Source organism: Opisthocomus hoazin, chromosome 1 (genome assembly GCF_030867145.1).
Source record: "Opisthocomus hoazin isolate bOpiHoa1 chromosome 1, bOpiHoa1.hap1, whole genome shotgun sequence".
NCBI classification, from domain to species: domain Eukaryota; kingdom Metazoa; phylum Chordata; class Aves; order Opisthocomiformes; family Opisthocomidae; genus Opisthocomus; species Opisthocomus hoazin.
This window is the reverse complement of record NC_134414.1, coordinates 99,841,648-99,967,238: the sequence shown is the minus strand read 5'-3', so window position 1 is coordinate 99,967,238 and position 125,591 is coordinate 99,841,648. Positions and strand designations below refer to the sequence as shown.

Here is a 125,591-nt window from a genome sequence, read left to right as displayed (position 1 = left end):
TCGTTTATTCATTCTTCTCAATTATTCTGTGAACAATTTCGGTGGGCATGTTAAAGCACCATTTCGTTAAAGCATGTGCGAGCGGTTTGTCGGTGGAGCCCTGGGTCAAAGGGGCTTTACCTGGTTGACTGGAAGCACAGAAACACCGGGCTAAGCCTTTCGGTCAAGAGACACAGGGGTCACTTGAGTGTGTGCAGTGATGATTTACTTTCTGAAATCAGTCCATCCTGTTCGTTTAGAGCCTGCTGTGTCCACAAACTTGGGTGCTGTGACATTTTGAAGACTATAACTAGATGTGAAAAAATGCCTGTGATGCGGTCTGACCTAATTACCTGTAAAATACAAATTAGTACTTGCTGAACCTTTTTGTTTTAGGTTTAATTTCAGCAAATTCCACTCACCTCCAAGATGGAGAGGGCAGAGATAAGTGAGTTTGTCTGCCCCACAATGAGTTCCCAGCAAGTAGAACTAAAAAGTCTCATGCTTCATGAACCAAAGTTAACGGGGGGGGGAGAAAGGGACAGACTGGGACTTTGAATACCATTCCCTTACAGAAAAAAACACTCTTCGTTGGTAACCAATTTGCAGAGGAGCTTTAGAAATAATTTCTGGTTTTGTTAGGTAAAACTTCCTTCTTCAGTTGGATACACACATACGTCTTCACAGGCACAAGAACTCGTCACAGCAGGGAGTTGGCTCTGCTTGGGTAAAGGACAAGAACACAAACCATGTGCCAGGCACATTAAAAAGTAGATTATGATGAGGCAAAGCAAAATGAAACTGAGCTGAGCTGGGGACTAAGAGGTAGGCAGAAAGAGTGAAGACAACGATTATAAGCTAATCAGGGCTGTTCAGAAAACTCCTCTGCTGCTGCACAGGAAAACAGGGCAACAGCCGTACCACCACGAGGAAAACTTGGCAGCTTTCAAGTAAAGCCATACCACACCCTGTAGGCTTGGTGAGCTGTGAATAATACCAAGGTTTAATTTTACGTGCTAGCACAGGCTATATTGTCATCTACAATTTAAATCTTTACTTAGGAGGTTATCGGGTTTGCTATCAAGAGAAAGTAACGAAGAAGTGTCTGAAGACAAGATCCAGCGAGACCTGGTTTTCTACAGATTCACCTCTTAAGGCTGAGCACCTAAAAGGACTTCATACTACGTAACAGCAGTTATGCTCACACTGTATGCTTTCCCTCAGCTGGGAACGTTAATAAGGTCTTTTTCATCCACCTTCCTGCTTTCATGCAACCCACAGGAAATTTCTGTCTTGGACATCTTTGGCCCTCTGTCACATCTGGTTAAAATGGCAGGTGAAATTAAAAACTGTTGAGGTTACCTGGACTGAAAGTCAACCAATGGATTGAATTAGTCTTGCTTCCTTAGCGAACCCAAAGTTAATCAACACAGAACAGGAGGGATGAAGACTTCAGCCTTCCAAATAGGATTGAATCGCAGCAGAAAGGATGACCTTTTTGAAGCCAGGCAAGCATTTTCATCATTTTCAACAATAATGGCTAATAAAGTAATAACAATAACAGCTGACCTTTTATGTAATAGCTTACATCTCAAAGTGCTTTTCAAGCTTCTTTCGTCCGCTTTTAGAGTAATTTTCTCGAAATTCATTACATTTTTGCAGTGTTGCTGGAGTCCAGTCCCTCATTGGATAGGACAAAGGCAATCACATGGACTGCAACACACTGCACGTCAGTGGAGGGAGAGGAAGTTTCAGACAAAGACATTCAGATAGAGTCCTGCTCTGACATAAAATGTCAGGGTTTCTTTCATGTTAAGCAAGGAAACCAGGACTTAAATGGTAGACGTCTTATTCGGTGTTTCCTGGGGTAGACCAGGAAACTGTGAGCACTCTGCAGTTGAGCGAACACACAGAAAGGATACTGTAACACTAATTAGTTTCCCTTTGCAGTACTTCATTAAGGTATTATATTGTTGTTGTTACTATTATTCTCCCAGTGAGTGTGCACAGAGAATGACTAAATAATCTGGACAGACACAGCAAGATTGGAAAGAAAAGGATTTCCAAGCACTCCGTTTTTCCCCATCCCGTTCCCTCCAGCAAGAAGAACTAAATCCAGTAGTTTTCATGTAGAACCTTGTACAGGAGACAGGCAGCAAATAATTAAGCATTCTTTTCTTACAGCTCAGCTTATCTTGTCTGCAAACACACAGATAATGCCGCTGCAGCCATGAGGCGTTAATGGCTGCCTTAGCTTACCGGTGTGTCAGCGAGCGTAGAAGGGGGGCTGCACGCAGCCAGCACTTGCTCACTGACCTGGTCTGTGTCAGAGGGTCGACGCCAAGCACAGCTAAAGCCAAACGGTGTGGGCATAAACAGCAAAGTGTAGGGGGCCTGTATAGGGGTCAATACCTGGACGAACTCTCCAAGCATCAGAGGGAGAAAGGAGCGGCACATCTGTAGCTTTCCTGGGGTTCATATGAAGGCAAGTTAATGGCATAACCCATGTCCATCTCCCTGAGTCAGACACAAGGACAGCTAGGAGATGCTGGAGCAACCTCAGATGCAGTACGCCTGCACCAGCTGCTGCTGTTACGCCAGCTGTGATGTGCTGAGCACGAAGCTGATGGAGCAACGTGCATGGGATCCTGACTAGCCAGCTCTCTATCCAAATATTCCCCTCTGATAAAGGAAACTTAGATGGCTTCTTTAAAGCTCCTTGGAGCTACAGAAGCTCAGTTGTTTTTTGGAAGGAAATAGGATAAAATAAAGGATGTGGCTGGAGGTAGAATAGAGGTGCTAGAGTGATAAACTAGACCGAGGTTTCCTGCTGTACGTTGTTGGTGCAAGCACCACAGATAGCTAAACTGAGGTGTAGGGCTTCAGAGAGACAAAGAGAGATAAGGAAAGGGCTGAAGCACTTTTCAGAAGGACTGCAACACTTTTCCATATCAGTAACACTGTGTCAGGAATGCTCTTCCAACTTCCACCCCCCGCCCCCCCCCCCCCCCCCCCCAAGAAGAACAATATGTGAAATTGTATGAAGAATGTTTGATAGGAAATACTAATTGTGTGTAAAGCTACTTCTGGAAGTTCTATAAATGAGTTTTTCAAGCAACTTACAGGGGTGAGAGGTTAATTTTCATTGAATTTCAATGGGATTTGTGCATCTGTTGTTTCACAGTCTTGAACAAAATTCTAAAACTGTTGTTTTTCACAGCAGCAATACTTAACTGCTTTCTTCATACTGTAGTAAAAAACATCAAAGTCCTTTAACTACAAATCAATATAATGGACAAAAAGTACCATTTGAGATTGTAGGCTACTATATTAATTTAAAGAAGACATTCTTAATCTCGCTAATCCCTGTTCAAATAAATCCAGCAACTACTTTAAGAGACATATAATGATCTCATGTACTCAGCCAGCTCTGTGTCTCCTTGAATAACTCAGGGGGAGAAAACAAAACAAAACAAGGCAAAGCAAAACAAAACAAAACTCTAGCCAATTGCCAGATGGGGATATGGCACAACTTAGTAAATTAAAGTAAGATGGGAGACAGATGGAGGCCCTTTCAGAAGTCAGATTTTGGTAGTTAGAAAGGACGATGATAGTCAGGCTGTGATGAAATCCCAGCTACCAATCACCCAGAGCAGACTGGACCTAAAAAAGCCATTGGTATCCAGGAGTCAGAGGCTCACGTTAAAAGCCTGTAAATAGTTTAGTTAACTCCACAGCTCTCCTGTGCCTGAGATACGAGTTATTTACTTGGGAGCAGTACTGGGCTACTTGGGCATGAGCGTTGCTGGAGTACTCGGGAATCACAGAATCACAGAATCACAGAATCACAGAATGGTAGGGGTTGGAAGGGACCTCTGGGGATCACCTAGTCCAACCCCCCTGCCGAAGCAGGGTCACCTACAGCAGGCTGCACAGGACCGCGTCCAGGAGGAGCTTGAATATCTCCAGAGAAGGAGACTCCACAACCTCCCTGGGCAGCCTGTTCCCGTGCTCCATCACCCTCAGAGGGAAGAAGTTCTTCCTCATGTTCAGACGGAACTTCCTATGCTTCAGTTTGTGCCCATTGCCCCTTGTCCTGTCGCTGGGCACCACTGGAAAGAGTCTGGCCCCATCCTCCTGACACCCACCCTTCAGATATTTATAGGCATTTATAAGGTCCCCTCGCAGCCTTCTCTTCTTCAGGCTGAACAAGCCCAGCTCCCTCAGGATGCTATGAGGAGCAGCAGGGATTTAACACCGCTGGTCTGAGCCCCTCAGTCAGCTGCCTTGGGGTGAAGAACCCCCACTTTCCCTCTCAGGGTAGACACAGGGGTCCTTCTCACTGCCCATCCCGGGACTTCTGGCTGTTTTCTCTCCATTTCAATGTCAGTGAGCGCAGTTGTTGCAAAGTGCTTTCCCACACTCCCTCTTCCACACGTTCCTTTTCAGCGTTGTGGGAAATACCGTGTCCACATTTTTATGAATACTCCCTAAATGACTGAATGTTCATCTTGGGAATACGTAGGCGGATTGGTTGCACCATCCTTTGCTTTGAGGGTTTTTGTTGCTGGGTACAGTATGTTCTCTTTAGCTGCATTTCTTTCCCTGCTGTCCCCTTTTCGCTGGAGATACAGCGCATCAGGCTTTATCGTCTTCACATGGGAGTCTTCTGCTTTCTCTAAATCATTTGATTGTATCTCGTCAAGCTGAACACACTGACAATTACCAGGTGGCATGCTGGCTGCTATTTAGAATTGACATTATTCTTTTTCCAAACTTTCATCCTGTTTCCAAAGGCACTCATGGTTACTTGCCAGGGTGCTTGCTCCCTGCCTTTTCCTTTTCTGTGGCAATACAGTAGTTTAGGAGCATTTTCTACTAGGATGCTACAGAGCAAGGGGATGAGCATCAAAATAACAGCACAGTGACCTAAATGGCCTGGCATGTCTTTCCATACTGGTTCCCTGTCCCTGTTGTGCCTCCTGCAAGGCTCACGACAGGGTACAGCTACTCAAGCCCGTATTTCTGGGGTGGCACACCTCTTCTCCTTTCTTTAGCTCTCTCCGTGGACTTCTTGCTCTCTTTCAATGACTTTTTTTCAGTTTAGCAGCTTTCCAAAAGCAGAGACACTTGAGCATCATCTCATCTTCACCAAGCATGTGAAGCCTGTGTGTTAAGTCTGATGTGCTGCACATCAACAGGTGTCACACTGTTTGATGGATTACAGTTTAAGAGTAAAAATACAGCCATCCTAATGAAATAGACACTAGTGAAGGTGGGAACCAGAGACCATGGAACATTTTACAGTCACTGCCATAGCTTGGCAAAGTCCTATTATTTATTTTCAACTGCATTTTGGCCTGTAGCATGAGCCTGATTGTAGTGGTTGACGGGAAAGGAGGAGGAGCTACTGAATGGCGATGCTGGTAAATGCTTCAGATCCTTGCTCTCACCCTTTCTCTATGTCAACTTCTCTAGCTGTCATCCTATTCTGCATCTGAGCAATGCAGTTGCTTTAGTAAGTGGTTTGAGTTGCATTGCTGGGTGTGAACACAGTGACCTACTTCAACCTCCTTTGCAATTTCTAAATTTCCCTGTTTACCCCTTTCATTCGCAGCTTGTTCACTTTTGCTTATAATCAGCAGGCTTTACTGCCTTTGTGGTTGGTTTCTCCAGACATAATTAAATTATCTGGGATTGACATCTGGCTCTGCTGAGCTTTGGGTTGTATCTTCTTGGCTGCCTCAATGTCCTCCGTGATTTGGGATTCGGATCACTGCCTGATCCCGCATGGCACCTCATCAATGGATTCTTTCATTCTCGCAAGGCTCTCGTGCGCCTGCAAGAACGCTGTGAAGTGTTTCTGGCTCTCAAAGCACTCCGGAAGGTTATTTCAAGACTCAGGCTCAGCTCTGGTGCCTGTTGTGCACGCTGGAGCCTCCAGCAGGACTGCATCGAGCTATAGCCATTTACAGGGGTCCCCGTCCCTTCGCAGGAGGGCCGTGAGCTCTCCAGGGCTGATGTCTTCACCTTCACACCCAGCCCCAGCTCTGGTTTGGAGCACCCCTTGGTCCTTTGGCAGCTGATAAAATCCTGCCAAAAGAGCTGATTTGTGGAAGAAATGGGTCTCTTCCTGCTGTCTGTGATCTCGCCTGAAGGTCAAAGACAGACTTGGTACCTCTCCAGCCCCACTTCTTCTCCTCTGCTGTTAGGACGCCTGCTCTTGTTTCGTATGCTACAAGCTACGCTATCTGCGCTCTTCTGCAATGCTTCTTTTAATCCCTTAATTTCAGGTTTGTGAAACATTGCAGGTGGTAACAAGAACAGGGCTCATCTTTTCCATGAAATACCTTTATGTCCCTGGGTGACAGCCCTGTGCCTTTCGTAAGGATACAGTCAGTCCCCTGGCTCCTGGGAAGGGTTTTTGCTAGTTACTGTTGCAGCTTTTGGTGAGGTGCACCCTCTTCGTCTGGAGCCTGACAGCTCAGGTACACGCAATCCCATGACCTGCTGCTTTTCTTTGTCAACTTCATTGACTTTAGTGGATTTAGTGACAGATACCCAAGCTAGAGATGTCTCTCACTGGAAAGTTTGACATTGCAAGTTTTAATCTTCATATTAAATTTCCTTAGTATTCTAGTACCGTGCTTGCTTGTGTGGCTGTGGTGAACTATGACAGTCACTACCCATTTGCACTTCTGAGAGCCTTAAAACTTGGCAGATTGTCTTCTCACTGCACTTGAACTTGGTCCTATCTGTTGTGGTTTAACCTGGCAGCTGGCAACTAGGACCAGACAGCCACTCGCCCACTCCTCCCCCTCACCCAGTGCAATGGGGAGGAGAATGGACAAGAAGTAAAGCTTGTGGGTGGAGATAAAGACAGTTTGGTAAGACAACAAAGAAAGGAATAATAATAATAACAATAACACAGCAGCAACAACAATAAATAATAATGATAAAGAATATGCAAACCAAGCAACACGTAAAACAGTTTTCTCACTGCCTGACAACCGATTGTGCAGCCAGTCCTTGAGCAGCCATTGCAGAACTCGCAGAACTTGTGGAGCTCGCGGATCTCACCAAACGCGTGGATTTCAAGTCTCCTTCTCTGGAGATATTCAAGGCCCGCCTGGACAAGGTCCTGTGCAGCCTGCTGTAGGTGACCCTGCTTCGGCAGGAGAGCTGGACTAGATGACCCACAGAGGTCCCTTCCAACCCCTACCATTCTGTGATTCTGTGATTCTGTGATTTCGCAGAATCCTGTCCCCCCGGCCAACCCCCATTTATAAACTGAGCATGGTATGGAATATTTCTGTTGGCCAGCTTGGGGTAGCTCCCAGCCCTTGTACACCTGCTCATCATCAGAACATGGGAAACTGGAAAAAGTCCTTGATTTCTTAGCAACAACTAAAAACATCAGTGTATTATCAACATTCTTCTCACACTAAATCCAAAACACAGCAGCTACTGGGAAGAAAATTAACTCTATCCCAGCCAAAACCAGGACACTATCTTTCCTGTAAAGACCCTTCACATTCTGCCTTCACCTTCCAGCTTTTCCCAGTCTGAACTTTTGGTGATTGTTTCTAGTTGGAAGCTCTTCAAAGTATGCATCCAATCTGTCTTGTTAGCATTCCTCGTAGCAGAGGTTTTCCCCTTCCCCTTGGATTTTGTGGGCACTTTTCCTCTGCTGCTTAACTCTGGCATTTCCAGCCACGTGCTTTTTTGTCACTTTCTAGACATCACGTTACAGTTGTGTCTGTTCATTTCTGTTGCGGGCACGGTTGCTTTGCACAGTGTGATCTTTGCGTCCATGCAGAGATTCCCATTTAGCTTTGTTTTGTAAAGCCCAATAAGAAGACATTCTGCACACCCACAGGGCACTTAATGAAGATATGTTGAGAGCTGATAAGTTTGGAGTTATGGAGTTTCTTTAATTTGCCAGATTAACAAGGCTAATTATTTCTTCTAAGTCTGTTTTAAATATGTAGGATTCTTTTTCTTTCCGAGTTCTTCAACAGAACATCGATCCTTGGTAGATCATTTATGTAAATGTGTCATCTCTGAAGTCATGTTCTGCGGTTCTTACCCTCCCTGTCAGCCTTGCAGCTCCAACCGCCACTAAAACCAACAAAACGTGCCACTGACTGTGCTGTTCCCAATTTTCCCACCAAGAGGCAGGCCTTTAGCTGAATTATTTTTTCACAGTACCCATCCATGTTCCCTATATTTAATCTTTAATGACTGGCAGCTGATCTGTTGTAAATGAAGATTCCTAAAGTAAGCAAAGTAGGCTTGTACAGCAAGCAGCCCTCCGACGTCACCGTGCTCCAGTCTGGCTGCATTCTGGAGGCACTTCCCAGCTCCGTGTTCGAGGTGCTGCGCAAGTCAGCTGGAAACTTGGTGCCGCACCATAACCCGCTAGGAAATGCCGTGGCTTCAGATCGGCTGCTGGGCTTCACGCTGCGCTGCCGATCGCCTCTGCGCACGGAGACTGAGCCTCACGCTGCGCAGGCTCTTCCAACTTGCACTAAATGAGACGTCCTCGGTCTTTGACAAAGTGGGAAATTGTATTATTAGCAAGATTAGTTCCTCTGACCTCAGGCAGGAGGGCAGTCTATTAATTGTGCCCTTCCTTGATTAGGCAGTCTTCTCCCAAGAACCTGAGCTGCACGAAAGCTCAGGCCCCACAGCAAGAGCCCCCGTAGAGCCTTGGCTGCACGGCGTGAGGGACAGAGCTCTTCCTCGGAGGGGCTGGAGCTGCTCTGAGCTTTGGGCACTGGCCAACAAGCTTGCTCAACAGGAGGGATATGTAAAATCCGGGGCAAGTGCCTGTGTTCATCACTATGTAATGAGAAATTATTTTTAAGGCTGTGGTTTTGGTGCGGAAATCTGCGGGCTGGGTGCCCCCAGGTGATCAGAGTGTCTAACTGGGTGTTTCAGCAGTACCTCGTTTACACCTGGGCTCATTAGTAAGAGCCAGATTTACAGCAACAACCACTGCCTGAGAGAGGGGGCTCTTCTCTTCCTGCATTTGCCTCCCTGGCTCCTAAGTAAAAGTGCTCCTGGGATGAAGGGACTGGACCCACAAGTGCCTGGCATCCAGCATAACTTGTTTTCCCCCAGTGGAGCTGGCAGATCAACCAGCAGAAACCGAATTTAGACCGGTTTCAGGCGAGTGTCCTTTGTTTCCCATCGATTTCAGACCTGCCGAGGGCTGCTGAGGAGTGCCCCCCGCATCCCTCCCCGTGACGGAGCTGCCACCATGTCGCAGAGCAGCGACAACAACTTCGATACGCTCAGGAGGCGAGACGGCTAGTACAGCTGCGGAGCTTGAAACGGAAGCGCCAGAAAGCAGAGTACAAGCTGCTGCTTGTCATTTAGCAGAGGCAAACATGAGTGCAACCAAAACCATAGCATTACCCGATTAGCAAGCACCTGCAACGCGGCAGGAGCGGGTCTGCGAAGGCAGGGGATCTGTCAGCTGCCATTGCAACACACCGTGAGTGCCACGATAGATGAAGTGGGAATAAAGAGTGGTGGTGTAACAGGTGTAATTGCAATAGTCCTGAGCGGGGATGCTGTCAGAGCTTGCAGACCTGAAATTAGATCTCCCGATCTCCTGCCTGGGTGTGAGGGAGATGCAATGTCATATTGCACCAAGGCTCTGCCTGATGGCTCCACTGTGGCGTCCAAGGACAAAACAATCCTGCACTCAGGCAAGAGCTTGTGAAACTCAGCATCCCCTTTGCCTGCAGTCCAGCAGAAGCAGAGGACTGCTGAGACTGGGAATACTTCAAAGAAAGCGCCTGGTGCACCCATGTTTGAGACCACTCTGCTGACCTACAAAATACACCTCTGCTCCCCTGGAAAGATGCCTCTCAGGAAGTTGTATCCGCGTTAAAAGCACTCAGTGACTTTTAACTGGTCCTTCCCCTGCCACAGACTGCCCCTTCCCATAAGGCAAAAAGTGTATTCAATTTCAGTCAGAGTATAAGGTATACAGGGGTATTAAAAAATGATGATGATGATGATGATACATGGCATAAGAACTGTCTTTTACATGCATACACAGATGTAAGTACCACCACATGCTTACTTTTTACTCACTGAAAACACTCAGTATGTGAAATGTCACCTAAGCATGCTTTATCTGATCGTATTTCTTCCCTGAAGGATAAGTGGTAAAAGTAAAGAACACTGATAAATTGGAAAGCCCATACAGGATTTTTCACGGCTAGGGAGTCTTCTGCTCATTCACCTGCACAGAACAGAGAAGACACGGTTCACATGAGGGACTGGTGTATCATGTTTAGTCAGCTAAGAGGGACCAGACTAACTCCAGCACGGCAGGAAAGCCAAGCCCTTTGCTGTTTGCCCCCATGCCATCTCGGGGCACTCGCCGCAGAGGGGCTGAATTTCTAAACGACTCGCGGGTGCTGGGACCCTGTAACGTGGCCAGGCAAAGCTCTGCTCGCCGCCAGCTGCTGCACTTGCCAGGGCAGGGACGGAGGGTCCGGGGGGGATGTGAGCCCTCCCTGGCCGTTGATGGCAGCTGCCCGGCGTGCCAGTGCCAGGCTGAGCTGCACGGCCCGGGGTGAGGTGGGGGTGTTGCACCCTGCGCCAGGCACAGCGGCCCTTTGGCGCAGTGAGTAGAGCGGCCTCGTCAGAAGATGACCGAGGCCCTGCAGATGGAAAGGGCTCCTCATTCGCCTGCTGAATCTGTCCGTGACTTCTCTGGGAAGCAGGAGGGCACTACAGGTAGTGCCTTGTTGCGGTCTGTGTTTTAAAAGCAGCTGATTTTTCTCCCCAGAGAGACGACAGAGTTTGCTGTGAGTTTTTGGACACCTGTGCACACAGCATGCCTTCTTCGACCACAAGCAGAGGACTGGCGCGGCCTTGGAACGCTTATCCTACTTATAAAGAAAAGGGCTGCAATCACTCTCAGATACAGGACACTGGTTGGCAAGAGAGAATCGGGAAGGCTGAGGAACAGTAACAGCCGTAGCTTGTCCAGTCTGGGAATAAGCCAATGGCAAACACAAAAGCTCCTTTGTGCCCCAGCTCAAAATTGTCTGCTGATGATTGTCATGGTGCAGGGTGTCCAGCGTCGAAACCCTCCCGGGACAGGCAGCTTTGTGCAACTGCCTTCAGCGCTGCGGGCAAGTCCACTGCAGGCAGCAGCGCAGCAAGAACACCGGCGACGGTTTGGCCACCGGTTGGGCAGGTCGAGCTTTAGCTTTACGGCGGACTGTCACATCGCTCTGCGATTTTGGGCCAAGAGAAGTAGTCCAGCACTGATTTTTAAGGCAACTGGTCTCTGAGCACCCAGCCATAGGCTGCTCCAGGGAAAGCAAGTGTTTGGCTTCAGGGACCAAGGACTGGAGCCCATGGCTTGGCCAGCAGCTCTGCTGCCGCCGCCGCTGCCATGATCAGAACCTGTCGGTGCCTGTTTGGGCTGGAATCCCAGCAGAGCCTTTGCAGAAACACAGCCTGACTCCAGAAAAGACCTACTGTTGTTCATCTCCGTAATCCAGAGAGCGCTGCCTTTGCGATCGGTTCATCCACTAGGAAGTAATAAAAAAGAGAAACAGCAGAGGGACAGTTCAGGTTCAGAAATTAATAACATTTTAGTTTTTTTGTTGTTTTTTTGCTTTTTTTAAGGGAGACTGTGGCTCTGTAGCTGGAAGGAGCTGAGCTCCTTACTCCAGGGGCCCAGGGGCAGCCTGCCTTTCTGCACATCTCCCACCCTACCATCATGACATCCCTTTCCAACAGGGAAACTGAGGCCCACTGCATTCACCTCAGGACTGGAAGGAAGCTATTCAAAGACTCGGGGCAAAATGCAAAAAAAGAGCAAAGCCATCCATCTCCTTACTTTGTTAGCCTTTGCTCTTGGATCGCTGCCGGGCATGGCCATCCTCGGGAAGCCGGGCAAAGCCCAGACAGACAGCCCAGGGGGGAGGAGGTGCTGGCCGTGCTGCCTGGCAGTGGTGGCAGCATCCTGGGACGGATGGTGACAGTGTCACAGGCTCCCAGGGGCTGACAGACCTGGCCTGGGACCAGTGCGGGGCAGCTCGTACTGATGGCTGCCCAGGCTTTACGTTGGTGTGCCTACCTGGGATAGGTTCCCTAAGTGCTATATTACAGGGAGCTTTGCAGGGCAGGTAACTTATAGGGAGCGTGTGTGAGCATCTCCCACTTCAGTAAGCGCACCTCCGCACTGGGTCACAGCTCGTGCTGAACAAAATTACACTCACAACACATTCACCCTGTAACTCCACCAGGTTTTGAGCTTGTAGCTGCCTTTATGTCTTAGAGTGTCACCTGTCCTAGCTGCAGACTCTAGCAGTTAGTGTTTCTTGGCACTGTGGCTGTGATGGCATGAAAGGATATTTCGCTTTCCAAGCTTCGACCATTCCTGCAGAAATTTCCTTTCCTGGTATTGCAAGAAAACGAATGAGGGAAAATACAGACTTCAGTGCGCTGTGTGAATCCATAGGAGACCTAGCCCTGATCGTCCTCGGTTCTGTAGAAAGATCGCATCAAGTCTTCATCCATTTCCATTTGCTGAAAAAAGCAAAAACCAACCAAAAAAAAGGGCAACTCTCCAAAAAGTGAAAACTGCGAATAGAAATACATTAATTTAAAATACCATTATATTACCAAAAAATGTAATCCTCGAGCCCAGACACTTTAAATGTGGCAGTTCAGTGATTACTGACTCATGTTTCACAGCTAATGACAGCTAGCTGAACTTCTGAAAACTTCTACATTGGAAAAATAATTATTTTTGTTCCCCTCGTAAAACCTTCCCCAGAGTTCTGCCAATCTTTCCAGCAAAAAGGGGGGGGGGGGATAAAACGCTTGCCAATATTAAACTGAGGGACCTTTTCTTTCCCTTCATACTGAAATCCTGACGCAGCGTGGGAATCGGCCTCTCCGGGGGGCCGGGTGCTCGGCGTGAGCACCCCCTTAACCCCGCTCTCTGCAGCCCAGGCAGCTTCGCCTGCAGGCCAGCAGCCGAGCAGTCCGGCTCCACCATCCCAGAAAGAGCTGGCGTGTGACAAGGAGCAGTGGGGCTGATCTAGGGACCGCAGCCCTGCTAAGGCTCCCTCAGAGGATGGGTATGGTTCCACATGAAAAAAAAAACCCAAACATGTTTCCCTATGTACTTTTTATTGGAAGTTAAGTAATTCCATCAAAACACGTGGTCAGAGAAGCCTACAGATTCAAGATCAAGCATCCGTAATCTACGCAATGCCAAAATCGAGCTTGCTGAAAGCAGCCCTGTGCCCATTGCGCTGACCCCACCAGCCTCCGCGCTGCCTAATTCTCTCCTCCTTACTTTCTGCCCCTGTTTGTTGCTGCCCTCACAGCAACAGCCTTCACTCCGTGCCGTGACTGCGTTTCCTTGACGTATCCAGCCAGACAGTGCTCTGCGACCGTGCTGTCGCCTCTGGGCAGCACCACGATGCGAGTTCAGCAGTCACTGCATTTGCCGCTCGCCTGGGTGTTTTGCCTCGCCGCACGCAGCGCGGAGCCGTAGCGGAGCCGTGGCCGCCACGGAGACGTTTGGTAGAGCCGGCTGTTAAAGCCGGTGTCGGCTCCAGAGCTGGCTGCCACGCTTGCCTCCGGGGCTGCAGCCGCCGTTTCCTCCATGGGTGGAAGGTCCCAGCTCCCCGCGACAGTGCAGGGAGGGCTGGAGAGGGGAGAGGCTGGAGGCGTCTTTTTGCCTTGGGGTGGGAACAGGCTCCCTGGAAAGTACAGGTGAGATGACAGGGGGAGAAGTGGGCGAGGAAGATCTTGTCTACAGCGTGTAAATTTGCTGCTGGCCCCCTTAATTATATCCCATATTACCTACTGTCTTTCCACAGGGAAGGTCCTGGGGATCAAGCTCTCGGGCGTCATCCTGGACCACTTCTTCCGAATCTGGCAGCCCAGCTTGGAGGGGCGGCTTCAGGTCTTCCCTGGAACTCTCAGGTTTGTAAATGTGGTGGGGAAGCTTTTAAATCCCGGCTGCAGGGAGCTACGCCAGCAGCCCCCTGGTCAGCAGCAGCAGCCTGGGTCCCACCAGACCCAGGCTGAGCAAGCGCCACACGTGGGTCAGAGGGGAATGCTGCCCCACGGATGCTCCCAGGGCAGGGGAAGGGAATTTGTTGCTCATCTGCTCCCTCCTTGAGGGCTTTCCTCTGACAGGGAGCACCCACCTGCACCGTGCCTTACCACCCCGAGGAGAAGCCGGCAGCCATGATGACCATGGATGGGCTGTCGGAGCAGGACAGCCACTGAAATGAGAACTCGGTGCGACTTCTGCGTCTGCCCCAACACACACCTCGCTGGAAGCACCAACAATTAAACAGGGGCAGGGGGGCAGGGATGCCGTCAGCCGGCGCGCGTTCCCTGTGGTGCCAATGGTTTGGGCGGCGAAGGGGGGACAGCAGGGACACGCAGTCCTCGCCACTCGGCTGCCAAACACCTCGCAGACAGTAAAATCGCCGCGTCCAGACAACCACACGGCCGGGCTGTGTTCCACCCCATCGAGCTCTACGGACACGATCAGCCAAAGGTAGCAGCCAGCGCTAGCGCATCTCCGTCAGCTTCCTCAGCTTTGCACCCGGAGGGAAATGAGGCCCTGGGCTTTCTGTGTGCTTCGCCTCGTCTCCTTAACGAGTAAGAAGTGAAGTCTATCACACTAATCCAGGCAAATTATTAATGGCCTTTCATTTTGAAGCAACCAGCTCCGGTGCTCACCAGAGTAGGACTGCCTCCTGTTTGCGACCGTCCTGCCGCCCGTGTTGTCAAACAACGTCGGTGTAGAACGACATTCATCTGCGGTGGATTATTGCTGGGTTGACTGCTCCTTGGGGTGTAATGAAAAGCATTCATTAATTCTCGGGGCGGGAGGGCTAATTACTTTTTTATAAAAAACAGTGCTAATTGCCAATAACTTTTTTATTGAATGGGTCTCACAGAGATGATTTTGATTGGCTTTTTGATTTTCCTTTCACATCGTAACACTTAAAATCCATAGCCCAACTGAGCAGGGAGCGTCCAGGTTACCCGGACAAGCACCAGGAGGAAACCCCACCGTTACAAAGACCGGTGGACTACGCCTGGACTAAGCCCAGACCAGTGCTGGAGCTTGCTGGGGTCCCGGAGCCTCACGCCTTCATGCTGCCTCGTGCTCCCTGGCCTTCAGGGAGGAGGCATCCCCCGGCCCTGCAAGCACCGGGACCGCACAAGGGCGAGCAGAGCGGCGCACAGCAATGACCCAGGGGCTCGGGGTACCAGCTGCTGTGCTGGGGAGGGGAACTAATTCACCTGACACTGGGGTCACGCTTAACTCCAGGGTGGAGAAAATTCTGGGCAATGTTGCGTTTCCTTTTAATTACAAATAACTACAGGGCTGGAGGTGCCAAATAATCACCATAAGCACTACCCAGGTCTTCTGAGCACGCAGCAGCTTACAAACACGATGTTAAAGGTAAATGCCACGGAAGCACGGTAAGCCCGTGGGAACCGGAGTGGGAAACCGCCGGCGTCAAACCGCTCCCACAAAGCCGCCGCAGTGCCACGGGCTGACGCTGGCTGGGAATTTCGTTGCCTGTGAGCCGTGGTATCTTGTAGCAGTGATGGCCTGCAGGCTCCCACAGAGGGCTGCTCTCACCATCAGGAGGACACCAGCAGTGTCCTGGCAGGCAGCAGCCCCCTCCAGACCTTGCCGCAGACCCCTCCGCTGCCAGCCTGAGCTGCTGAGCCCGCTCAGCTTGGAGCTGGAGGCTGCTGCACCGCCGTGTTGGACACGCGACCGGGTTGAAATACTTCCCATTTCAAGCTCTTTTGACTGAAAAAAAGAAGTTTTTACATTTTTTTCTCTTTTCTCTCCCCCTGTCCAATCCCAGCGGTTCTCCTACACAGCATCAGCCTTCTCTCACATTGTGTTTTCTGATTCTCTGCTCAGGAAGATAAAGCACACAAACCACGGCTTCCATGCGAGCCAGAAAGCTGTCCCTGCTTCCCCTCTATTATTATTGCAATTTTAAAAATATTGTTTTTCACTTGGATGAATAATCTCAATTTGAAGAACAGATAGGGCTTTCAAAAACAAATTTTCACTTCTGAGTGCCCTGAGAGGTTTCCAAAGGGCTGGATTCCCAAAAGGTAGGTCGCTCGGCACTTTCTGAAAGCCAGAACTTTTTGGAAATACCTCCGGGGGGGTTGTCCAAAATCTACCGCTGCTGAAAGTCTTGACCAAGACAATGTGTTCTATGTGTATGGTGAATAAAAAAACAGCATTCTGGCGATTCAGTAGCTGCATTGTGAATGTGCGTCGCATTAGGAGTCCCACTGTTGTACAGCGCACTGGGGATGTTATATGTGTGTGTGTATACACCCCCCCCCAGTCATCGAATATGCGGAGGGACCGCAATCTAAAACAAGTGCTCGCTGTCACCTATAGATAGCTTCAGCAGAGACCAAAAATAGCCACGCTGCCGTTACCATGGAGCGGAACAGACTCCGGAGCTCGAGGAGCTGCTGCCTCAGCACGGCTCGCTTTTAATGAGCTCGCGCGTACCAAGTATCTCCGGCCACGCCAGACAGAAATGAAACATCCTTTGAATAAAACGTTTCCTGGCTGCAAGAGGAACAGGTGCAATGACAAGCAAAAGGCAAAAGCAACAGCTTTTCTCTTCAAGATCAGGCCAAGCTGGTAAAAGCAGCTTGCTGAAAGCTGACCAGATTTTACACGTTTCGGGGGCAAAACACTTACAAAGAAGAAGAAGTGTCATTTATATGTCAAAACGTGAAGATTTCTGGTTTTATTATACAGGTTCGTACTGAAACAGACCTAACTCAGCCCTGGTAGAAGCCTGACGTCCCGCTCAACCCTGCCCCTCCAGTGGGATGCCGGCTGTTTTATGCGTGGGGCTTGGCTGGCAGCGAATTAATTTGCTAATCTTAAAATTGTCTGAAACAGCAATGAGCCATTAAAGTCAAGGGGAAGAGCCACACAATCATTTTAGGCCCTGCACTGGGTCGGCCGAGGAGCGCCGGGCTGAAACCCCTCCGGCAGTCCTGCGACGCCGGTCTCCCCCGCAGCGACGCTCGCCCGCGGCTGGCAGCAGCCAGCAAGCCCCTCCAGCACGGCCGCCTGCTCCCAGAGCCGCAGTTCGACGCCACGGTGAAGGACCACCTTTGGGCCAACACACCATGCCCTCGGCAGCGCTCGGGGCTGCGCTCCTCAGCAGATGATTCGGTTCGCGCCCAGGGGTGGACCTCAGCCCCTGAGGCAAAGCCCCCCTGGTACCCCATGGCAGCTTCACCTCCGGAGGGAAAATCCTGCACGTCTGTGCCCGGCTCCCATTAACCTGCACTTGGCAGCCCCGGCTTTGCTTCCTTTCCATCGCCCCGCTTCTCCCCCCCACGAGGGTAGCACGGAAGCATGGGGATGCTGTGGACCGCGATGCTGTGCCCAGGGATGCTATGCCTGGGGCAGGGGATGCCACGGAGCCAGCTCGTGCAACCTCCCCGCCTGAGCTGCTGCGTGACCCCAGCCCGAGCCAGGGGATTTCGCCGGGGAAGCCCTTGGCAGGTCCTTCACTGGCCTCATCCTCTCCATGGATGCTGCTGAGAGCCCAATTAACCCACCCACCCCACAGAAGCAGGAGCGCTGCGGGGCCGAGGGAAACAGTTGAGCACGCACCGAAGGGCTTTGCTGAATGCGCTTAATTCAACTCTTTTACGCCTTAAAGCCGAGCACATGCTTTACTACTGGAGCAGTCTGGGGGCCTGCTGGCCTGTCACCCAACATCAGCATCTTCAAAAGAATCAGCTTTTGGCACAAACAACTCTTTCTTTCAGGATAAAGAAAAAAAAAAAAGGGAAAGAAAGCCAAGGAGAGGCTGGTGGTTTTCCACTCCAGAAGGACACTGGTGGCTCCCGAGGGAGGAGGCTGCAGCCTCGCTGCGCTCCCTCCCCTCCGTGGGGCAGAGGAGACCTGCCCGGGGGTGAACAGGGAGCGAAACTGGGGCAGCTGGTGGGCCAGCTCTTTCTGGTGTGGAAGGACATCCCCCGCGAACTTCCTGCGCCCGCGGGAGAAGGGCATCGCTCCAGCACCGTGTAGCCCCAGCAACCGAGCGAGTGGCTGCGGCTGTTCCTCAGCCCTCGGAAGGGACTGCAAACGCGCGTGCTGCCACATGCGCCCGGCGGCTTTGTCCCCAGCAAAGGGCATGCAAACTGCCCAGCATTTACATGGGACCTGCACTGGTGTTCTCCACGTTTAAAGATGTCCTGCTCCCTCGTGGCAGATGCTTTACATAGGGCAGATTTAAATTTGTGGGCCAGCCTCCTCTTATTTGCAAATCTCTATTTCAATTTAGTTTTGAACCCCAAGGACGGGCTGGGGAGGGAAGAGAAGAGGGAAGGGAAGGGAGATGGATGACTCACCTTTGTGAGTGCTTTACTTGCTCTGATGTAAAATAATTTGCTTGGCTGGGAAAAAACATCTGTAAAATAACTTCCACACTTCCATAGGACGGACAAGAGCTCCAAACCTCACTACGTTCTGCTCATTTACAGTGGTAGGAGAACATCTGAGATACAGAAGACCTTGGGAAAACAGGTCTTCAGCTGGAAGTCACTGCGTCCCCGGCCGTAACAGCATCTTGCCACAAAATAACACTTCAGACTCCCCAGCACCTTAATGCCGCTCTTGCATAAATACACTGAGCCTTTTGGTCCCCATTACCAACAACTGGTAACAGGGAAAACGTTAAGTGACGAAGAAAATCTGAGTTGTTTTGCGGTTTTCGTGGAACGAAGGCCTGTGGAAGCGCGTCACAGCGCAGCCAGCACTCAGCGCAGCCAGCGCTCGGCTCCGGGGACCACGGGAACACAACCCACCAAAGACCGCATATACGGTGGGACTGTGCCTCTTAGAGCTGGGCTGAAAAGTGCAGATTGTGACAGAAGCCAAATGTGAAGCTCTGAGCTGTAATCAAACACAGAAGCAGAGCATGAGCAGCAAATCGCAGCTCTTCGTTTTGGCAGCGGATCAAGTCTATAAAAACCATTACCTGCGTTAGAGAGCAACACGGAGTACCGCTTTCCCAGCCCCCCCAGGCACAGCAGCCAGGGTCCCAGCCCTCCCCGCTCTGGCAGCGCTCTCTGAACAAAGCCAAAGATGCCACCCGGGTTTGTGAGATGACAGATGCCGACAGGTTTTTGCCCGTGAGGCTCGAGCCCCTTCACAGCTGCGGGTGAGAGCGCAGCGATCATGCCAGCAGTGCTCCGAGGTTCACCGGGAGCTGGTGCCGGTGGCAGCACACAGGGCAGACCCCCGGCTGAGGGTCGCAGGGACTGGCTGGGAGGCACTGATGGACGGATGGACAGACGGACGGAGGACGGGCTGGGACTGCGGCAGCCGGACAGGCTGTGCGGACACGGCCGGGAGGCTGCAGGGCTTCCCTCCTCAAGTCTTCTCTGTCTGAGCTGCCAATGCGAGGGCTCGGTCCCAAACATCCAGGTTTAAACTTGCATGGGCTTTCCATTAGATCTTCAGCACTCCACGTGTTCAAATGCGCAAGAGAGAAGCGCCTGCCTTTCCACGAATGCAGCAAAGGTGGCTCTTACCCACCCCCCCCAATGCCAACCCCCTCTTCTCCCCACCCTCACCAAAATCACAGAGAACCGCTCAGCGCCAAAACCACGCGCAGCGCTACGGACGGGAGAATTAATGGCTGCAGATCATCATCAGCCACAAGAAGAAAAATCGCAAAGCAGAGGGGACGCATCTGTCACGTGGGGAAACCAGCTGTGCAAGTTTTTTTCTAGGAGTTTTGAAACAATTCCAGCTCCTCCTCATTCTTTTCCAGAGTAGCGAGATTTTTCTGTCACAAGCAAGTTAGCTGTTAAAATATGCATCAAGACATGTCACTCCAAGCTGCGTGCCTGTGTTTCATGTTCACTTCCCCCCTCGAAAGAGCTCTGTTACGACTAAAGAACGAAAAGGAAGTGGCTAGAAATCTGTACTGGTTCCATTTATTAATACGTATATCACAAATACTCACAATATCAATGCATTCTCATTGGCATGCTAGACAGAGGCATTATTAAAAAAGTCCTATTCTTTTAAAAAGGTTTTAAACTTTTGCTTTCCCCCAAAAATATTTCATATGCCTGGTTTTTTTGCGATTTTTTTTGCGTGTGTGTGTGTGTTTTTATTTCGATTTGATTCAACAATGCATTTGGTGGCTGCAACCTCAATGCAAAAAGAAAGAAAAAGAAAGAACAGGAAAAAAAGTATGAAGGCCGCAGTACAGCACAGTTCAATTAGTTCGTAACTACCTAATAAAAACAAAGGAAGCAAAATTCCTGCCTTCACAGTAAGCAACAATACAGCTGAATAACAGTATTACACAGGATCAGGTTCAGAGGCAAAATGCACTAGACAAAGCCTACCGGGATACGCACTAGGCATACAACACTGAGTAAGAATCAAAGATGTAGAAGAACATCAGGAGTAACGGTTCCCTTCGAGCACAACATTTTAACATCATTTTCAAGTATCTTTATGTTATGTTACCGGTTCCTTTGTTTTTGGGGAAGGGGGGCAGGCGCAGGGAAGGGGGGAAAGGATGAAAACCTTAGTAAAGCAATAAACAAAACAAGAAATTAAGATAAACCCAAAAGAATATATATTTCATATACCAGTTTAGATGAACGTGTGCAACACTTATTAACCATGGTGAGAGGCTAATTACGCCCTCCAGTCACTACATGCACAGCCCGATCGATGCCGTTAATGAATTACCTTGGTTAACTTACGATGCAACTACTGCGTGACCAAGAACATACACACGGTGCCGTCCGGCGCCGCGCCGCGGGGACGGGGTCCGGGTCCGGCGGCCGCGGGGGCCCGGCGCGGCTGCTCTCGGCGGCACCGCGGCGCTTCACAGAGCGGTACACTACGCATGGGACAGAGTTCGGGAGGCGGGGTGCGAGTGCGCGCGCGCACGTGCTTGCTCGTGTCGGGGTGCGGGTGTGCGTGCGAGAGACAGTGTGTGCTATGACATTCGTTTTCAGTCTTTCTCCAATTCTGCAGCTCCTGGTCTTGAGACGGGCTCTGGACTCCGCACTCCGAAAGACTGGGTCGGGGAGGAGAAGAGAAAAGAAGCAGGTTGCTTTGGTCGCTAACAGCGCTCACGCCGGATGTTTTGCCCTCCCTTTTCCAGAAGAAAGCCGACATGACAAAACATTCAATAGCATGTTGTTCCCCCCCTCCCCCCTTTTTTTTCCCAACCGGGCAGAATATTGGGATGAAAACCCCAAAGCAAAAAAATCCCACGCGAAGATTTAATTCTCGATGAAGGTGCTGAGCGTCTCAAACTTGCCCGCTCTCTTCAGCAGAGGCAGCGCAGCCACAAGACACCGGGGCTTACGCAGTGTATCGCATGGAAGGCAGGGAAAGCTCACCTCGTTACACCATCTCGTACTGGTTAGCGGTAATAAACCGGGACAGGCAGCACGCCAGCAGCATCCCGATCAGCTGTTCCGGGCAAGAACAGAAGCAGAACAGAAGTTAAGTTACGTGAACGCGGAGCAAAGGAGAGGCTGCGGTGAGCAAAGATTTCATGTTCTGGAGTTGTTAACGCGCTACAGAATTTATGGTTTATTTTAAGGACCACTCTGATCTGAAAACCAGCATGAAAATCTCCCATCTTCCTTCATCGGATCTCTTGATTGTTATCAGGGGGTGTTTATTCCACAGACAGCACGCCTTCCTACCCCTTTCCAAACCCGCTGTCGCTGCCCGGCCAAGCCGACGGGGATGGATAAGCTGGCGGGGCACTGGCACAGGGCCGGCTGCAGCCCGCTCGCCAGCTCGCCCCCGGCCCCTCGCTGCCACCCCCCGGCACCCCTTTGGCTTCGCCAACAGCGCGATGGGGAGAAGCTTCCCCGGGCCCCGGAGCAGCGAGGTTTTCTTTGCAGATCACGCGGCACCGGAGAAATGAGCGTTATAAATCTGGAAATAAATAGAAAAAAACCCGAGTCTTTTGCTGTTCCCTTGGCTGTCACTCAGATTATTGAAATCAGACCCCCAGCTCCCGCTCGTCAGTAAGCACTCAGTCATCTCCGCGTTCCGCCTGTTGCAGTTTGTTAGCGTTTCCCGCACACGCCACGAGCGTTAAGACACTATAAATAATTCAACCTCGCTTTTCTCCTCCGGCTTGGTCAATACATTGACTCCCGAGCCTACCCGGAGCGCGACAGCCCAGCCCCGGCACCGGGGGCGAGGCACGAGGGCCGCCTCTGCCGACGGCTGGGAGCAGGGATGGCCCAGCCCCGGGAGCAGCGCTGCCTGGGGAGGGGGACCACAACCTCTCGGCAGCAGCGGGGCTCCCCCAGACCCCACGGAGCATGCGTAGGGAACGCCCGGATGGATGCTCGCCCACGCCAGCTCCTTCTTCTGTCTCACGCTTGGGACCACGTGTCCTTGCCCTGTCAGTGGTCCCTGCTAACGTGGGCACCACCAGGATACACATCTTCTCCACCAGCCAGCTGCGTGATTTGGGCTGGCATCAGCCCAGAGCAAGACCAAGCCAGGGTACCTCAAATCCAGATAAACTCTTTTCTGCCCCTAAGATGTCACACTTCTGCTCAGGACACGCTCCATCTGCCAGGAATTTGCCACTACCGCTCCCTCTCCTGTTTCAGTGTCCACCAGGACCGCTCCGGGCACGTCAAAAGTGCCTGAAGTCACCTCTAACAGCAGTGTGAACCCCCACTGTCCCCCACACGTAACCCCCAATCTTTGCACCAAGTACCAAGGATGACACTGCTTTGGTTGTACCCAGACGTGTGGCACAGACAACATCTCCTGACCAACCTCCAGCAACAACCTAAGCTGCTAGGGCCTGAGGGCTGTGTTTTCACAGTCACCAAAAGAGATGCGGGTGCTGAAAACCCTCCCCAGCTTTTGAAAATCTCACATGCTACCAAGAAGACATTTTAGCCATCTGGTTGCCTCTTCTACTAAACTTCTCTAGATGGATGTTCCAGCAGGAAACTTCTTCGGTAGCTGGAGTGCTCATGCACTCGCCCAGAGTCCACGGACCATTGACGATGAGGGTGCCCAGCATATTCTGGCTGCGCTTTGGATTTCCACGCTTAAATATTCCAGTCACCATGAGGATGATTTTATCAATTTGGCCGTTTGGGAAGCGTTGCTGAAAACCCACCGCATTCTGCGGGTTTCCTAGAGAGTCTTTAACACTCCCACCGCTTACTCATGTGAAGTTTCTTTAGCTCAGTCCAGCTTTGGAGAACGAGATTTCCCACAGCACATTCCCGGTGTGTACTTCTCCGTGCTCCGACAGGCAGAACAGAGTAAACGCCTCTGGGTGGCCCTGTCCCACCTGCTCTGCTATCCCTTCTCTGTGTCTGGGGTACCATTCAGCCTTCTCTCGCCTTCCCCAGCTGCTCTCAGAGGTTTCTTCTCTGCCTTACTGCATTTCTGATGAAGATGAACTTCACAGCATACTTCATCCTATTTATTTTCACTGAGTAAATCCCATGCCAGACCCAAATCAGTTCCTCCCTCATCCTACTACAGCCAACGACGTATGTATATTCAAGTTCACTGTTGTTGTTGGGGTTTTTTTTATGTCTGTGCCACGAGGCACCTATTATTTCCCACCACGAGCACCCAGATTACGGCCATCGTTGTTCCCAGCTATGATTCGAAGATCCGGTAAGAAAAACCTAACAGTACAATGTATACTGTTAAGCAGGTATTCTTTATTGCGGCGCCGGGCACACGGGGGATTTCTCCTCCAAACGTGCGCGCCAGACACCCTGTTGCTTCAGGTTAAATACAATCACACAGGTAATTATTCATTATATTTCTAGGAACTAATTAGCATATGTAAATATATTTCACGCATGTCTGCTAGTATCTTTGGGTGGTCTTCGGGGGTCCCAAGATGAAGGCCCATCCTCTTCATCACGCTGTTCACTGATTGACATTTGTTTTCTGCGCAAACTCAGTTCTAGCATTACGTATATCATGTCCTTCAGGTTGTTTTGCTCCAGTCTTGTTGCTCTCTTGGTGCCTCCTTATCTCTGTAGCTTAGCGCATTTGCCCTCCCAAGGCTGAGCTGTCTGGAGTAGAGTTATTTAGGAGTCTCTTTTATCCCACAATTATCCCAATTATTTGCTGAAAATCAAGACCACTTTTGTTTCACTTAATTATTTTGTCTAACGACTAAGTGATAGCTTGTGCCCATGTCCTTCCACTACATTCCTTAATGAGAAAACAGGGATTAGTGTAACAGTTATATTGTTATATCACTATGCATGCAGAAATACAAGTTACAATACTAAAGACTACTAAAAACTAGAGAATATTAAGGCCTTTTTGTTGTAGTTTCACATTTCTTACAATCCTCTCTATCAGCTACAATCTGCTGCTCCTATCAGGTTTACAAGGGGCAAGGTGCTGCAGCCCGGACAAAGAGGAAACCATGGGCTTTTCTTTCCCCCTTTAGCTGCAGCAGACCTCCCCAGTTACCTTTCAATAGGGATTCTGCTGTTTAAAACAGATTGTAACTCTAATAATCAGCGCGTCTGAGCTTTGTAGCTTTTGCAGGCATGTGACAATGTTTTGATTTACTCAAGTCTTACAAGTGTAAGACGAACGGCAGGTTACACGTGAATGCGTCTTTCTGATCTTTGGCCCACTTACTAATTCTTGGCTCTGACCATATGCTGGCTTATGCATTTCAGGGGTTATATATGGTATATATAACATAATATTTACCTTTTGTACTTCAAAAATAATGGCATGCATATCGAGCCATTGCATACACATTTTATACAGCATTTCTAGCTATTACCAGGACATAGCAGAGCTATAATAAATATCTTAGCAGTACTTTGAACTCATATAAAACCACGTATTTTCCAAGGTGTGCAGACTTCCACATTTAACCACAACAGTATTGTCCCTCCTGTAGCCAAGAAGAAGCAATACTGTATTGAGTTGCTGAATTTTCCTCAGGTGCTCTTTCATTACAGTCATAAATACAGCCCTCTGCATTTAAATTAGGTTAGAGGCTCCCAGTCTGCGAACCACAAACGAGCGCTCTCCGCCACCCCGGCGCTCTGCATTCGCTTGATCGCTTGCAAGCTCTGCTCTTCAGGTGGGAGGAAGCCCCTCACCCTGCCGGGCAGCGGGTCCTCGCAGCTCCTTTGAAAAACCAGAGGAATCGGCATGAAAGGATTCCCACAAAGAAACGAGCTGCCAGAAGTTCCATTCATTTCCCTTCGCTCCCAGTGCCTCTCAAATGCCCCATCTCAGCTTTTATCCGATTCCTAATTTATTTTTTGTAATAGCCCCACTTCTTTGAGTGCTGAGATGCCAGACTTGGTTCTGCATTTGGATTCTCTCTCGCTTTTCTCATTTCTTCTCTTTTTTCTAAGACTATCTTGGTCTTCTGAACTATTACATGGAAAACTGAAAGTTTGCCTTGGTACCTCTGGTCTTGCTGCAGGAAACTTGAAAATGTTGAAGAATTCTTTGGCTTAGAGCACTGGGAAACCCACATCCCTCAGGTGCGTCTCCCTTTACTGCCATCCTGTTGGCTCTCCTTCCAGAAAGCACCATGCAGCTTGGGCGTTCTTCACCTCCCCGTGGTTTCTAGCAGTCATTTCAGGCCTATTTCAGATCTGAACCCTGAAAACCATCCACAGTAACTTCCTGGCAATCTTATCTCCTATCACATACATGATAACTGGCTGTTTAATATAGTTATTTTGTAGGAGTTAACACTGACTGGAAGCTGTCCTGCATGACATCTTTATTACATCTTACTATACTGAAGGGAAACTGAAGTGCAATTTGAATTTCTATTTTATTTTGAGTCTTGGTATCTTCACCATTTCTCATTCTTTGAGACAAATTCTATAAATAGAAATATGTTGAACTAACTTGGAATTCATCAGCGGATCAGGTAAGCTAAAACAGGGTTTTTTTATCCATCAGGAATAATTGTTAAGCTCAATGATTTAGCTCACCATATTCTCAAAATGCAAACCTCCCAGCATCCAGGTTCCTTGGCTCTATTTCAGAAGACAGTGAATCTTCTATCTTACATGTCACTTACCCGAGTCAGCCTCCTGTGCTGTGGTATCCCTCTGGCACAGGTCCTATCTCCACGCTGAATCCACAGTGATTAGTCTTTAGAAGCAACCTGGTCTTATATTAGATTTCAGGTCACATATTGGATCCCAACACAGATCCTGGTGCAAGGGGTGACCGATGTGTAATCCTGTGCTAGGGCCAAGCCTCAGCCTCCCTATACTTGGACAGGAGTTGCAGCAGACAAGGTGGATGATGTCTGCACCAGAACTGTGTCCGTAGTCAGGCAGAGCTACTCAGATTAATGTTAAAAGCGAAGGCGGCAGGTGGACTCCACACTGTAGAGAGGGGCTGTAGCCACATGAGAACGTATCTTCAAACGATGGGAACTGTGCATGCTCAGGAACTGGTTCTGAGCAAGTGGAGAGCACCAGACTCCCAGTCCTTCAGTACAAAGGGAATAATTTGGCCTTCACACTGCGCTGAGACTCCCCCACTCAGAGACTCTACTGCAACCACAATCCATAAACCCTGCCAAACCCTGCCTCTTGCGCCCCTTAAGCCAACGCCTGCACTGTAGTTTCAGCTAGGCAAAACTCTTCATCATCTATGCTGCTTGCATAATTTTATTCTCCGTTGGGCACAACACAGCCATCATTTTGCTGCTCCGAAGAGCACCTGCTAAACCAAAATTATTCCAGCTGGAAGTCAGCATTGGCATCTGATTCCAAAGCCAGTCAAATCGTATTTTATTATTATTATTTCAAACCCGAGGAGCAATGCAGACAATGTCAGCAACGCAGCAGTTTTTTTAAAACGCTTCCTCTGATTGGGAGGGCTGTGCCAGGCCTGCGAGATGTGCGATGCCATTACCTTAACTTTCCCTATTTCTGGGAATCAGTACATTTCCCGTGCTGGTCAACACCTAACAAATCATGTGAAGGAAAGGCCCTTGAGCGTGCTTCACTGTAGAAGAGCAACATGATCTAATTTGTCTTTTATTTCGATTAAACCTCTTCTCGGTAGGAACATCGAAACCTTGCCTACAGCTGGAGCAGCGCCTGGCATTACCGCCAGCCACAGTTAACCTGGAATCAATTTGTAAACACCGTTCCTAATTGGGTCCAGCAAAACAGATTAGGCAGTAAATGATAACTGGCCACCCTCTACTCTTCACGCCCCAGGAGAGCTGCGCTCGCTCTTCTCCCCTGCATGCCCTCTCTTCTCCATTTTACGAGGTCGTAACCCCCCAAGCAGCTGGGTATCTGTGAGGGCTGCCCGAGCCTTGCGCTTACGCAGGGGAGCGGCATCCCCGGCTGGCAGCCTTCAGGCCATGGGAGCTGCCGCCACCACCACCAAGCCAACCCACCCACCGGTTCTCCTTGGAGCCGCGGTGACAGGGTGCCTGTCCCACCACGCTGCCCGCCGCCGCGCCAACCGCGCCGAAGGGCTCCCGCGCAGGGACCAGGCTCTGCCCGCGCTGCCCGCCCACCTCCCTGGGCCGAGCTCACCAACAGCTGACGACCCGGAACGAACAGCCCGGCATGTGCCAAAACACCGACACCTCCAGCTGCGCTCCTCCCGCAGCCTCCGTCCCTGCCGCAAACAACCTTCAGGCCAGACACGGCGACGCTTTGCCTATCCTACGCACGACAGACCGATCGAAGGCTTCCAGGTAGCATTGGTCCCGACCGAGGCATTTGCCCCAACAGCATATGAACTGTAAAATTCTACTCATCCCATTTTGCTTTGGAATAGTTTTACATGAGGCATTTTAAAAGATGCTTTATAGCCTTCTGGCTGTCTAGAAACTGAACTGAAATAAGAGCTCAGAGTCCTACAGCTGTAATCGAGTCATAATGAAGATTGGAAAAGAGTATCGACACAACCATGACCATTCAACAGGAACTAGAATAGCCTATTAAAAATAAACAGAACAAACCTCCCCCTGCTCCATGCACCAACAGCTCCAGACCGGCAGTTTCACCGCTTCTGGATCCTGAAGACCTGACACCCACGCAGACGCTCTGGGTGGCTGGTGGTACGATGAACCAATGTTTACACCCACGTGCAAGAGGCTGACAGGCCAAATCATGGGCTTCTCACATCTAACACCTAGGCTAGAAGACATCAGGTTTCCAGATATGCCCAAGGCAGGGCAGTCGGCTGGTCCGAGCCCAGACAGTTTCAGGACTCCCTCAGGTTGTGCATACGTTGACCGAGAGGACGCGGTGGCCATTTTTCACATGGCGTGGGGACAGTTACTCTGAAGAACCTGGAGGCCATTGTAACTGCTGAGCAAATTAAACCTCAGAGAGACGCGACTAAAACATCGCGCAGCCGAGCACGGACTGACCACACGGCTCAGCAGGGGCAAGAGGGCAGCCACAGCTCTCCCTTTAACTCACTTGCCCATCACCGGCAACAGCACTGGCAAATCACCTGTTTCCAGCGCAGCACAGTGTAAACTTACAGCTTGCTAACCGAATTAACAAGTTTTAATAAGAAGTCAAATAATTTTTCCTAGCGCCTCATTTTTTCCAACCATTGGACAAACATAAGTCATTCAACAGACACATTCCTATTTTTCAGTGTTGCCTCAGGACCCAGACTTTTAATACTGTGTGAACGAAGCAAATGAAAGTTGCGTGGTAGTTTTTGAACACAGCATTTGCAGTTGTCCTAGGCACTCTCCGCAGAGGAAAGGCAGACAGCCTCTCAGGCAGAAGTGGTTCGGGCATCACACGCGTCGCTGTGCGTTTTGCTGTACCATTCTGCAAGCACTTTTGCGTTGCCTGTGTTTCCCTCGCCCTCATTTTCGCATGCTTCCAGGAGAGCCCTCGCCATCACAGACGAAGTGACTAGTACAAAGGAGCTTCTTGTTGAAAAACGCAGGTGTTTTCCTGCCCCTTCTCGATCAGAAGATTCTGACCAGACCTTTAGCTTCCCCATCTCCTGTCCAGGCAAAAGCAGTCTGAATATCAGGAAGCAGAAAGCACCTTCTTAGCTCTCCCCTCGTCCCTCCCACGCTAAACTCCTTTTGGTGCAGGCAAGGAGCTGGTTTAATAATATGACTTTGGCAGATCTCTGCTCAGTGTTCAGGGCTAAAAGGAAAAAAAAAAAACCCAAATTCGGTCACCAAAACCAGGTGCCCCCGCCAGGCTCCAGGTCCAGGACGGGGAGGCCTGAAGGCACACTCTGCTTTGAATCCTAGCGTCCTTTAACAAAAATTAAGAGTGCTTAGAAGATAGAAGCCTATCCAAACAATGGATAAGCTGTTTGTCTTCTTAGCTGTTTATGCTCCATTTAAGCCAATGTTTTATTGGGTTAACCTCTATTTGACCCGATGGAGGGACAAGTTGTTTTCCTTGAGCTAGTCATTAGCTCAACCGTAACTGATATTCCCAAGGAGAAACTTCATTTAAGTTGAAAAAAAGAAAATCAATGAACAGATGACCTCAGGACTAATGAGCATGCTGAGTTCAATCCCTTCCCATAATCCTTCCTCCCTTGAAGTCCAGGTAAAGAAAAAGAGAGAGAGAAAAAAAGGGAGGGGGGGGGGGCGGCATAAAGGGAAGCGTTTATGCGCTCACCTGTGAGAAAGCAATCCCAAAAGCCACTCCAGCTATGATTCCCATATTTGTCTCCATAAAACTGGTCACCAAGTCATAACAGCCCTGGAAAACAAACACAATCATTCCTTGTATCGACCTTCCCTGCCACGAATGCATACACACAAATCTCTCATTTAAAATGGACTTGGACCAGACAATATTTCTGTTGTAATTTCCAGCAATGTCACCTTTTTATCTAATAGCAATTCCGAGTGAATGATGGAAAGTGGTGGCAAAACCAGCTCTTTTTATAAACAAATGTATTTTAGTACTTTTAAAAGCTAAATGCGATGTTGCATTCACCTTTATTGGTCTTATTAAGGAAGTCAGTTCTCATTGTTTTGAAAAACATTAATATAGCTTTGATCTGAAACCAAATCAGTAAAAATACAAGGTCATGTTATAATACAGTACAGGTGTCAAACATTAATAAATTATACTGATCTCCTAATACTCCAGATATTTACTACAAGCCTGCTCCAGGTGTCCAGTGCAGCATTCTGCTTGCCTTCGCCTGTCAAAGGACACCAGGCACGGTACTGAGTAGTACAGAACTTTAAAACATATAACAAAGTTATCAAGGGTTTTGTATGAAGTTTCTTGGTTCGTTTGCTCTTGCACATAAAATTCCCTGTCCTGCTCCCCAAAGCCAATTTTCTCTCCCTAAGCTCTGACCTTGACGCCATCAGCTGACTTGCTTTCTCGTGCCTCAATTCACAGCCCACACCGGGGCCAGAAGATTCATATGCATTTCTGCGCTTCGCGTGGACAGGCTTTTTTGAGATGTCCACCTCAGAATGATAATTTTCACGAAGTTTATCCCCTTGCCTACTCTACTCCTCAAAAAAGCGTTTGAAATCAGCTTTCCTAGTTTGTGTTGCCTAAATGAGCCTAAACAAGTGACACAAAACTTAAAGGAAAAAAAAGAAAGATGACATCTGCTTCTTCTTCCATTACTAACCCATCTGCCCACGCAGCCCAAAGCCACCTTTCAGCCCCTTTTGCCACGCTTCCTCAAAGGACCAACACCACTCTCAGCTTAAGGCCAGTCCCAAGCTATTTTATGTAACGTTCTATACTTTATCCACTTTATCAGAAGCTGGAAAAACCAGAAATGACAGCGAGTTCCCTTTCCCAGTTTAGACTCCTGTCCCATAAGAGAGAATTGTGTCTGCATTCCCCCTCTATCCACACCCCCTCACCTCTGCAAACACTTTAGGAACTCTTTATATGACTTCAGAGCATTAGATGCTTGTAAAAAAACAACAGCTAGAAGAAACGGATTATGTCCTTTGTTAGAGACAGGCCATTCATGAACTAAATTGCATCATTTCTTTAACCTCTTTTACAGTATCAGAAGCCATTTTATTTAATCCTGAGAATAATGAAGTGGTAAGCCTAATAGCAGCTGAGGACCAGCACAGCTGTAATTCAGTTCTGACATGTTTAAGTGTACATATTAATTCTTAATTACGTCTTCCAGCAGTGTACAGTATGTCAGATTCAAGCTTGCTTATTTAACGCATCAAGTAACTATAGCTCTGTGTGTCTTACATGTTATGAAACGAGATTAGATTTCTCCAGCAGTGCTTTCATTCTGTCTGACACGGCTTAATGTTCTCCTGGTTCTTCTGAAATTTGTTCTGTTCAACAGCCTTCAAGAGATGCAACATCTAACAGCAATGATAATTTGAGGGAGACAGAAGATCTCGTTAAAAAAAACACCATGAAAGGGAGATAGTTTTGATCACTCTCCTCATTTGAAGACTGTGTTTTCCCAAATCACAATCATCTGTTTCCTGAAGTGCACTGCATAAATACAGCTTAATTGCTCAGTCCTTACTGTGCACGGAGTTAGAGTACAAGAAGCACCCAAGAGTTGTACATAGAGTACAGAAGTACGTGAAGCACTGCGTGTGCCCACCTGGGTGTTGATTCAGAGGACAGAAATGACAATTTAGGAAGTATCTGACCACTCCTCAGTCCATGCATCTGTTCCTTTTTTAAGATTTTAGAGAGAACTAGTTCTTGAGATTTGTTGGTAACGAGCTCTGAAGATTAAAAGCACTATATGAACATTAATTTCCTAATCCTAATGACAGCTCTTACAGTTAGGTATTAGGCCCTTCTGAGATGAAGAAACAGAGAGAGGCTAAATGATTTACCCAAGGTCACTAAGCAAGTTAGTGTCAGAGCTGGCAAAGGAAAATCCAGGAATGCTGTCTTGCAGTCCTGCAATTAGATCATTAGTTTAAACCTCTCTGGATAATTAATCATTAGCCCTCATAACTGCTAGCAATTTGACTAGCTCATCGAGAACTTGTCTTACCGACAGTTTTGCAAGATCCACCAAAAAGATGTTATCCAAATATACTTATCTACAGGAACGGGAACAAGGGTCTTCCACAACACAGACAACATGTATTTCCCTTTTTCTCCAACACACACAGAGCGAAATGCCCATTTCCAAGACGACCAAGGGGCCTGGGTCAGAGGCAATGACATTTCCTTCCTATCTGAAGTGAAAGCGTGGGGCCACACAATATTTCATGCTGCTTGTTTTTAATTCCCATGCCCCTTTCAGAAACATCCCACCTTGTTCAAGCGTTTGGGACAACTCCGAGATCTCACAACTGCTAAATGGAAATCTTTACAACCTTTGGTTACAAATGGCTGTCTCAGAAAATGGGACACAATGTCGCAGGACATCCAAACTTCCCCTAGGTAATTAAATCAAGTAATTAAGTCCACTGCTTCCTGAGGAATCAGCAGTCCTTTTCCGTCAGGTGACTCGTGCATTTGACAGGAGAGACACTTAGGAGCAAGCGTGGCTGGAAGTGAGTTACTAGCCCTGGGCCAGCACAAGCTTGTTCATCCCTCAGCCGCTTCCCACAATTTCGCTGGCATCCTTGGCCAAGAGGAACTCACGAGCAGACAGGAATTTCTCTGTGCATGCAGCGAATGCAGAGCGAGCCTGGCACTTCGGGGGAACACCAGATCCGTGCTGGGAATGCGGATGGCACCTGCTCAGTTATGCAGCCAGGAAATGTTCAGAGTGCGTGGTCACCCTGAACTGGAAAGGCGGGACCTGCTGGCAGAGCACCAGTCACACCAGACAGCTTTCCTGCTGGGAAGGTGGGCAGAAGCAGGGGCTCAGGATGGGCTGCCCAGGAGGCACTCTGCCTGCAGGGGATGCTGACCATAATGCACATAGCCTAGATCAACCCTGTCCTGCCTCCTGCCTTCTTTCAGTTTCTACAAAACCAGAAAGTTACTACAAGTTCACAAACTGCAACTGTGTGGAGTGGCTCATCCTTCATACTCGTGCAGCGCAGCAAGATTACTTTGCTGGTGGTGACTGTGAGTTTCGTAACAGATGGAGGTCACTGATGTTCCACATATGTCTGCAACAAGTGGCTCTCCTAAACTACCACAGAAAAGAAAGGCTTAGTGGAAAATAATACTCTAGTATACTTTTTATAAACACATGCTAGAAAATGTTGACCACTTCACTGGTTTTCAAAGAAAGATGTTTCAGGCTGTGCTCAGCCACCAGTCCAACCTCCTGATTCACAGGTGACTGAGGCGAAAAAGACAGAAACAGAAGACAGAGAGGAATTTCCGTATTTCCCCTGGTAGCTACTCAGGACTTCTATTAATTTTTTTAAATTCAGCTCTGAAGCTTTAAGAACAGAACAGAAAACAACCCTCAAGTCTGACTAAGCTATGCTGCCACTTTGCTTGGTGATTTGACCACAACATCATTCCTTTTACCAACAAACTGTCTGTTGCCTCTTGCGAATCTCAAGTGAGAAAGAAAGAATTGATGATGCACCAGCATTGCAAGCAATAACTTCAGCTGCATTTCTGCAGTGCAGTGTCTGCTATATATGCGGCATTATTTTTTCTGTACACCTCCCTTTCTTTACCTATTTATCTATCTATCTATCTATCCATCTATCTATCTATCTATCTATCTATCTATCTATCTATCTATCTATCTATCTTTTCTGTATTTTTATTCCCCAGATTACTCCTTTTCTTCCTGTTTTCCCAACCTGCTTTCCCAACCCTATTCTGTTTTCCCAGTCTGCCCCTCAGGTGACCCCAGGGAAGGGGACACTTTGGCTGTGCTATCCTTGCAGCAGCACATGCTAGAAGATGTTCTTAAGAGTCACTGTAAATGTACCAGCAAAGCACAACTCTTGTTGTCTATCAGTCACCCATGTTTTCTCTGTTTGGGATGACAGTTAAGCTCTGGAGCTGAAATTACTGTTTGAACATAAGCAAGAGTTCGTTTGCCTCCACCTGGCTACATCTTTGTCCTCAACAAAACCCCACTGCATTCAGCAGGAGAGAGCAGAGAGGCAGGGAAGTGCTGACTAACCTAGCTCTCGTGGGGAGTCCATCGCGTGTGTCACCAGTGCTGGCGCTGGCTCTGTGACCAGTGCCGTACCTCAACCTCTGCCGTGAGAAAGGGGAACAAATCCCCTCCTCATCAGAAATGTTGCTATGCCTCGTCATTTGAGAAAGGCCAGCTTCCAGAATTTGAAAGAAAGCAGGGGCAAAGCCCGTCCTTACCACCACTCCAGCCCAACACACACGTTATCAAGCAACGATTTGAAACAAAATGCAGTTGTAAACAGCCATACGCTCCACTGGTGTACTGGATGGCTTCATAACAACTGCCTCTGGCACAACGTTACTGGTACCTTCTGGTTTACTTTAGTGGCGGCCACGGTCATGTTGCGCAGATCCTGAGTATTACAGTCACTGGAGTTCATGCAACAGCTTGTAGGGATGCCGTGTTTGAAGAAGTAAGGGCTGGTGCTCCAGTTGGTGTAGCTCTGAATGCCGCAGCAGCTCAGCTACAGGGAGTAAGAGGCAGATTTAAAACAAACAAACCAACCAGAACTAAAACTAGTACAGAATCATCACTGCCCACTTGATAAGATCATAATCAAAATAAAGACGGATTATCTCCAGTTCTGAAAAGTCGATACCACCCCCCAACCCAGAAGTACCGGGAATGTCATTTACAGAAGATGGGAGCAGATGACCTACTAAAAAAAAGGGTGTTTTATGAGCACAGCTACTACTTGTAACATTTGACAAAGGTCCGGCCACAAAGCCAGCTCTTTAGTTGAAGTTCTGGTTTTTTTTTCCGTTTGTTTGTTTCCTTTGCATATTTATTCATTACATTAAAGATGATCCTGGAAATTCAAGACAGAGTCTCACAATGTGGTCAAAAAAAACAGCCTTAAAAAACCCAAAGCATTACATAGAATTACACATAACACATACATGGTCAAACTAGTACAAACTGCTAAGGTGAAGCAAGCCTCTAACTCATCAAAATAACTTCTAGGAAAATTCACTAAGCCATGAATATAAGGAGCTCATATGTTCATGGAGTGTGTCTATGAAATCAGCTGAAAAACCCTAAGGTGGGAAGGATGATCTGCTCTAGGTGCTAAGCCAGAAGACAGTCACTCAAAGATACAGAGTATATGCTGAATTTTCTGCATGAAAAAGGCATATAAATGCAGTTCCTGTAAAAATAGAGCTACAAATGAAACGAACATTTGCTATGACAGAAACATGGAACAATTCTCAAAACTATTTAGTTTAGCTGACTCTAAGGAACTGGAAGTTCAAAATACAGGTTACTCATTACACCATCAAACAATTTGATGGCAGAATATCCTCAGTTTAGAGCAGTGCAGGAACCTGCTAACCCGGAGCAGCCTGGTTAGAGGCACAGTTTGAAACATGCTGAGGAGTCCAACATAACAGTTGTAATTTCTAAAGAAGATCTAGAAGTCATTAACACAATTACATTAAAATAGGAGCTGTTCAGCAAGTTACAATCATATGAAAAGCAAATTGGCTCATAGAATGTATTGTGAGTAGAAGGAATAGCTTCTTGATATGGTACAGTTTCCAGTAGGAATTTAAATGTGGATTTTATCGCTCTGTGTTGGAGTTGGTGGACTTGGTCCCTCATGGTTGGCACCTCCAAGTAGTCTGGCCATGCTGTGGCATTTGCTCATGTCCTGTTCCCTGCTGGAAGGCAAGAAAACCTCCCATTGCCCTGCTACCTCACCCCATGGGTCAGAAAGGCTCTTCCGCTGAGCCCCTAACGATCCCTCCAGCATGGCCAGAGAACAGTTTTCAGTGCTCACCTCAGCAGCATGTTTGCCCGCCACTTTTTCCTGCAGAGAAAATAAGACTCTGTTTCTCCCCTTAACTCACTAGGTGTCCTTTGCCAGCCTCTCACTGTACTTGTGAAGAGAACTGCTGCAGTTTCAGTGATACAGGACGCTAGATTATAAAATGCTGTCTCATCACACTGAGATTTACAACATTTCATAATCCTATTGACAGATTCCCTTAAGAAAACTTTGTTCTTAAGGGTTAAAACTGGCTCCTAAACCTAATTCAAGGTCTGGGCCCAGCAACAAGCAAGTGGGACAGGCTCTGCCTTTATTAGATAGCTTGTTGATTAAAACTTGGGCATCTGGGACAAGCATATCAGTTGAAATACTTTCTTCAGATCAGCTTTGCTAGCCTTTAATCTTGCTTGCAGTATACAGCTTGCAGATTGAGCCATCCACACTTCAGACTCTGTGATCAATTCTGAATGTATACTTTCTCTCTATTTATTAATTCTTAACACTCAATTTTAGACTTACACTTTCCTGTACGTTATCCACTGCATGGCTCCGCTCATCGTTCTTGTTGTAATTCTGGATTGCTTCAGTGTATGTCCTAAGGAAAGTATCCTTGATCTATGAGGACGAGATAAAAAACACCCCACATGAGCAACAAAACGCACAACATCTGAAGCAGTTTTTGCAGGAAGCAAATGCATTTCCAGACCTAATAAGGCACCCAAACTGGCCCTTCCCACTCATTTTTAAGTGTGTTTTCAGAGCTCCCTCTTGACTGTCAGGAGTCACTCATGCCATTTTTCAAGTTGAGTCTATTGGACACGGAAAGAAAACTACCCCAGCAAACTGCTACACTTTAAAAACCAGAAAATGACTTAACCTATGAGAAAGACATCCTTTGATGCTTTTTCACCAAACACTTTGTTCCAGCACTAAGTGCGAAGGAGGCTGTGTGCTTCTGCCTGCTCATGGATGCCTGGTGGGAGCCAGAGCTGGTGCAAACCCCTTGGTGACAGAAGTCAGTGGCACCAAAAGAAGCCATGAGTGCCCTGACCAGGCGGAAGCCCTCATGCCCAGCGCTGAAGGTATTTGGGTAAGGAACAAGAGGTCTCAACTGGAGAAGATCAGGCACGTCGCTGAGAATGGCACTTTGACTGGGTGGTAAGGGGGCTGGGTAGCAGGTGATCTGCGCAACCCACATGGCTGTGACCTTCACAAGAGACTGCCTCTCCCAAAAGGGAGCAGCAGCCCGATGTCAGACAAAATGGCAATCCTCATCAGATGGAGAGGTATTTCAGGATCAGATTAAAAACTATCCACCACTTGCAAGGGTAGACACCAGAAAAGCCTACAGCAAAGGAAATCCCATGTCAAAAGAGACTAGAAAACCAGTTAATACAAAGAGAAGAGACAAGGAGGGTCTCCAGAGTTGTCCTGGTTCAGCACTAATGGCATGTAGGTCCACAGACTTAAACCCAGAGATAGACCTGATTATTGTGGATAAAGCAGAAGTACTACTACAAATCTAGACCATCATGGTTTTCTAAAGCTTCTTCCTGCCCCAGTTTCCTACCTCACTCTATTTCTAATCTCTCCTTATTCTCAGGATAGAAACAAAATCCCATCCCACTCCCTTCCCTGCAAAAAACCAGAAAAAGATTTACAAAACATCGGGTCTGGTGTGATGCAGAAGTGCTCTCTGCCTTATATAAACAAGCACTTGCCTGGCTGAAGAAGCTGTGTTTAAGAAAAGTATTTAATCTGTTTTGCAGTTCTCAGCATATGTGAAAGAGTAAAGAAGATCTTACACAATGGACGCACAAAAACCGATGGCTCCAGAGTAAATTATCAGGCAGCTGAGGCCAAGAGCTTTGGCTAAATCCCTTCATTTGGAATCACATCAGTTTTCCAGAGCTGTACATGTTATTGTTGCACATCAGCCGCCTCCCTGGAGATGCATATGGAGCCGCCGAGCTCAGCGACCTACACATGCTCCACTCTCCAGAGAACTTCTCAGCAGCTCCTGCCCAGGGAGGCACTGCCATATGCAAACTCAGCACATTTCCACCTACCTCGTGGCGAAACACAAACCCTGAAATGCCGGCCACTAGCTCAGCCAGGAACACCAGGGACAAGAACATGGCATACTGAAAAGAAAGGAGGCAAGAGAAGTCAGGAGGTGACAGGCTTCTGTCTCAGCACTGACACTGCTCAGTTATCACATACAATTTAACTTTCCACTCTAGACACCCTTTAAAGATGTTAACAAACCAAAGGTCTTTCGGAGGCCATACATAGGTTGCTACCTGAATATACTATATGTATTTATACATCTCACAAATGATATGTATTGTCTAATTACTGGCTTTTCTGACATTTCTGTTACTACATTTCTTAGCATTCTCATATGAATTGAAACACTTACATGCCAGAGATGGATCTCAGTCACTCAGGCTTTGATCTTGCAATAAGAAACACAAACAGACCCTTTGTGTTTGCATGGCACTATGCTAAAGTAAATAGGCTTCTTCAGGTGTTTGGGTTTGTGCTTATCTATCTCACTGCTAGACTGGGATTTGTTGCCCGATTCCTAACGTTTCTCCAATGAACGAACTGAACCACTGACTTCACTGGAAATATTCTCATGGTAATACTAGACAGATGCCTCAAGTTACTTTGCTGAGCCAAGGCCCGTGTTTGGCTTTAGAAGCAGCATTTGGATCCAGAGCTAAATATACCTTAAAAATAGCGCTTTCAGTGTAGACACTCACAAACTATTAAAAATATATCTAAGCAGAAATAAAGAAGGTAATGAAAAAAATGCTACGTGGGATGGTAACATCGGAAGTTGGGGCTTCATCTTCTGCGGGGAAAATGACCTTTTTTTCTCCACATGCTAATTAAAAGTTAATTAAAAAATGAAACATTTTAAATTCTATTCAGTCCTAGTGGGATTTAGTGGAAACAAAATAATCATTCTCTGCAATTAATGCAGCTGTCAAATTACTGCCTGTATTCTATTCAGGAGAAAGAAAGTTTTGAAATATTTCTTAGCATAGAATGAAAATAAAATCATGTGCTTGGAACAGCACACGCCACTGTAAGTGGCATACCTTTAAAAAAGTTACCTGACTTACGGAGCAACCAGCAGAGCCTGAATTCCTATGGATTTATATCTTCTTTCACCTTTATCCCTCTCCCATCTGGACTGTAGTAACTTTGACAAGCCTCTAAACGTGTCCTGAGAGCACATCACCAGCAAGAGACAGCAGCAGTGCGCACCTACAACAGCATTAGGTACACGCCGACTGGCCACCAGCACATACTTGCCGACCAATCTGCAGCTGCTACCTCTCCCCTGATGTGCCACCAATTAAAGACAGAAATTAACTCTCTTTAACCTTCATTTTTTTTAAATCCAGTTCGAACTGGAGAAGCAGCATTCCATGTCTGTAGAAAATCAGCCCCAAAATATTGTAGCAGGAGATGCATTGTACAGTCAAGCCCTTTTCTGCTATCTCAGTGCATCACAAGTGCTGCTTCCACCCTTCAAATCATTACACACGTAGGATTTTGCTTCTGAATATTTCTAGAAATACAGTTTATCATACAGGTTTGCTTAACCTATAGTTACTTTGCATTTTAAGGTGGACTAGAAAACTCAGAACAGAGAAACTTATAGTGAGAGAAGTTAAACTGGACTGAGTTGTTGTACCTCTGCTTAGTGTGCCTCGAGTCCATGCTGCTTTTGAGATGAGGACAAACCTACCATACAGAGCTTTATTTTCTGGGGTTGACTTTTTTCTTTTCCTAGTGAATGTTAGGAGAAAAAGAAAAGCTGGTGTGCCTTTAGAAGATACCAACTATTTTTTTCCACAGATTTCACATCAGAGTATTAAAATGACCCCTTTAAAATGTACTTCAAATTAATTTCACGTTTATGATGCTTTGGACATTTTTAAGATATACCTATCCGTCTGGCTCACAGAAAAGCAGAACAATTGTAGAATTGCTCACAGAGTAATTCATCATCAGCATTTCACCCTGCTGCCAACCACACATGCGCCTGTATGCATTTTGTGGTAGCAAAATTCATTCATACTCAGTCAACAACTGGTTTTGGCAAAGATTTTTTCCCCTTCTTTGTCCAAAAGACACACGTGTTGAACATTAAGATCAATAAAATCTAGCTTATGTGCCTAAAACTCCATGTTAACATCTGGTGAAGCTTGGCAGGGGGTGGGAGGAATCCCAATACATCAAGGAAACCTCTCCCCCTCGTGCTGAAGGCACTCTGGCATGCTTACCAGTTTCAGCATCCATGGGCTGCCACGACAAGTGGCAAAGCAGCCAAAAAGCCCGAAGACAATGATTGTGGTACCCGTCCCAATGAGCACGTAGGGGGCATTGGTGGAGTTCTCAGCAATGAGAGAGATGTACGTGCCAAGGGTGAGCTTGCCCCAGACGCCGACTGCGAGAAGGATAACGCCTGTGATCTGCAAAGCAAGAGGAGAAAGAGTCAGGAGCTACCAGGGACGGCATCCAAATTCAATACACAGTGATCCTGAAGAGATTCTTCAGTGCTGTTGTGCTGGCAGAAGGAAGCCTCGAGACTTTTGCTGACTTCATAGGGATGGACAGAGAAAGTGAATTTCCAGCGTCTGGAGATGTTACGTTATGACTCCCACCGAGGCACAGACCACACTGCCTAGGTGATCAGACCTAGGACTAATCACCGCAAAACCGACAGTTGCCAAGGGAGGATGCAGTGCACCGACTGCAGGACCAGGCTCGCTGTCCTACAGCACACTGAGAGAGGTGGCCAACTCCATCACTCCCACCAAAAGCCAACAATAGCCGCCGCCACCTCACACCTCCTGAGTTTTGCCACAAAAACTGCCTGAATGGCAAAAACCGTCTGCTTGACGTCCCGTCCTTCTCAACGCCAAAGTTTCAGTAACACGAGCACCCCTGTCAGTGTGTTACCATGGTAAATGAGCCTTCCCCCACTCCCCAGGCTATACAGCACGGGAGCCCCTGGCTGCACAGCAGCCTTCCCCCCCGGCACGGGGTGGGAGGACACCCGTGGGCTCAGCCTCTCGCCCCAGACGCATGAGCAGAGGCTGCCGTGCCGCAGGGCAGCTGGGGCACCAAGCTCCCGGCGCCAGCAGGGATGCGGGGGAAGCCCGTGGCGTGCCATCGAGCGGTGGCCACAACGGGGATGGTGCCCGCACCATCCGCCCACTGCCACTCGATGCCGACACGCCTGCTTCGAGACTACACACCTAATTCGCTCCCACCGCGCGACCAGAAGTCCTGAGTGCCAGCCCTGCAAACGCTTCCCGAATTCCCCCAAACCTTACCAGCTCCTCCAGGCCACTGCCGAGGGGCGGGAGCACAAGAAATGTCCTGACAGCAATCTTTTGTTAGCTTTCCAAGTTTTTCTCTTGAGAACATCTTTATACTGCTGTGAAACCTTGAAATTCAACACTATCACACCAGGGCTGCCCTGCGGTTGTTGGTGGAGGGGATCCTTGTTCACAGCTATGTCGCACCTAAAAAATCCCAGCTGAGCTATGATGTAAGATCTTTCCGCTGCTTTTAATACAGGCTGATGTGAATTAATTCAGGGAAAGCCTTCACAAAGGAAAAAAGAAAAGCAGTTTCTTGGCTTTTTAACGTAGGCTGGCTCAAAACGGGCTATGCAGGGTGCACCCCCATCACTGCCTTCCCACCGTGCCCTTTCCAGGGCACTTTCCTTTTCCTTTTTCAGCACTGGCAGGCAAAGGAGCCTGTCCTCTGCTCGGCCTGTGCCTGCGGCAGTGGCAGCAAGTGCTGCTCCGGTGCGGCATTTCTCCCTCTCTGGAGAGGGAACTTCGTTCAGCAGAGCTGCTGAATAATCAGAGCCTCCCAAAGGAATTACCAGGAGCAGAGAGGATACAAAATAGATGCTCTGAAGAAAGATACGGGGGGAGGGATGCAGAGGAAGAAAACAAACCACAAAAAGGGAGAATAAAGAGAGGAGACCAGACAGACAAAAGCAAATCAACGTGTCCTCAGAGACAGGAGATCCTTTCTGTACCAGAGCGAAAACAATCTCACCTGGCAGTTCGGGCACTTCCCAGCTCATCCCCTTCCTTCCCCACCGCCTCCCCGACCTGTAGGGAGGACATGTCCCCACTCAGAGCATGCCGAAGCAAACTCACCGCGTCCCTCAGTCTCCCTAAGCCTCCCCTGCTCCCCCCGGCCCGCGCCGGCATTTCTGTCACACCTTTGGGACAGGACTAGCAGAGAGTTCTGCTCCCCTGCCCACGGTGGTGATAGGAATAAATCCACCTCCCGATCATCCTTCGGTGCAACTCCGTGAAAAGCGACGATTCCTTGCTCTTGTACCCCACCAACTAACAGCTCAACGTCAAAAAAAAAATCACCAAGCAGCTCACCTACCCACAGGCATCAAATGCCTGCGCAGAGTCTGGTCCCGTCACACGCCCCACTATCTGCTCCTCTCTCCCTCTTCTCCCTAACAAAAGCTTTTTCAGAGGGTGCAGACTAACCAGCAAAGTCTGAAAGCGAGCTGTGGGGGACTCGGAAATCCGCAGAACAACTTCTGGTTTCTCGCCTCCAGTTCGATGAAGGGCTGGTTTCTGTGCCTGAGCTGCTGAAAGTTTTACCGCTGTCCCCGGGGAGATGTAAAAGCAGCCTTCGCTGCCAAAATGAACAAGCAGCTTCAGATTTGAAAGAGAACTCAAGCCTTGTAATGAAAAGCATTTTTAGTCGGCTGTTTGAAACAATTACTAACCCTTTACTACGCGTTTTAAGAGTCTGGCTTCCCTGTGTCTCAGGGGGGCCTATCCAATTTATGGCACACACAGACTTTGGAAAAAAGGAGCAAAGCTCATTCCCCTTCTGTTTCTCAGCAGAGCTCTGATTACAGGGGTTTAAGGAAAGCCCGCAGTTCGTGGTGAGGTCTAAGCCCCCAGCAAGGCTGGCACTGCGCGGAGGGGATGGGACGCTCCCACGAAGACACGCTGCCTCTGCGCCTTGGGTTGCAGCGGCGCCAGCTGGAATTCTGCTGGCGAAGCGGAAAAAATAAGAAGACTTCCCTGCAAACCTTTTCCTGACCTTTATTTAACAGAGCACGAGCAGTGGTATGACTAACGCCCACCCCCACCCACAGGCAAACCTCGTTTCCTTGTTTCCAGGACACACTTTTTATCCCTATCTTTCTGCTCCATCGGGCAGTCAGGGGAACAATGGATGCACAGGCCTGTTTGGTTTGGTTTCCAGGTTTGTTTTCTTTAAAAGCAGAAGGGACAAGGGCAGACGGAAGACCAGGATAGCGCTGGCCTGAAAACAAGGCAGCAGGAATACACACCGCTTCTGCCACCCACCATCTCTACACGCGCCTTCTCCTACTCTACCTCTCACCCCAACAGGCTGTGGAAATGAGCCCTGATTAACGAAGCAATTGCTTCGTTTGACCTGAAACCCCCATGCCAGCCTAACTCTGTGTCCAGCATGACCTACTGGTCAGGCCCAACAGGTGATGTGGGTCCATTTGCATCTGAAAGGTCTAAAAGGCAGCTCAGAGCACCTCCTGCAACCAACTGTCTCCCCCCAATCCCTTCCCACTGTAGTGTTTCCCTTCAGACCATAAGCATACAGTTCAGTGACAGAATAGAAAATTATTAGGAAATCATCAAGATAAACAGTGGCAGATAGATATATGGATATGATCAATACATCTTCTGGAGACAAAATATTTCAGATATATTGGCAGGCAGAGGAGAGCGACCACGAGCATTTCGACTTTCAGAGCCCCCCTGAGCCAAGATTCACCATCCAGAGCAGCTTTATTCATAAACACCCGCAACAGCCGGCACACACGCAGCAAGAGAGCAGTGGTCCCGCTCCACTGGTGGGCTTCTACAGCAAAACCTGGCCTTCACACTGTCCCTCCAAGAATTAAGATTTGTCCTGGCAATGGTATGACAACTACAGCCTGTGCTAAAAGGGGGAGCATAAGCCCACCCCAGCTCCTCAGCAGACACAGAAGAAATGAACTGGCAGCTGCAAAGGCTACAATACTCCAAACGAGACATCCTGAGTGGTACACAAAAACAAGAATTAGCAATGGCAAACAAACAAAAAAAAAAGAGTTTGCTTCTGAAAAGCAACTACAGGAGAGATCCTGCCCAAATGTGCAGAGCTGTGGGAGAACAGTCAGCAGCTGCTCTCCAGAGGGCTGGGACCCCACTCCTCCCCAGCCTCGGGGGGCAGAAGGGTTGGAGCGGCTTCTCTGAGCCCTGTTTTATGCAACACCAGCTGTGACAAGCACGAGTGATGAAGGCAATCCTGGCTTTCACCACCTCCCTCAATCCCCTCTGACTTCACGGACTGTTTGTGGGGTTTTTTTTTATGGTTTCAAGATCAAAGTCAAGAGAAGCGTGGCCAGCAGGTCGAGGGAGGGGATTTTGCCCCTTTACTCCACTCTCGTGAGACCCCACCTGGAGTCCTGCATCCAGTTCTGGAGCCCCCAACATAAGAAGGACATGGAGCTGTTGGACCGGGTCCAGAGGAGGCCATGAAGACGATCAGAGGACTGGGGTACCTCTCCTACGAGAACAGGCTGAAGGAGTTGGGGCTGTTCAGCCTGGAGAAGAGAAGGCTCTGGGGTGACCTTATAGCAGCCTTCCAGTACCTGAAGGGGCCTACAGGAAGGATGGAGAGGGACTTTTCACAAGGGTGTGCAGTGATAGGACAAGGGGGAACAGCTCTAAACTACAAGAGGGCAGATTTAGATTAGATATTAGGAAGAAATTCTTCACCATGAGGGTGGTGAAACACTGGCACAGGCTGCCCAGAGAAGCTGTGGCTGCCCCCTCCCTGGCAGTGTCCAAGGCCAGGTTGGATGGAGCTCTGAGCAACTTGGTCTAGTGGAAGGTGTCCCTGCTCATGGCAGGGGGGTTGGAATCAGATGATCTTTAAGGTCCCTTCCAACCCTTACCTTTCTATGATTCTATGATTCTACGCACAGAAGCAGCCGACTGGAGGAAGGAAGCACAGGGAAGGGCTGTCTAGACAGCTCAGCCATTTTCAGTATTTTCTAGCTGCTGTGTACCACACCATCCCCTCGCCCAGCAGCTCACGACGGGTCTGCCCACGGCGTGGGGCAAGGCAGGGTGCTGCCGCCCTCGGCCAGGGCGAACCAAGCCCACGGAGCAATTGCCAGGGCTGGGCTGGCAGTGCCCAGGCCCGCAGCTGCATCAGGGAGCTTTGCTCACTCACTGCCATTGCTGGGACCCCCCGATGTGGAGACCCTGCCCTCCTATAGCCGGTCTCTGGCCATCCCTTTCGTCACAGCACTGGGTCCCACGGATGCCGGAGGGCCCGAGGCAGTCACCTGCACTGCACACAACCAGAGCCAGGCAGGGGAAAAGCAGCCTCACAGCTTATGGATGCAAAACTCACAGCGTGGACAGAGAAACAGAAGCTGTGATTGTTACATGATGGGGTTATCCAGCTTTTTGTGCTGTCCTGTCCTCTGGTTAAGGGAAAGCGAAAAAGAAAAATACACCCCAAAATATCAGGTTTCAAGGCCTGTCATAAACGTACCCAATGCTTTGATTCAGAAGAGAGCTCTGGAGTTTTCCTTAGGCTTTATACAAACCTTGGTTTAAGCAGTAATAGCCCACAGCTGGATAAAACGGTCCAAGCACCCACCCATCCCCAAACAGACAACATCGTGAGAGACTCATGCCAGCAGCCAGAGCAGGCCTGGTTCGTCCATGCTCAGGGCCAGTCCCCACTGAGAAAATTCAGACACCCCTTGATAGCACCATTACTGCACCCACCTTTCGTTCGAGACCAGCAGCCTTGAATCACTATTTCTTTCTGGAACCAAAAAAGGGAACCCCACCCCCCACCCTGCAACTTCTGGTTCTTTCCTGAGCCCTTTCTCCAGCCTTAAACATTATTAGAAAGCTATTTCACCCTGGTTTTCATCAAGGGTAGATCGTGCCTTCCTCACAAAAATTCACTGCGGTGGAAGCCCCTAGACTCAGCTTCCTCAGACAGGAAACCCGAGATGTAGCATTCAATCTCACACTATTAGGCCTGCCCTTCATTTAGATCAAACATTTCAAAGGTTGAAAAAACCCCAGCGGAGGAGATCTCCAAGTAGGGCAAGGACTGTAAAGACAACACACAACTAGAAACTGCATTGTTGGGTGCTAGGAGGTCTCACGTCTCACCACACCTGAACTCGGGCTCGGCAAACATGGCCCAGAAGCCCTTGAGCAACAAGATGGCAGGAAATGAAGCAGGCTGGCCACCCGCTCATTTTCTAAGAAAAGCTCCACTGAAATCAAGATGTTCCCATGGAGTGTTTTAATCTAGATGAATTGGCATGTTCTGGCTTTAAAAAAAAAAACCCCAACCAGCTCTAACCCTTGCTCTGGGCATGTGTATCATGCCCACACCTCACTGGCATCCCAAGCACCATCACGGTCCCCTGCTCCTTCCCAGCTAACATCTTTGTGTGTCTTAATGTTAACTCTGTGTATCCCACATTTAGTCTTGCATCTGAATGAACTGGGGATCATCAGTAGGACAGTGAGACCGCGCATGAACCACAAAAGCACCTCTCCTCACCTTGCCCTGCCTCTCCTCAAGCATGGTGTCACAGACACATCCCACCAGCCGCCGATCTCAGTCAAAGGCAGGCTTCCTGGCTCATTTGCCTTCCTTCAGTATTAGTACAGATGTTTCCAATATTATCTGCAGCACTGCCCCCAGTTCTGGAGCTGACTGGATGTGGTGAAAAAGTTAACATGCTACAGGCAGGCAGAAATACGACTGAACTGAATGTTAGGTCTAACTTCACTTGTCCAGTAAACCATCTGCTTTTAAGAAACACACAGACAAAGATATGGCCAACATTGTTAATACAAGGCTTTATAGGAGGCAGGGAGAGGGATATTCTGATAATGCTGGGCATTGCTGGAATCTTAACAATGCTAAACACATGCAGTTTCTCTGTAAAGGGCAACAGAAAAATGCCTAAGAATTACTTTTTTTAATAGTGCCAGGACAATGATTAATCTATCTGCCCCTTCCTTCTGGGTAACAGTGACAAAATATGTAAATAAGAGGATCCAGAGAACAACTTGTGAAAGTGCATTATCTTTAATTCTGTCAGAATTAGGCAGGAAAACACCATGTACTCCTTTAAACTGAATGCACGCTACATCCTGATTGAGTCTGTTGTTTTCGTACCCCAAATCTCACAGAGCGTTGGTCGCATGGTGTGAAGTGAGCTGCTGCATTAAATCGAGATAGGAGATACAAAAGCTACTACATCTTGCATCCACAGAGATTCAAGAGGCCCGAATGCAGAGGAACTAATTTATACGCAGGGCTTCCATATGGAATATTTAAAGTTTATAATTTACAGAGGTGAATATAAAAGTGCAGCAGTAATTGCTAGTTTATTCATCTACATAATTTATGTCCTCCTGTTCATTACAGATGTCAGCTATTTTGATTCCTGAGCTTTGGCAAAATAAAACTTGGAACCCAATCCTGATTGGTATAGAGCACACAGCAATCCCTACTGCTTTCAAAAGCAATGGGAAGAGTTCTGCGTTTCTTTATCCACAGCACCGAGATGCAGGAGTGCAGCTTCATAAACCAGGATCTCATTGTAGGTATCATTTTTCGATTTAATTTCACATTTGAAACCCTGCTAAATGAATGAAAATGTGTGCAACTTCAAAAGAGATCCAAGGCCGCAGCAAAGAGTCAGATGCAAGGAAAATGCCTGTGTTGCTGATATTTTCAGCTCCTTGATTCCAATACTTCCTTTTCTAAACACCAACTTCCCTGCATTTTCGTAGACCTACACTGCCTCTACACAGCTCTACTGCAATCTTCTCCTCAAACAGGCTGGAGAAAGCCTGTACATAAAATGGAAGAAGCCAGGGGAAGGCAGACAAGTACTACTGCAATCCATCTTGGCTGAAGCTGAAAGGTCTAGCGATAGGTTCAGCAGGCTGTGAGGAAATGAGAGAGAACCAAGGCACACAGCTAATTAGATGTACCAGACATGCCCCCAAAGGAGGGAAACTTTTTCATGAAGAAAACTGTCGACCTTGACAGCATCCAGAACAAATCCTGCATTAAAAGCATTTCCACAGAGGCTTAAAAATAACTGGCCCACCTCTGAAAATTTTATAACTTTCCCAAAATAGGTAAGGGATCACATTCAAACTGCTCTTGCTTTACAGCCTGCCAAGCAATGGGAGTGGCTGGCTTTGGACCTTCTCCTGCCTCAGTCTCTGGGCTCTAATCCAGCAGGCAGGTGACTAAAACAAACATAAATCTTCCTTTGAGCTTCAATGTCAGCTCTTCACAGGCAGGAGCAAAGCAGTAAGGAAAGATAAGGATGCAACGTGGAGATGCGTGCAAGCCAGCAACACAGCTGAATTCTCTACTCTGACACGTGGTGATCTTGACCAATAATTAATAACCATTTCTGGACCATTTGCAAACTGAGAGACAATCTGTAAAGGTCACTGTGTTAGGAGAAAACACCTTCAGTGGCCATTCTGGTACATAACTGCTCTAGTGCCTTCCAGTCCCTGACTTCATCATTTCTTAACCCATCCTCCAGTACCTGACACGACAATTTTTTGTCTCCCTGCTCTTCTAGCTCAGGCCGACCCCTCCTCTTCCTCTCCTTTCTTGCGACAGTTTCCCATCTAAATAATCCCTTCCTAAGAAAACCCAGCCAAAAGGATATGAAGACAAAATGCCGTCAGATTAATTTGTCAGATTACATTCCGTCCTGCGATCCATTGCCTGGTTTACCCGAGTGAGCTGCAACTCTTTGGGCTCAGGGTTCACTCCTCCTGTTGCACGTGCAGGGTGTCCAGCACCAACGGGTCTTGCTTATTCCCTTCACCCCAGCAATCAATATTTGAGATATGATCCCCGCTGCTCAGCGTCCATCTAGTACTAGCTGCTGGCACAAAATTGATTATCCACCTTAGCTCTTGCTGTTTCCATCCAAAACTGCAATTCCTATGTATTAAATCTACTGGTCCAAGCCCTCCCTCCAGAAACTGCCATCAGTGATACCAGCGTGTGCAAACTACGGCAACGGGGAAGCTGCCTCTGCTCTCACATCGCCACCAGGTCTGAGCTGAGTATCTAGTGCACCCAGGTCAGGGGACAAAGGAAATTTTGATTAGACACACTGACGTCAAGCTTAACAACCTGTTCTTGCACAGCTACTTTCTGTAAGTGGACTACTATTTCCTTTTCAAAAATATTTTTAAGGTTCAGTGCTTTTCCTTACAAGTACATGAACAGTCGTCCTGAGTGAGGTACCACCAGATTAATGTGCTCAGAGGTTAAACTGTAGTGCTGGAAAAAAAATTATGAAAAGAAAGCAAAATACTGACTCTCAGATAGATATCGAAGTGAATACTGAGTTCTCACAGAGCTGATGTGGCTACTCACCACCGACTCTGCAGACAACAGAGTGTGTACTTATCCCTAACTTTCAGAGTGCCTCTATCAGCTACAAGGAAGTAGAGTTAAATGACCTCTGACAGGAAATGCAAATTGTGTATACAACCCAGCTGCTTCCAGGCACCCCCACCCACCCATACAATGACCACACACCAGGGTTTAACAACATTTTCCATGCAGGCTAGGGAGCAATCCCAACCAGGGCCGTGTCACTTCTTCTGCAGGGAAAACAGGTTAAAAATCACAGAGAGGTGATTACATCCTTCCCCCTGCAACCAGGAGAAGGGGCCAATGATTGTTTAATGAACAGCAGGGAAGAAAACATCAGAGTAATTTCGCTTGCTGCAGGATGAAGAACTGGATATGGCCCAAGAAGTTCTAAAAGCACTAACAAAGAGTGCATTGGGGGGGGGGGGGCACACAACACAAGAGCTTGAAAACACCCTTGCAGTGTGGCTCAAAACTAATCATTTCTTGCTAATACAGTAGCAAATACCTATTCTTATAAAATTTTCCTATAAGGAAATAATTACATGCCACTTGTAGGAAGATTCAGAAAGAATAATGAGATGTGGGACCTGATCTCCATACTAAGACCACGCACATAATGAATGGTCGTAATAAACAGCCATATTCTCATGATGAAAACTCAGCTTTATTACACCTTGCACTTACAGAACAATACTTTGAAATCTTAGTAAAATTAAGTTCTTCATCATAAGGCTTATGCTTATTTTTATGTAAGACACTTCATTAAATAAGAGAAAATAGTCTGTTTTACAGTTCAGTCACCAGCGGGTCTATTAATTGATGTATCGGCTGCAGACAAAAACGTGGTCATCTCTGGATAAAAATAAAATGCAGAAATACATTTCTGCTGGGAATTTTCAGACCCAATTTCTTGAAACGCAGCTTTAAATATGCATGACTGGATGTCTAAGGAAAAAAACTGGCAGTTTGGCGACATCAAAAGCAGCATCCCACCCTGCAAGCTAAAGCGCGTAATTAGAGAAACGAGGTGCCTTCAGCACCACCATCAGCTTGTGGAGCACGGCCTAGAGCCCTGCGGCCATTCCTGCTTCCCGAATACTGATCCGTCCCGCGTGCCACGGCTCCTACGCCTGCCAGTTGTGGTCACTTGTGAAGAAATTGCATGGTGCTCCATGGCCACTAGAACAAAAGCCAGGCTGGTGAGGGGCCAAGCCTGCTTTGGACCAAGCTTGTGGGGGCACAGTCTGTTTCCAGAGAGCGGCTGGATGGCTTCAGCTTCGACCTGCTCAGCAGCCAGAGCCTCTGCAGAGCTGCAGCCTGTGTCAGGCAGGACCACACACCTCAGGCGGGCAGCTAGTCGCAGGTCACCTGTTTGTCCAAGTCGCGATGGAAGTGGGACCGGCCCTCACCTCCCCTCAACTGCACCTCCTCTGCTGAGCTGTGGTTAGAGATGGCAGGCAGCCACAGCCTTCCTCGACACAAACTGGGCTCACAGAGCTCGGTTTTCAATGGCCTCCAGCTGGGCAAAGTCTAAGGCACAAAGCCAGGACCGAGAACTGAAGAGAGTCCAGCGGAGGGCTACAAGGATGATGAGGGGACTGGAGCATCTCTCCTATGAGGAAAGGCTGAGGGAGCTGGGCTTGTTCAGCCTGAAGAAGAGAAGGCTGCGAGGGGACCTTAGAAATGCCTATAAATATCTGAAGGGTGGGTGTCAGGAGGATGGGGCCAAGCTCTTTTCAGTGGTGCCCAGCGACAGGACAAGGGGCAATGGGCACAAACTGAGGCACAGGAAGTTCCGTCTGAACACGAGGAAGAATTTCTTCCCTCTGAGGGTGACGGAGCCCTGGAACAGGCTGCCCAGGGAGGTTGTGGAGTCTCCTTCTCTGGAGATATTCAGGACCCACCTGGACAAGGTCCTGTGCAGCCTGCTCTAGGTGACCCTGCTTCGGCAGGGGGGTTGGACTAGATGACCCACAGAGGTCCCTTCCAATCCCGAACATTCTGTGATTCTGTGAACACTGCTCAAGCTTGACACTGCACCAGTCGGTGTTTCATGTTCGCTGTCTCCGTCCCCTTCCAAGAGGTACATGATGACAGCGGAGGCCAACCATGGAGACCTGATGAAGCAGTCAGGCAGCATCTCTGCAGCATGCATCTAGTCAACACACCTCCAGGACACTCTGCAGATGTTCCACCTGTGCTGCTGAAACCTCATCTGCAGCTAAGCTGCTCTTTCCTCGATTTTTTCTTCTGAATATCCTTCTTCCTCTTATTGTGTACTTGCTCTGAAAAGGGCCCAGTCTGTCGTATTTGGCTAGAGATCTACTTTTGCTACCAAAGCCTTGCTGTACCTTATCCATGAACATCATCCAAACTCACAGCATTCAACTCACACCGCAACTGAATTTCAGCACAGAAAAAGGCTAACTGACAAGAAAGCAGAGATGGCGTTCCTGTACATGACAAAAGGAAAAGCGAACCTTCTGGAACTCAGATTAAACCTAATTAAAACCAGCCTTAATGGTTCAGGCAGCCTTTGGGCTGGGAGGAGTCAACGAGAGGCAATGAAGTCACCTTCTAGATCTGACAGCGGGCAGAGCACACACAGAGGAATCCAGCCCTGGCATCCTAGGTAAGGACGAACACAGAAAGGAGAGTATCCCACCTCACCAGTCATCTGAGTTTGTGTCTGTTTCACCAGAGAAGACTTTTGTTTAGATCTGCTGCTCTCAGAGACGACAGTCCCTACCTCTCTTTCTACTCCTCTTGGGCAATGCAGTGACTAGTAGATGAGAATGTTGTCACAGAGCTTGAGAGTCACTGTCAGGACTGATGTCCAGCAAACTACCATCCTAGACCATAGGAGGACTCTCTTCCACAGGAGCCACATCACGGGATAGTTGTGCCCTCTTCAAGTTCTGCCCTTCTGCTGTTCATTGATGGTCTTCAAGAGATGGGGCAATTTCCCGTGGTGGCCTCTCAGTCTCAGCACTGGATTTGCAGGCTCTCTCTTCTGGTTGCCCGTGAAGAATGGGAACCTGCCCCCTTGAAGATTTCAGTAGTCAGACGAAGCAGCCCTTTGGCCGCCTGTCCTTTACATGAGTCAATCATTTTGTCCACCAACAACCTCAGAGCTGCTAGCACAGCTCTCCTCCAACACCAGCCTGGAGAGCGGAGCAGCATCGTCAGCAGCCTGCCACTGCAAGTCAACAGCTTGTCAAGGTGGATACAGACCAACCCATACCCTTTCAGATGATTTAAACCTCCACACCTGCTTGGCTAAACAAATGGACAGGTCCTCCTCAAAGTTATGAGTCTCCTTTCACATCTGAAATTTGTGGCCACCATGTGGCCTGTGCTCTGTTTACTTGCTTGTTTAGCTGATATTTAGGGCAGGCTAGGCTTACTTTCTTCCAGATGTCCATCTCTTTTAGAGATGTCCTTCCCTCCTTGCCAAATTTCTGTGCATTTAAAAATTTCAAAATCTATTTTTGAGTCATTAACACGGTATTGGAAATTGCCAAGTCTTTAACAAGTATAACTTTAAACATGTGTATACTCAGTTCAATATCAATTAGAAAGCACACTACTAACCAAAGAAACAGTGGTTGTTTTGAAGATCTAGTACTATACATAACAGAATAGAAGGAATTAACTGATCATCAGCAAACTGATATAGCCAGAGAATATTTACCTGTGGGACTTGAAAGTTTTTGGAAGCTTAAATGCACCAGCCCCTCATATTCACACTGTCAAATCCCTGCAGTAGCAATATACAAAGATGACAGAAATGTGGTATACACAGCAAAATATAGTTTGTTCTCCAATTTTACTGAGATATAAGACTTCAAAAGATAAAAAATGTGAGATAATCAAGACTAGATGTTTTGAAACAGGAATACCCCCTATTCAAATACTCTATTGTTTCTTAAGTGCTCTTGTTGATCGCTTGCCTCCTAATAAATCCATGCAAAATCTAAACTTCTGTAATCCCTACGTGAAGAAAGTAAAGGAGGAAAATGAAACACCCTGAGAAACAGCCTCTAGTTCTACCCGTGGCTATCAGACTAGTATTACATTCAAAGCCTGTGTTGGCACAAGTATGACCTAGACTTCAGCGGAAAGATTTGCTGGTACCTCAGGACTGACCAGGGCAAGGAAGACTTACAGACAGTCTCTGATGACGGAGTTGTGATAGTTTCAGCAGATCAGTCAGCACAGGAATTCCTCCCTGCACTTACAGCAGTCTTCAGACTTGCAGCAATGAACTACAGCACCATACTACGCCATCTTAAACCCAGCTGAATCACGGAAATTTCTTCAGGTCTCACCAGGAATAAAGGAAAAAAACAAAACACACAATGAGTGTACAGCGACCATGTGGTGCAGCTCGTCCAGCTGTAGAGAGGAAGAAAATGTAATGCGCATCCTGAGTCAAATGTACAGAAAAAAATGTACTCTTTTACACTAGCATGCGCATTGGACGACAGCAGACACCACAAAAGTTGTCAGAATAGATACAGTCAGCAAAGACTCTGCTAAACAACTTCTCTGAACAAGAGTTGCTGGAATGCAGTTTAGGAGAGGAAGCTCCTCCAGGGAATCACTGCACCCATCTAACACACGTGCACAGTCAGCACGTGGAAAAAGGCTTCTCCATCGCACCATCTCCAGCAAAGTGCCCAGAGTGCAAAGGTAGCAACCAGGCCTGCTGGGAATACAAAAAAAATCTTGGGCAGATTCAGAGCAGTATCAGTCCAATTCTATCCTTAACTAGGCACGAGTCTGCCACTGTCCATATGGCTACTACATATCTGTAATCATGACTTTGTTGGTCTTACACAGCTTCCTTCTGCATATAATGAGAGGCAGCAACGGCATCCACAGCAGCATGAGACCCAGAGCGATTTCTCGCTTTGCTGGCTGTGGGAACTGGAAGAAAAGCAGAGCTATCAGTTTGTTTATCTGCTGGTCTTACGAAGTTAAGATTTAGCAGTAAGAAAACTCAAAAAGAATCAAAAAGTGATTTACAAGCTCATTAGTCACTGCACACTACAGCAGTGGTGTGAAACTCTGTATTCAAGCATCTATGCTCCTAATAACCTTCAGAAATAGAAGAATACGGCATTGAAATGTGCGATAATAGATACACAATGAAATTCAATAGTGCTAAATTCAAGGTCATGCTGCTGGGACAAATGCCAGAAATTTCAAGCTCCTGAATTTGCAAATAATAGTGGAGGAAAAGGATTTCTGAATGACAGCTGACCACAGGATTTATGAAGAACCACTCCTGGCGCACACACACAGAGAAAAAGCCACGTGCAACCCAAGGGAGCCATTTCCAAAGGCAAGGCATTTCCCGCAGAGGCTGCATACGGCCTGCCACTGCACGAGGCACTGGTGGGCCCCATCCGCAATGCTGTAATGCAGTCTGCCACGGGCGTAAGTCCGATTATCCCCATTTAAGCAGGGTGAGGTGATTCTGCAACAGGAACACAGGAAGACTCTTGGGATGACGAGGCAATGGAGAGTCTCTCCAGCAGGAGGCAAGATGCGTGGCCTTCAAAGCCTTGTACAATGCGGGATAAAGAGGGGTAAGGGGATATGAATCTGCCTGTAAGGAGATTACACACCAAGGACAAGAGAGAGCTATTTAAGCCAAAGGAAAACTGGGCTGGGAAAATAGCCAGCACTCGCTGGCCACGAATTCATTTCGGGTGGAAGCGAGAGCCATGAGGTTAGGAGCAGCCACCTCCTCTCGACGGAGCGAGGTGGGAGCGAAGGAGGTGAAACCGGCAACGCAACCGCTGCCTGCAAAAGATGGCAGCTGGGCAGCTTTCATCCCTTCGCCTGCAGGAGGGGGGCTGCTGGGCAGCGGCACAGGTGAAGAGCAGGGGGGCCCCCGCTAAAATCCCAAACTGGCTGGAGCCTGCGAAGAGGAAGCAGGGGTCGGGGGGGGGGCTCGCAGCCTTGACCGGAGCAGTGCCAGGCCACCTCTGCCAAGAAGGTTGTCAGCTGCAGCGTTCATTTCAGTTCAATCCATGCAAAAATCAGCTCGGGAGCACATGTAATGATCTGATAAGGGCTTTGTCTAAAGTTTAAAAAGGATTTTATTATTGTGACTAAACCCCTAATGTACTGCTCCCATTTCACGGAAAATCACCGGTTATTTACATTCTCCTAATCGTGCTCAGAACGAGCTGAGCGCTGCCATTCTGACTGCTTTTTTCTAGAACAAACACATTTCTTTCATAATTGAAACTTCTGGTTCTTTCCTTTTCTCCTTTTGCCTGAGCCATATTTTCCTCTCCAGCTCCTTCAGGCACCATGCTGCAGTGAACTTTTCCGGTGGATACAGGTCTGCTTTTGGCAGGCAGTGTACATATGGCAGATCCCCACTACGTTGCTGTATGGCTCACGTGGGCTGTCACGAGAAAGCAAATGTTCTCGTTTCAGCGTACCCCAGTCAGTTCTTCAAAACCAATGATGCTCTCTATAACCATCTGTATTTGCTCTCACCCACTACTTGGCTACTGCCTCTCCTCCCAAACGCTGGTAGCAAGGCAGCCAAGGAAGTGAAAAAAGTAACACAACAAAGCTAAGGAGGGCAAAAGTATGGTTCGTTCCACTTTAAAATAACCCAGGTTTGTCCTAGTCAAGGTCCAGCACTCTGGCTCTGCGCCTACAGAGCGGTTTTTCATACTGCTCTGTTTTTCATTTGCGTGCGGCTCTGTTTTCATGTGCCGCTCCTACTAAAGAAGCCACAGTCAAAGCCAGAAGCCGCTTTTAATAATCAAATGCTTTTTTAGAGACAGGAAGGAAATACCTGCCCCAAATCTCAACAGGAAGGCAGTCCCATGGATCGTGGTGTGCAGATGCTCTGTGGACTCTCCTGCACTGCTGGGAGATGGATTTAATAACCATGGCTGTGCTCTCTAGTCCTGTCTTCCTAACAGCTAAAAGAGAAGGAGGAAGGCGGCCGATGAAATTCAAACCTGTCAGTTCCTCCAGAGCCCACACAGTAAGCAGGCACCATGTGCAGCCAGTTCCTAACTTCTGAAAGTTTGGTGAAATGTCTAAGCGTGCGTTTTTAGAATGCGCAGTCCTTTAAATCAGCAACTGCCTACAGCTAAGTCGGACACATACCCCCCGGAAACCAGTCTGTGGATGTCAGGGGCCTTCTAGGCGAGACCAGATGCCAGCTAGAGTGACCATCGGCTCGCTTCTTTGCGGGTTTATCAGGGACACGATGTCTTTATCCACAAGCAAGTCGGGTATTCAAGGTGATGCTTGGCTGTGCGTGTGAAGCTATGTGATCAGAATATCCTTCTCCGCAGCAGAAAAAAGACAACTGTTCCACAAGCCAGACTGCTAGCAAGGGGCAAGTGATAACAAGGCAGCTTGAAAGGACTGCAGAAGAGAAGCTACAATTCCCTAGTATTTAGCATAAGACTGCAGTGAACTGGCCTACTACTATTGTAACACTAGTGTACACCATCTTATTAATAGAAAAATATTTCCAAGAATCAAAATTCAAAATGATCACCCCTCACAGCTTGCACACCATAGTTTATAAATACTATTTCAAAATAGTTTATGACCTGTAATCATTCACCAAAAGTCCCCAGATTACATTAGAAGAAACAACTGAATTGTGTTTTATGTTTCTATACATATAGAATCACGGAATCATAGAATCATAGAATAGTTTGAGTTGGAAGGGACTTTATAGATCACCTCGTTCCAATCCCCCTGCCATGAGCAGGGACAACTTCCACTAGACCAGGCTGCTCAAAGCCCCATCCAGCCTGGCCTTGAACACTGCCAGGGAAGGGGCAGCCACAGCTTCTCTGGGCAACCTGTGCCAGTGCCTCACTGCCCTCATGGTGAAGAATTTCTTTCTTATAGCTAATCTAAATCTACCCACTTTCAGTTTAGAGCTATTACCCCTTATCCTGTCACCACATGTCCTTGCAAAACGTCCCTCTCCAGCTTTCTTGCAGGCCCCTTTCACGCACTGGAAGGCTGCTGTAAGGTCTCCCCGGAGCCTTCTCTTCTCCAGGCTGAAAAACAACTCTCGCAGCCTTTCCTCACAGGGGAGGTGTTCCAGCCCTCTGACCATTTTTGTATACATATACTGTTGCTTAAATAGTTGAGATGCAGCAGTGCCTGTGTTTGTGGGTATTGCACATCTGTATGGGTCCGAAAATAAAGGTATATCCCTCATGTATAAGTTGTTTTTTGCCAGATGTTAGAATGGCTCAGTGAAAATATTGACACTTTTGAGTGTGTGTGTATGACTGTGTGTGTTCTCATGTCAAAAAAACCTGTGTTTTTTATCTAGCCTTGCACTCAAACTGCTAAATTCCAGATGAAACAAAACCAAAAGAAGTCAGCCAGAGCAGGAGCAAAACCTTCAAAATTTCCACCCAGATATTTGAACTTACAAAGTTTTATGGTGCTATTAAAAACAAAAAGACAACAGAAAATAGCAGATAATCAGAATAGCAGGTGACACTACCAGATTGCTGATAACACACATGTAATTGTACTGCTTGTACTTCAATGCTCTTTTGAGACACAAACTAACCTGCAACTCTGTTCTCCATCAGGACAGTCAGGCCACCAGAAAAGCTTTTTAACCACAGGTCTCCCGCCACTTAAACTCAGCTTAAATTCTGGTGTGGATCCGGAAGCTGCAGGACGCATGCAGGATTCCCTCATCTCACCCTTTATGTGGCTTTGCCACAGCTCCTTTGGGAGTGCAGGGACCAACACTCTCATCATTTGTAGATGAGTTCTTGTGAGTCCCTTCAGAAGAGCCTCAGGAGGTGGCCGCTTGCATCTGCGTATCGCTCGTCCCCGCTGACACACCTCCGTCTGGCACGTAAAATGTCCTTTGTCAAAACCAGTGAAATACCTAAAAACTTCAGAGCAGGAATGCTCCTGCTATTTGAGACGCAGTGAAAGATCTGCAGAAGGTGGCTTCACTTACTCCTCTCTGCTTTGAGCTTTCATTTCTTGAAACAACTACAGCGATGTCCTAAATGACAGATGGACCAAACGGTACCGGACTTTGCATATCTTCTTGCTATGAAAGATGATTCATTTTTAAATACTTTAAGACTTCTTTATTCCTGTTCAGCTCATCAGCTCTAATCAGGTTTTGATATACCATTAACATACTTGCTAACCAAATCCGAAGTCAAAGCAAATAAATGAAGTAGGTGGACTGTTTAAATGAAAGGAGAGAGGAGGACTTTATCACGATCCCCAGCTCTGGCAAGCACAGTTTCAGACTCTAACTTGCAAAGCCTTGCTGAGCCGCTCCGAGCAGCCCCTGGAAAGGCAGAGGTGAGCAGCCATCCCACTGGCTCTTGGTGCTTCAGTTCCCCCAGTCATGAGATAAATTCCCCACAGTAAGAGATGAGGTCTGTTCTGCGTGGCAGCTCTTTGGAGTTTCCTTTAAAGCACCTGCAACTAAGACAAGTGGCAAAAGCCTCTGCGTGCATTCGGCGCTAGTGCACTTCAGCTTCACTGGAAACAGAGCTAAAAAAATGCCCATGTTTACATACAGCAGAGAAGAAATATGTTGAGGAAGCAATTTCATTTTCAAGCTTGAATGCAAGTACTGCAATTAATGGAAAGTAAAAAGATAAATATAAAAAGTAGGCATTAAAAATCCTGTTATATGTTTTAGAACAGCAATTAAAATAAATGATTCCGTGTAGAGCATCCGTCGAAAAGATTAAAGAAAACCATTGCCTCTTTCTCAAGAAGAATTACAGTTCGAAGGGAGGTCTCATGCTAGTATAATGATAGTTTATTTACAGATATTCAATATTTATCTTACTAGCATTTATATTAGCAGTAAGGGAAGCTAATGTTACCATCATTATACACATCATTCTGTTTTATTTCATTTGACTGGTTGTTGTAAAATTTGTGTTTGCGCTTTTGCCAGTCTTGTTGAAGCCTCATCTACGATCTGTAAAGGCTCCAAATTGGGGAGCCACCTACTAATGAGAGAAAATAGAAGACATTAAAAGGCTGAGCGTGAGCCATACAAATTCCTAGCTGATTATTCTCTTACATGCATTTACCAAGCTTTCCTGTTTCACTTCAGCAGCTCTTACGACACACTGCCAGCAGCTGTCACTAAGACCGTGCTGTGACTGGCTCCAGGCAGGGAGGTAGCTCCCAGATTTGCCATCCTATCTGGCTGTAGCTGATGCTCACTGTTAATCCAGGATGACACACTGGCAACATGGTGGCTTACCAAATGGGCAACATTAAGCTTAAGCTATCGGAACCTGGCAGCCCAGGAATGAAATAGTAGCAGTATCAGCAAGGCAAGCAACAGCAAATAAAGTTGCTACACTCACCCACATATAATAATAAAAAAAAAACCCAACCAAAAAAACCCTCGACACAAAACAGTATGGGAAAAGACCAGACATACCTTTTCCATTTCATCTTGTCAAGCACATCGTTAACACACATTGCAATGCTTTCACTTCCAAAGTCCATGCATACACAAAAGGAGCACATCAGCTTACTTAATTAACACATAAAAATATGAAGACCTGCATTTTAATATGGACTATATTAACAAGTGGACCTCATGGCTTCCAAGCATGCCAGGCTGTTGGGAAGCTCTGCTGCCAGAACATTGCTGAGGACAAAGCTAGGGAATCGTGTACTTTCCTAGGATTCACAGGGAGAAAACGCTCAACTGCTGCTTCCAGCTATGACAGCCCTGACAAACAGCTCCAGTACATTCTGCTTGTTCAAAAACATGTTATCCCCATCGAAGTGTTACCAACAGGGAACGCTCCATGATCAACCTCTGGAGAAGAAGACGCAGCCCAACAAGTAACAGGAACTTCTCTGAGAGAGTCCACATCACCGCTGGCTTCCTTACTCTGTAAGTCTCTCTTGGACTTCAGGACTCAGATGTAGCAGATTAGTGTAACAAAACTCAAGTGTAAGACTCCATGGAAGCAGAAGGTGATTTTATTTGATGAAACTCCAAAGCTGATTTTGCTTACTGACACTCTCACATTCAAATACTTGTAAGTACCAAGACGCATGTGTCCAACTAACTAGTGTGGCCAGGATCACCTGCGCACACACACCACAGAGGTCAGGAGATGCTGGCTGCCCAGTCCTCACAGCATCTCCTGTGTTCTTCTCAATGGGACACAAAACACTGATGTGGAGCTTATCTTCCATACCATTTAGGAGTGAATGTTTTTCAGAAACTTCTGCCTCATTAGTGTATTTTAGTCCTCCCAGAAGTCTTAAGATAAAAATTCCTGAATTTCACAGTTCTTCTGTTTTCTTTATCTGGGTATCTTATGGTTCCAGTCTTGTTCTTTGTCTTATCCTGTCTTTAGGTCAGGTTTTTCTTCCTCTATTTGCCATTTGGTTCCTTGATTGAACTCATACAAAGGGTGCTCCATAGCAAAACATGCTGTTCCTTTAACCCTTTTTTTTGCCATTTCTTGTGGAGGTTTCACACACAGATATTTCCATTCATATTTCACTTATATTGATCTTGGTACTTCAGATACAAGTTTCTACACTGCAGAGACTTGCTGCTTCACTGCAGCTGCAGAGATACCTTTATTATCAGTAGAAAGCATCACTGGGTACACCATACACATAGTAAAAGGATATTAAGCTCTCAAAAGTTAGTTCTCCTTTCACTAAAATGGCCCAGGTAGATTGGGAAGTCAGAAGGTGAGAATGTTCCCACAATACATTGCCTCCATTATACATAAATATTATTGCTAACACAACTCAAAGCCTGGCTCCAAAGTACTTAACACTTGGGAGAAGTTTCACCTTAGCTATTTTGTGCTGCAGCTGACAGCACAGCAGAACAGCCTGTTACCGAGAGAGCAAGAACAGAAAGAAGATAAATAATGAAGGAATATAGGAAATATAAATAGAGAAAAAAGCATAACTAAGTGCAAACGAAGCAAATCTTCAAAGCAAACGTGTTTTCCTGACGAAAATTCGCTGAAGTTTGTTATCTGGCAGTAGCAGTTTTGGTACATAAATTCACCCACCAACAAAAAATAAACAAAACTGTTCTAAGGAGGCTCTGCCATCTTTCTCTCCTCCTCTTTCATCTTTGGCTGCTATTTTGCTTCATCTCCATGTTTTATGCTCCTCATAGGTGCCCGGGCATCCCCTTCTAGGCATGCCTGCCAGGTACTTGGGCTCTACAGCCCAGAGGTAGGTTTGCTCTCCTCTAAATGCCAGCTCAACACAAAGGGAAGCCAACAAAAACCATGGAGAAGCTGCCAAATGTTTCAGTGGCTCTAGATCTCTTCCCTCCACGGAGGGACATTCAAACACCGCTCGCAATCTGCTGGGTACAGAAGTTAGAACAGAATGGCCCTTTTCCACTACACTGTATTACTTACTTTCTCAGATCGTATAAAGAATACTTCAGAGCATCTTTCAAAGCAAAGCAGTGCTTAAACTATAATGAAAAACATGTCCTTTCTACATACTTTGCCCTCTCCCCTAACAGGACTGCCCAAATACAGCTAAATTCGCCTTTGTGGTAACCTGACAAAGTAAGCTGAACTTACATTGATCAAATCTGCTGAAAAATTCAGATCTGAAAGGGTTTCTGAAACACATTTACACACGTTGAACAAAAAAATTTTCTCATTCAAATGGATATTTTAAAGTCAAGGCAAGTAAATACTCCTCTGCTGCACAATTACAGGAGTTACACTGTTTAAGAAAGCAAATATAAGCAGAAAGTAAAACCTGTTAAAAATTGTTGATATCATTTCCATTGTCCAAGTTGACAAAGTGCCAACAGAAATGGAAAACCAAGCCCCGCCTATTGGAAAAAAATCTGTGCAGCGTTTACAATTGGCCATGAGCCGTTGCCTCCTTCTTTTGGAATGGCTGGTACCTAGCAGCAAGCCATCAGCAAGGTATTACCTTCACTGTTATTTCCTAAACTGGTAATGTCCCATTCAAATGCACCACTATTATGAAAATGTGCCTTTCAAAACTTAAAACCAGCATTAATTTTCAAATCAAGATCACCAGTGTACATACTTAGCAGCATTGCCTGCATTACTGCTGCTAAGTGAAATGAAAAAAAAAGTTTTATTAATTTAAACAGATGTCCTTTTTCAATATAAAAATATATTTTTTCTAGTTTGCCTCACTTACTTTATTAAATCAAGGCACGGAGTAAGTAGGAAGTGGTATAAAGCACGCAGCATGGCTTACTGAAGCTTAATTATTGCAAATTAACCCAAATAATTCTTTCTGAAAAGCTGACTCATTTTTTATAAAACAGAAAAACCACTGGAACCTTCTGAGTTCCCTTCAGTAAACCTGCTGACAGAGCACCATGCAGAAAACACAAAAAGAGCTGTACAGACAAAGCCTGATGGTAAAGGAGCTGGCAAAATGGGGGAAGCTGCAATAGCCTTTGCTGATAGGAGTTATTAGAGAAATTCTGCAAGCATTGGAACTGACTTCTTTTTATGAGCGTCACAAAAAATTAGGAATATCCTAAGGAAAGTTTATTGGTGATGAAACTGGCCAACACAGAGGAATACTGTCACACTGAGGACACTGGAGGAAATGGAGGCATTTCACACCAAAACAGAAGGCACACGATGAACTGTGTAATGTCCTCAGCATATGAATTCAGATTTCTGCCATACACTAGTCTCAGTCATCCGGAATTACACACAAAAGCTCTGTACGAGATACTCAGAAGGGGAGTATAAGCTAACAAAGCAATACAGATGTGAAAAATGCTTGTGCAAATGATGTATTTCCAGTAGGCACATGGAAATATGGGTGCTACAGAAAAAAGCTCTGATGAAATATGCTCTGGAGTCGAGTACAATTCTGGCTGTACATGTTCAAATATGACATAGTGACAGCGTGGAAGATCTAGAGAAGAAATGCTAATCTCTTCCACCTCTGATCAGCCTACTGTATGAGGAAAGAACAGAAGAAGGTGTCTTGCTCTGCTGTACAATACCTGAGAATAAGTCTAAGTGTCCTTGAGCTCAGCTGGCTTCCCTTGTTTACTCCCAGGGAACTGCACGGCTACAAAACCACAGCTGTATTGTCTTGGGATAAAATTAGGTGTTTAACCCCTCATAAAAATGAGTTTCTGAATAGTCTTTGAACAGAACGTTTGGAGGCAACAGCCAGTTCGCCAGATTCTGGTCAATACATGAAGGCATTGGATGATGTAGCTACCAGTGGTAGCATGGAGTCAGGTTCTTTCTCCAGGAGGTGCTTTCCATCCCCCATTACTACAGTTCTAGAAATACCTACATACCACAAAACCCATATTCATGTTAGGTCTTTTTCAGTGTTAAAACATAACAATAATCAGTTTTCTGACCTGGCTCGCTGCCCCCAAATCCCAGCTCTCTGCAAGAGACACCTGCTCTGCCTGACCTGCACTTAGCACAGAGAAGAGCCTGAGCCCTGAAGTGGACTAAAGCTTGAAGTAGTCTGCACAGCCTCGGAGCCCTGGTAAGCCTGTCCTCAAAATGCACAGCAGTGAATGCCCACAGCGCTGTGTGGACGCCAAGTCTAACACATGAATTTCCTGGCAGTGAAACCCAGAAAAGGCATAAAGGTGGCTTGAGAAAGCACGATCTTATTTTTTTCTTTAATATCTTCATCAGAAGACTGAAGCCTCTCAAACTCCAGTGCGTGACTCCATGTCAGGGCCACTGGTGCCTGCAGTGAGCCTCCACCAGCCCCGCGACAGCTGCAGAAACCAGTTCCCCAAGCTGCCTACTGGGTTCCTCACTCCCCCAGCAGCAGCACGACTCATGCTCACCACGGTGCAAATGCAGCGTCTAACGGGAATTTCCAGTCATGCTCTTAACTCTTTTTCGCAAGCACGCATGACCCATGTGACTATGTGGATCATGCATAAAACTAGCTAAACAGCCAGTTTAAATTAGAGCTGGCTGCAAAAAAAAGAGCATAGGTATTTTTGTGGAGAAGATTTCATTGTGGTTTGCAGGTTTTATATTCCAACTTGACAATGCCTGCTAAACTTTCATCCCCCTGCTCTGAAGCAGCAAGCATATGGCTCTCTCTAAAACCATCCAGCATTACTTGAACAGAGTTTTCAGATCTCACTTTTCCTTTTTTAACACGTAAGCGAGCACACACACCCACAAAATAATGCCTGCCTGACTCTGCAGAAACACTGAAATAAAGGCTCAGAAGTCTCCATCCACAAAGGCACTTGGCAGACTACAGGTCGCTTTTTTAAACAGATTTTAGGTATCTAGACACTAAGCCAGAGCTGTGAGCTCTCATGTCCTCTATTTCCTTCATTTGTCTCTCAGTCCAAAAACCCAGCGTTGACACTTGGCTGTCAACACTACTAGACCATGCAGACTGCACCCAAGAATGGGCATCCCGGGGCAGAGGATAAAATACAGAGGCAGCAGCTTTCATAACTACTATAAACCAGATTACCAGAGTTTGTAAGAAGCCCAGCATGTAAACAGGGAAATTTTCAAAAGCCCAAGATATTTAGAAGGAATAAGGCAGCAGAAAATAGGCATCCAGTTTCCAAAGGCTGTCTTTCACTGCACAGAGGTCCAGCAACCAGACCATCTGAAAACCCCAGGACCCATCTGCACCTTTAGGTACCTAAACATCTTTAGAAAACTGACTCTACATAAATATCACCTTTTCTGACCACTCTCGTGCCTGCATCATTCTGTCCCTTCTCTCACATCCCTTGACATGTGCTCATTTTTTTCATTTGATCTGTCTTAGTATAACATACCAAAATATTCAGTATTTCAACTCCCTACCCTTAGTCTTTTAACACAGACACAACATATTTACAGTGGATTTTTAATATAGATGTGTAAGCATAAACACCAGTGGAGACGGTTCCTGTAAGGAAAAGGTCACATTAAACACACTCTGTAATGACATAAAATCAGTGACATTTTGACCATCAGGCCTTGAGGAATGATCTGTGCTTCCCGCTCGCAGTGTGCTGGCTGGTGCTGCGCTGATGCTGAGCAGATGGCTGCAGAGCAGTTTTTGCTGGCACTGAGCCATCATATTGTTTTTTCTTGCTAGTGAAGGTTGAGTTATTTATTTACTTACTAGGTGGCCTAGTGATCAGGGCACGATGGAAACGCAAACACGTGAACAGCAAGATGATGCTGCAGTTCGTATTCACGATCAGACTTTGATTTTCTACTGCCAATTTTCCATTTAGCACCTCTCGCCTAATAAAGCCTTCCCTATTGTCTCTCCAGCTTACAACTGCTAACGAAATGCCTGAGTGTTTCTATGGGAGCTGATATTAATGTGTTTTTCCCAGTAGTCTTCAGTCTTCACAAATAGCGCTGAGGATGTCAGCAGAGCTGCTGCAACCGTTTTTGTTAAGCAGAAAGGTTAGGATCTCAAACTAATTGGCGTAAAGACAAAAGAGTCTTTAATTAAAAATCCGTAACAGTGAAAGGGATTAAATACAGATGCAGCATTATTAGATGCTAATTTTCATATAATTGTTCAGAAGATGCATTTTTAGTAACTACTAAGATGCCCATTTTTCCTTTCTAAATCAGTTCCTCTGAAAACGGTAACTTTTTTATCTTCAACTCTTTCCTATCACTAAGCTTCTCACAGATGCTCTTGTTTTGACATTGCTTTTGAGAAAAAGCAAAACAAGAACCAAATACACATGAACTAAAGTAGAAATAAAACTCATTTGACTCCAAACTAAAATCCACATGAGTTATGCTGCACAGAATCAATAACCATTCTCCTTTTTGCATGCATTTCTAAACAGACCTAGTCCCATACATCAAGGTGGCAGGTTTAACAATTACAAGATAATCATCAGACAGACTTTAGATCAGCCAGATGTCCAGAAATATACTGTTAATCTCAACTGTAGTTTCACCCCCAAAATTATGCTGTATTCTGTCTTCTGCCCCCCATGCCTCATTTTTAAATCCTTCCATTATTCACTCCATAGCTTTTTATTGTCCTCTCCTTAACTCAGTGTGATCAGTTAAGTTCCAGCAGATGAACACATTCTCCGTATGAATAGGAAATGCAACATAGCCACATCGCTGTCTGGTATTTACGTGTAGAGTGGTAAATCTTATAAGAAGAAAATCAAAATGACATCAATTTATATTTTGCATTAAGTGAACCTGACATCTCTCCTCTCCTTTCCACCGCTCCCTCCCACTCCCCGAAGCTTAAATGACGACAGCAACACTAATCTTTTTTTGCTGAAGGATGTTAACAGCACTGGGCTATGTGTATTGCTCCTCTAAGAGTCTCGGTTATTAAATACTTTTTCTGCTTGGTTGCTTTCAGACTTAGAGTCAAGTTAAAAATAAATAAATACAATGCAATTATTAATACTCAGTTCTGAACCAACTTTAAGCATTTAAGAGGTAGCGAGAGAGCACAGTAAATGTTTGAGCAGAAGTTCTGATGAAATTTATTTGCTTGATATTGACTTAGAGGTGAAAGACAACAAAAATGCAACATTTCCAGCGATTGACTGGCATCATGTAGCAGGGCAATGAAAACTCAGGAATACTGTACATAATTGACTTGCTTCTAAAAATACTTCGATCAAAGCTAAACATGAAGCCACTCCCTTTACCCCACGCAAACTCATAACTAAACCTCGTACGTTTTGCTCAAATGGTTTTCTCCTACGAAACCCTAGATCATAGAATCATAGAACCATAGAATCATTAAGGTTGGAAAAGACCTCTAAGATCATGAAGTCCAACCGTCAAGATACTCAGGATATACTCAGATGAGTACATTCACGTGGCTTAAGCTCCTGTGTCAGTTCTGGACCCTGGCTGGAAAAACAAGAGGGTGTTTCCCATCCTCGGTTCCTAGGCCAGCTCCCAAGCATATTGTGTTTTTAACACAAGCACCTCTGGGCAGCACAGGAGAAGCAGGAGGAAATGTTCCCCACCAGAAACTGCCTGTCCTGCCAGCAGTGCCATGGGTAGCCCGTCAGTCTTCTTTCTCCACTCTGCCTCTTCCCTCTCCTCTCCCTCTGTCTCCTGGGAAGAAGAAAACAAGACAAAACCAGCACATTTTCTAACGCAGAAGCCTAGTTTCTTGACAGCCTGCGTCTCGTTTGACAACGAGGAGGCAGGTAGAAATGGGGTAGCAGAAGAGAGGCTGCCACTGTACCAGGCAACACCTGCAAGGGAGTGCACCTACTGCTCCGGCACATCTCGTCGTCTCCCAACACCGACGCCCACCAGAAGGCCAGCAAAACAAAGCACAGTGCTGCCCAGGGCAGCAGAGAGATGAGACCCAGGTGAGGGTCAAAATGACCAGGGCCACTAAGCCGGACCCTGTAGAGCTCTACTTTGGGCTGCTGCTGCTGCTAGAAGGAGCTGCCTTCATGCATGGTCCCCATGCCAAACAGATCTGACCAAGGCCTCGCATCCTGCACACTGGGGACTTAAATCAGGCTGTGGTGGCTTGAGCGAGCACACGATAGACCCCACGGTTATGGAGCCACGAGGTGACTGAAGGTAAGAAAGCGACGTTGCAGTCTTGCTTGTGTCCCCGAGGTCACTGTGCAACATGGCGAGGCTTCGGTGGCACCACTGCTTGGCCAAGTGTTGCTTGCGCAGCTCCCACTCCACCAACTGCACGGGCAGATGAGGCCGAAGAAGCCAAGGAAAAGCAGCACGTCAAAGAGTAAAGCCAGATGAAGGGTAACCCGCTGGCCACAGAGGATGACTCTTCCCATCCTCCACCCTCCCCACCCCCTCCAGACAAACCAACCCAACCCAACCCAAACCCAGGGCAGCGAGAGCTGAGCCAACAGCCAAAGCCGTGTAGGAGTGCCTGGGCATTCCTGCTGAAAGCCAGGACACAAACTCTGCCTCCCGGCCCCAGAGGCCCCAGCTGCCCACCCATACTGGTTCCCCTCGGGCGGAGGTGCCAGAACCGGAGTGTGGGGCTCAGCATCCTACCAGCCAGCAGACAACACCCCGGCACGGTGGGGATGTGGCACCCAGACCGGGCAGAGATCATGGAAAGGAGCCCTGGGCCCTGCTGGGGCGAGCAGGAAGGGCAGAAGAAAGGCGCCTGCGCAGGCTTTTAACAGCAAGGACATAATGTGTAGGAAGAGGAGTGTTGAGGCTATTCTTCCACCCACCAGGAACAAGAGACAAGAACGCCTATCCTCTTACTTTTGTGAGGAAAGAGGGAGACGGGAGCAAGCAATGAATGAGGAAGGCACAGCATTCCTGTGGTGTGGATCACAATCATGTCCCCGACACCATGCAATCCTCCACCTCACACCAACCACTGGTACCCGCTGGCCCCCTGGAAGAGAAAGCAATATGATTTGTACTCCGCTGAATAAATTCCTCACTTCCTTTTCCAGCTATCTATCTCAAGTGACAGTCATTCCTCTTATCACAGCAAAGCACATTAGCGGAATGAACATTACCCAAGGCAACTGCGTTAATTTTTTTTGGAGGAGGAGCTCGTGTCAGTGTAGCTAGCATGAGGGGCACTGTCAAGAAGGTATAACAGAGCTCCAAGGATGGCCAAGAGAAACCGGATGACTAAGGGACTACTCTCGAGAAGGCTTTGGGTTATTCTGTGAAACAGCCCATGGCAGGAGGAAAGCAAAGGGCACACGGCTTTAAATGAAGAAGGCAGAGGTCAGTACATGTTGAAGAGACACACGGGCAGTCAGCTGTGTTGCTAATCAACCATTATCCTTCACCCTCTTACAGATGCTGTTTCATATCAAATGCCGTCCATAAGCCCTTTACATTGTGGCAAAACACATGGAGAAAGATGGAAATGACAGTAATCCGTACCTCACAAACATACTGGTATCACTGCAGCGCGAGATTCGGGCTAAGTCTGTCAGCTCCGAGCTCTTATTTTCCAGTAAACATACAGGTCTCACACCACAGTTCCCATGGCTGTGTCACCAACAAATCTTCCATTTAGCAGGAATGCTTAATGTGACATAGACTTGACAAAATAAAGATGGGTGAAATTAAGTTCTTATAGGATCAAAATACATCTTTTCAGACAACGGGTAGTAAGTATGTTCATGGCCAGACTGCATTGCCACCAGAAACATGCCGACGCAATGTGGTATTCCTGGGTGGTTTTTTGAAGCTACGATCACATTTTGGTTTTCTTTTTCAGAGAAGTGGAGTAATTCAAGCCTTTCCCACAGCTCCTCTCTCATGCCTGAGCTGAATTTTCTGAAAGCTACACCTACGCAGAAGTTCTTCAGCTTAGGTAACTGAAGAAAGATGTCCTTTTCATACTCCTCCACCTCCTCGCAAGGTAAAGCCCACACCACTGCTCCAGCAGGTGACCACAGGCTGACCACAGCTACCACTGTCCATGCAGCATTGTGATCCTAAATTTATTTCCTGACACATGATTAGTAACTCAAACGCTTTTCTGGAGGTCTCTCCCTCTCTGTGTTCTCTTACACTCTGCTTCCTCCCACTGGCATCCAAGTGTCCTGAATATATCACTGGAAGAGGATCCACCGTCACGATGGCTGCAAAGTAAGTTCTGTCTTCCCTGGTCCGTTTGTGGACTGCATTTTTTGCAGCTCCCATATCGCCAACCTCACCCAAGGCTATGGGCTGCTGGCAGGCGGGTGCACCACTGCATGAGCATCGCCATGCTGGCAGCCAGTTCCGCTTGGAAAGAACTTTGCCAAAAAGGAACAGAGGAAATAGAGACTGACAAGAGAATGTCAGAAAATGAAGAGCAATAAAGCAAGACAGCAAATGAAGAGACGGAAGGAAATGAAACAGCAAACGCCACCACTATGTTTCTGTTGATATTTTACAGCCCATCTGTGAAGCACTATATGCTTTACTAGTGCATCTCTTTTGTAAGAAGAGATGTAAAGAAAATTAATCACTGGTATGTAAATGCTTATTGCTGTAACTACAACTGGTTAATATCCTTGTTACATGTTTAACCTGCCCCTGTTCTACCGTGAACCAACCCTCCCCTCCAAAACAATACGGTCAGCTATTTAACAAGGAAAATTCAAGTAGGTGAGACCGCAAGTATGTAAGACAGCCCTCTGCCAAAAAAATACACAAACCCTGTTGCCCTCTAAAGACAGCACCAGCGATCTGGTTTATGGCCTTAAATGCCTAGAAGATTACAGATAAAGTTGATAATCCACCTTTAAGATGGCTAAGTGACCGTTTTGTCCTCAGATATTTGCATACGATGCAGAACATCATCCTGCGGTGGTCTGACATCTTCTAAGCAAAGGCCGAATCCCCTCTTGTGTTCCAAGCACCAACAGATAACTTAATATAACCATTTGGCTCTTAAATTTAGGTCCAAATTTCTAGCAGTCAGTGCTAGACGCATGGCAACCTGCAACCTGCTGGCTAGTCTTGCTGAAGAAGACTTCCCCACGGCAGCCTCATCGCCAGCACAGGCAGCTCCTCCTCCAGAGGCTGCTCCAGTCATGGGGCACAGGGAAGAGCCCAGGCGCTGGCAGGAGCCCCGGCAAGCCCCTGCCCCACGGCAGGGATGGTGACCTCTCCGCTGGGCTGGCTGGAGGGAGGTGGGCAGGCAGACCTCCGGAGGCAGCACGCCGGGGCCTCGCCGCGCCTGGCCATTTGGCTCTCCGACCCTGCTGTCACAGCAGGCTGCGCAGAGCCACGAGGCAATTAAGGTAACAGCATTTCGTTCCGGCATGTTCAAAGCACTCTGCAAATAGAGGGATTAATTAATCCCCGCAACAGCAGTGCAAGGTAAGCACCACTCTCCAGATGGAGAAAAATACAACAGAGGCAGTGGGGAAAAGCCCAGAATAAAATGCAGGGCTGCGCGCCTTGTCAGGCTTGATTTCAGTCCCTCAGGCCACACAGGAAAACATTTGCCTTTAAAGGGGGAGTAAAAGATTTACGATGATCTGGATCTTGGCCTCGACCTGTATTAAGAATTGTCACTGGACAGGGGAAAAACCTCTCCCGAATCTTAAATGCAGCTTTTAAATCAAAATCTTCTATCCCAACGCAGAGGCATCTTCTGTACAAAGGAACCAACTGCAAACCCGTCCTGGCTCTACGGCGGCAGGTTCGTGAGCTCATTTTCCCCAGAGTGATGCTAAAAGCAAGCAGTGCTGGGATGTTCCTACAAATAGGCTGTGCTACAAGCTCTCAAGTCATACGCCGTGTACAACAGCAAGCAGAGAGCTGTTCTGTCACTATTTAGACCCAATTGCTAGATTGCAGTAAATGTAGCTAAAATACACGAAACCAGTGCTTTTATACAGAAGCGACTGTTGTAACTACTCCAGGGGTGCTACACAATACTGAAGTTCCACGAAACAACCCCTCTGCTAAGGTGTGGGCTACACTGCATAAGAATTTGGAGCCACTGGACTACATGAAACCCAACATTTCAGCACATCAAGTTTATCTCCCATCCACACAGAAGCCAGCTGACAGGAAGGAGAGCAGAAACTGCTCTTCTCCACACAGAGGGGATGGTAGCTGACATGAAAGGGACAGCCTCCTCCGTGGCAGGAGGTAAACCAAGACTCCCCCAGGTTTGCTGAAAACCCAAGATCTATGCACTCGCTCTTTGCCCACAAAAGGATCGAGCAGACTTTCATATGATGATCTCTTACTCACTGGTGAGCAGGAAATGATCGCTGTGTAGGTTAAGATTAAATCATCTTGAACACACAAGATTGCAGAGTGCAGTTTTATTACTCGGGAGATCTTCCGGCAGTTCACAGGCTCATATTGTCCTTCCTGCTGCCTCTGCCACCAACCAAGAGCTTCATCTTGATTCCTCATTCAAAACATCTGAGCATTTAAACATCTAATCAAGAATAGCTGTCTTTCACAGTGGGAAAACACATATGGTAAATATTTTACCCAATAAGCTATAATGGACTTAGGTGTAATTCAGACTAGTAAACATCTTTGTAAAACACAACTTTTAATCTTCAGGGGCTTTTTTCTCTACGACATCGGATGGCACACTGACACAGTCCAGCTAGAAAAAGGCTCTGCAGATATTATCACCAAAGTCCCTGTGTAAAATACTTCCAAAATTATAGATTATACTCATGGTCTTACCAATGACAGGAAAAAGCAGGAAGTGAAGCACTAATGTAGGCACTTTCCTATGATGTGATTTCTGTTAAAGCTTTCCAAAGCAAATCACAAAGGATGCGGATGATCAGCTCAAGGTCTATCCTGATGTTCCTTCCTTTTTCTGCCCTGACACCTTTCTCTGGAGCTCTCAGTCCTTTTGGTCACAGCCTGGCTCCATGAGCCAGAGCAAGAGCAACAACGTGCAGCTACCCTTCAAGCCAAGATGCTTGGCCCAAAGGCACCTATCTCCTACTGTGCTGGAGCATTTTTGCTCTCCCCAAAACACACTATGTGATCCCATCTGTCCCGCATGTCTGGAGCATGTTATCGCTCACGGGCTGGGACTTTACCTGTTTAGGAGAAGGCAGAAGGCTGTGTCAAGACTTCACCAGTGTCAGTTCACATAGTGCTCAAGCCCTTATTTCAGTGGTGACCGATCCCATGGCTAGCACGGTTGCAACATGTTGCTTGAGCTCCGTCCCTGATTGCCACCTGCACCCTTGTAACCAGCTCTGCTAGGAACAACTGCCTGTAACCATGGCAGCTTTCCAAAGCACCCTGGTGAAACTCACTTCCACCTGGACAGTAGCTTCCCAACAGGTTTCTTCTGCCATAAGGCATCTAACAGTCCCCTGTGCTGTGAAGTCCAATGCAGGCTTTAGCATCGCCAGCCAGTTACCAAGGAGCCCATTCAGGGCAGCCTGAAGTCCACTGCAGTCCGTCTGCTTTGTGTTTCCCACGAGTGGGACCAAGGCTCCACAGGCATTTCAGTAGGACACACATCACCATCGTGGCTCCAGTGCAAGTCAGGCTGCCACAAAACTATCACATCTGCTGAACATGGCTGGTCTTTCCTAAAGCCTCTTCTACACAGAGTTCAGCCCTGTGATGCCGACAGACATAAACCTTGACAGTCACCTCAGGTTTTTTGGTGGGGCAGCCACCCCTGTTCCTGCTCCACACTGCCTCCGCGTCGTCTAGAAACAAACATCGAGAACCAGACTACGCAGCCATCTACTCTGCCAGAAAAGTCGTGGCGATGAAGAAATGGCAACTGTGCCTGAGAAGTGGAGCTGGGCAATCCAGACAAATCCAGTATGGAGGAGCTTTGGAACAAGCAAACAAAAAAACCAAAGACGAGAATAAAAAGAAGACACTCGCAGCCACTGGCTCACTTGATTGCCAGAGAAACATGGGACAAGCTGCTGCTAGTGCCATGCCGCTGACATTTAAGAACTGGCAAGACGGCAGAGAGCGCAAAACCAGGAGTCACGGTGGAAAAGCCCCTTCCTGAACACAGCGCTTCTCGCTGCACAGCTAGGAAGCTGTGAGGATTACACTTCCCAGTATTAGCTGGCTGTTTTCTTATCTTGGGACAGGAGATTGGGGAGGAAAAAAAACATGGATTTTCAAGCACTCTGCCTAAAATTGGAACAGGAGTGCAATCCGCAGTATGCAGCACAAAACTGATCATTATCACTTTACATCCCCACTGAGGCATCGTTACTCTTACCCGGTGAGAAGGCAGAAACAGGTATAAACCAAATCATTACAAAGTGAGCTGCCCTTCCCATTAACAACACTTTATCCAGCTATTCCTGCTACAGGTTTTCCCAGAGAAGCCACGTTATTTGTCAGTGACACAGCACATCAGGGGCAGGTTCACCGACACCTTGTCGGCAGCAACACACAAACCTTAGGCCCCTGTGCTGGAGCTGCTGTGAGCTCCTACACTGCTGTACCTGCTGCACACGTATGTGCATGAGGAGCTACTGGAGAGAGTCCAGCGGAGGGCTACAAGTATGATGAGGGGACTGGAGCATCTCTCCTGCGAGGAAAGGCTGAGGGAGCTGGGCTTGTTCAGCCTGAAGAAGAGAAGGCTGAGAGGGGACCTTATAAATGCTTATAAATATCTGAAGGGTGGGTGTCAGGAGGATGGGGCCAGACTCTTTTCAGTGATGCCCAGCGACAGCACAAGGGGCAATGGGCACAAACTGAAGCACAGGAAGTTCCGTCTGAACATGAGGAAGAACTTCTTCCCTCTGAGGGTGACGGAGCCCTGGAACAGGCTGCCCAGGGAGGTTGTGGAGTCTCCTTCTCTGGAGATATTCAAGACCCGCCTGGATGCGGTCCTGTGCAGCCTGCTGTAGGTGACCCTGCTTCAGCAGGGGTTTGGACTGGATGACCCACAGAGGTCCCTTCCAACCCCTACCATTCTGTGATTCTGTGCATCTGCTGCACATTTTGCTTGTTTTATCCTCATTTCTGTCTCTTCTTAGCGCTTATGAAGGGGAGGAAAGGAAAGGAACAGAAAGGACTCCATCATTTCTAGAAAAAGCAAAAATAATTCTCCTTCCAGCAGAGAACGACAGCAGAATTTTATTTTCAGGCTTGGCTATTTTCTCAGAGCTAACCAGCAAACTCTGGCTCATTTGGGAAATTAACTGTCAGAGCAAGAAAATATCGAAGCGACAGCCAAAAGCCTTCACTCCTTCTGCAGCACTACTATCATCAAGCTTATGCTCTCTAAGCATCCAAGCAGTTCTTAGTGAAATTTCACTGGCAACATTTTAAATCAAGATGCACCATGTAACTCCAGCTTACCATTTAATTTCTAACATGATCTATATTAACACAACTGATAGAAGGGTCTGGCCTGCTCATATCCCTTCCTTGCAGGACTGTTCCTACCCCAGGGGGAAGACCAGACCAAAATACAATGCCAAGAGCCAACTTAATTTCTTCGCCAGCAACGCTACTGAAACTTCAAAACCCTAACGCCTGAGCTACGCTCTTGGCAACATTTTAAGCAAATTAACTGCATTACCTGGTGCTGCCACCAGATGTCAGAGAGCAATAGAGAAAAACTAGTTGTAGAGGTCCTAAGTGAAAAAGCCGGTATCGTAAAGGAGAGGTAACAAAGTCAGTTCAACCATGCCATCTCTAGACAGTGAAGTCCACACGATTTTACCCCTATTTATTGCAACATGTCTTATCACACCATCATATCTTATATGCAGTGAGTCTTCTTTCATATAAACACCCCCGGGTTTTGAGAGTGCTGTCGGGGGAAGGAAGGAAAAAAAAAAAGCAAGCTTGGTTTTCTGAAGCTGGAAATTCAAAAGAAAAACCCTAAGGTAATGTAGCAGTATTATGTAGGTCTTAAAGGCACATAGCTCATAAATACCCAACTTCCAACATTAAGATCAGCCCTGCTTTGTGCATATGTAACAATATTATTACATACACTGTTATCTTCTCTCCTTTAATTATCATGCTGTTGGCAGCAAATTTTACACACTTTATTCAGATCTCCACCCTCTCCAGATCCCCTGTCAGCGATGAGTAAAATACAGAAGGATGCATTAGAGACTGTGCAGCAGCCACATTCTTCCTGCCAAATTTAAAGTCCCTTTAAATCACTCTGTAGCAGAGTCTGAGAGTATGAATCGGAATATATGATGGGGAAGGAGAGCATATAAGGTGATTTCAGCATGAGTTTGAAACCATGGATTGTACACAGGTGGTAAAGCCACGGTTGGGTTTGGATGGCAAGACAGAAATGTTAAAAAAAGACACCCTTACACTCCACTGCCCTGCTTCCTCCATATGTCACCTTTCTGGAAACTCATCAGACAGCTTTTCAAACCCTGCTACAACTATTTTTGATATCCTTTCAATACTATGGATACAAGGCTTGCAAGATGTTGAAGCCTCTTAGATGATGTAGAATACTTACACTTTCTTGTGAAGAGAGTAAGAATGTTAAAAATTGGTATCTTGGGTCCTTTCCAAGGTAAGACAGAAGTGCTATAAGTCCCGTGGGAAAGGAAAAATTTCCCACTTCTCTTGCAGTGCAAATCTTTTTCAGGAGCAGCCCAAGAATGTGACTAAAGTTATGGCTGTTTAAATTGCACCTTTGACTGGCTTCAGACAGAGAACTTTGAAAGTCCAGAGGAGAAAAATATTGCTATGGCAGGCTGAGTGACTGAAAAACACATCTAACACTTCAAGACATTCAGGGACTGAAACGGGGCAGAGAGTGCATGTCGGGTGAGGGGAGAGAAGCCTAGTAAAGCAGCCAATAGCATATGGCAAACCAAGTATTTTTCTAGAAATTGCACATGTATATTTTATACATTGATGAATATACATACACATCTACATCCAAGTATGAAAAGCCTAGGGAGCCCCATTTGGAAGCAGTAATTTGCCAGCCCTTAGGATGGAGTCACTGGGCGAAGCCTGTTCCAGGACCTGAGCGATACGTGAGAGGACCAGCAGCTGGGAGTACAGCTGATGCCCTGAAAACCTGCGAGCAGATGGGAACGGGGACGATGGATGTCAGCAGGGGAACGGCGCGGGTAGCACTTTGTTCCGGATGCTTCATGCTGAACGTAGGAGATTATCGGTTACGTGAGCAGCAGATCTATGGGCAACAGCTCCAGCTACAGTGGATGCTCTGCTTCCTGTCCTAATCCCTCTCCTGGGCGATGAGGGCAGCAGACGCAGTGCTTTCCTTTGCTGTCTGGAACACAGCACATTACGGAGTACAAGGTAAACAGAGCATCAACAAATTGGTTTGTGCCAGCCTCGTCATAAAACACTCGGTGTGTAAGGCACATGGCACAGCCTAATGAAAATTGCTTTGGAGGATCTGAGTACCAAATGTCTCAGCGACGAGATGGCCCCATCCTTCTGTTAAGCCGTAACACTAGGGAATTCCCGTGACACCAAAGAGCAGTTCTGCTTGTTGTGGTGTATATCTGGCTGTTGCGTGCTATAAATGCAGCCACTCAGGCTGGACATTCGTTCCACAGTATGCCAGGCAGCAGACACTTCCAGTACCACACATTGCAAGTGGTACTTCCACCTAAAAATTCTTGATCTGGTCCTTAGGGTTACAGCAACCTGGGTGTGAAGCAGGTGCTTAGGATTGCAGTGTTGTTATCTGACACCAAATGCTATCTTTTGTACTGAACAAATTTATTCTATAAACAGCATTTGCAAAATCTCCCAAAATATACTTGTGTCGTTACTTATTTATGACACAGTGAATAATTCATGAAAGAGGACAGACAAAGGGAAGAGATGGGGACAAACAAGGTGCTCAGGATTATAACATAGGTATGGATTTGAAGAAAAAACATTGGACTTTGAAAGATAAGACTGCAAAGTTATCTGACAGTGCCAGCTTTAAAGCCTTATGACATCGTTTCATGCTTCCAAATGTGCATCAGCAACCCCAGGAGAGATCAATGGTTCACAGCACACCAGAGAGATCCAGGCACAGACCCACTGAGCTCGCTGTGTGTTTTTTCATAGAACGGCCTCACCCTTACGTAAGAGAGCGGGAGGCTGCACCAAGAGCGCAGGCACTAGATGAGACTCCACGCAGACCAGCAGCGCGTATTAAAGGCAAAGCCCGGAGAGCTGTGCGCTAAGGGCTGGTCACAGCTGCAAAAAAGAGCTGTCGGGGCACAACTCAAATTCTGCAATAAGCAAACCTGAACACTTTGTATGATAGGTTGAAAAAAAAAATCCTGAAAAAAAGCCCTCGGAGGTCGTTAGTACCCACTGTACTTCCAGACGCTGTTTGTACAGCTCTCTGTGCAACTGCAGGGCAGGCCGATCGCTCCCTGCAACTGCAGACACCAAAAGGAGTTCAGGTTTCAAGCTCCTACTGCCGGCTTTTGAGTTTGATAGAATCAGGTCAAAATCAGTCATGCTCAGTCTGATAAAATGCAGATTTCTGGATCCTACCCTGCTCACCAAGAAGAGATGTGAGACCTGATTCTCCTTTCGTAGACCCATGTCGTTAAAAACTGCCAGAGAAGTACTAGTGCTGTAGGATGACATGCCAACAACAAAAAAACCCTCAGGAAGTATGGTGAACATTTTCAGAGAGGGGAGGGGAGGCTGGACCAGTTCTCGGCCTCTGCATTGCAAATAAAAAAAACACCTCCTAGCTTTCACAAAGAAGGTAAGCACAACAGTTGGGGCCATGAAACAAGACGGCAAGACGAGAGGGCGTTATTAGAAACATCTTGTTTGACATTGTATCCAAACTTTTGCCTTACAGTTTCAGAGAAGAGCTGTTCTACTCTTCAGCAATACATGAGTAAATATGTGTAGAAATCAGTATTCACATCTTTGACATATGGATGAAAATATTATCAGCAGCCATATCGTAAATTAAAGAAATACTTAAAAAAACACAGAAACACTACAATGAATCTCATAAAGGACACATTCACTCATCTGAGCAAAGAAATCTTCATAAGTACACTGTAGTTTTAAAACTAAACCTACCCTTTCCCAGTTGATGCAGTTTTCCATGCCTTTCTTTTGCTTTTAAAGACTGAAAGCTCTCAATGCGAGAACAAAGTGGAAGACAGATTTAACACTAAGAACCTTCTGTGAACCCAACAACTTGCACTGTCTTGAGTCCTACCCTGAAGCATATTTTCTACTACCACAGAACAAAAATAATGGAAATGGATAACCTGCCAGATGCGGCAGGTACCGAACCATTTAAGTTAACCGTCCTGTTAAAAGTCAGAACAAATCCTGATGTACTGGGCTATCATGTTGTTTATAAAAAGAAAACTAGAGTGAAGAGGATGCGGTACCCTCCTCCCCTAGCTTTAGCTCCTGCAAAACCAACACTTGGCAGCGCACACTCAGAATCTCCGTGACAGGCACAGGTAAATAGTGCAAGTTGGAGAGTGAGGGGTACACAATTTTGCTCGTCCATCAGCGGTGAAAGCAATCTTCACTAAAAATGACCCACGGTCTTGCCATGTTAAGTAAAGAAGACGCCTTTGGTGAAAAGCGAGCTTCCAACCTCGTAAGAGTTCCTGTACTCCCAAGCAGCTGAAGCAGAGCGGACTAACATGGTAAGGACATGGGTTAAAGGCAGGCACTGAGACCGTCTCCAGAAAGGGATCCGCGCACACTCCAATCAGCGAGGTCTTTCAGTTAGATGAAAGCTTGCTGTAAATTGAAGGGGTTGCACACAAATGTCAATACGGCCTCTTAATGCTCCAGCGCATCTCTGACAATTTACTCAGGGAAAGCAAAGACCAATCTACTGTTGAGCTACAAAACTAAAACCACAAGTCGGTCTGAAATCCAGGCTGGGGAAGCCAGTTGGTTTCGGTATCAGGAATACGCTTACTGTCATTAAAGCAAAAACCCTGTGTCTCTGTGCATTTACCACTCCGGCCGGCCTGAGCCCCTGCGACAGCGGCAGGCGGCTGCTGATTGCCACCAGCTAATTATAGCACGGGGGCGGCTGCCGGCGGGGCGGCGTGAAGGCAGGCAGCTCCGTGACACATTCACCAGCGCCGCTCCAGAAACGCCCCGCGCCCGCCCACCCCCATTCCACAGCCACCGCTCAGCCGCCGGCAGCTGCCCACAGCTGGCAGCGGGCAGCACCGGCCGCCACGCCTCGTCCTCCCCGGTGTGAGAAACCTCCAGGCGAGACCCTGCGGAGGGGGAAAGGGGTATTTGTTTCAACAGCCTACAGATTTCTTGCAGTGAAAGCGCAGCCGCTGCCTGCAGTTTCCACAGGCAGGCCGGTGACCGGTGAGCAGCCCAGCTACCGGCTTCCCACCCGCTTCCCTGCAGCCACCGGCCATGAAACCATAACCACTGCCCATCTACGCTTCAACCCCCAATGTTTCACAAGAATGGAAAGCAACACAAAGCAGGGGGAGATTACTCCTAAAATGTCTTCCTTGACCGGGAGACAGCCACAGCTTGCTACAGACCTCCTGCTGGCCTACACTCGGTCAAAACAACCAAGAGGGCTGCTGCACGTATTTCTGTCTCAGAGTTGTTTACCGAGTTTTGCCCTTCCCTCAGGCACTTTCCTTCCCATGATTCGCAGCGATGTGTGAAGATACTTTGGTATCAGTACCCTTCCCGTGGAAGCGTTCCAGCCCACCAGCCCTGAGGGCAGCGTTCACCCCAGCCCCTGCATTTCTCATCTGCCTCGTACAGGTCCCGCAGGTTTCTTCCAACGCCGTCAGAAACGCCGTCAGAAGCAGGCGATGCGGCACACAGCAACAGGCGGGTAGTTTTTCAGTTTCACTCTGCCAGTGCATCACTGTAAGACTCATATACAACAATATGACTGTTTTCCCCACAACCTTCTGATGATCATGCAACCAAAGTGATGCCACACAATTAAAGACTGCACAACAAGTCAAGTCTAAGGAGATACTTAACATAAAATCATTGATAAGTAGATGGGGAAACAGAGATGGAGAAGGAATGAAAAATGAAGCCAGCAAGACAGTGCACCCAGCCATATCACGTCTGAAGTTACTTTTCAGTCCATACAAGCTGCCTCTCTTGGAATCAATTCCAGTTGCACCTAAACTAAATCTGATCAAAGTTGCTGTAATTACTTGTATCCTTAAAGTATCACTCATCAGCAAGAATGAAACAGAGTCAGCTCATCAAATGCTTCTTATTATTACAGTCTTTCACAGCAGGAGCCTGTATCTTCCATCACTGCAGACATCTGCTATGATCATTGGAAACCCAAAGACAAAGTGGCACAAAGACTCTTTTTCTGGATTATTTCAGTTTGAGCATTTGTCAGTGCCACACGCTATCTCTGTTCTCCCCAGCTGTCACATCCAAGATGCATATAAAGAAGTGCAAGAGTACTATGAAAAGTACCTACTGTAAAACCCACGCATTGGCAAGGGATTTGAGGATATATATAGAACTTGAACCTACATTTGCCTTCAGTCTATGAACTATATCAGCTTTCAAGTCTATGGGGCCATTTAACGTGCTGGCATTCAAACGCCAGTGTTCCCAAATGCCAGCATCTAGTTGCATGTTCTTGAACATTTGAAGCCAGGAATGAGGTCATACCAATATTTGCTACTTACTAGCTTCCCAAATCCTTATGTTTATGGCTGATTTACATTTCCCTGCATGATTTTTATCTGAATGTAAGATTTTCAGGCAAGGAATGTGCACTTATGGCATCGTCATTTTGGATATTCATTCACTGCTGCAACTTCACTGTAGTCAAACTGAAGAGAAAGCTAATATATTCGCATCCCATGAGTTTTCACTTCTCAGGAATGCTCCAGATCCCCACGTATAAAAATATTTTTTAATTTCTTTCTACCCGTATAACCACACCGCTTTGGATGCTGCACCCACAGCTGTTCCTGTAAGTGATAAAGGAAGCGTAGTCTCAATGAAACCAGCAATGAATGGGGGACCCATACAACTATCATTAATGGGTCCCTGTAAAAGCGAAAAGGGATGTTGAGCAGGTTTCCCCCCTTTTTTTCTTGTGCTTGGTTCTATTCCACACTGACATTACTGGAGGAGAGGAGGAAGCAGAGGACATGCTTATTAAAATTTGCAGCGCACAAGTCTGGAGGGAATGCAATTATACCAGCGGACAAGATTATATGAGATTACTTCATCATTTGAAGACGTGCTTTGAAATTCAACACGGCTAGAAGCACAGTTATTACACATACCCAGAAACAACCAACTGTACAAACAGAGGTTGGGGAAAACTGTTTGGACAACAGCTCTTCGGAGAAAGATATGGGGTGGAGCAGACCATACGGTGAATGTGACTCAGTGAAGTCATACTGTTATGAAAACTGAACACGCTGGGATGTATAAACAGGAGCACACATCACCTATAATATATAGGTCATCCTTCTGCTCTGCTCAGTTTCATAAGGCCCCAGATGAAGTATTATCTCCTGTTCCAAGTACTTAAAAAAAAATATGGAGAACAAAGGAAGAGAGGTCAAAGACAAGAAAGATATCTAGAAAATACGACTTGTGACGAGAGGCTAAAGAAAATTGTTTTGTTTTCATCTAGAGAGGAGAATGCTATGGGCGGGGTGAGAATGGACTTCTACGTACATAGAGACATGCTACGAAAGTCAATAGAACAATCTGTTCTCCATAACCACGGCAGATAAGGAATAATGGGCTGAAACTGGAGCAAGAAGGACTCAGATCAAACATCATAAAAACTCCACATAATGATAACAAAGCACAGGAATAGATTTTATGCAGAATTCTTCAAACAAAGGGTAGATTAGCATCAGTGATGAATGACTGAAGCACTGCTGATCACATCCAGGAGCTGGGACAAGAACTTCTTAGCTTCCTGGCACTCCTCCCCCAACCCACTTCTCCCTAGTTTTCCATGAATCTCAGCTTTACAACTGTAAGTATTAAGAGCTACAACAATATTATAACCATAGGAGATACAACAAACCCCAGCGATGTTTACATGCATCGAGTTCCTCATTAATACTGAAAATTAAGTCAAAAATGGTCTGTGCTATCTGGTCAACACAATGGTAGGGAAGTGCCTTTTACTAAGGACAGGACTCAACTGACATAAGTTTAGCAGAACAAGAGAAATTCCAGCCACGTATCACTCTCCTCCCTCAGCAGAGCCAATGGAGAGAAACACCCATGGTCGGTGTCTGGGACGACGCTGTGGGCTGTCAGGGGCATGCTTCACACCGGCTGGGCAGGCCGCCTCAAGGCTCGCTCAGGGCTTGGCTGGAATGACGAAATTTATTGTACAGATAACACAGTGAGATTTATATGTGTGCACCATTACATTTACCTGTGTACACTGCACCTCACCCAGAAGCACACGCTTACAGTTCCAGCTATTTCCTGATCAGTGCAGCTGGCCACAAAGAGAAGACGCATCGGCACATGATGTCTCGGATGGATTTTAGGTTTCTCTCCTTAAAGGGTTTTGGCTACATCCTTTACTACATAAGGGAGCACAGCATCCCCATGTGCTTCTTCAGTGTTCTCACTGATGTTAGTCCCTATGAGATGTCAGCATGTTTTTAGAGTAACACTTGAAAACTGAATCATTAGCCCTGGCTCTAGAGCCTTTATTTTTTTTTTCAAAATACAATTTAGGACGCTATCAGAGAGGAATAATTCATGTTATATCCTCACTGAAACATCAGGCCTAACTTCTTGCAAGTAAGAAACGCATTACCTTTCAGATTACATTTCAGGTTTGGGGTCTGCACGTTTTAAACACGAGACGAACTGAAGACACACTGAAGTTCATCTGCATGGTTCCCTGGATTTTCTCCTGACAGGGCATGGTCTCTCTGGAAAACATTACAAAGCCAGGGCAGTGCCGCCCCACCGCTCATGCGGCTTTTGCATGGTACAGGCGATCAGCAGTCGCTTTCTTACACTGCAGTGTTTGTTGCAGCCCCCTTGGGCCTGGGCGGATGGGAAAGGCACACACTATTCCCCTACAGCAGAGCACGAAGATAACGTCTTCTAATTAGAGAACGCTAAATATTTGGAAGTCAGCATCCTTTATTATTCTGGAAACTTCATACGGCAATAGAAGATGGGCTGATTCTGGCAAAATTTCCTCATAACAAAAGAACATTATCAGGCAAGCACAGAGACACTTTCCCATTTTTCAGTGTAATAACGCCAACAGATACATTACAGCAGGATTTTTACAGCCAGGCAGACAGCTCAGCTAGTTCTAAAGGGGAAGAAAGGCAAATTTTTAAATGTGAACATCCCAAACAAACTGCATTCAGAGATTCCCTCTCCTCCCATAGATGAGCCTGTGGAAAAGATTTCTGCCAAAAATGGCACGGAACATCAACTGATAAACAACCGTGAATTCATATTCAGCTGTGTCTTTCAGACGCCAACACAAGATACGTGACTTCTCTTCCCTGAAATGGCTTTGGGATAAAGGAACAGAGAAAGGAGAAAAAAAGAGAAAAGAAACAAAAAATTGTACTGGAATTGACTTTGCGAACAAATGCTATGTCAGCTGGAAGAAACCCTTACTGGGGTTGGAACAGCACTTTGCGATATTCAGCTGTACAGATTTGTCTGACTGGAGATGGCTGTGCTCAAGGACGTTGCCATAATAATCGGGAACATGCTGACATTTGCATCAGAGGCTCAGTCTACTCAGAAGTCGAAGTCTTAGAAAGGGGTGGTGAGATCATCCTTACGGGTCTTGAAAACTTGCAGTCAGGAGAGCATTTTGGGGAAGGTTGCTTATTTAATTCCAAGAAGTTCTCCCTAAGGCTACTGAAAATGTTGCAGAACACAGGGTTGATCCTTTACTCAAACGCTTCTCTCAGAGCAACTCCAACCTACACTTCACTTGATGAAAATGTAGTTAATTCACAGATTTTGCTCAGCCAGTACCACAGACTACATCTGTTGGCCTACTGCTGAGACTCATAAGCACGGTGATTGCTTTACCTGTTTATCAGTTTTGCACATGCCTAGTTATGGCTGAAAGATTAGCTTTGAAATAGCAAAATTCCTGTATGAGAGAAAACCAGAAGGCTTAACAAATGAAAATTTGGGTCACGTTCTCTTCGTGCCATCAATTTGCATGGCATTGGGAGAAGCAGAAAAGGAAGACACATAACAGAGATGATGCAGAGATTTGAGAGAAATTGCTCATCGACCCAAACCTTGATATGCAGAGTGTCCGAGAAGAATTTAATTTCAAAAGAAAATTTCAAATTAAAAACTTCCAGTCACCAGCACACAAAAATACTTTTCAAGCAGTGACACTTGCCGTTACAGACTGTCTTCTGCTTAGTCACATAACATCCACGGTATTCCTCTTCCTCTCGGTATGCAGTGCACACACAAACAGGAATTGCTGCTGAAAATGTTCATTTGCTCTCCGGGTTAAAAGTGACCATGCTCCTCTTAAATACGCAAGAAAATTCCACTGACACAGTGATTGTCACAACAAGAACAAATCCATAATGCACGGAAACAACAGTGCTTTGGGACCTTAAGAGATCCCCCTACTCTGTTCAGAGGATGCTGTGACCTTTTGTTCTGACACCCGATTCCAAATGAATCGGGGACCAAACAGGCCCATCTACTATTTCTGTCTTGCCTCACTTGCTGTGATGCGGCTTCCTTTAAGCCTGCTTCCCTGGATCTATCGCCGATGAAGGAGAAGAGGTAACAGGACTTTACTTTCCGTCAGTCTATGATGATACACAGGAGCAATGAAAGGTATCAGGTAGGGTTGGTGAGAATACTGCATCACTGTTCTAGCTCTGTTTATGGGATCCATATCCCTGCTAGGATACAACAAATAACTAGTTTTCTGACTGCAACAGCATTTATTTTTCTCTTTCCAGTCATCTTTATTTTGAAATTAGGAACCACTTTCACTCATTCACAGCCAAGGAAGATAAGGGCTTTCTCTGCCATCTCATGTGTTTGTTTAGCATGGGTCCAGGATACACTATTGGCTGAATTTGTTTGAACTTTCTTTTGGTTATCAGGCCTTCATCCACAATGCTCTTCAAGCAGAAGAAATTTTCCTCTTCCTAGTATCAGGAGCAACATAACCAGGATCCTGAAGCATCCACCATATCAAAAGCTGATGAAACTCAGGAACAAGACAAGCTTTGCTTCCAATAGCTACTGAAAAGACCAGGCAAGTAGGATTGAGAAAAATGTTCTCTTTAGGAATATAGCCGAGATTTTTACTGACCTTGACTCGAGCTGTGATTGTCTAAATCTAGAATTAGATCTTTGTCTTCCAAGACAGGCAGTCAGGCAATGGGAGCCTCAGAGGAAATTAACAGTACAGTACAAAAAATGGGCATCTTCATTCACGTCCGGGCACTCCCTGGGATACCAAGGTAGGAACAGCTTTGTCCTGTTCCTAACATGGCTCACACAAATGGTCAGGCACTTGCGCTGGCCAGTGTCCAGCAATCTCCTCCTGATCTTCATTTTCCTCACCTGAAAGAGGTCGGCACCATATGAGTTGAAGTGCAGAGAGGGTTTATAGGTAGCCACGAAGATGACCCTGAAGCAATCAAAATCAGCCACGGACCTTGCCTCAGCAAACTGCAATTGCTCTTGCAAAGTTACATTTCTTTGCTGTCTCCACTGGGAACCGATTTGACCTGACGTATGACCTGCAATCCTCACCAAAATTGCCTTTTCTCTGTTCTGTGTTTATCTTCCAGGGTAAGTCTTTGATCTGGCCTTTACACAGGAGTCTTCAAGGGCAGAGGGCAAAGGGAGCTGCAGAAAGGATGGAGGAGAGAAAAATCACACCAGCATGTGGTCAGCAGCACGGGCTGGAGCTAACACCGAAACAGTCAGACCTTTCTCTCGCAGGTGGGGATGACTTGCATGGCAGAAGGTAAAAGCTGGTGCAGTTGAACTTCACATTAATCACGGGCTGCTGGGAGATGAGCAGCAGTTGCCTGGCCCCTGCCAGCCCGGTGCACAAGGATATCGCTCAAGGGCGGCTGGTCTCCCCTGCGATGGCGGTGTGCTGCATCAGCAGTCCCGAAAATGGGACCATCACGTAACAGACTTGGAGACTGCTGCAGTTAAAGCAAGAAAGGATGACGGCGTGTACACCAGCACCCTCCACTTTCCAGAAAACCACGGAACAAAACCAGAAGACTTTTAACAAGAAGGTACTAAAAAATTTGGGACCAAAATTACCTCTTAGCGTTAAAGCATCTTTCCTTCTCCCTGAAGGCTGCCACTATCTCCAGCAGCAGAGCAAGTGACGACACTTTGTCTACACATTACCTCATCACTGCATGATTTTAGGAAAAACATGCTGTATCAGCAACTCAAGTCTCAAACATGCCGCCTTTTCGATTATGAGCAAAACCGGCTCTTTCAATTCAAAACAGGAGTTTGGGAGCTTCCTATTCATGAGTTTCCAAGGGCATGTGCCATTCCCTAAAAAGCTGAACTAGCTATCGCTTCAGAAGCAGCTCTGCGTAGGTCATGCTTTTAGTAGAGACAGCAGTGACAGGACGAGGGGTAATGGTTTTAAACTAAAACAGGGTAGGTTTAGGCTGGATATAAGGAAGAATTTCTTTACAATGAGGGTTGTGAAATACTGGAACGGGTTGCCCAGAGAGGTAGTGGAGGTCCCATCCCTGGAAACATTCAAGACCAGGTTGGACAGGGCTCTGAGCAACCTGATCTAGTTAGCGGTGTCCCTGCTTGCTGCGGGGGGGTTGGACTAGATGACCTCTAGGGGTCCCTTCCAACCCAAAACCTTCTATGATTCTATGATTCTATGTTCCCACAATCTACTTCACGTTTCCCTGCCCACACAAATCCCCCTGCGCAGCCAGGAAGAGGGCAGGCACCAGATGCTCTCAATGCAGCTTTCTGTTCCCTGATGCTGCATTTCACAGCCAAAAATAAGACAGTCCAAAACAACCCACAGGCTCACAGGTACTGCACATCCTATCTGTTTCATCGTCTACAGCCAAGCCCCGTGCTGCAGAAACAGCTACACCTTGAAAGGGAAAGGTTCACCGAGGTAAAGCAGTGCAAGGGAAAACTGTAGAGAGCAGAGGCTGTCGTAAGGAAAGCATTCTGGCACGTCTCCTCCTCAGTGCCTGGGCCCCCTGAGCAGAATACAAATGAAGAGCATCACTGACGAGCCAGTATAACATCTCAGCCCCCTTCGCGAGTCACCCATTCGGCTGACGGCACAGAGACAGTGCAGGCATTGTCAGAAACAGACTGGTTGCAAACAGAGTAAGAGGGAGGCCCACAGACAAACATCGCCCTATTGAAACTGAACACAGCCTTAAAAACGTACTAACAGATACAGCTAGTAGCGTGCCGGCACAAAATGGAACACGGGCAGGGCACTGAAAATTGCTTCTTCACTCCTTATCCTCCATTTCAAGCTGAAACGTCACCCTGTAATTAACTGAAATAATGTCTATTCTGTTCAACTCACAAGAAGCATGCATCGTCAGGAAAGGTTTAAAAATACACCAAAATTTTACAGCAACAGCAAGAGAGATAAAGCACTTGCTTTTCTGTGTGTGTTTTTTTTTTTTAATCTTGCAAGTGCTGATTAGCAAGGATGTCACAAGTTTAGCTATGCAAGCTAGTTTGTAAAAATTAAGTGTGAATAGACTTTTCTTAAGTGGGAACAGACTTTTCCAAAGCTTCAGTTCTAAGACAAAAGGGCCGTGCCATTGCTGGGAAAGATTTGGGCATTCCATTCTTAAACAAAGGTACATTGTCACTTTGAGAAAGGCCTAACTCTAAAATAGATGAAGGACAAAAAGTCTGCCATCAAGGCAAAAGAATTAACACGGCAGAATTTCCATAAGAAATACAAAGTTGAGGATGTCATATATTTTATTGGCTGATCATCCTTGCAGAAAGACATGGGTGGGAACTAACTGTGGGCAAATAAGGGAGCCTACATTTCAAACAGCATATTATTCACAAAGTTTTTCCCCACTGCTATTACTGTGTGAACATCTGATTCACCAGGCCTTTTGTGTTTTTTCTTTAATTAAACGTTTCAAGCCATTCACCACATCCGACTAATGAACCCTGCATATTTCATTCTCGTTTTGTGTGCAGATGGGTTGTACACACAAGTGTGAGCACTGTGGTCTGTGAAGCATAAAAAACAAATTTAGATTTAAAAAGTAAGAAAAAACCCTCCACTCTAATGCAGTTTTAGAAGCTTGGGAGAAAAATACAGTCTGAGTGGTGGGGAAGCTCAGGCTGTCAGAGTGCCAGGAAAATCTTTAAGAGTCACGTATGAAGTTGCAGAAGATAAATATATTGGGATAACCAAATAATTATATGCAGGAATTGTTTTTGCAAAGAAAATGATGGGCTGCAGAGGAACAGTAAACTATTTTCAAGCCCAATTTGTGTTCCTTAGCCACCACATTTATACAGACTGTAATGAGAAAGGTATGCTAAATTAAGCTTTTGATTTCAAGAAAGTGCTGATAGAACACGAAGAAGAAAACCCCACATCTCTGGTATGCATTTCCCCTTCTCTTAGCTTTGCTTGCCCAAAAATCAAACACAGAGAAGATTAATTTATTGGTTGGAACATAAAGCCAATTAAATAAATAAACAACTTGTCACTCTGCCTTGAGAACGAATCTAGTGGAAAATTTTTCTCCCAGGAAACCTATTTTGGGAAAGCAATAAACCACTGGGAAGGGCAAAGGCTAGAGGCGTTAATAAAACCACCTGCAGACACTGCACTATTTCTGACGTTATTGAGGATTTCTGCTTGGTTGTTTCATCGCTGCAGGTGTCAAATGGTAACGTCGACTCCGAAAGATAGTACTTTTCACACAGAGCAGCCAAAGCTGGATCATCTGTGTCAGAGAAACTGCGACGGGGGGAGCTGAGGAGCCCTGGGGAAGGAGCCTGAAGAAGGAGCTGCACCCTACAGCCCCCAGTGACAAGAGAAGCCCACGGTCCCTGGGTGCCAGGGCACCTCAGCCCACCTCCAGCCGAGCAACCACGCTGCACGATGGGGGCCAAAGCCCCCGGGACTGGGCACGCCATTACCTTTGGCATGCACAAACACAGCCCTGCTGTCCACCTGAGACCCAAGGGGCTGGGGCTGTGGGCACGATCTCCATCAGAGGTGCACAGCCGGACCAGGGCAGGGGACAGCCCCCATCCCAGCCACCAGCAGAGCTCCCTGCAGCAGAGACGGGCAGAGGGACAATGAAAATTTATCACCGGCTCTCCCTCCTGCCTGTTCCCATCCAGCTACCCATTGCCTATGGCAGTTTTCTTCAAAAATAGCTTTTTCCTGGTTTATTTCTCTGCTGATCTATACGACTACAGAAAGCTCGAGGATTGCTCTGCAAAGATACTGACCAGCTGAGCTGTGCCTAGGCTTGAAGCAAGCGAACCACTCGTGAAGGGTCCTCCTGTGCTTCACTTCAGTTCAGGCTGCACCGTTACAAATCACCTCTGGGAAAAGGTGAGAAGCAGCTCTCTTCTGCGGCCAGCCGAGACACCCAAGGGGAGAAAATTACTATACACAGCATAGAAAATATATCCTTTGGCAGCAGTTAAGAAAACGCTATTCATCCTGTATACAGCCTGCATGCTCCTGCATAATAAAGAGAGCGACTGAACAGTCTTTTAAGAAGTTTACTGGGTCACATTTCTCCTGGACTATGGCCAGCGCTCCCATTATTCCCCAGTGCTGGTTGCACACTGCATAAGTCCTTTACTGGTCTCAATCCTTATTTCTCACTGACGCTGACAGTGCCTGAAAACAGAAATATGAACCCTGAAATTACTTATAATGTAAAACATACTTCTAAAGGTTGTTTAGGACAAACAAACCCACTATGCTTGCTTCTTAGGCGGCCAAATAGCCACAAGAAGTGGAGCCTGTGCACTCCGGCATCAACTGGCCTGGGTTCGCCTCCAGTCAAAACGGCACACACTGTTCCTCAGAGGCTTGGAAGAGAATGAGAAGTAAAGCAAAATAGAGAGAAGGGTAGGATAATATGAGAACTTGATTATGCAAGCCATTAAAGTTAATGGCACTAGTCATATGAGGACAAATTATGCCAGGGAGTATGGTTTTGCAGAAAAGTGCACTGAGGATAAATTGTACTTTCCAGTTAGACATTCGTGCAGCTTTCTCAGGCAGCCAGTCTTCCCCCCACCACAATCAAGGGACCACAATTTCCAAAAAGCGAAAAATGAAACAAAAGCAAGAGCATGAAGGAGATGGAAATAGAGAGGGAGATGGAGGCAATGACAAAGGGATAGCCAGTTTTTGGAGTTCGCTTTGGAGAACGCTGTTTGCTGTCCTGGCTGTGATAACCAGCCCACCCCGGGCAGCAGCGCTGCAGCTCTCCCGCTCCTGGCACAGCAACCAGTGCAGGACCCTGTCGCAGAGCCAGCCCCATCCAGCAGCACTGTCCGACCTTACTGGCCACAGCCTCTTCCCCCATGTCCGGGGAGGAAAGCGGAGGTACGGCAAGGATGCTGGATACCCGTACAGACACTCTAAATTAGCCACTTCTATAGCTGAACACACAAGAACTACACAAAAGACATAGAATTATAGAGGAAAAAACAACAGAATAAAACAAAGAAGGACTACTTTTTCCTTCTCCTTAGCTGTACTATTGGGTTTCCCACCTGTTTAACTGATAGGTCTTCTAGAAAAGTTATTTTCTCTGTTTTTCTTTAACGATTTAAAATTTATTCTAAAAATAATTTAAAGTTTTAGTGCTTCAGGTACTAGTATTTAAGCAAAGCTCATCACGAGCTACATTTCAACAAGCATTTCCATAAACTGAGGGTAATAAAGCTATAGAGAATGGCCTGCGCACAGAAAGAAGAAAGGAGCTGTGAACATTAGGAATCAGCAGCAGTCGCGCATCCGGAGGAGGGCAGGAGGGAAAAAGAAGCTATAAAACCCAGCCCCTGATTCAGCCATGGAACATGAGCCTTCCCCTGCACCGTATCACAGCTAGCTCTCTCCGGCCATCTCGGGCTAAGAGGCGCTTCCGAGAGAAGGTGCAGCACAGCTCATTCAGGAGCGGTCTGCACGGCCGACCGGCTTGCAGAGTGCTTGGTTTAGCGACTTTGCAAGGCGAACTGGCTGTCCCAGCCCAAGCCTGAGCACGCGAGACCTCAGCTCGGCCGGGTCGGTCAGCTGTCCCTCCACAAGCAGCAAGCGTGCGTGGAAGGTGAAGGCCCTACAGGTGACAACATAAACAGGCACAGAGGTACATTTGCAAAGTCTGGCCAAGAGTTTCACTCCTCCGCCCCATTAGACTAATGAGCATAACCGCAAGGAGATATTCTTTATGCTGCCCCAGTTTGGATAATTCTGCCCAGAAGGTCCATCTGGGGCAATTTTAAATCACTTCAGATCTAAAAGCAAGAAAGGAGAAAGTGAGGGGCGAAAAAAGCAGAAAAATGAAAGGGGAAAAGAGCCTTTGAATCTCCTATTAATAGTGTTAAAGAGCCCCAACAGCTTAATTTCAGGCCCAAGCCCTAATTTACTGTATAGTAATAGCACCGTCACTGTACTTAGCAGAAAGAGCCATTTTGTGTTGCACCGGTGAAATATGTCCTTTAATGTGCTACTGAAAAGCCTGCAGGAAAGCCTCACTTTCTCTTGAAGAAACTTTCAGCAGTTGATCCTTTTATTGAGGTAGCTACGCACAAGTTGAGCAAAATTCAGTGCACTCCTTTGCTGATGCTCCTGTAAGGGCTGTGAATCAGCAGTGCACACACTTTCCTAACATCTCCCCTAGTACCAAAAAAAGGCAAACGAGCAGGGCTTTGCTTCTGCAAGAGGCCACGAGCCGGCAAGAACAGTGGAGTGAGGCCCTGACACTTCTGCAGGGCACCGAGCTGCCCCGCTCCCACTGGGATGCCCAGCAGAAGGGGAGGCTCTCCTCAGCATCCTTCTGCAATAGCCTCTTGGCTTGGGCAGCCTCAGAAGTAGAAGGCCATCCCCTGCGTGAGCAAGGAGCGATGGCAGCACCCTGAGCCAGAGTTCCCTCCCCAATGTAACCCAGAGCTGGGAGAGCTCAGCTCCAAAGCGGCACCCTCCCAAAGAGATTTAAAACCAGATGTTTGTCCAGGCAAGAAGTGGCAAGACAGGTGCTCTGTGGATTTTCTCCTTGCTCCAAGCCTCCCCTGCTGGGACCTCCACCAAAACCTTGGATATGAAGAGGCTGCGGCTGCGCAGGACTGCACTGATGCCTGGCAAGACCCCAGCTCCAGGGCAAGGATGCAAAGACCAGAAGGAAATGTAGACACTGCACTATACACACTCACAACGTGCCACCTCTCTGCTTCACACAGCAGCAGTTCAGCTCTCTTGTGCTCCTGCAGCCATGCCAAACCATGCCAGCACTCTCCTCTTCTGCCTGCCTGTTGGTACAACCAACATCATTTCTGCAGTACCATCAGCAGTACAACGGTTGTTCCCAGAAGAAAACCCAAGCCAGCTCAACAATTCCGACATGTTTCCCACAAAAAGAGGTAATTTTAACCACGCTGGGTATGCTGCAGGCAACGTTTATATTTGCACAGGTTTAAACCAGCAGAGTTCAGTTTCCAATATATGAGTACATGTAGATCAAGCTACGGTAAAAATTTAAGCCTGTGACACTTGTAGGAAGGAAGGCTGCACTGATAAGTGGTGACTCAGACAAGCTGGCACTGAGCAGCAAGCTGACAGAACATTTAATTAACAAATTAACTTTCTACTCTCTTAAATAAGCATTACAGTCTTGCAAACATCCAAGAATCTAGCATTTGGTTTCTACCTAGAAGTCTAAGCCTGACATTTTTCCAAGCCTCACTTCCTAGTTTCCACTGAAAACAAGTTTACCTGCTGCATCATCAGACGTTCTGCTGACAACAACATTTCGCTCTGCACACTTCTTTGTAGCCACAGGGTGTATTAGCCCATTCCTCTGCGTCACTTCTAGCAGTGTCTCACTCTATCAGTAGCACCGATTTGTGCGACTGCCTGTTTGCTTGGCTGTCCTCCAAGCAAACCAGCTTTTCTGACTGAATACCCTGGTACCTTTCTGAGCAAATAAAGAGTCAGGAGGCTTGCAGAAAGTCTTCTTCCCACTGGGAGAGGCACTCAGCAACAACATCTTGGAGATCTTTTTCAGAACTGAATTGGAAGATGGAAAGGAAAAGGATGGGAGTAAGAGAGATCCATACCTTTGTCCCTTTACAAAAATCTAAACTTTCCAAATTTTGGGGGGAAAAAAAGTTAACCAGTGCCAGTATCGACTGTTGAAAGCCACTTCCAGAAAATATGCAACTTTGAAAAGAAGTGGATCAAGCTACAAAAAGGCATCTTCATGCGCTAACCTGATCCATTAAGACACTGGATCAAACATCTGCCCAGAAGATTTGAACTCCTGTTCTGCGTTTCGGTCACTGTCCGTTCCCTCCTGCTGCATCCAGCCTTTGCTTCGTACGTTGGAAAAGAGATTTACCCTTAGCAAATTTTAAGAGCTTTTAAAGCAAATCTGGCTCATATTTCCCAACCTAAGCCACGTGCAAGTTGAGGCAGACCCAAGCATCCATCTTCCTTGGGAGCATCTGCTCTTACACCAGCCGGTCCTCAGACACAATGGCCCTCATTCCTCCAGCTGCCACCAGTCAGATAAAATAACGAGTGTCAACCGCTTAACATGCAGATGGGAGCAACGGCTCCAAATGCCATTCAGACAGGTCCCTCGGGCTGGGACCCTTCTGCAACCCTCACAAAAGCAAGCCACCTATTGCACGCTTACAGCAGGAACCAGTAACAGACGTTTAGCTGTAATTAACAGTTTGCTGAAGGAAAGGCAGCGGTAGCAGGGCCAGAGCACAAAGGAAAGAGACGCTCCCCCTTTCTCCTGGGACAGGGAACAAGAAGCAGAGCTCTCCAGCGATCCAAAAGAGCAAGTGGCGGCCAGCCAACGCACCCCGGGGAGTCCTCGCGTAACGGGGAAAAAGTTTCTTGGCCAGGAAAAGCAACCTGCGAAGGAGGAGCTTCCCATCAGACAACGCCAATCCCAAAAGCCCTGATGGACACACAGCAGAGAAAGTGGGAAGAAACCCCGTCTCTCCTCTGCTCTCCCCAGGGTGCTCTGTCCACCCTCTGCCCCATGAACGCTCCCTCCCCAGTGAAGGGCTTGCTCACTGCTCCGCCATCAGCGGGAAAATCCGGGCTGCTCACTGTCCCTCTCCAGGAGGGCGATCCTGCATTAGGGAGATTCGGGTCAGCCAGCAAGCGCGTGACACGGTAATCTCCCACCAGCGTCGGTAGGGGCTGTGGCAGCGTGGCGGCACGCATCACCCCTCGCCGGCCCCGCGCCCGCAGGCCGCCATGCCAGCCAGCCCACCGCAGCTTGCCCCACAGGCACTGCCACCCAGGGCCCACCCCACTGCTCGCCTGCCCGCCCGCCATTAGCAACGCGGAGGCAACAGCCTCCACCCGGAGCCCTGCAGCTCCGCTGCTCGACCATCCAGCATGAGTCTGCGGGGTCTGCGCGACCTCCACGGGCTGCTGGACCTGGCTGCTGCCCCACCTTCCCCACCGAGACACAATATTTCGGTCAGAAATAGACTAGCATTGCTCAGGCATCCCCTCTGTCTTCCCAGCAGCATGCAATACGCTCTCCTGTACCTTCTGAACAGCTTGTAAGCCAAGGTCCTTCTATAAACCAATCACATCCGGCAATGTGTGCTTGCAGCCCAGAAAGCCAACCGTATCCTGGGCTGCATCAAGAGGAGCATGGCCAGCAGGTCGAGGGAGGTGATTCTGCTCCTCTACTCTGCTCTCGTGAGACCCCACCAAGAGTCCTGCATCCAGTTCTGGAGCCCCCAACATAAGAAGGACATGGATGTGTTGGAGCGGGTCCAGAGGAGGGCCACAAAAATGACCCAAGGGCTGGAGCACCTCTCCTATGAGGACAGGCTGAGGGAGTTGGGGTTGTTCAGCCTGGAGAAGAGAAGGCTTCCGGGTGAGCTTACAGCAGCCTTCCAGTACCTGAAGGGGGCCTACAGGAAGGATGGAGAGGGACTTTTCACAAGGGTGTGTAGTGATAGGACAAGGGGGAACAGCTCTAAACTAAAAGAGGGCAGATTTAGATTAGATATTAGGAAGAAATTCTTCACCATAAGGGTGGTGCAACACTGGCACAGGTTGCCCAGAGAAGCTGTGGCTGCCGCCTCCCTAGCAGTGTTCAAGGCCAGGTTGGATGGAGCTCTGAGCAACCTGGTCTAGTGGAACATATCCCTGCTCATGGCAGGGGGGTTGGAACCTGATGATATTTAAGGTCCCTTCCAACCCTTATCATTCTATGATTCTATTACACTGGGAAAGTCATGAATGATTCCAGTGAAGCAGGGGAAAAAAGAAAAATCTTTATTTTCTGAGAACAGCAGCTGGTATTTCCCTCCTGAAGGAATAAATGACCCCTCTGTACAATTTGGGAAAGCAGGATTGGGACTTTTTAAAACTATTTACCTCACAAAACTAAAGGTGTAATTTAATTTACCCTGAGTAAGATAACTAAACATGACCCACAGTTTTAAGCACAGCGGCATCAAAAGAAAAATAAACAGCAAATCCCCCCCCCCCGCCCCGAAACTTCTTTCTTGCCCAGACTATCACTTTACTGCTGACTTAGGAGAGAAAGATTAAGCTATTCTTCACAAGCGTGGTCAGAATCATTTTCTTCAACAGCAAACCAGCATGCAAGTCGCTGGACGCTTAACCACTGCAGCTCACAGCGTTTCCAGCCTTTCGCAAGCAAAGCCACAGACTGCCTCTCGCACGCGGCCCCGACGGGAGGCCCGACAGTGCCGGGACGGCCTGACGTGCAAACCAGGCACACCGCAGGCAAGCCACACAGCGCCCGGTTACCCGCCCGCTGAGTCCCCTCGATGCTCGTGGTTGCTTTACTGCTTTGCCGACTGCCAGTCCCCACCCTACTTAGATCAGTCTCTCCAGCACCCGTTCCTCCGCTGGCTCCGTTTGCAGGAGAGGCTCCAGCCCGCAGCTCTCGCGCACCCAGGGGACTTGCAGCACTGATTTTTAGCCAGCGTTATCGCTCTTGCTCTCGTTTCACGGGTGAGCAACAGCTTTGAACGCTTGTCTTCCCTTCAAACACTTAATTGCTTGATGTATTGAGAAACTACCTTTTAAAACTATTACGCAGCTCTGTATCACCAGACCTCCATCTCCCAGCATCAAAACCCGTCATGCACAATCAAGCCAAAAGAATATTTTATCGTGGCATCACAAGCAAAGGAGTAAGATCCCTATGGATTAAGAAAACCGCTTTTATGCAGCGAGTTCAGAATGGTTGGTACTTTTTGTCTCAGCCTTTCTTCTTCAGAGCCAAAAGCATTTTTTCCAGAATGGTACTGATTTTCCACCAGCGCCTCAGGTGAGGAAATCACTATGCTCATTCTCAAAAGCCCAGCCTCACCACAGATTTTGTACCTAACATAGAGAAGGAAGGAAACAGCCCTCAGTGTGGTTTTGAAATCAGTGCAAATGCAGTTAATATTTAAATAAAAAAACCTTGTTAAGTAAATCTTTACATAAAGAAATCCAACCTGTTCTGATTCTCCTTTTCCAAGCCCCTTTCCCATTCCCCCTCTAAGCTCACAAAGCCAGCTAGGAAGATCAGCCCATGTGATGGAGCACAGCAGTTGGTGTTTGGTGTATGAAAGTAACCTCTCCACCCCCAAACCACTGCTGTTTCTGAGGACTGTGGTAAGATGCTAGGTATACCAGGTATCTGCTGAGCGCCAATCTCAAGGTCAAATTTTCTTTTCAGATCCACTTCCTCCAGAAAACAATGAGTTCACTCTACCAAAGGTAACTCGAAGTCCAAGCATCTTTGCTACGCGCAAAAATATAGGGGTGTCAAATGAGAAAAGGAACGGAGCCCCCTTGGAGAGAATCACAGCGACTGCTGAAATATTAATGAAGCCTTTTATTTGAGAGAATCTAAAAAGGACTTTGAATAATGCATTGCAAGCAACGGTACATCAGCAGTGGCTTTTTTATGCAAGAGGCAGCTGGCATTTTAAAAATAGACAACTTTCAACTTGATGGGGGCAGCTTACCAGCGGAGGAAATTATCCACAAATGCACCATCATTTAAGGGAACAAAGCAGATAAACAAGCCGAGCACAAAGAAACTTTATTAGTACAAATGTTCTGAAACAGTCCTCTGCTGTCAGCACAGGCTTGCCCACTGTAAGCGCAGGTTCACCATTATTGGGCATCTGAACATATTCTGTCCCTTACTGTCACTAGAAACGTCTCTTTAAGCTACTCTGCAATGGGCATGGTCTGGCAAAGATCTAATGATTTGCTCCTGTAAACCAAAGAGATGCTCTCTTCCCCCCCGCCAGCCAGCTCACAAATTTCTGAAACTTACTATTAAAAATAGGATTATTAGTGATATTGGCTTTCTAATTCAATAGAAGAAAAAGAAGTGGGAGGAAATGGCATTGTAATAGGAATGGGGTGGAAAGTAAGACCCTTGGAGCCTGCTCAGCTGTACAGCCAGCTGGACATGTGGGGTCCTCTGGCTTTAGGACTACACTAAAGGCCCCCCTCCCACAGCAAGAACACCTTTAGCAGCAGCACATCAAGCAGCCACAAGCACTGCAGCTAGGGAACTCCTTGGCATGTCCGGGGTTTCGGTGTTTGCACTTGCTAACAGCAACATGACTGACGGACAAAGATGTTGCTGCAGCTGGCTGTGTGACAAGTCCCCCAGAAGGTGACGTGAGTCCTTGCAGCCAGAGATGTTTTCCAAGTGTCCTTGATACGCACTCCCTCACCCTACGCAGCCAGGACATAAATGCAGGTTTGAAATACAGTCGCATGGGCGTATCCAGAGGCGCGGGGCTGCATCCCAAGCACAGGTGCCCTCGCAGCGGGCTCTGCCTGCACGTTTACATTGCTAAGGGCCAATGCCGTTGGCGCCTTTCTTTTTTGGTGGAAGCACTGAGAACCTCGATCCCACCAAGAGCCACGACATTACGAAGCTATTTGGGAAAGGGGCTGACGGGAGTTTTGCAGCCACCCGACCGGAGTTTTCCCGCCCTCCCCTCACTCCCACACTGCCTCCTCTCCCCCCCTGTCAGCCCCTCCGAGTCTGCTGCAGAGACTGACCTGCAGACAAAGGGGTTTTGTACCATGATGGCATGTTGCAAGATCAGCGCACGGATCTCTTCCCATAGCCATTCCCAGGGGTTCTTCTATCCCAACGCAACCCCCTCTGAGACCTGCTGATCCCACAGACCAATCTGCCCACATCCCATTTCCCCCTTTGCCTCCCCCTCTCAAAAAGTGGGGTCAGTGGGGCGGCAGCTCCCCAGCCCAAGGGACGGGGAACTGAAGAGGGAGTAGAAAGGAGCATGAAATAGCCCCACGGCAAAGGCTACATACCAAGCGCTGCAGCGTTTTAGAGGTACCTGATATCACGCAGTACTCCCATTGCACCAATATATTGCCCATCATTGCACGTATATAGGCACGCCGTTACAGGCAACCTTAGGAAAAGCGAAATGTCCCAGAAAGCAAGCGCACAGGGTGATAAAACAGCACGCCCTGCCAGCCCTATCTCTTCTTCGATCTGCCCAATTTATTCTGTCTAGCCACTTAGTTACTTTACTGGCCATCAAATGACTGGTTGGTCGCCTCAAGCATCAGTTTCCCTTCGCCCTTCTCTTCCCCATTAACTTTTACCTTCCTCCTCCATACATCCCTCTCCTTTCTTTCCATTAACCCACCCTTTCTGCTTTTACATCGTTGCCTTCACAGCCAAATTCTGTCAGTCGTTTCACACGGCTAGAAACAGGCAGGTGACAGCATGAACACCTACACCACTCCCGGTGGGTGAAGCCATCTGAAGGAGGAAAAGCCCAAAGGAAAGAAAGGACAAGCCCCCACCCCAAAAGGCATTACCTGATATCACGGCCTTAGAGAAACTCCCAAACGGTATTAGGGGGTGAGGGGTAGGGACTCCCAACGCAGCCTGTCTCCTTGCACACCGAGGGGTAAACACAGGGCTGCTGCCCCATCCCCCCCAGCCATCCAGCACCCCGAGACCCACAGCATCGCTGCCTGCCGCTGCAGGGTAACGCGTGGGCGCAACGGGATGCAACCCTGGGCTTGACTTGTTTGCTTTCAAAACAAGTTTTGCCTTGCCTGGGCAAGGGAGGAGACATTTGGCCACAGCTAACAGGGCAGGCAGCCAGCCCGCAACACCGCCTCGGGGGAATACCTGCCGATACCCACGCAGCAAGCGACAGTTCATCTATTCACAGAGGGACCACACTGTCCCGGGGGGGTTCGTTGCGAATGAGATGACAAGAAAGCTTTTTAGGGCTTGCAGCCCAGTTTGCGCTCCCGATGTCTCTATGCGTGCCGGTGCCTCGTCCGACGCCATTCCCTCGGGCGTCAGCACGCACCGCACCAAAGCCGATGCGTTTACAATCCCCTTCGCACTTTTATTTTCCATTTTTTCACCTCTCCTCATTCTTCCCCCTCCCTTTTTTTAATGCAATGCAGCCTTTTTTCCCCCTCTGCACGCTGCTGAATGTAGGCGAAAAAAAAAAACCTCAGCGCATCTCAAGGGCAGAGCGGGGACCCGAGGGCGAGCAATGCCGCCCCGGGCGCAGGTGCCAAGCAGGGCAGGGCAGGCGGCCATACCGAGCGCGCACAGTAAATAACCGCAGCCTCACCGCGAAAGCTTTACAAATCCAAGACACAGCTGGCACAGGACGGATTTAGCATGGTTGTGCTACTCAGCACTGGCAGGAACCTGCCCTGCCCCGCAGCCGGAGCCCCTGCCACCGCAGCACAGTTGCCCCATCCCTGTGTCAGCGGTGCCCAAGAGGCAGACCTCCCCCCAACACGTAACTCTCCAAAAACGCTGAACAAGGGCAAAATCACAGGGAAAACAGCCTACAGTGAGTACTCAGACCCCTGGACTGTACCACAGCTTAAAAGCCTCAGCAGCATTTGGACTCCTGATGAGCCGGGTAGAGTTTCAGATAGAGGGAACCCATAGAGGGGAAGGCAAGTTCATCTAAACCAAACCAAAACCGTATGTTCAACCTTTAAACTGTGTGGGGAAAAACAATAATAAAAAGAGAGAGAGAGGATTTCACCAGGAGTCTTTAAATGAAAGGCAACAGGGAAGTGCAAAAGCACGCAGGGTTTAGGATAATGCATTCCCTGTGCACCAGGTCATAAAATCACTTCAGCCTCAAGCTGGGGACAGGACGGAGGCTGGCAAAATGCCAAGGGGAAAAAACAAAGAGAAGTCTGAATAAATTGTCCCATTTAAACAAGACATGGGAAAATAGGGAACCAGAACAAATGTATATACCTGTACACAAGATGGTGGAAGTCTAAAACACACGATGCAGACTAAGATGGAAAGGACTGAAGTGTTGGGTTTCAAATGATGATGCCAACACACTAGCACCATCAGGAACCTGGTGAAAAGGAGGTAGTAAGGAGGATTCTTTAAAAACAAGCTACTTATTACCTAGGAAAGAGAAACTGGATCACACTGGTGGGTGAACAGCACTGCCTTAGCAATGTGATTACCAAAGTTAGCAGTGACCATCACAAAAGCCAAAGAAATCTCCTGGCCTTCTCCAGAAGAACAATCCCAAAGGGTGGGAGCCTGCCTGAAAGGAAATTAAAGAGAAAAAGCAGCCATAAAGGTAATACATTTGAGGGATGTGGGAAGATTGCTTAAACATATCCATCTGGAAGTACAGGGCAAATAGCACCTGCCAGAGGAGGCATCAGAAAGACCCAAGGCAAGCTGCTGCCACGAAGGAGTAGTCTGATGAACCTTTGTGGCTGCCCCTACATCAAAAGACAAACGCTGCCGGTCCATCCCTCGCTCCCCACTGACACCAAGGCTGCGTCTTGGGTAAGCTTCATGGCAGCTGCCTGGGAAGGGACCACCCAATGGGACAGAGGGAGCCTGCTGGTCAGCCGAAGAGAAGGTATGTCAGGAGCAAAGACATATAAAACGTCAGTAGTATGCTATTTGTGAGTAACTATGGTGCTTCATAAAGAGAGTTTCAAAACAAACAGTGCTAGAGTTTTAATTCCTTCAAACATCTTTCTATGTCATCAGAGATCAAGTTACCTAAATTCTTCCCATTTTTCTAGGTGAATCATCTTTCACATATTGTTTGCTGGAATATAAAGCATAGTAAAACCTTCTGTCTTTACAGGCATCCTCACTTCCTCTGCCCAATTTGAAATATGCATTAGTAATGTGAAAATCCACAATGTCTTCCTACAACAGGGACCAAATGCAAACCTGTACACTTTACAGTCATCCTGTGGTTTTCTCATTAGTGTCAAAGTCAGGTAAAAAGCTCATGGTTCATTGTAACAGACCTTAACAGGGAGCTAGAGCAAAGGCCAGCAACGGATGGTGTTATGACAACAGTATTCTCCCTCCCAAGCAGGTAACGAATTGTCTTTTCCTCCAGCAGTGCTTGCCAAGCCCGCACAAAGGGAACCTGCCAATTTCTACCTATCTGCAAGGCTGACTTACAAGGTCAAAGTGTATTGTAAAGATCTTTTTCCCTGTCAACATGTGATATACACACAGATTTTTGAAAAGTTAAGAAAGGTACTAGATTTAAACTGCAGTGTGATGTTTTGGGAACAAGGTGGTCATTAAATTCGGAATCTGTGTAACCTGTACAGCCCTTACCATCATTTCTTAGATAACTTCTCATGTCATGTCCATCAAGAAGAGATTTTATATATAGCAGCCAGTGCATGAGCAGCAGCCAAACCAGTATAAGGCACAACAGGGAAATGCTTTCCTCCCCATCCAGCTCCTGATCACCCCACTGGAACAAGGAGGAAAAGAGCAGGCTCCTCACTGCTATGGGGAGACCTGACCTGGACCAAATTCATTTGTTAGTAGCTTTCTGCCCCTTCCTTCCTCACCAGGCCGCTAACAAATTAACGAGTTATTTCTCAAGAGCAGAGCTTAAGGAGGGAAGCGCAAGGAGAGCTGGCACTAAATACTTTGATCCCTTCAGCAGCTTAGGTGCAAGAGCAGGTGCTCCCTCCTTTGCCATTCTCCAGAAGGTGTGCCACAGCACTCCATCACAGAGCTAAATGAGAACAGCAGACCCAGAAAAGACTCAGCTGTCACCTCCATCAAGTGTGAGTGCATTTGACCATTTTGCACAGCCATGTATTCTGTGGCTTCTAGACCAAATGGGGATAAACTCATCTTTCCTTCCCCTGAAAGACCAACAATGTATTTTGAATCCTGTCCTTGCAAATAAGACCACTGGTGAAAAAGAAGGGCACAGGATTGGGGTGACCATTTAAGTCCACTGCTCTGAAAACATCCTGCAGCAGTTCTAGGTCTCACAGGAGGGGAAAACTCATCCGAGTTCTCAACTTGGTCAATTCATGAGGGAAAATAAATTCCCAGCAAGAACTCCACAGCAATTCATCTATACTGAGCCAAACACTAGTTGAGGGATTCTGAAAAAATTGGAAAAAAAAAAAAAACAACCCTCACAAAAATTTTAAAATCCTCTGATTTATTAGATGAATTATAGTATAATTTGCTGCTGGGGAGAAAAAAAAAGGTGTATCTATCTATATATGTGAATAACCCATCTTCCCAAACAGCTGAATATCACTTCACCACTCCATAAAAAGCACTTCAAACTGCCCATGAGGTGCCTTCAGAGACACCACAGGTTCAAACACCGTGGAGAGTTTCGATCATGGACATCTAGGGCACATCTACAGCACACAACGCAGCACTGAGGAGCAGCTGTACAACCAAAACCAATAAAGTCCAATCTGTGCATCGCTGGCCTGCAGCCAGCGAGCTCTCCTGAGAAGCAGGGAAGAGCCCACCTTTAATCACAACCATGTTGCTTCCGTGACCCAGGTACCTCTGAACAACGCTGCACTGTGCTCAGAAGACAGGTCTAGCTGAGACATAGCTCCACTGCCCTTACAAGGAACTGGGCTTTGCAGTCCTGATTCCTTCCAAGTTTGGACCTTCCTTATATTCGAGATGGTTTCTGCCAGACGAAAAGCTTAGCACAGGACTACTCTCAGAAGGCCGTACCCAGAAATCAGGCTTTGCAGATGTATTGCACAAAGACCACGTGGTTGTCTTGCATATGCCCAAGACAGAAACGCTTGTAAGGCAGATTACAGAGGCCACTTTTCTACAGAGAGAACAAGTCTTGAAAGACCTTCCAGCTTCAGGCCAGCGAGGTGAAAGGACATGGAATAGGATATGGAAAAGACTGTTAAACACGGTTGGTTTTGTGACAGCATTGCCCAGGGGACTCAAATCACATCAAAGAAGGGCTTTTAGTCCACAATGAACAGAGTCCCTCTGGCTTTCTAGTGCCGCAAACACGCAGCAGAGTCTTGCTAGCACAAGCAGGCCGGTTTGGGAAGAAAGCTGAGAGAATGAGAGAGCTTTGCGGTGGAATCCTGTGACCACCTGGCAGAGAAATTTCTGAAATATCTCAGACCTTCCTTGGAAACTCAGCAGAAGGCAGTATGGTCACTAGAGTGTTGAAAGCTACTCACTGCCATAAGCTGAAGTGACTGCTTCAAGGAAAATGACCTTCCATGAAAGAAAACGAGTTCACAAACACAGAACGGCACAAAGAAGGCTTTAATTGCCTTTGAGACTACTTTAATGCCAAATGAGGCAAAAGATGCTCTAAATGGAGGGAAGACAGTTTCCAAATTAAGAAATCTTGCATTAATTTCGCAAGAGGCTCCAGAAGTACCGCTTGTATCTGTCTGTTTCTTGAATGACCAGAAAAGCTTGCAGAGTGAGCCCACGCAGAGTTTGGCTTTACCCTAGGCTCGAGCAAGTGTGTTCATGTGGGGCAAGGGGAGAGGAGTTTGCGCTGCCTTACTTGGCTTCCTCTTCTCTCCCAGGGCAATGCAGAGGCAGTCTGCATGGAGCTTTTCATAACACCTCGACAACCTTTTCTGCTCATGCTCACAACACAGACGTCAGGACAGCAGGAACTAGTGTCATTGCGGTGATGCAGCACTAGGACAGTGCAACTTTCACAAGCCAAGCTGTGAGACAGACCCTTCCAAGTCAGGCTGAGCAGAAGTGTCTTCCCCTTGCTCATCTGCCCAAGGATAAAGCCTCAGCCTGACAGGATCACTGTAGGTCATCTTCCGCACCATTCTCTGGGCACTTGTAATGTATTTTATCTACTAGAGGTTATCATGCTACTGTTGAGAAAATAAGTCAGAATATTACATCATCCCATGGCTGACATAACCTCTAGTTACCTTACATGAAGAAGGACGGCTTAGCCTCTGTCCATGCAGGGAGAAGGAACAGCCTTTAAGTTCAGAACTGTGGCGGGGGGAGAACTGAATGAAATGCTATCTTCTAAACTGGATTTGCATGGGAAGGTCCCAGGACAACAACAACAAAAAAAGAAAAAACACACAAAGTGAAGATTTTCCCATGTCTGATGGGGTATTTTTCAGTAAGCAGTTTATCTCGTCTTTATTCATGTGAAAAAGCACAGTTTCCTGGTTCCCAGATACGTGGTTTCTTAGCATCAAGAGGAGACAGATACCAATACGTACTGTAAGAGCCCTCCGAAAGGCCCGATCTGCCAAATCCCAATCACACAGCCACGTCTAGGATCTCTTGGCCTTTGCCTGCTGGCGCCTTGACAAACGCCCAGCATAACACAGTACACAAAGCACGCTGTAATTTCAGTGGTTGCGGCTAAGCCTCAGCCATCCTAGCAGAATCAAAGATTTACCTCAGCAGACTGTGTTTAAGATCACACTTTAAGATCCATGCTTTTTCCCTGCCCCATTAGAGATGTGCCTACTACTACAGATGAAAACCATGCTGGAGCGTGGAGGATGCTGCCAGCCCAGCGTTAAGCAGAGATGGCCCCAGAACAGGGGCTCTGCAAGGCAGACACTTTCTGACACATCCCCCTCTCTTCTTCAGCCTTTTGCCCGTCACGGTACCGAAGCATTTTAAGTGCAGGAGCAACGCTAGCAGGGGAAAAACTGGTCCAAAACATCTACGACTGATTCTGGTTTTCCTCCTTCGGCTTTGCATTAGCTACTACTTTTTATGGCCATCCTGCGGTAGAGCGTACATGGAAGCAAGATTACGTAATAGAACTGGCTGGTCTCTTCTGTGTGCTTTCTCACACAGTACTTTTGATTACAGAACAAGCCGAAAAAAAAGGAGAAAACCAGCAAGCTCAGTGATTTTATCCAAGAAGGGGTATAATTTCAATATTATTGATACAGCCCAGCATGAAACACGTTAATTTTCAAGCATGCCAAGACTTGGAATAAAGAATACCAAAAATCTGATTTCCACCATTCCAGTGCCAGCTGTGCTCCCTCTTAGGAAACATTCACGATGCAATCCAAAACACGTATGTAGATAACACTGCCTCCCACCGCTATGATCCCTCCTGTCCTAGCTAGCACGGGCCATCTGTTACTGCTTAGCAGGCAGCCCCACTAGATACTGGATTGGTACTACTTACATGAAAAGGATGAAATAAACTGCTAGCAAAAATGGCATTACGAAGTTCTTTCCTAAACAACTCGTAATTCACCATTTGAAAAGTGTAATTTAAACTGTGCCAAGTAAGTTGATAAAAGGTACCAAAGCATGAATTAAGCCACAGGCCAGTCTCTGTCTCTACATGATACCACTTACAAGAGAAGGAGAAGTGGGAAACAGAAATCATGCTGTAGCTACCCGTAAAACCTCTTTTTCAGGTATCAAGGTCCAGGAATGCCAGAGAAAATAATGACCTTCTGCTGAGTCCCTGCTGAGCCCTCTCCCCTCTCGTTCAGCAGACCATACGAAAGGAGAAGAACGAAACAGTGGCTGCTCTAAACTATTCAGTCTGACCAGCTGAGCAACAGGCATTGCAAGAGAGTTATGATAAAACTGCACAGGGACCACCAGAGGAAACACAGCCTGCCATTCATCCAAACCCACTCAGCTTCAACACGCTCACCAGGATGAATGGTCGCTTCTTTCCATGAGCTGTCCCTGCCTACACCCACCGAACAACAAAACACACCTTCGCCTACCGCTAGTGAGGAACCTTCCCTTACCTCTGACACAAAGCCGGGGACAGCCAGCGTTAACTGCTTGCAGCAGGGCCTCGCCGAGCTGTGGGACAACGCACAGACCTACAGTACGGGCTACAGAACAGGCTCTCAGCGTGGTCATGCTCCCTCCTTTTTGAAGAAATCCCCAAACTAAACGCTTCCTCCGAGCAGTAAGTCACCCAAAATCCTTATCCTCACAACCTGTTCTAGTCTCGAGCGGCAGCCTGGGAAGCCCACTTCATCCCTCCCAGCACAACCCAGCCTCCACCCCAGTAGGTGCTCGTGCACTTTTCCTGTGCTAAAGCAGACTCCTGAGAGCTGCCATCCCCAAGCCGAAAGTACTTTGTAGCTGTCTGATTGAAATTTAGCAAAGAAACCTGCTGGTAAGTCTTCACAGCTTTCATAACATCCACCACACAAGTAAATTAGAGAGAAATCCTTGCTTAGCTAAGAAGTCAGTCCAATTCCTAGGAGCACTTGACAGTCTCACTCAGAAAACCTTGCAGAATCCACAAATCACAAAATTCTGCACTCTGGTCTTTAACCAAAGCTTCATGTTAGCAAAATCCTTCTCCATATCTTCATATCCGCAGCAGGGTAAAAGTAAGCAAACTAGCTTGTTCTGTAGGCCAACATTTAAACTTGATCCTGCTTGCCACACTTGGTACATACCACGGAGGTAACACATCACTGACACCTGGCACAAAGAGGATGAGGACGTTCTTCAGCAGCCACAGCGAGTTTCCTTCCTTCTTTCGGGGTAAGCGTGTCAATCTGCCTTCTCCCCAGTCAAAGGATCTTTCAAAACAGAGGTGGATATCCATCTACAGAAAGGTGCACTCATTTCCTTGAAGAAAAACTGTTCCCCCTATGCCCTGCATGAGGGGAAATTATTTTTTTTTTTCCCCACAGAAGGGCTTGCCTGAGCTCTGTGGTCAGGAAAGCTGCCTGGATCCTTCCCAGCTGTGGGAGCCCACTCATTCTGGGGCTTGCTGTCATGCACCGGCATGACTCTGCTCCTGCTCCCAAGATACTGGGCAACCTGAAACGCTTTTTCCAGTGCATTGTGTATGCAACTTCGGAATAAAGAAGTATCACGGTCTACTAATGTCATAGTTCAATGTTGTGGGTTTGCGTGGCAAGGTTTTGGTAGTCGGGGGGCTACAGGGGTGGATTCTGAGAGAAGCTGCCAGAAGCTTCCCCATGTCTGACAGAGCCAGTGCCAGCCGGCTCCAAGACAGACCCACTGCTGGCTAAGGCTGAGCCCATCAGCGACGGTGGTAGCGCCTCTGGGATAACATAGTTAAGAAGGCAAAAAACCTGCGGTGAAATGGCAGTCGAGGGAGAGGAGTGAGGTGATGTGAGAGAAACAACTCTGCAGACACCAAGGTCAGGGAAGAAGGAGGGGGAGGAGGTGCTCAAGACGGCAGATGGAGCAGAGATTTTTCCCCTGCAGCCCGTGATGAAGACTCTGGTGAGGCAGGCTGTCGCAGGCTGTTCATGGAGGTCCATGGTGGAGCAGACATCCACCTGCAGCCCGTGGAGGACCCCACGCTGGAGCAGAAGGATGCCTGAAGGAAGCTGTGACCCTGTGGGGAGCCCATGCTGGAGCAGGCTCCTGCCAGGACCTGTGGACCCGTGGACAGAGAGAAGCCCATGCTGGAGCAGGTTTGCTGGCAGGGCTTGTGACCCCGCGGGAAGGACTCACATTGGAGAAGTCTGTGGAGAACTGTCTCCTGTGAGAGGGACCTCACGCTGAAGCAGGGGCAGAGTGTGAGGAGTCCTCCCTCTGAGGAGGAAGGAGCGGCAGAGACAACGTGGGATGAGCTGACCATAACCCCCACTCCCCGTCCCCCTGTACCGCTCGGAGGGAGGAGGGAGAGAAACGGGAGTGAAGTTGAGCCTGTGAAGAAGGGGGGGATGGGGGGAAGGTGTTTTGAGATTTAGTTTTATATCTCATTATCCTACTCTGATTTGATTGGTGATAAACTTTTTCTTCTCCCCAAGTTCAGTCTGTTTTGCCCGTGACAGTAACTGGTGAGTGATCTCTCCCTGTCCTTGTCTCGACCCTCGAGCCTTTCATATTCCATCTGCCCTGTCCAGTTGAGGAGGGGGAGTGACAGAGCAGCATTGGTGGGCACCTGGCATTTATCCAGGCCAAACAAAAACATTCAGATACAGCAGCTGCTCCACCCAACAACACTGAATACTTTCCACAAGCAGTATTCATTAGACTTCCTAGAAATATTCCCACACTCTACAAGCTACCTCAACAGCAGGTAAAACGCAATTTTTATTTCAGCTTCCTATTCCTGCAATTGAAGTAAGATGTCAAAGTGAGTGCTACTATGTAATAAATATTACAGTCAGAGACTTAAAATAACTGATTCACAGCTCTGCCAAATTTGACCAAACTGTTCCTTAGACATCTTGCTTGACTTGCATCGGTGTCTCCATCTATAAAATGGGCATGCTAACTATTATATTTTAAGGACTATCACTTGCAAATAAATGGAGAAAGTATAAGAAAAAAGGAGATGTATAAAACTACATACATCTCCTTATGTAAGAGGAAAAAAAGTTATCTCCTACATAATTACACAATGCTTCTTAAGAACAACAGCATTTGTAGAACAGAGAAAACAAAATACACAACTGTCAATGTTGTAAAAAACCCCACCTTACCAACATACGGGGAGCAGCCGGGCTCCATTTTTTTCTGAATTTAATCCAAACAACATGCACTCTGCCATGCCCTCTAATGCTGGCCATAATACTCAGCATTTATTCAACCACCAGCTGACTCACGTGTGACCTCGCAGTACACTATCTCATCAACACATCTACAGATCGAGTCCTTTGCTCTTGTGTTCTTTAGTTTAGGCTTTGTTTTTACAGAAGCTGCAATATTTTAAATGCAATTTTACCTCCTTTGGGGTCCACCTCAGCTTCAGTGGAACTACCGTGACGGAGGAGCGCACATCTTCTCGTGAAATGACATTGTGCTGCAAAATCAAAGGGCAACCAAAGCAAGCCTAGAGACAGGAGGCAGAACTTCACAAGTCTTCCATCTTAACAGAGGAAGGAAAAAAAGGTTTATCCTGCTGAGATATCCAGCACAGGAATGAGTGATAAACCCTCCCAATCCCAACTTTATGGGAATTCTGTGGGATCCAAACCAGAATAACCTTCTGTTTCACCGAATCTGAATATTAAGCACGAGTGAGTTTCAAAAACAACCAACTGATCGCACAAGACAGTCTGGTCATATATGGTCCCCACTGATTTTAAGTAGAGTAAGATGACTTTGCAAGATGTTTTATAAGTTTCATATGGACAAAGCTTACCCACATGTACTCATCAATCTCAGCTGATTTAATTCTTCTTAAAATGTCTTTTTATATCCCATCCTTTTGCTTACCAGTATTGCACTAATCTATGGTACAGAGCAGGCACACTTGCAGAAGGCAAAGGTTACTGCCACACAGACTCAGGCTTGGGTGCACAACTGATCAGCTGGTGCATGGTACTAGGAGAAAAACTGGTTAACTGTCTGCTTCTCACTGATGAGGTGGCTCTTACTTTCATGCCATTAATAGCTTGATTGATTGCCCAAGAGCAAAGACTTAGCGTGAAATTCTTAATATCCTTCAGATTTAGAAGGCTGCCATCTTACATATTTTACATATTTGATGGTGCTGTGAAAAATGGGAAGTCATTTTGATCTAACACCTGGCATGAAACTGCAAAGCCAAGCACTTCACGAAATCAAAAGAATAAATCAGCGAAGTGGTCGCGGCTTGGTTATATTCTTGATCATTTGGGGATTGCACTCCTCTAGGAAACAGCCTGGCTCCTTGCTTTAATAGTGGACATTCTTCAGGGTACAGGGATTAATCCTGTCTGGTCCCCTGGCAATCTGAGGTCAGTGAAGGAGGCGGGAGGGAACACTTTAAATCTGATACTTCTGTTAAAAAATAGCCAAGGTGCAGCATGCTCAGGTTTCCATACGAGAGGACCGGGTTTCTTTTGAGTTAAAGAGCACCCGTTTCTCTGCCTGAATATTACACGCGTTATCGTGTCAGCTCACAGAAACTGAGCCAACTTTTCCATATCATTTTTAACAATTTCACTAGCTGAAAATTCTCTCTCTCCCACAGATACACCTATTTTAAGTACAAACATCTTTCACGTTAGAAAGCAACAAGCTGTTGCTTTGCAAAACACAAAACTCCTGGAAGTGGGAGGTTTTATTTTTGTTGAAAATAACGCAATTGCTGGATGAAATACTTGTTTTATTACCACACTGGTTGGTCCAGTGCATCTCCCGCAGCTTGTAATTTCATAGGTGGGTGAGCAGAGCAGGGCTGCCTGCCCCAGGGCAGACCCTGGCGGTGCCCTTGCCCCGGCCGAGCGGCTGCTGGCTGACCCTGGCTGCAGCAGGGACCCTTTGGATGGGGCAAGGACCAGCGGTCCTGCCTCGCTCGCCTCTGCAGCCAGCGTGCCGGCAAACACGGCCCAGGGTGGGTGGGCTCAGCACCATGCATGCGGACCGAGGGCACGGAGCTGCCCTGTCCACGCTGGGAGGATGCTCGGCGAAAGCATCGCTGTGAAGTAGGGAGACCAAAGGGGAAAGATTTAAACAGGAGTATTTTTCCATAAGAAAGTACTCGCCTGCACGGCCACAGGCCTTGCACCATCCCGCCAGCAAGAGTCTGCACAAACACTCTGAAGGCTGCACAAAGATCCTGCACGTACTTGGTAAATACAGCAAGGTCCTGCTGCCTCCTATAAGGGCTGTGTGTGTCCCCAGTCTTACCTGCCACAACAAAAATAAACCCGTAATGCCATTCCCACGAACCACTTTTTTTTTTCTTTTTGAAAGATGTGACCTTCCGTTAGTAAATCCTGATCCAATCCCTTTGCATCATCCCCTGTTCTATGAGAACAGGCAGCAAGTGATACACTGGGGCTTGGCTTCTATGTTCCAGGAAATACTACTAAAATACTCCTGACAGCCATCTCCCCAACATCTTGAGGTCCTGGTTCTTTCTTCAGCAGTTTTTAAACTGCACTCGCATGCGAAAAAACCCCTAAAGTCTGCAGGTGATGCATAGACGGTCTGTAAGTTGTTCTGGGAGCGGAGAGATCAATTTAAGCCTCTCGGTCACTTGACCTGCATAATTCAACTCAGCAGTTTGTCCTGAAGTATACTGGAAAGAGAAACTCAGTCCCAGATAACATGCAAGCCGATCTCAACATTAGCTAGCAACTGCAAACTGGGTCTGCTTCAACTGACCCAACTAGGCAGCTATACAAAAAAGCAGCTCTGCTGAAACCTAAACATAGCATCAATGAACTGTAAACAGAAAGTTAAAAAAAAAACCACCTCAAAATATGCAATAATATCAGCTGCTGGTTTCCTGTAAGACATTATTTTACAGGTAAATTGAGTCACGCTCTGTCTGCAATCCGTGCATGCCGCAGAGCAGCAAGTCTGACACCCAGCACCAGTAAACATGATCGCAGCAATGAGATACAGCCATCAGGGAGAGCGGCGAGGTACGGAGGGTAACTTGTCTGTACTTCTGTTTCCTCTTTGTTTTCAAAGGGAAACAGAAGTGACATGCACTTAATTATGTTATCATTCCAAGCCTAATTAGAACCACTTAGATGTTAAGTACTATTGAAGCAAACCGCATGCAGGAGGATTGAGTTTCCGTCTTTTCTTCTGCTACTACCTGCCTGGAAAGTGCCCTCTCTCATATCTTAACCTATTCTTGCGAGAATAAAAGCCACAACTTCCCTGACAGATTCCTGGTGTTCTGATTGTCTTTTGATGCAGTGGTGGCAACAGCAAGCTGTAATGAAAATGCTTTGGCCAGGAGACTATAAGGGAACACCACAGAAATCACAGGATCTTTTCCCCTCCCCTTCACCATAGGAAATCTGCAAGAATCCTCCATCTCAGACAGCTTTTGGAATTGATCTGCACATGTTTCCATACATTATATACAATGTCCTTCACGCTTTCTTTGGTGAGGTCAGAGTAGAGCATTTGGACAGCCCCAGGCAAGCTGCACACTGTCAAGCACCTTCGTGTTATCTTCTAACATGGACAAAAAACCCAATCCAGGCGTACATCCTTGCAGACTGTGTGGGCCTGCAGACCACAGGTTCCCCATCTCTGCTGCTGACTTTCAACTCTGATGGGGCCCCAAGGCCCCGATATGACTTTAAAGCCAATGCACTTTATAGATTTTCAAAATGGCAGACCTTGGTTCTGCCTAACTGGCCTGATTCAACACATGCCATGACACAACCCATGATGCCATAAACTGGCCTAAGTTTCAAGTCCAGCTACAAAAAAGAATCTTGGTATTACCCGGCATATTCAGGAAATTCTTATTTCTTTGAAAAATTCATGTTTATTAGGATTTCCCAAATCACCGACAGTTTTCATCCCTGAGAGGGCTACCTCCACCAGAAAATTCAGGTTTTTATATAGCTCCCATTTATTTTTATAAACATATAAAGATGAGCACTTCTTCATCTTCAATTGCCAAAAATGCTGAAAGGAATTTTCTAAACACTTCAAAGTTGTTGCCAGATGGAGACCAACCCATCAGAAATTCTGCACAAATGAAAAATGTTTTTAAACTTACCAAAGGATTAAATCAGCATGGTCTATGTTTTTAATCTTAACGAAGAATTAAAACAGCACAGTCTAGCTGTAAATTCAGTTGCAGGGACTGTACTTAGGTCCTCGCAATATGAATAATTTCTAGTGTGCTAGGGGTGAGCTGTAAGCATACTTTGCTGGAGGAGTTCCGAGCAATTTTCTGTTCCCATGCACTATATTCTCTGAAGCGGTACCTGTAAGCTGGTCAGAAACAGGAGGCTGAAGAACTTTTTAGCTTCACTGGTAACTTCAGCCCTGTGGCATCAGCAGGTCTGAGCTGCCCTTTTCCATTCAAAGGCATCAAGGCACTGAGTGGTTATAAGGGACATACAGCAGGGGCTTCCTTCACTTCTCGGTTTCAGGGAAGTGTAAGTGCTCCTCTTCCTCCCCTCTCCTCTCCTCTCCTCTCCTTCTCCGCTGCACCACGTAAGTGCACCAACCTTTTCCTTAGGTCTGCTCCCAAGATCCACAGACTTTTGATGATTAAGTCCATCACCTCATTATTCACACCATCACATTCTCCTAGCAAACAAATCCTGACAAAAAAACCTGCTTGAACATTAGAAAAAAGAACACTTCAAGCTGATCCATCCAAATCCACACGTAGCCCAAACCAAACCCAACCTCTTCTCAAAGCTCACAGCAAATAACTCCCGGAAAGAAACGACGACAAGACACAGTTTCAGCCTTCTGCCCAGCCCTGGCTGCTCCGCAGAGCCCTCCCACCTTGCGGTGCATCCAGCCAGGCCTCGGGGAGGGGGTCACCTCGGGCACCGCACCGTGCCCAGCCACCACCTGCACCCAGCACAGCAGTTCAGGGACCCAGTACGACAATTCAGGGAGACGGCAAAAGCCAGAAACAGAGAGGGAGGGGGGGGCTGCCTGATCTTTTTAAGGATTTTAGTGCTGTCCCCAGAACCATATACATGAGAAAATAACATCTGGAAAACAACTTGCAAAGCACTACACGGAAATTACAGCAAAATTAATATTAACAGCATTGCTTCCACTCTTTTATTACAGCTCCTAAAAATCCTGTGGCCTACTCCCAGAGCTCAAAGCACCAGTTCAGCTATGAAATAACGATAATCCAGTAAGACACGAGCGTGCCATGCTTCAGGGTCCCTTTAGTACAAGAGAAATTTAAATGCTTCCCTCTCATAGCCCAGAACTGTTATAAAGACAGGACATATCAGCCATCTGCCCACCACAGTGAAAGGGAGCCAAGGTGGAACGAGGTCTGCTCTATAGATGTGGAGGATCTACTCTCTGAGAGGTGATTAAACGCTGATTAATAGTGATGAGCCTAAAGAAAGAACATTATGCAAACAAAAACGGCCTTACAGTAACTGTCATCTGCTCTCCACAGTGACCTCCAGAGTCCTGTATTTTCTTCTAGAGATTCAGTCACCTAGGTCTGCAAGACACTGAGGTCAACAGGATTTTCACCCGCAGATTTGGTGGACGCAGAACAGACTTGGTACCACAGTGAAGCTAGCACCTCTGTAGCAAGGATCGCCGGACTTTGCAAGCAATATTGAAGGAGACGTTTCTGCAACTCACAGGTACAAAGAGCCTTTGTAGATACTCATCTATTAACTCACTGGTGCATAAATTTGCAGGACAGTTGCAACAACTGAAGAAACCACGATAAAAACCCAGAGATGGAGACAACTAACAGTAGCAGGTAACCTAATTTACCTCCCTGACAGCACAAGGAATTGACGAGTAGTCACATAATCAGAGATCAAATCAGATTCTTGGATCCATTTTAAATTCCCTAGGTTTAGCTACGGTAACTGCCTCCGTTTCCTTGACGAGCAAGGCTGATATGAACCAGCACCCCAGAAAAAGAACTCTGCTGCCTTCTCGACTGAAGAGTACTAACAAGGCCTCCCCAGCACTGCTCTCTAGAATTTGTATTTACGCCACAAAACAGGTTGCTTTGAGCAGGAGTGAACGCTAAACAGCAGAAGTGTTTACTACACACGCAGCAGCACAGTACTCCACCACAACCCTCTCCCACGACCTGTGAAAGAGCAAGGACTTCTGCCACTGCTTGTTCGTGAATCCGTCCTGCGGCTTCCCAAACATAACGGAAACACTTCAAGTCGCCCACCATCCCTCTTCACCAACCCACATCGACCTGTCAACGTGAAGAAGTTACCATCCCCACACAAGATACAAAGTTCAAGGTCAAGGTGTAGCAGGTGCCTTGTCAAGACGTAAGACAAACGGCAAGATAGGAAGGAGCATTCAACCAACAGCAAAGTCAATTACCGCCCTAAACGAGGTGTTCTGCTCATTTGTACCATGCACACACAATTTTCAGAACGTGAATGGGCATCAGCAACACAAAAACTACACGGACCTGCCAACGCCTCTCCTCCAAAACACACAAGCTGACCGTAAACCCCACTCCCTGCCAGCAAGGAGAACAGCGTGAGACCCCCGGGACACCTGAAGGCACGGCCAGCACCCCACCGCAGCTTGGCCCCAGCGCCGTCCCACCCAGGGTGTCCCCTGGGGGCGGCGGGGCCTGGCCCCATGTCTTCTCCTGGCATCCCACCCAGGGGTGGCAGGGACTGATGGAGCGCAAGTGGAAGTCACGGCTTTTGTCAACTCCGGTTACTCGCACTTAGGGGAGATGGCGTGCCGGCGTGGCCCTCCTCCATCAGGGCTGTCACTAAGCGGCTTTCATACCACAGCTGTGATAAAAACAAAAAAAGCCCACCAAAAAACCTGCAAAAGTAAGCCAAGTCGGGTAAGTACCCCAACAGAGAATTTAGAAAGCTGACTCTCAAGCTATGTTTTTAAACACCATCTAGCCTTTTTTTTTTTTCTTCAACATCCAGTTATTTATCCAGCCAACAGAATTCACCCTGGGCTAGGCTCACAAGAAAACACTATTATCTTTAATCTTTCATGTATGTCATTATGAGAACAGAACAGGAAACAACCGACTTAAGGAGGCAACTGCATGAGGTTTGTGCCCAAGCAAAGGAGCACTTCAAATTCATCATGGTGGGGATTTTGCACATTCTTGAGAGTACGTTTTTTCTGGATTTCAGACAACTTAAGTACAACCAATAAAATTTCTTTGCAAAAAGTATAGCAGTGATGACTTTGCAGTCAATGGAACCACCAAAAGGGCAATCTAAGCCACGTGGGAAAGCCAAAACATTTCCCAAAACATTTCCTTTACAACCTTATGCTGACAGATATTAAAAAAAATTAAAAAAAAAAAACCATAAGCATGATAAGAGGTATTAAAAAGACCAGACACATGCAGAAACCAATGCAGAAGCACCGGAAAGAAGTTCTGGAGCGAAAAACGGTAATTTGAGCAACCCAGCTGGACATTCATAGTGAAGATGACTAATGCCACTGGTAACTCAAAGGGACAGGCAAATTTAATCCTGCATTATAATGCATGGTTCGAACGGCTGCATCTGAAGATGGTCAGCAGTTCAGCCATGAATCTGTGTTACAGAGCAGGCCATCGTGCTTGCTCCTTGTCTCGGGCGTCTCCCAGAAAGCAGCTCTGCGAGCTCCCGAAACGGCGGGCGAACGCCAGCTCCGACGCCGCAGCTGCTCCCAGCCCCCCACCAGCGACCTCCTTTTCAGGGAAGACCGAGAGAAGCGGGAGATGGGGGGGCTGCTTCTGCGAAGTAGAGACCGTCTCTCCCCGTGCTCCCCGTGTCAGAGGGGGCCTGGGCCCCTCGTCCTTCACGGAGACATCTTCTGACCACCCCAGGCCCCTGCGCCGGTGACACTGCATTCCCGCAGCCACCAGAGGAGCTGGCTAAAAGAAGATGAATGATGTGGAAACAGGCAATTTCAGGCTGTTTTAAAATGACAGTGCTGGCTGTGACCTCGCAGCCAAGCGACGCTTACCTGTACCCACTCACTCCGGTCCATGGCTCTTCTGCCACCTGCTAACCTCAGAGGGGTCCTACCAGGATGCATAGCTCCATTTTCCAAGCAGTTAAAACTTAGAAAACTAAACTGCTACTATTGCAAATAGGTATCTTAGTTTTGATTTTATCACATAGCAAAAGATAAGCCAAGTTCTAAGAACCTACTTTAGTATCCAAAACATCGATCTTGGTCGGAAGATGCTCTTCAGATCAGTGGCCCACCTTAGAAAAATATCTGAATGGAAACTCCACTTAAACGCTTTTATTACGTTAATTAACAGCAAGAAACCCCCATACCAGCAGGACAGCCCCCACCAAGCACTCGTTCGAGTGCCAAGTGTCTCACAGGGCCTAAAATGGGAAGCTGATCACTTTGCTACGGTGCCTGTTTGGGGCAACAAGCACCTTTGTGCGGAAGACGAAATCCATTTTCTGCAGTCGTATGACTTTAAGGACCAGTGCATGCACCCTTAAAGATCCCTCCCAAAAGACATTGAGGCAGGCTGTTAATTTGGTAACAAAATATATTTCAAAGCCTACAATGAAATATTAAGTACACATACATTTTAAGACATGGAAATGAGGGGTGCTTAAAGGTTTCCCTCCCCTATAAAAAAATCACTTTGGATTCTAATCCAAAATTCATCTTCCCTTAAAACAAGACAGGTTGTAGCTCGGATTTCTGTGCAAGCAATTGATGATACCCAAAAGGAAAAAAAATAAAAATCTCTTAACTGCCAAGTAGTGCTTTTACTGCTTTTTTTTAATCTACTAGTTCCACACCAGATGCATTCAGTGCAGAATTCTGATTAGGAAAAAAAATGGCTGTTGAATTTCTATTACTACGTCCCTTAAGGACCAAAAGTGGTAATCCTAGACATTTAATGTGTACTATGAATAACAAAGCATATGAGCACATAAAAAGCTTGTTATCTCTGTTCATGGAATTTTTTTACCATGTTCATACATTTACAGAAAGAAGTTGGGAGGTACGGTGAGGGCGAGGAGAGGAAGCTACCACAATAACAAATACCATTAAATAAAACCTATTTGGAAAGGAATAAGCTATGCAGTACAAAATTTGAATGACCCATGTCTCTTCATTACCACCCTGCAGCTCCGATGTAGTCAGTGGAGCCTCATTTAATGCTTATACTAAAAGCCTTCATCTACATACATCTCACCCATTGATACAAATGCAATCCGTATTTAACCCCTATAAATAATCACTTATGATAGGAACGTTCTGCGTGCATAGATTTTCTTCTTTTATAGATAATGTAAACACAGAGAAGTCCTTCCGGATATTTCAAAACAGCTCACTGGATTCAAAGAAGCATCTTCTCTCCCCATCCCCTCACATCACCGTCCATAACCACCTGCCCAGATATCCGAATGGTTTCCACCACATACCTCCTCTGTCACAGGACCACCTTCCTCCCTGTTTTATACTGCAACTCCATCCCCACCACTAGAAAAAACCCATACAAACTGCAGTTAAGCAATGCAGGGCTTTCTCCTTCAGAAATTAGCTTACGACCTCTCAAAAAGACGTGGGTAAGTCGTCAGAATAAAATTCTACAAACCAGCCACTTGTGGCACTGGCTTGTTTTCCTGCTGGTATTTAGATAAGTCAAAGAAATAAATTTTTAAAATAGTTCCTCCTATTGAATCCTTCCCATATTTTCAGGTCTGAGAAATCACAGCGACTGAATTTGAGTTATGCTGATTCTGAAGCCAGCAGCTTGTGAGAGCACAAAGAGCACTCCAGCAAATAATGGGGGAGAGGGGGTGTGAAACAACTCTGTGCATCCCTCAGCTCTCAAACTTGCCTGTAAAAAGAAAATGAGGATACGGCCAGAGCACACCATGTTTCCACTCTGCTCATGGCAATACGTGCAGCCTTGCTCCCATTTATACTAAATAGGTTAACTCAAAGCCCAGTAAGGGGCCAAAAATGTGAATTATTTTTTGTTCTTCTGCACTGAAAGGAAGAACAACTGACAAGGACTTAGGGTCTGCTGTCAACTACCCCGGACCTTTGCCAAGCCCTTTCTTGTCTTCTCCCACTGAGATCTGCCTGGGTTTCCCTAGGCTGCTGCCTTGGGAAACGGATGCAACAGCAAACACGATGAAAAAGAAGTCCATTCTCCTTTGCTCATAGTTGTAGGATTCTGTCTCCAACTGTTTATTTTCTCCCTCCTTTTCCAGGCTCGAGGCAGAGGACAAACAGACAAACACCCCGACAGCTGTCGGGTGTTCAGTAACTGGAAAGGCCACGGCAGTGGGCCATGCCCTTGGAGAAGCTGGAGAAGACTGGGGCACGCGGGGGCCCGACAGACAGTTCAGGGGAGAAGAATTTGCACCGGAGCATCCCACCAGCCCAGAGGCGTTGGCGCAGCCCAAAGCAGAGCTCAGCTGTCTTATTTACGCTGCGAGGTCCCAGCTGTCAACCTGGCCTGGCACCACCACGACAGCCTACGGCGCAAACGCCCTTCGCCAGCTGCTTGGCTTAACGCACAATTCCCTCTTTTTTAATGGGATTAGCGCTCGTGAAATGTGCTAGCTCGGCGGGCACGCTGATTTCAGTCCTCTGTTTATTCAGGCTACCGCAGATAACAGCGGTCACTTTTTCAAAAGGCGTAATTTGAAAAGATACCATGAATTCCCCAGAGCTGCTGCAGTTGCTCATTAATCAGAGGAAGAAGAGGGGTTTCTCGTAGATCCGTCGAGAACAGAGCACTGGAAAGGACGGATCTTTGAATTGGGGCGAGCGTATCAACTTCGCAACCTGCCTCCCCGAGACCAGCGCGAAGGATCCACTTGCCAACAAAAAAAACCCGACAGATGATTCCGGCTTCCCACCCGTTTCTGTCATCAGAGACATCTGCTGCGGTTGCCACCAAAATTGTCAAAAAAGAAGCAGGGTGGGGGGAGGGGGTGTTAAATGATGGGGGGTGGGGGGAGGCGATAACGCAGAGGTACTGCCATAAGTACGGATTAGCAAAATGACTTTGGGTTATGCTTTTTTTTTTTTTAATTTACAAAAAATCCTACGAAGTGAAAGTTGAAGCGGGAGAAGCCTTAACGTGCGCTAGGAAGACGCGAAACGTTATGGCCATGAATAAGCAGTTCTTTGTTCAGCATGCCCTTCGCAGCCGAGCCCCCGCCAGTCGCCCCGCTCGGGGCACCCCTCGCAGCCCCAGCCCGCCGGCCCCGGGCCCGGCGAACCGCACCGGCGGCGGGCGGACCGCGGTCCCCGTAACCCGCAGCCCGGGTCACCGGGCGGGGCGGCAGCGGCCGGCCCCCCGCCACCCCACCGCGGCCGCTCCGTTAATGCATCTGGGTCAATCAAAGCGGATTGCGGGCGGCGGGCCAGGCCGCGGGGGGGGGGGGGGCTCGGGGAGCGGCGGCGGGGGCGGCACCCGGTACCGGCACCGCCCGCCGGGGATGCGGCAGGCAGCGGGGAGACGGGCCGGGAGGCGGCGGGGAGGGGGGGGGGCGGCCATCGCGGCAGCCGGGGAGACCCCCAACCCCCGCCGCTGCACCCCCCTCCGCAAGAGGATGCAGAATAAATCTCTGGGTGTGTATATATATATATACACACACACATATATATGTGTGTATGTATAGGCGCGTATGCACGTACCTATGCCGGCACGGAAGGCGCTGCCCGCCCGCCCGGCACACCGGCAGAGCCCCCCCGCTGCCCCCGGCCCCGCCGCCCGCCCCGGGCAGGTGGGGGCCCGCAGCCGCCGGCGGGGGTCGGCGTTCCGTGCCCGTCGGTCGAGCGGGTGCCCGCGCCGCGCCGCCCCGCCCCGCACTCACCCAGAAGACGAAGGAGTAGATGATGAGGAGGGTTTTCAGACACGTTATCACGGGTTTGGTCTCCATTCTCCTCGATGCCATAATACTGAGATCCCGGCGGCGGGCTGGGCGCGGGAGGAGGAGGAGGAGGAGGAGGGAGGGAGGGAGGGAGGGAGGCGGGCGGGGCGGAGGGAGGTGAGCTCAGCGCCGGGATCGCGCGGTGAGCCGGGCCGCGGCCGCCCGCCCCGCCGCCAGGGGGCGCTGCCCGCGGGGGGGGGGGGGGGGGCAGACCCCCCGCCCGGCCCCGTGACGCGCTGAAAAAATCTTCATCTGGCGGGGGGGCACCGGGTCTTCCCCCCTCCCCCCCCCCCCCCGGGTGAAATCGGCAGTGAAAGACACCACACACACCCCCTCCCCAAGGCTCGGCACCCCCCTTCCCCTTGCAAAGATGCTCCCGGGCCTGCCCAGCGGCCTGGGGAGGTGGGGCTGGAAGGGTCGGAGCCGCAGGGGACATTGCCCGTATGGGAGAAAATGTCTTTTCAGTGTCGTGAGGAAAATCCGCCTTCATACTGAAGCCACGAGGGTCGGGAGACCGTGGCAAGCGCGAGGGCCACAGGTTTAAGGGTGCGTTGCGTACAGCCGCCTCGCACGGGAGGGCCAGGCCGTGTCCGAGAGCGGGAGCTCACAGCGGGTCCATTTGCGTGGCCCGGGCTCCCCCAGCTCCGCGTCTCTGATGAAGATCTTGGGCCGAGACGGCATAGTTGATGGCTGTCACCTGACAGGAGCAGGGCGGGAAGCTGGGATGCTGCAGGAGCCCGGTCCCCGACCTTGGCTTCGCCTCATCCTCGAATCTGAACTCTGACCTAAAACTAATCCGGGCATCAAACTAAACTGACCAGAAACCTTGCACTTCTGTATGTCTTTGGGACCCTGAGCTTCGGCAGGAGCAGACCTGGCTCGTCACTGCCAGGCCAGGCAACACGCCCCGGAGAGAGCACGGAGTCCTGGAGAGAGCCTGCTTCTCGCTGTGTCACAGAATCACAGAATGTTTGGGGCTGGAAGGGACCTCTGTGGTTCATCTGGTCCAACCCCCCTGCCGAAGCAGGGTCACCTAGAGCAGGCTGCACAGGACCTTGTCCAGGCGGGTCTTGAATATCTCCAGAGAAGGAGACTCCACAGCCTCCCTGGGCAGCCTGTTCCAGGGCTCCGTCACCCTCAGAGGGAAGAAGTTCTTCCTCATGTTCAGACGGAACTTCCTATGCTTCAGTTTGTGCCCATTGCCCCTTGTCCTGTCGCTGGGCACCACTGAAAAGAGCTTGGCCCCATCCTCCTGACACCCACCCTTCAGATATTTGTAAGCATTTATAAGGTCCCCTCTCAGCCTTCTCTTCTTCAGGCTGAACAAGCCCAGCTCCCTCAGCCTCTCCTCGTAGGAGAGATGCTCCAGACCCCTCATCATAGCCCTCCGCTGGACTCTCTCCAGTAGCTCCTCATCTTTCTTGAACTGGGGAGCCCAGAACTGGACTGTCACTGCAGCTACCAGCCCACCGCAAAGTCCAGCAAGTGACAGACAGCAGAGAAACAACTATACTGGTCTAGGAACGGGAAGGGAGGTGATCCTGCAGAGCCCTGTCAGCAGAGCAGCAGTGTGGGTCTCGCCGGCCTCCTCCGGGCGGGGAGAGAAGCAGCTCGTGGTGTGGCTGCCTTCAGGGAAAGCACGGCCTGGATGGGTGTGCACGCGTACCTCGGCAGCCTGAACTGCGGCACCAAGGCCACAGACAGGTGTGGAGGGAATGCCATCAGGTGTTCCCTTCTGCAGTTCACGTTTTGGAGGAGGGTGTCTGTGCACGGGAGTGGGCACTGGAGCACAGCGCACCCCTCCTAAATGGTGCACCTGCACCTCCCCCCCCCCAAAGCCGTGCTCCGAACTATACCTTTTACCACATTAAAATCGAAGCAAGGTTGATGCTAAGCAGCGTATCTCCTCAAGCTGCAAAAACAATGTCGTTTGTGCAGCTGAGACATGTAAAAGTGATAAACTGGATTTCACCATTCAAGAGACAGCGTTCAAAAACAGAGGGAAGAAAAGGTCCCTGAGCAAGTGCTTTTGTAATATGCAGAAGTTTTGCCGTGAAGACTGACTGGATTTGAGTTATGGCTTTAAGAGTTGGTTATGTTAATGGATAGCCTACGGTTTCCCAAAACAATGAAGGCGTTTAAAGGGTGTTCAGAGGGGGAGTATTCTACAGGAGATACTGTTTTTTTGAAGCATTCACCACTTTTGTGGAAAATTCAGATGACAGGTGCATAAATCTTTATTGACTTGGCCATTAAAATGTAAAGAAGTGCAGTAACTGCAAAAAATTATATTGACACTAACAACAGTTATAAATATTCACTGTACAAAAATTACAGTAGGATTTTTGACAGAAAATAGCTAAACAAGAGCAGGAGAGACTTCTCTTCCGACCCCTCGCACACGGGCTGTAGAAAAGACAAATGCTGCTGTCACAGGCCAGGAGACAGTAACCATTTATTTCAGTAGCTATGGTTATACTTCCCTTCCCCTTCAGGTGTTTTTAAAAAGAAGGTGTGAAACAAAATGTACTATCAACCGGAATTTAAATATCCAGCCAATAGAGAGCCTGTGTGGCTATTTTGGTAGATGCTCATTTTAAAGACATTTTTTGCCAATAGCACATGATTTTAGGTCACTCCATCTTGTAGTGCCTAATTTGAGATACAGCCCCTGGGTCTTCTCGCAAGGATGTGCTAGGGGTTTAAAATCCATAAATGCCTGCAGACCCTCCCTTTACAGTGCTGTTCAAACTCAGAAGGTTTTGCACCATGGAACTTGTACCAGGGAACCAGAGAGAAAAAAGAGGTGCAAGGAGAGAAGTCCACATCAGGAACTAGCTTCTCCATGGTTGTCAGTCCCTAGAGGAGATGATGTCCTGAGAACTGAGAAACAGAGACTCTGTGTTATCTCCTCTCAAACCTACAGTCTCCTGCTGAGACTGTCTTTGGAGGAACGCTGAATTGTTTTTGACAGAGAGTCAAACATCTTATACTTTATTGGACATAGATGCAAATTTTCGGTTAAAAATGAGAATGTCTGAATGGAGCTGGACATAAATCTGCCTGGTTACAGCAAATACCATTTAAATATGACAAGAGCACCAAGCCATTGAACATTTTAGGCTTAAATGGAATTACTGAACAATTGCTAGCCTTCATCTGTGCATTGGAAACACGTATACTTTTAAAAATCATTCTATCGTATTTTTGCAGATTTGGGAGTGCAGATTTTCAAGTACTTCTTGAACAAAACCAAAGCAAGTCTTTCTAAAGCAAAATACATTTTCAGGTCTGTAATCCATGTTTGCAAAGTTGGGAACATAATTGCTCTTCACATCTCCCTGCAGAGAGAACATTCTTGTAGTTATTCAAAGCAGGACATTTTTGCCTAGCTGTGTCATTTGAAAAATATTTCTTCAAAACACTAGCATTTTGCAGGGGATTCTTCTCACAGTCGGTGCTATGAGCTCTTTTTTCTTCATAATGCACAGCAAATATTCTCTTTCTTAAGAAGTCTGTTTGCAGAGCATTGGTCTAGAAGGAGATCCTTCATCCCACCAGAGGAGAGCATCATATTGTAGAAAGTGAAAATGAGGACTTCCACCCTTACCTGAAGCTGACGTTGGTTATTTGATGGTTAAATGGAAACCTTCTGGGGAAAGTGGTGGGAAGATGTAAACAGCCATCGTACCAAGCGTGGTAAGGCCTCGCACCCTTCTGCAATGACAGCAGAGGTGTAACGAAACCTGATGCTTTCCCCTCTTCATGCCCACTCTGGCTTTCCCCAGATTCCCTGTGGTGCTGTTGAAGGTAAAGGCTGCAGCCTTTGCTGTCCTTTGTTGGGCGTTCAGGCTCATAACCCACACTTGCTTTGGCCTCCCTAGAGAGAAGAAGCGAGAGGGTTTTTTCTCCTTCTCTCATTCTTTTTCTCTCCAT

At 47.5% G+C, this 125,591-nt stretch overlaps 1 protein-coding gene across 2 annotated transcripts; it reads right to left on the bottom strand.

The window, feature by feature from the left end:
* Positions 1-20,005: 20,005 nt before the first annotated feature.
* TSPAN7 (tetraspanin 7) lies at positions 20,006-121,738 on the bottom strand. Of its 2 annotated transcripts, none has more exons than XM_075430608.1 (8): positions 121,599-121,737; positions 40,217-40,405; positions 37,982-38,056; positions 36,432-36,527; positions 34,449-34,604; positions 29,716-29,799; positions 21,457-21,529; positions 20,006-21,128 (listed from the first exon to the last, which is right to left on the bottom strand). In XM_075430608.1, exons 1-7 carry the CDS (start codon positions 121,677-121,679, stop codon positions 21,461-21,463), a joined length of 750 nt encoding a protein of 249 aa, XP_075286723.1. In that variant the 5' UTR covers positions 121,680-121,737; the 3' UTR covers positions 20,006-21,128; positions 21,457-21,460. The 2 variants fall into 2 exon arrangements, with proteins under 2 accessions (XP_075286723.1, XP_075286733.1); XM_075430618.1 differs by lacking the exon at positions 20,006-21,128 and adding an exon at positions 21,138-21,206 and having other exon boundaries at positions 121,599-121,738.
* Positions 121,739-125,591: the final 3,853 nt, after the last annotated feature.

What these genes read in the sequence shown, in the direction of transcription:
- TSPAN7 (XM_075430618.1), bottom strand. Translation starts at nt 121,679, where the DNA reads ATGGCATCGAGGAGAATGGAGACCAAACCCGTGATAACGTGTCTGAAA. An exon ending in TCTACTCCTTCGTCTTCTGG is followed by an intron (nt 40,406 to 121,598) that starts GTGAGTGCGGGG and finishes CTTGCTTTGCAG; the next exon opens with ATCACAGGCGTTATCCTTCT. An exon ending in CCACTAAAGTAAACCAGAAG is followed by an intron (nt 29,800 to 34,448) that starts GTACCAGTAACG and finishes TTTGTTTTCCAG; the next exon opens with GGCTGTTATGACTTGGTGAC.